This window comes from Engystomops pustulosus, chromosome 4 (assembly GCF_040894005.1).
Source record: "Engystomops pustulosus chromosome 4, aEngPut4.maternal, whole genome shotgun sequence".
Taxonomy (NCBI): Eukaryota; Metazoa; Chordata; class Amphibia; order Anura; family Leptodactylidae; genus Engystomops; species Engystomops pustulosus.
The window spans coordinates 77,494,481-77,597,556 of NC_092414.1; the positions used below are offsets into that span (position 1 = coordinate 77,494,481).

A 103,076-nucleotide genomic window follows, 5' to 3' on the forward strand; every position below is an offset into this window, starting at 1 on the left:
AACGCAATTTCCAGTGGGCTAGTATTTTCATCTTTCTCTGTGTGCCCCATGTGACATGTCTACTTTATTCTTTGGGTCGGTGTGATCACAGGGATACCAAATTTGTATAGGTATTTGTGTGGGAGGTGTCATTTTTGTGACTTTTAATGACGTTTTCAATGCTTCTATTTTTAGGACTGTACGGCCTTTCCAGCACTTTTTAATGAATTTTTAAATATTTTTCAAAAATGCAAAAAAAAAAGTGGCATCTTCGACTTTGGGCGCTATTTTCCGTTACAGGATTAAATACCATGAAAAACCATTATTATATTTTGATAGATCAGGCATTTTGGGATGCGGCGATACCTTACTTGGTTATGATTTTTACTGTTTATTTATAGGACTCCTCGGGAAAGGAAGGGGATTAGAATTTTTAGGTTTCTTTATATATCATTTTTAACTTTTAAATTTTTTTTTTCTTTTTACTATTTTTCCGACCCCCCAGGGTACTTTAAACCTAGGTTGTCTAGAGTACACGACCTGCGGAGTGTCCGACGATAATACACTGAGATGCGATTTCTGTTGCATGAAAGCCAGCGCAACGGCTTGGTATCACCATGTTCGTACCAAACTAAAGAATAAAGTATAAATTATCATTTGGTGCGCAAAGTGAAAGTTGTAAAAAATGGAGCCCACAAGGAAGTGATGCAAACACGGTTTTTTTACCAATTTCCCCACATTTGGAATTTATCTCCAGCTTTCCAGTAGATAGAATGGAATAATAAATACCATCACTGAGTAATACAAATGCAGAAAATAAGCCCTCACACAGCTCTGTACACCGAAAAATACGAACATTATGGGTTTAAAGGTGGGGAACGAAAATGCATGGAGCAGCAACTGACTTGTACACCACCACTGTGGTCAGAAAAAGAACTCTGAGACCTGCGTTATACTGTGAGTACCAGGAAATTAAAAATCATCACAAAATTTCACAAGCAAGGAACAAGCATCTGTATAAAATATTGTGATGTATTTTTCATGTAGTTGGGCATTAAAAAGTCCCCTTGGCAGCACTTATATTCTGCATCTCTCAATATGCATGTAGTAGGATCTGTCCAGGAAGTTTCTTATACAGGCGGTGGTAGGGTTACATACAAGATAGGTCTTTAACAAATCTAAAGAACCTGTCACAAGGATTTTCCCACCCTGAATAACAATAAAGAGTTACAAGTCCTCCCTATATCACCTAAAATTAGCAGCCAGTGAGACACTGTACATTAATTACAGCCGTTTTTCCGATATGCAAATTAGCTTTTCTGACTGATATCTGCAGGCTGTGACTCTTCTCTCTCTCAGGCTGCCAGTGAACAACTCTTCACTATTTAGAAACCACTGCCCTGCTTCCTTGTACTTAGGGAGCATCTGCTAATATTCAACAACATAAACCTTTATTTACTTATACGAAATATTGTCAGCTTGTTTACATTGTGCTCCATTTATGTCATGTGATTAGAGTGACAGCATCCCAGGTCCTTTAGCCTCCTAACATTAGCCAACAGATTATTTTTGGTTTCTGCATTTTTTTCTCTTTTTTTTCATGTGCACATGAAGCTTATAATATGGAATAAATAAATTTTGTTTAAATTATGGTGACAGTTGAATTTGTAAGTAATTTGTTTATCAGAACTTTCATATTTTGTAAGTGTAACTCCACATTAAATATTTTTTTTTGTCCTTATGACAATACAATTTTCATAATTTTGGGCTGTCATGGGAGCAAGGGTTAACAATAAAGCTTCATTGGAGACACCTTTGACAACTCTTATGTTGATCATTGCAGTCTGAGGCAAAAGTTCAGTAAATTACAAGCATCCAGAGCTTCATCATAGGTCACAGGTGGCAGAGTCTGGTGTCCTTTAGTCGCAAAATGCCTGTAGTTGCATACTTTTCTTGTCCCAAACGCAACATAATTCTTCTCTCTGTACACTCACTGCGTGACCAGCAGTTCTATACAGCAAAAATGGACTCTGCTTATTTAGAGAGGCTTCACTAGAATAAGACGCATATGAAGAATAGTCTTTTATTAAGGGCGTAGCGCTAGCTTGATGGTGGATTTCCTTTCTTTGGCTGCAACCCAAGAAGTTCTGTCTTCAGTTCTCCGGGTTTTGGTGGAGTCTCAGGTACACTCTGCAACACACAACATATGTTGTTTATATCACATAATTTCCATTTAAAAGAAAAAAAAAACACAAGTAGTGAGGGCATGGAAAGGCCAAATGCACCAGATTTATCAGCTTTCTGCAAGTCTCATATAAATAAACGTGACAGATGCACAAATCTGTCTAGAGTGCATATACCCCAACAATTTCCATTTATAATCTGACATGGGTGTTTTTATAATGGCTTTCATTACAGGGCACATGGCTATGTAGAGAGTCAGAATAATAATTCATAATAAGGCTCTCAGAGAGGTTTAAAGGACCTTTGCCGTGCTTCCAAGTAGATTTGTCATGTGAGAAGTACTGGGTGACCCTGATAGAAGAGGGGAGTGATCCAGGCAGGAAAGGCTCCCCTTGGTGCACCAACTGGTCATTAGCATAAGCATTAAAATGGTAATTTCTTGTACAGGCGGTCCCCTACTTAAGGACACCCGACTTACAGACAACCCATAGTTACAGACGGACCCCTCTGCCAACTGTGACCTCTGGTGAAGCTCTCTGGATGCTTTACTATAGTCCCAGACTGCAATGATCAGCTGTAAGATGTCTGTAATGAAGCTTTATTGATAATTCTTGGTCCAATTACACCAAAAATTTTGAAACTCCAATTGTCACTGGGGCAAAAGAAAAAAAATTGTCTAGAACTTCCATTATAAAATATACAGTTTCGACTTACATACAAATTCAACTTAAGAACAAACCTCCAGACCCTATCTTGTATGTAACCCGGGGACTGCCTGTAAATAGCACAATGGACACAAATAATGTAAGTATTTATGTTATAAATTACAGAATTATAATCACAGACATGCTTGACACAGGTGGTATAGTCCTTTTTAAGTGGTTAAACAATTAGGGGTGATCAAAACATGCACCAAATGACCCATGAATATCATCTTGCTACCTTCATTATACCGTATATTAGTATTTGTATGAAGGACATCTGCAGATCAAGGATTGTAAACCAAACTTTCAGACATACTGGTGTGTGCCCCCTCTGGCAGGATCTGCTGTTCTTTTAGCTTCCTATGCCTTTGTTTTTAAGAAAAAAAAAGGGCTTTAAAAATTGTGCAAATGAGCCAGAGGGACTCCAGGCTCCATTAACTCCTATGGAGTTAGGAGGCAACTATTTTTTTTTATTGCAGCTTCAGATTCCCCAAGAAACATTGATCTAACCTATGAGGTTTTCAAATTTGGTGACAGATGGCAATTAAATCCCCAAAGATTGAAATGTGTGCAAAAAATAAAAAACTTGAAATGGGGGATATTTTGATAAATACACATCAGATCAAAAAGATGATAATAGACGTATGCAATATTTTTCTAAAAGCTATCCGATATTAGCAAATTCATGCACTTAAGGGGGTTGTCCACTTTCAGCAAATAAATTATATTTAGTGTAAATATACTTTCTATATCAATTCCTCAGATATTTCAAGATCTGTGCTTGCTGCCCTGCTATAGAAAGCGTATCTGTTTAATTCCAGTGGATAAAATCTGTCCATGTTCTTGTGATGTCACACAGGTGCAGGAGCAGTTATCAGAGAGACTAATCAGAGCTCTGTGATAATGGTTCCTGCGCATCCATCACAACACCATGGACATATTTGTATGTACTGGAAGTAAACAGAAGCTTTCTATAGCAGCACAGCAAGCAGAGGTCTAGAAAACCATGAGGAATTGATCCAGAAAGTAGATTGGAAAATTGTGTAACTTTCCCTTACACAAAGCATATCAATTACTTGCGGAAAGTGGATAAGACCTTTAAATGTAGAGCATTTGATATACATAAAAACGTTGTGCTATCTATATCTATCTCCATATACATCTATCTTATCCAACTCATCTAAAATAACCAACAATTGTAACTCTCAGAAACGCAAGCAATTTAATGTATTCTCACAAGATCTGGCTTGTAGTATTGATGTACTACTTCTGCCCCTGCCAGCATAGACACAATCGTAGCACTCAACATCTTCAGGTACTGAGGCCAGGTGACTCCTGCAGGCATTTTGTTAGGACGGCTCCTAATGAAGGAACAGAGAGCATATTAGTGGATGTTACAGTTAATACTTCAAAATGTTGAGAGCCCAATATGGAGGAAAATTCAGTAAAACCAAGAATTTTTACGAAAATCTACCCCCTGGATGAAGGACTGTAAACCAAGCACACTGGCATACACTGGTGTGTGCCCCTCTGGAAGGTTCTGCCCTTCTTTTAGCTTCTTATGCCCATGTTATTACCAAAAAAGCTTTTAAAAATATGCAAATTAGCCCCAGGGGCCCTGGCCTCAATTAACACTATGGACCCCACAGCATCATTTAAAAGAAACCTATCATCACGGATCTACCAAATAAGATTCCTGTAATGTATGGAGCCCTATGCTTAATTTGATAAAACTATCTAAAATATTAGAAGTGGGTCATGGAGTAGCTATGTCGTGAAGCGGGAGCTACGGCTACTCCACACCTCAGTAACCTCTTCAGTTCCATCCTACCAGGCAGTCTTCAGCGTGCAGCTACAGCAACTTTGTCTACGAAGCCGCAGCTACTGCCAAAAGATATGGATAAGCTATTATAGGTTATCAATATGAGATTGCAAGGAGTTGCAAGCTGGATGTACAACATCTTCTTCCTGGGGGCTGTTTCAGCTGAACACAACCTTGAAACACAGCTGCATGGATGAATAAACCACCACAGTTTTCATTTTAGCCCAGAGTGCTGCATAATTTCCTGGACTTTATGGGTTTTGTCCTTTAATACAAAAGCTGTGCTGCTTTTTTTTCTATTTTTGTTTTGTTTTACACACAGTAGGTGAAGAACTTGAACATAATAGTAATATTACATATTACTATTTCTAGTAATTGTTCAAGTATTTCCTTCAGTTAGGGAAGCTACACACTTGTTGAGTTTGTTCTGTGGATCACGGACCATGCAGGGTCCGATTTATGGTCCAAACCTACTCCAGGCAACTAGAATCTGAGCACCGTATTGAGGTATGATGCACTTCCTGCTTGGTGATATGAAGCAGAGCAGACTAAGCACACTAATCATTACACGGTCTGTGCTGCTATTTAGCCAGGAAGTAGGGACTCCAAGCATCATTTATCAATATGATGCCTGGCGTACCAAGCCGAGGAGTGGGTTTGGTCAGTGAAGCAAGACCCTGCACAGTCCGTGGTGCAGGACAGGGCAAGTGTGGTGCCATCCTTATTGTCACCCAAAACTAGGAGAGGTCGAGCACACAGCACAGATGCAAGTCTTTCCATGATACCTCACCTCTGTAAGCACTTATACCTGATCTATGGTTCAACCAATCAAGTTATTTCCTTCAGATAATGTAAGTCAAAACCAGGAGACTGGAGATGAGCAGACCCAATGGGCTTCCCATGGACCATCATAGTAATGGCTAGGTGCTAGTGGAGCCAATTTGCTGCATTGGCCACCAATATTTCCGGGTGAACAAGCCAAACCTTCAGGTCTGCTCATCTCTACAGAAGACCCATCAGAGATGTGAACTGGTCCTTACCAGGTTATGTCATGACCTTTAGGCATCACCATGATACTTGCAACCCATTACATAGGTGGATTGCATTAGTTTTAAGGGAGCCCGTTGGGTAATTTTTAATACTAAACCATCATAGGTCTTTATAGTCTGGTGGTTTACTGTCCCAGGTTATTCTATGGACAATGTCAGGGTAAGGGAAAAAAAAATCTAGAGCAGAGCCTGAAGGATCTGATGCCTACACAGTGTCAGTAATGTACGCCTTGGCTTGAGGATTGTGAGCTCAGGCTGGTAGAGGTCTCATTCCTATTGTGTCCATGTAAGGGCTCATTCAGAAGCCGTTTTTGAAGTCCGTATGCCATCCGTTTTTTATATGTATGCGCAGACTGAGAAAAAAAAAATGCAGCATGCACGTATGAACCACAGACCTCCATACAAGTCAATAGATCTGCAAAAAAAAAAAAAAAAATGACGGCACACACTTTTCTCAAATGTATATTTTAGAAACCCATTTTTTTTTTTTTTTTTTTAAGGACGGGAAAAAAAACAGATGAGGATACAACATGGACTAAACACGACGTCTGAATGAGCCCTTAGGGCAGTGGTGGCGAACCTATGGCACGGGTGCCAGAGGCGGCACTCAGAGCCCTTTTTGTGGGCACCCGGGCCATCACCCCAGCACACCAAACAGGACTCAAAGAATCTTCCTGCAGTTCCAAGCAACTTTAATATATGGCTGAAAGCAGCATCTTTTAAGTGATACTTACTTCGCTATTTGGGAATGTGGGAAGAGGGAGAATGAGTAGACAGGGCAGAATTATCTTTGGAGGATTTCCTACTGGCCCAACGATTCTCTGAGTACAGAGGGACACTGGAAAGAAGCTAAAATGATACAAATTTCCCATCTTGTCCTCAGGAGGCCAATATGATCAAACGTACAGGGTACAGGGAGCAATAAATTACTGCTTTTTAGTTTTGGTTGGCACCTCGCAATAAATAAGGGGGGTTTTGGGATGCACTTGGGCACTCGGCGGCTAAAAGGTTCGCCATCACTGCCTTAGGGCATGTTTCTTCTCATGTGGCACTGATCAGTCCCACACAGGGCTATTTGGGAGGTGTTTATGTCATCTCCAACCTATATTATAATATGTTTTTTCCGGAGTGAAATTACTGCTTTACAATAGAACATAGGTTTGCACAGAATAAGCTCTTTTCACAGTGGAAACGAGGAAATACACATAAACAGTAGCCCTCATTGTAACTATAACGCACGTGTATGCAGTCGTCTCACACCTAATGTGAACACTGTCCTTCAGCTCCACATCTCATTCATACAGAAAAACCTAAGTATATCGGGGGAGCCCTCCACTATCAGTACACAGGCAGAGGCTCCCGGCTCACCTTGTCCCCGGGCACACACACAACCAGGAAGGAACTGCTCCTGCTAGAGATGATGTCACGGGAAGGGGCGGGGCCTCCTATAACACAACACAAAGCAGCTAGTCCTGAGACGGGAGAGAGTTTACATGGGACTTTATGTTAGAGGGCTGAAGGGGCAACAGTGGGGGATGTTACAAGAAGCAGTATGTTGGGGTGTTGTCTTTTACTATATGCTGAGCCACTGTACCTGTAGTCTGATGTAGTTCACATGGGACTTCGTGTTTGGGGGGCTGAAGTGATAAAAGGAATGATGTATTTTACATAGGACTGTGTTTGAGGGGCTGAAGGGATAAAAAGAATGATGTATTTTACATGGGACTGCTTACTGAGGGGCTGAATGGACATGGCTAGCCTCAAATTGTGACAACTGAAGCAAGAGGGGTTTATACACAGATGACAAAGACCTCCTGGCTCACAGGTAGCCAGAATAACATATGGATGGAGTTTATACAAAACCCATGAAAATCCTGCAGCATGAAATGATTTACATTGCAGGACTACAATCTGCAATATTTCAATTATTGCTACAAATTCTGTATGTTTAGGAGATGTACTGATGGTAGACTGTCCAAACTTGCATGCTCATCCTTCACATAGGGGATGGCAATGGCTTTGTTATCTTAAAGGGGATTTGCCATGAAAGACAGTTCTTAAAATCTATTCCCCTACTCCTGTTTACACGATAAAGATAATTTTAACCCCTTACTTTACAATTTTAGTCAGTTACTGTATATTGTTATGTTTGGTCCTATCATTCCCTAGACGGGCAAGTGTATAAATCCACAGAGCGGGCGGGGACTAACTAAGCAGACACATTATGATTCATCTGTGCTATGAGATGCTGTGTGCTGACAAAGTGATTATCAGGGTCCAGGGTTTATCTACACTTTTATTTAGCTTCTGAACATTCTACTGATGAGACATTTCAGAGATGATGAAATGTATATAAAACACAATGTCACGCTCTGCTAACTTACCTATAAATATATAAAGACCTTATCTGTCTGTAGCTAGTACAGTAGAGCAAGTCCATGAATGCTGCTTGTCTGAGCTGGTCTTGTAATGCAGTGGGGAGGGGTAGGAGGCAGAGAGCATAGCAATGTGCAGACAAGAGAAGCTATGAGAAGAAGCCGACCATAGTCAGAAGATCAAGGTTCACAATCATATCCTGGTGCAACCAAAATTGGAAATACCAGGACAGATAGAGACAGGTTGGAATTACAGGCAGTCCCTAACTTAAAGGGAACCTGTCACCAGGAGACCTTGATTTTAGCCCTCCACACTTCCCCATAGAGCATTGTATGTACACTGCTAAACATCTTTTATCGCAAGAATCGGCTTTACAGAGAAAAAGATAACTTATATTTTACCTTTGAAAGACCTGTGCAAATCAATATTACCGCCCCTCATCTTCATTTGAGCGCCCCCTTGCTCGGCCCTACTGTTGACGTCACCTACTCACGTCCCACCTGCTTGCCGCAACTCTCGCTGACCGCGTCTGGCATTCTCGCGCCTGCACGGTCAGCATCGCTTGTGCTATGCGGACAGACATGCGCAGATGAAGCAGTGCCGGCCGCAAGGTCCCCGCATTCATCTGCGCATGCGTCGCACTACTCTGACAACTCGCCCTAGGTAGTGTGGCACATGCGCAGATGAATTTGGGGATCTTCAAATGAAGACGAAGGGCGGATGAGGGGCAGTAATATTGATGTTTATCAGTGTACATGCAATGCTCTATGGGGAAGTGTGGAGGGCTAAAATCGAGGTCTCCTGGTGACAGGTTCCCTTTAAGGACACCTGACTTACAAACGACCCCTAGTTACAGACTAGTGCCTCATAGTGCCTTTTTTATGGTTGTCAGGTCCTCTATAAATTTTATTCAGAATAACAAAAGAACACATTCTCATATTTGCTGTTCTTAACAAAAATACAGCATTTCAGATATAATTCCAACCACTATCTATCAGTCCTGGTGTATTCAATTTTGGTTTCCCCTGGATAAATCTTAAATCTTTATCAAATGGTCGGCAGGCAGATTCTTCTCATGAATAGCTTCTTCTATCTGAACAATGCTGTGTGCTCTCTGCCCCTCCATTACAAGAGGAGCTGGAACACAGACACTACCTGCCAGCAAGCACAGACTTACTCTACAAGCTACTGGGGAAGTAGGCATATAGCAGAGCTGAAAGTGTGTGTTATAGCTATGATATAGCAGATATGTCAGTGTGTGTTATAGGTGAGATATAGTATAGCTGACAGTGTGTGTTTTAGGGGAGTTAAATGAAAGTGTAGTTAATCCTGTACCCTGGTAATCTAAGCACAATGTCAGCACACAGAATTAGAGGAACCATGAAGTGAGCCCCCCTCTCCCCACACACACACACACACACTCTGGAATTTTACACGGACCATCGCCAAGTTTTAAAACTGAGTAAAATGATAAAGTAAGGGGGTTAAATATTATCTTATTGTGTAAACATCACTAGGGGGTTAAAATTTGAGAACTTTCTTTAATGGGCCAACCCCTTTAAATAACAAACCTAAAAATCTATCTTGTAAGTAACCCGTGAACTGCCTGTATATTTGTGAAATGCTGTATTTTTGTTAAAAACAGTGAATTAGAGAATGTGTTATTTTGTTATCCTATAAGAATCTTATCTTCGTGGGAATACCCCTTTAAGGAAGCTTCACATTAGTGTAAAAAAGTATAAAATATTTATAAAAATATTAAGATGACCCTCAGGCGATACAGATGCCCAGAGTGCCTCTTGGCTCCGCCAACTGATTATTTATGCACGCCTTCAATTTGTACTCTGCTCCCTGGTCCAACCCATCAATTGTAGACAGGGAGCAAAGTACAGAGCTGGGGGTCCGCATACATAATCAGACGGCTGAGCCTTGAGACACTTCGGTGACGTAGCCGGAGTGCCTGTGGCTCATGTGCATATTTTTATACAGACTTTTTTTTTACATTAATCTGGTGGTTCTTGAAGATAACAAAGACATTGCCATCCCCTAGTGTAAAGGCGTGTGTAAGTTTGCAGAGTCTACCATCAGTACATCTCCTTTAACATACAGAATCAATTGAAATATTGCATATTCTAATCCTGCAGTGTAAATCATCCAAAGTCCATCCCCATGCATACAACCGTAATGGTGGCTGCTCCAGATCACGGAAACCATTGTGATCTATGGCACCCTGTCATGCTGCAGGAGCACACCATGTTTCACTACATCGTGACCTGACCAAGCACCTGCATATCAGAAGATAGAAAATGTCCTATCTTTTGTCGGATTGCATCCACTCGGCTCTCTATAGAGAAAGCGCTGACATTCCAGCCAGCACACGTTGTGGTGTGATGGGAATCGGATGCATCACTCAGGCTAAAGTGTGTAAGTGCCTAATACACCCCCAGTCTATACACAAAGCTCATGGACCGATCTAACTACTTCATTATAGCCAGTAGTGAGCCAGCTAGAATAGTGTAACTTAGAGAGAACCTCCTTACAGAGCCTACAGTCTGCCCAGAAGCCATGAACCTTCCTATAACAACTCTTATAGCCAGTCCACTAGTGGGCCACATAGAATGGAGTTTTTGTCAAAAGTCTTCCTATAAGAACTCCATTTTAATCAGATGAGCAGTGAGCCAGCTAGAGTGGAGTTGCTATAGAAAGGAGCTTCCTTTAATAGTTCCTAACAGTGTAATAATCACAAACTTCCCTTTAATCACTAATTCCTAGTCAGTTCTACAGTAAACCAGCAAGAATGGAGTTGCTCTAGGATAATGGTGGCGAACCGATAGCACAGGTGCCAGAGGTGGCACTCAGAGCCCTCTCTGTGGGCACCCACGCCCCCACGCACCCACTCCAACGCAGAGTTTGCCAAACAGGACTAAAAGCCTCTTGTACTCCCAGGCAGCCCAGACCCTGGAAGGAAGCTCAAGGAACTTCTCCTTTTTACTGAATTGGTGTCCTCTGGAGTCTATACGATTTAAACCTGTGAAAGAGCATGGAGTAATCAGTCACTTGTTAAATTGGCACTTTGCGCAAAAATATGTGGGTTTTGGTTGTAGTTTGGGCGCTCGGTTTCTAATAGGTTTGCCATCACTGCTCTAGGAAGAACATTTCAGTAAGAGCTCCTAAGCACAGTTGCAGATTATAATATGGCTGAATTGGGTGACAGCCTAGGGCCCATCACTCCTAAGGGGCCCACGGTCACCTAAACCAACTACCAACGTTTATAGTGCCCTGTAGAAATAATACAGAGAGGAACCTACAATCATGAAATCCTTATACATGTGTTCTTGCTCTGGCCCTTCAAATGTGTTTAATGTGTCTTCCATCAGGACAATGACCCAAAACATTCAAAAAGCACAAAATGGTTTGAGAAAGCACTGGAGACTTGTAAAGTGGCCAGCAATGAGATTGCGCAATGGCAGTTTGGAGAAGGCGCCTTTAAATCTCAGGGACATGGAGCAGTTTGCCAGTGCAGAGCATTGTAAGAAACTAATTGATGGTTACCGGAAGCGGGTGTTCACAGCTTTTTGAGGGCGCATTCACACGATGTCACGTTTTTTATGCGTTTTTGCCGCATTCCAAAGGCTTCAACCGTGATCACATGCTAAAGTAACATTGCGTTTCCATTGCATTTGCTAAAACACAATGTTACTTCAACATGTGATCAAGGCTGAAGCCTTTTGAATGCGCCATAAGAGGTTGTGCTACCTAGTATTAGGCCAAGGGTGCCAATACTTCTGTCTGGCCCATTTTTGGAGTTTTGTGTAAAATGATCAATGATTTGACTTTTTTTTCATTCTCTTTGTGTTTTTTCACTGCAAGCAAAATAAATGAATATATCAATATCAGAGAATTTGTGATTGCAATCATTTTCTGGAAGAAAACAAGTATTATCTGACAGAATTGCAGGGGTGCCAATACTTTTTGCCACCACTGTATGTTCATGTACAGTAAGAGTGTAGAGTAGTAGACTGAAAAAAAATATTCAGCAGTAACAATTTTCCACTATATGATCTGCCGCATGTTCTTTATCTGTTGCAGAAATCAATCATTGCACCTCTTCCCCCATGCTGCAGAAAAATCAGACCACAAACCTGCGGGTTTCTGATAACTGTGACATTACAGCTGGGGTAATTCTATGTGTGCATCCTGAGGCCGCGGTCACACGTACCGCTAATCGTCCGTCATAACGCGACGCTAGCACACAAGGGGAGGTCCTCGGCCCGAACGCTCATGCGTTTCAAGGGAAACGCATGCGATTGTTAAGCCGATCGCATGCGTTTCCCTGGAAACGCATGTGTGTTCGGGCCGAGAGCCTCCCCCTGTGCGCTAGCGTCGCGTTATGAACGGACGGCCACGGGTACGTGGGACCGCGGCCTTAGGCCGGCGCCACACGTAGCGCTTTGTCTGGCGGCTCGTTCCCGATCGCAGGCGTTTCCATAGAAACGCCGACGCGATCGGGCTGAGGCCCGATGGGCGCAACTTTGTCTGCGTTTGCAAGCGCAGACAAAGCTCTACGTGTGGCGCCGGCCTTAGGGTGATGCCATACATGGCGTATTGAACCCGTTTTTGGTCTGTTTTTAAGCAGTCCGTCCTAAAATGCATGCGGTTTTTAACGGACTGCTTAAGAACAGACTAAAAAACTAGTTCAAAACGCCATGTGTGGCATCACCGTTGCTCCAACAATGACAATGGTACGGAAACCTGGAGATAATTCTAGGACATGACATCTGGCAGCTCTGCACTGGGTCCAGATATACCCAGGGTCCAGGAAATGATCCTCTATATCAGTGATGGCAAACCTTTTAGAGACCGAGTGCCCAAACTACAAAAAAGACCCGCTTATTTATCGCAAAGTGCCAACACAGAAATTTAATTTGTGATTTATATTCCCTTCTCTGTCACAGTTTTCATTGATACCAGCACCTGAGCACACCAATAAAGCAGAAAATAGTCCCAGGTAGCGCTGTCACTTTAAAATACCTCTGTGCACAGCAAGTCCTGGGCTGTCTGGGACTGCAGGAAGATACCTGGAGTCATCTCTGGTGATGGCCTGGGTGCCTACAGAAAGGGCTCTGAGTGCCACCTCTGGCACCAGTGCCATAGGTTAGCCATCACTGCTCTATATTCGTGAGCCTCCTGGACAACGTGGATTTTCTCTGTACAGACATTCCCACTGTAATAATACATGCAGCAGATTTACCGCAAACATTTCTACAACATTGTGTCCTGTTCATGTATATGGAGATGAATACAACTACTGTTCAGTCCGTTCTGTTCTGTCCTGTGTGAATATCCCCCAATATTGGATTTATCTGATGCAGTAGTGGAGGCGGCAGCGGCCATATTGAGCCGTCCTGATGTCACCCGCCGGGACACTTCCTGATGATACACTGTACATGCGTGCTGTGTACCGCCCCACGCAGGAGGACGCCGGCAGCTGCTGCTCTGACTGTAAGTCTTTTCTCTATGGCTATGACTCCATTCACATTGAGTGCGGTTGTGTATACCGTCTCTGTATAGAATGGTGGATATATACACGCTAGTTCCTGTAGTTTCAGAGGAGACCGCTGCGCTCAGCCAGTCCACACTGTACAGTTCTATGCTGAATATTTTATATCTTCTCCACATCCATAATAACGCACCCCATCCCCCACTGTTATGTACACCCCTCCACCACACACTATTCCCCTGCCCCCCGTCCTGTGCAGCGTCACGTGTCACCCAGGGCGCCTCTGGTTGGTCGGTCTGCCGGTGACGTGTGATCCCCTGTGCACAGTTCGAGTGTGAGGATAGCTCGGTGGTCCCGGAGCAGTTGTGCACAGAATTGCCGGTGTGTGAGTGCGGAGGCTTTAGGTTACCGGACTGCTCAGCGCTCAGTCATGGAGGCCCAGGATCCCGGCAGGTGAGTGCTCAGGGTGCTGGGGGCTTCCGCAGCGGCCTACTGTTTACATAGACGCTAGTGCGCATGCGCTGCTCATACTGCCATTGTGTAGAATGGAGGGAAGAAGTGAATGGCACCAATGTTCTGACAATTCTTTTCCACCATACAACCATTGCAAGCAATCTCTAGATAGCAGTACCATCCAGTGTACCAGCTGTATCTCCTGGAATCCTGTCTCCTAGAGAATCGGCAGCTGGAGATGGGAGAATTACAATAACAAATATTTACTACAATACAATAACAAATATGTCGGGGGGGGGGGGGGGGGGCAACAGTTACTTATTTCTTTTGTGGTACAATTTAGGGAAGTGCTGTAATTTACAGGCATGGGATCATTGCACTTATAACAGACATGTATTTACTTACAAAGCCCGAACATCTATGGATGAGCTGTGTACATGGATCATATATGAGATATGTGCTGCTCAAGTATTGCCGGTATGGAGATCAGTGTATAATATACCTCACCCTTAGTTGTGTACATAGTTTTCACCTTACACTTCTGTGCAGTATTGATATGAATAAGAGGATCATCACATTCAGTTGGTATTTTGGGACAATCTTATATCACACTTGCAGTAATGCTCTGAACATGGACATGTTTCTGTAATAATACAGCAAAATTTTGCATATGAATATGTGATCACTGCAGATATAGTTCTGGTCGTGTTTATCCTTCAATTAACTTAAAATCCTTATCACATCCACAGCAAAAGATTGAAAGTCCTACCCTATGAATGCACCCTAAGTCTACTTATTTATAGCATGTGTCATTATCATACCGACCTAACACAACCCACACCACTACATCTTATACTACTCCTGGCTTTACACGTAAGATGTAACTTCGCTCACCTCTCCATCTAATGTGGGGCCCCCACTGCAGATATCAGAAAATATAAGGATTGTGTAGTTGGATATAAACTTTTTATTAGGTCACCACAAACATGGGAAACCCCTTTTACATCCCCAGACTGGCATAATGCTTGTGATCGGAAGTCTATTCATTGCTACAGGCATGTGCAACACAATATATAACTATGGAGAAACATATCTCAAAATACATGGATTACACTTCTTTTTTTTTAATGAAGTTTTAACACATACGACCAGAACACACTCTATGATTATAACCAATGCTGTTTGTTTTCCAGTTACTACAACTTCCAGCAAGCCCAGGCGTTCTATGCATATCCGTTCCATCAAATGATGAATGGTCCATCAAACATGGAAATGGGCAATGAGCAGAGAACCCTGCACACTCTTACTGGCGTTCCAGCCCATGAGCTTCAGGCATTTTCGGGGATGCCAGCCAACGAGCCACAAGTTCTGCACACCATGACGGGTGTGCCAGCCAACGAACCTCTCGATATGCACATGTCCATGGGAGCTCCAGATATTGCTCAGGGAAATATGCAAGGTAAATGAGCGTTTGGAAGAAAGCAGCCATGTTTTTCCAATAATGTGCAACTAGACCGGTACAATATTTTTTTTGTTGCTACTAAAAATATTTTTTCTTTTTTTAGAAGAACCTACCAATGGAAAAAGAAAGAGAGGCAAAGCTCAAAGTGAACCTAAACCTAAGAAGTCGGCTGCTAAAACCCCTAAGGCCCCGAAGGCCCCGAAGACCCCTAAGTCAGGGAAGCAGGAGAAGATCACAGACACTTTTAAAGTGAAGAGGAAAGTGGATAGATTTAATGGTGTGTCTGAAGCTGAGCTCATGACCAAAACCCTGCCAGATATCTTAACCTTTAACTTGGACATAGTGATTGTAAGTATGGAGGAGTGGTGTTTCTGTAGCTATATGGGCATAATTAATTATAAGGTATTTCATTGTGTTTTAAAATCTTTTGTAGATTGGAATCAATCCCGGGCTTATGGCAGCGTACAAAGGCCACCACTACCCAGGTCCTGGAAACCATTTCTGTAAGTTAATGCATACACAATGAATATTTCCTAGAAATGGGTTATTGTTTATGTATAACATATAGGTACCTGTATACAGTTTACAGGATGTATATATATTGTTCCTGTGGATGCCTGCAGCTTTAATCCTGTGGATTAGGGATAAATGTGTAACTTGATACGACACCTATTAATGTATGTGAATTTTGTAACACAGTTCAGTTTATGGGGTTTACCCTAAGTGTTTAAAACCATGCGTAACAAAGCTATTCCTAAAACCGTTCTAGAGACGTGTTTAATCAAAATGAAGGCACTTTAATAAACATTTATGGTAACTGAATATGTTGCTTTTTCAGCTGAACACATTCCCGATCATTGTTTTTTGTTTTCATGGCCCAGGGTGGTGGCATCTTCCAGAAATTCTACTTTAAAGTGAGATGTAAATTGGTTGTATAAAGTCGAGGAGGCGGAGAGTTCAGGCAGCTCTCCCTGCCTCAGAACGCCCCCTTCACTGTCTCTGGATGCCCAGCCATCAATTACAACACTAACCAGTTCTCCTGAAGTCAATTACAGAGTAGGAGCCATTCAGAATTGGGTAGAGCTTGACTTCCATGTTAAACTCTCCACCTCCTTGACTTTATACAACCAATTTTCATGTTGCTTCAAAGTCCCAGGCAGCCCAGGAGCCTAAAACTTCTTGGTGTCCTCAGATGCTGATACAAATCAAACCTGCGAAAGAGCACAGAGTAATACGTTTCTGCTTAAATTGTCGCATTGGCACCTTGTGAAAAATATATGGGTTTTGTTTGTAGTTTGGGAACTCGGTGGCTAAAAGGCTTGCCATCACTGCCCTATACTATTAGGCAGAAACTTGAATGCATGACTTACCTAGTTGCAATGAAACTGCCCGATATAGGCGGCTTAGTATTTTTGGGAAGGGAGGCTTTTGGACTGTTTTGGAATGTGTAGTGTATCTGTTGGACCTGCATGAGGATATGTGCTTGTTGGTGCGGTGTGGGTTGGAAAAGTTAAAAATCTATAATTTACAACATCTTTAAATAAAACCTAAACAACTTAGAATGTATTTCTTAAAATGGAAAGTGTTTGCTATCCTTAGACATTTCTGAAGGCTGCATTACTTCAGCCCTTTACTTGTCCTTGGGAAAGGATAAAGCTGAATCTCCTGGAAATAAGATACTGAAATAAAATGGAGATTACATATAAATATGTCTTGTGTATTTCATTTTTCATCTATTTAGTACAAAGAACATTTGTAAAGCTCCAGAATTATTAAATGCAGCATTCAATCTATTAGTAGTCTTTGTCTTGCTATAATATAAGTAGTTTGTTTTCACCAGAGAGATCCCAGGTGTATGATTTCTGTACAGAAGAGCCACGGTGCCTGGAGCTTTGCAGAAATAATTGCTATCATTCTCAAGTGGCATACTGATGCTGTGGTGCCAATTAGGGAAAATATAGAAATTGGGTAAAAACAAAAGAATGTTGTAAATGTGTAATAATTTCTTAGGTTTTATACCTAACATGGGTATTTTTCAGATTAATTCTGTATACAGTAAAATGTATATCTTGTACTCTCCTAGGGAAGTGTCTTTTCCTGTCGGGGCTCAGTGATGTGCAGCTAAACCATTTAGATGACCATGCTCTTCCCGAGAAGTACGGTATTGGCTTCACCAACATGGTGGAGAGAACTACTCCAGGGAGCAAGGACCTCTCTAGGTGAGTGGGATCTGTCTAAAGGGAAAAAATAAAAACATTTTGCACAGATAATAAAAATATTTAAAACAAAATATTGATTGCCTTTTCTGTCTACAACCTCTTTCAGTAAGGAGTTTCGTGAAGGAGGAAGAATCCTGTTACAAAAGCTGCAAAAATACAAACCACGTGTAGCTGCTTTTAATGGAAAATGTGAGATAACCCCTCTCCTTGCACTGCAAGCTATTACAGTATTGTTCTCGTCTAGCGTTTAAATAAGTTTCAGACATAACTTTTTTCTTCCTTTCAGGTATATATGAAATTTTTAGCAAAGAAATTTTTGGTGTCAAGATCAAAAAATTTGAATTTGGAATCCAACCACACCGAATTCCTGAAACAAATACAGTCAGTATACTCAATTGAAACACTATCTTCATTGTATAAAACAATATCCATACTTATTTTTCTCTTTTTATGTTTTTGATTTCATTTTAAGGGGTTATTCAGGAAGGCTTAAGAGATTTTTCCATAAGATATACCATAAATGTCTGATAAATGCAACTATTTTTACAATTATTGCACTTTTTGTGACTATCTGTTCCCGCTGACAATACAACGTATGACTCGGTGTTGTGGTCTAGATTTTATGAAAACCGCATAAAACTCGGCTACACTTTTTTCGTAACTCTCATAGAAGTAATCAGATTTATGAAAACTGCATTCTTAGTTCTATACTGCTTACATAAAATCCTGCCGACTGTCTGTCTGACAGGGAGCTAGGAGAAGCGGCATCACTGCTCCATTTTACCAAGAGATGGTTTTCTCAGTGGAATAGGCCGACGTTTTTTAGACGTTTGTGGCATAGCCTGTGGATATGCCACAAATGTCTTTCATGGGAAAAATCTTTAATAGGCTTTTCATCAAGATTAAGACCTGCTGTTATTGGATCTGCAGCTCCAAAGCCTAGTCATGTGTCCCACAGCTGACAAAGGGTTGGACATGTGTCCTTCTTTCAGACGTGGAAGATCTGGATGCAGAACTCCCTAGAATTAAATCCCTTATACAAGACTGTTTTAGCAGGTTATAAAAATTATTTTTCCTCTTTGGGTTATATTTCAAAATTAGTGTTTTCACTACCACAGTAGGACTATACAATTATATATTTTACAAATCAAAACCACAAGTTAATACATTAATCGAACTCCAAAACAAAAAGATGACCATTTTATCCAAAAATCTGCATGAAACAAATAAATATAGAGATACGTACACAAATGTATGTAACCAGGGATACAGAATGTGACAGAATGGAACACAACCATTAAATAAATAATAAAAATATCCTCATTAGAATTGAAATGGAAAGGGGGAATGTAACAATGTTTCAATGTGTTCTGTGTGCGACAGTGTAGACTAGAGAATGCTATTCTTTTGCTGTGACAGATTTATCACTTTGATAAATCTAGCGCAGTATACAACTATCTAGTCCTACTTTTAGTTGGTCTACAGTGTCACAATATGGCACACCTTCTTAATTTTATGTGGTGCACACATTATCTTTTCCAGAGACCATGCCCCCCGTAAGTTGGGCTAGTTTGAAAATTGACAAAATGTCCAAAACGTTTGATAAATGCAAATTATGCCAGACTTCTTGCATGAAAAATTCCACCACAAAATGTTGTTGTAATAATGTTCAATTTTGAACTAAGGAAAAGCACAGCATTGACAAATGGTTTCAACTAAAAATAATATAGAGGTTGTGCATATCCAGCAGCACAGATTAAGTACCAGGCTTGGTTGTCCAGTAAACATTTCGATTGGACTGCCAGTAATCTCGCCTGTTCTATTTGTGGGTACAGGTTTGTTACGTCATGCCTTCCTCAAGTGCTCGGTGTGCACAGTTTCCTCGCGCTCAAGACAAGGTTCATCACTACATCAAGTTAAAAGATCTGAGGGACCAACTGAAGGGGGTTGAGGGTTCCCACGAAGTTCAGGAGGTGCAGTACACGTTTGACTTGCAATTGGCGCAAGGTATGTGAAAACAACAAGTTTGGATATTTGCAAAAGTAACCATGCATAGTTTTGTCAAATTGGGTATCAGGTTGCTGTACTATTTATGATACAATGCAGATCTATTTATTTACCACATTTGGTTTCTAGACAATGTTCCCTTTCTCTCTTAGAAACTTGAGATATTAACATTTTGTCTTCTATTGTACAGAGGATGCCAAGAGACAGGCAGTAAAGGAGGAGAAGTATGATCCTGGATATGACACTGCAGCTTTTGGGCCTGCCACTGAAGATGCCCCCAGTGCCGAGGGTGGAACTAGTAACTTGCCAGGCCCTGCAGGTAATGTATACAATGAGCATACTATTGCTGCATGTGAAAACAAAATTTGATTCAAGTGGCTTTTGGACAGCTAGGAGATGGGCCGATCATTGGACCATAATGATTACTTGATTATATTGGAATTTGTGGAATTCTACCCAATTTCTCTATACCTTTTTTCCTATAAAGTGCTCAACATGGGAGAATTTAGAGCATTACATAGAGGCCATTTTGTTGCTGTGTCTCCTCTATGCACCCCTCATGCATACGACCGTACTTTATGGCTGTGTGCATTAGGCCTTAATAATAAAGATGAGAAGGTTGCAGCCCTGGGGTTCTGGGTTAAAGTCCCGTCCAGGTCAACATCTACAAACTGTTTGTATGCTCTCTCCATGTTTGTGTGGGTTTCCTCCCACATTCCAAAACATAGGTTGATTACATTGTGAGCGGCATTGGGGACAGGGACTGATCTGGCAAGCTCCGTGCAGTGCTGCGTAATCTGTGTGCGCTATATAAATAATGGAATTATTATTATTAAGGTTTTTCTCGGGTAGAAAAACAAAGCGATTTTCAGCTTGTGTTTATTGATGACTTTTCAATGTTCTCTGTGTAAAGGCCAAACGGTATTATTGCTGTTACGTGATGCTGAAGTATTAATTGTCTGTGAGGAGGGACCAGCACTTGGCCCAAATGAAGTAAATTTGTTAATATAATTTTAACAGTAAGTGTTTTCTCTGTGTTTATATATAGCGCCCTGCAACCCAGAACAACCCGGACAACCTGAGAATGGGCAATGGATGCCTCCGCCCGTGGCTGAACAGATGCCTACATTTAATCATAGTGATGGTCAGCAGCAGGAAAATGGGAGTGTTTGAGGACCAGCGATCCCCCAAGCTATGCAAGCATACTGCAGTTTTATTGCAGTGACAAAGAACTGAACCTCAGTTGTAGAACTGATGCCTTTTTGTTCTCATTTTACCTCTGATCTTATTCCTAGTGTATTCATTAATAGTAGCTATTACCTTCAAAGTAGGTAGTTATATTGAAAGATTTGAACTTTTCTAGACCATTTAGTGCGTAGACATTATTTTTTTATGTACCTTACCTTTTTTTATGCCATAGTTGATGTTTTTTGCAGTTATTCAACTGCATTTTATTGTATCATTCGGGGGAAAATGTTATCTGTTGTAGCTGCCTTTTGTATGCGTTGGTTAAAAGGTGGTTCTGTAAATGTTGGATATACTTTCTTTTAAAAAAAAAAAAAAAGTTTTTCTGCTTTGTGGAGGAGAGGCTTGGCCCATTAATAATGTGCCGTGCCTACCAGGACAAGTGCCAGGTATGTGTTTATTTGTATGCTATACAGTAGTTGGACACCAGTTTAGCTACGTTTTTAACTCCTACTTTAAGATAAAATAATAGATATTGCTCCATGACTGAAGTAACATGATCATGACAATTTTAATTTATTATTTTACTACGTTTTTATACTTGAAGAATCGACGTAATCAGATCCAGTGGCAAGGATGGAATTATTTATTGTTGCGGTATGTGACTGACTGCAGTGTGAATGATATACTCAAATTTTAGATAAGTTCAAATGATGTCACAATTCCAGTTCTTTTTTAACAACTTTTCTTCTGTAAATCTGAGGTCACAGCTTTTTTTTTTTACTCCTTTATGAAGTTTCAGCACATACAAGAGACAGTATAACTAATGTTACAATGAGGTGGTTGTACTTTGTTGTAGTTCGTACACATTCTGCAATATTGAAAGAAAACCTGTCTCCATTAAAGTGCTGTCTGGTCTTTGGCCACCATGTATAGAGCAGAGGTAGCTGTGCAGATTGATGTATTGTTTTGTGGGAAAAGATCCAGTATAACTTTATCTTTAATTTATTTTCATCTATATTGCTATGCTCAAGTCAAGGAGGTGGCCATATTAGGTTTGACAGCTAACAAGCAAGCACAACCATAAAGAGGTAGCTCACAATCTCTAAAAGAACCATCCCAATGTACAAAATCTTTTCCTGAAAAACTATCAATCAATCTGCTCAGCTCCTCCAGCTTTTATAACATGCTGCACACACACTATACTGCATTTTTATGGTGACCGGTTCCCTTTAAAAGGAACACTAAACCTAGAAATGAATTCCTAATCTATCAGTTGAAATAAGTTGCTCTGAATGACTTGGACTCAAACTGTCTTGAAGGGAGCACAATGGTTAGGGCTTTAAAAACATTTTTTAATGTAATTATTGGGGGGGGCTATGCAAACAAAAATGTATACTCCCCCTCCTACAGCAATCCTATTCACCTGTGGCAGTGCCTGTCATGGCTGACCCCTTGCTCCACCCAGTTGGCTTACAGGACCTGAGACCAGGGTGAAGGGATCTCCATATCAAAGGACTTTCTCAAAGTTTCATCTAGACCAACATTTCTACTTGACTGTCATGAGTTTTGGGAGTGGCTTAGTTATAGAAATTGTTATATATATATATATCTTTTTTTTTTTTTCAGTAAGGCCAAAATAGTTGTGTGCTACTTGGGGAGGGGTGGGGGCGGTGGAGTTGGTCCAAGGCTTTAATAATAATGGCCCAAACTGGTCCATCACATGGCACCCCCACTGGCTGGCTGTTATGACCACCAGACCACCATATCTGTACAAGGTACAGAGCCATAAGCGGAAACCTCCAGACTTTATTTTGTGGGACTTCTTTTTAGCTCACATTTAAATTAAGTTTTTGTAGGCTGAGCGACTAATTCTGTCAAAATTTCAAAGAATAAACTTTTATTTGCTGAAAAAATACCTTTCGAATCCTACCAAGACAAGATTTGGCAGATGTCCAATACGGGTCATTCTTTACGATTCATCATGGTGCTATGTTTGACAGCAGTAGAGTATCATTATATCATTTGAATTATGTTTATTTTTCCTTGTGACTGGCAGTTTCCTTGTTTGATATGCTATGTAATATGATGTACACAAACTGTTATGGTTCAGGTCTATTTTTTTTTTTTTTATATAAATTTGTGATTTGTCTTGAAGCAAAAAAAAAAGAAAGCAAAAGTAACTAACAGATTGGAAATGACGGGCCCCTTGGCCTACATGCTATATGGTTTCATTTACTTGAATTAAATATGAAAAGGACAGCAAAATCTTGTGTGTTCATCACTTCTTTGCACATAAACAGAAAGTAAATGACTACTTATATATACTCAAATGTATCTTCTTGGTACATGTACATGTACTGGTGCTCTCCCCAGGTATCCACTGCTGTTGCCAGCTTCTTATCAATAATGTTTCTTCAATTTTTACACCTCCCGGAGACTTCCTTAGAATTCTCACCAGGAAACATACAATACCCATCTCTAACCCTAATTTTGCTTTTAGATTTTTTTTTGACGTGCCTATGTAATTCCTGCCTTAAAATGATTAACCCTATTTACCAGCCTGATTTAGGCCTACATTTCCAAGCATATTTTTTTTTCACCCTCCCCTTCCAAATGGCAGTGCTTTTTATAAGCCATATAAGGGCGGGTTTTCTTCTTGTATATCTTCCGATATTTGTTATTGGGGGCCTCCTTCCTCTTAAAATCAACATGCTATTGAGACAAAAGGACTCTGCAGTGCATGATCATAGCCCCTCTGTACTGTAGCTTACTTTGTGCAAGGAGCACTTTCCCTCCATCTGTGTGTTGAAAATTCCTCTGCTGCCATGAGATTACATCAGACAGAGAGGGGAGAGATGTGATCATGCAGTGTTACAGCCTGTGACGCTACAGCAGAGAGGGGCTCTGGCAACAACCCCAGTAGCCCTTCAGACTTGGCATCATTTTAAGTTGATTTTAGAAGGAAGTAGGGCACAGATAACAAATATAAGATTACCACAGTCACAGTGCCTGCTGTATCCATGCCTGATGGTAGATCTCATTTACGTCTTGGTTTGCATGATATAAACCAGTTCATCAACTGGTAGAGAGTAGTAATGGAGAGGATTCACCCCCTGCTTCAAGGTACAGGAATAAACCTTGCACTCCCTTTTCATGTACTGAATTGCGTCTGTCTCCCTAATTGGGATCTGAAAGGATAATGCATTGGAGATTGGTTAATAAAAGTTCCTATATTAGGCACTAGTGTTTCCATGCATTGATTTTAACTCAATACAAAAAAACTTCAAAGGGGATCCAGAGAAAGAAGCTACCATCACAAATTTCTCATAATAAATAAATTATAAAATCCATTCATGAGCTCATACTGGCATTCCCCCTAGTCTCTGTATGTATATTCAAGAGGTTACCTAACGTAATTTATAAACTAAATTAAGAAAAGCAGGAAATCCAGCCGCTGATTAGCATAATGAGCAGCCAATTATTGAGCTTGTTGGTAGCACATTCCCGAAGACTACAAAGAGTAGGGACTAAACTGGAATGTTAAGCACTTCAGCTGTGTAGATTGACAAAAGGATAGATTTTTTTGTGAACATAACTTTTAGGACAGGTTATACATTTTTTTAAAAAGTGAGACAGCCCCTGTAATGAAAGCAAAAAGCCCCGATGTGTGACAGATTCCAATAGACCCCAAAAGATCTACTGACTACATTCCGGTCCACTGGAGTGTTGCTGTAGAAAAAGAATTTTCTAAAGTTTAAATTAAACAAAATTTATTTGAGAAGACATCAAGTATTAATGCTTAGAAACAAGACAATATCTACTTAGATGCGGTGGATCCGAAATTTCCCAGTGGGGTCAGGAATAAACCATTTTTCCCAAAGCTTATAGTGTGAGCAGGAGGACCTCCATGGTTTGTATCGGCCATTCCAGTGAAGCAGCTTTGCGTCCTGAACCACATTCTGGGAAAGCTGATTATCCGGACTCAATCCTATGGTATATAAATGCCATAATAATCTGTATATGTTCTGCAGCATAACCAATGCACATCCACCAAGTAATAAGCCTCCACATTTTCCATACCTTAGGCATAGCTTAAGGTGCCTTCAGCACTGAATTTAAGATACAATTATTGTGCAAGATTATCACTGGGAATGGTATTCTTTCTATTCTGAGGAACTCCTAATGCGTGCACACTTAGGTTTCAGCCTCTGCATGTAGCCGGCAGGGTCCTGCGCAGCGTTTTTCTCTACGCCAGGCCTTGCCCTGATAAATATCCCACTTAGTCTCTTCTATTTTACTGTATAACATTGACTCAAACAGGAAATTTTGAAAACTGCCTATAACCAGGAAAACACAGTGATTTACAGTGCATGCATAGTGGGTTACAAAAAACCTGAAGCAGAAAATGATTTACACAATGGCCTTTACTGAAAACAGTGCAAACGGCACATTTCTGTTAGACTTTGCATGATAAATTTGGCGACAATTTCAGTGCAGAAATAAGTGTCTCACAAAGAGAGGCACTTATTAAAGGGCTTGTCCGATTGCTTTTAAAATGTAGGAGCCGGGCTGGGGAGGTATTTAAAACAAAGAGGGGCATGGACTTTGAGACGCCAGCACGGAACACCTGGAACAACGGAGGAGGTGAGTACAGGTTTTTTTTTTTAAATCACTCCTCAGCCCAGCTCCAGAATTTTATTAACAATCGAACAACCCCTTTAAAAACCTGTTTATTCAGTTTGCGCCTAAAAGAACATGCAAAGTCTGACAGAAAAGTGGCGAATGCAATTCATATTATGAATATTTACATGTATCTTGGCACTCTCTGTTATATAATTGCAATTTATTCAGTGTCTTGGATTATTTTAGTGATATAAATAAATAGTAATGATATAAAATGTATGAGAAATAGAGAGGAATATTTACCTAGGTGGCGTATGTGCCAGGCTGGAGCAATAACAGAATATTTTTCATGGAAAACAATCAGCATTGGGGGAGTACTTACTCCGCCACCAATGGTACTGCTGTAAAGATTCTCTCTGAAAATTAAAGCAAAGTATCATGTGTCAATATTTGGACCCATATATATGGCCGTTTTCGTATGTTCTTGTGAATGCAGCATAAACAATAGCAGTACTTTCCACACTTTCTCTTCGAGATTCTCTAAGTATAGTATCTTATTTTACAAAACCACATTTCAGAAATGTTAAATTTCCAACTTGACAAATGGATTAAATAACTTACTCCACGTTTTTCTTCATCCATTTCTCCAGTTTTTTTGTAATGTGCTGCTGTCTCCACTCAGTCATGTTTGCTACAAATACACCAGGGTTGAAAGAACATGTACTTGGGCTGATTCCAAGTTTCTGAATCGTTTTCTTTCTATAGTCAAGGAAACCCATATAAGTGTTCTGCAAGAGAAGGATATAAATAAGCGTAAGGCCCCGTGCACGCAAACAATTGGGGGCTGTTGCTACGGCTGCACAATCTTCGGAACATACAATCAGCATATGTGGTTGTATGCTCTCCTGGGCCACATGGTCAATTACAATAAGCCTAAGGGTAACATAATGGGGCTCTTTTACTAAGGGTCCGCGGAACACACAAACGGATATTTCGACGATTACGGTTTTGCGCCGCATTTAGAAGGGGATTGTGGCGCACATGATCGGATTTTGGGATGGGCCGTCGGATGATCCGACAAATTCGGAATGAACGCGGGATTTAACATTTGAATTTGTGTCGCAAGCCATGCACCGGGAAGAAGATGGTGAACTCTGGCGGACCTGAGCGGGGAAGCGACACAAGCGGGAAATCGGGCGCACGATCTTAGTGAATCGCGCTGGAGTCCATGATCGTCGGGCAATGCACAGCTCGGATTGTGCAAGGGACGCATAAGTAAATGTACCCCAATATGTGTAGAATTTCAGAACAGATGATAGATTATTACATGGACAGAAGGGGCATATATACGGTTTCAATAGGAAACAGAATATTCATAAGTTCTTTTAATGGGGTTGACCACTATTACAAAACTTTACCAAGGTGTGTATAAGACCCTAATAGGGACACCTTTATAGTACTTACCCTGGTAAAGTTTCTGTTAAGCCATGTGGCACCATCGGGTTACCTGAACCGCTTGGGCTTGGGACTTCCTGTGACTGTGACTTCCTTTTCCATGCTGGGTTCCAGACATGGACATCCACATGTCTTTCCAATTACTGCTATGAAAGCGATTAATAACTGCACAGCCCCCTCTGTCTGCCAGAGGGCAACAGGACCTTGGAGGTCATAGGAAGTCCTACTGCTGGTGGGTCATATAACCCGCTGGTTCCATGGAGCTTTATAAAAACTTTACCAGGGTAAGTACTATATAGGTGACCCTAATAGGATCTTATACTTACCTTGGTAAAAATGTGTGATAGTGGCTAACCCCTTTAACTGCACCTTAACCAATATGTGTGCATGTGCCCACATTGTATTAGCCCCATGAGACCTATATGATGCCTTATCTTTCACACCTGTATCCCTACTCTTTGGATAACTTCTTGGAGTGATGGCAAGTCACAATCATCAGAAAATGCGGCAATGTGTCCTGTTGATATTTTAGTGTTATAAAGTTCCTGGATATCTCCTGTGAAAAAAATAAGGTGTCAAAGTATAATAGTATTTGTGAGCATTTACAGTATCAGAGGAAACAGCAAATGTAGACTACAATAAAGAAAAGTAGTTGAGACCTTAGATCAGGGTGCAGTAACACAGGGCTAGGATATGGACCCTTTGCATGGGCTGATGAACAGGACAATAATTGGGAACAGATATTCCTAGAAACATTCATTTCTGACCATTATCACCCTATATATATATATATATAAAGCATGCTAGACATAAACAATACACGGTAGCTGGGACCCTCTTACAGATTTTGTCTTGGTTTTGTTCCACCCATGCTCCAAGTCTTCTGTATTCAAAAGTGGATACAGAACGTCTTCTTTTTTTGTGAGGCAACACTGTTTTTACTGTGGGGATTTTTTTTTTTTTTTTTACTATATGGTTATGGAAACCTTATTATGTTATGATCTATGCAAGGCTTAAAATCAATCAAATTTTCATCTGTGCTCTGCTGCAGAGCATCATGGGAAGCTAGGGACAGGGAGTCTGAGCTCAGCATCACACTGCAAAATTTCCCCACCCACAAGCCAAGAGAGAAATGCAACCAACATTGCCAGGAGTAAAATGTTCCCTCAATAGAATAAATGGTAAATAACATGTAAACACTGTGTACACTGAGATGACTTCAGATTTGCAATGAAAAATCAGGCAAAAGGAAAAAAGAATTGAAAAAAAATTAAACAAAAAACAAGTGACCTACCTAAAACAATGACATCATCATCCAAATAGACTACTTTCTCATGTTCGGAGGCAAGTAATGGCAGATAAAACCTTACAAAATTCAGCTGTTTTGGGGGGCGTAGTAGAGGAAATAAAGATATAAAGATTGAGCTTAACATGTAATAAAACAATTAGCATGATATAATGTACTGTATATAGTCTGCTACTGCTACAGATGTACCAAAATACATACCTAAAAGGCTTTATAGTTATTGATACATATGATATCTTTATACTTTTTTTTATCTTATATGATATCTTTATACTTTTTTTTATCTTATATGTAAGATATATTGCAGTATTGCTGTACTTGTGTATACATGAGGAAATTATTTAAAGGAAATCTACTAAAGTATTCACATTTGCAAATGGAGCGTAAAGGTCCTTCCCATCTCCCTCAAAGCCATTGTAATACTCCCCCACCTTCCTTCCCGGCTCTTCCCCTTCCTTCTTCGTGCTGTAATATCCTGGCAGCAGGGAGTATTAGCACTGTGCTGGTGCAATATTTATGACAGATAGAGTGGGGGTGAGGGGCCAGAGGAGCAGGGAGCGTGTTACAAATGGGGGGCATGTAGCAAACAGAGCCCAGAGGGCATGTACATGTTTTAGATTAATTACAGAAGCTGTGCTCATAATAAACATATTGCTTTACCAATACTTGATACCAGTCAGAATCACTGGTAGATTTTCTTTAAAGGGGCATTCTGGGAATATTAAAGTCATACTAACCACAATGCTATAAATAAATGCATACAACAAAACTTAATGTCATTAATTACAAAATGGAACTTAAATAGTATGCTTTTATGATTCACAAAATTTTATGGACATTCTAAAGTAGAAGGAATTATCTCCAAGATGTCCAGCAAAGGATACTATTACTCCCATGAGCCCTCATTTACAGCTCCTCCCTCTCAGGCTCACAGTGATGATCTAACAGACCGTCCTGCTGTGTCACCATAGCAATGAACAAGCCTAGTGGGGAACTTGCAGGATTTACAGCAGTTTTCGGCACAAATTGAAATTGAAGTGTGGTTCTTATAACCCTATTCAAACATTCTATTTATATGGTTTGCTGAGGATGCATTCACATGGTGCGTTTTGAGATCCAATCCAAAGGCTCCAACCGTGATCACATGCTGAGGTAACATTATGTTTCAGTCAGGTTTGCTAAACACAATGAAAACGCAGCTCAACATAGGATCACAGGATAAGACTTTGGAGTACGGCGCAAAACGGAATCAAAACGCACTGTGTGAACAGGGCCTTAGGATACATTGTTCAAAATTTGTATCAGAAATTGTAAACATAATCATATTCAGAAAGTAGAGTTACCATATTCCAAGATGAAATAGCTTGTTTTTATCATTACATGTTTCAAAGTGATCAGATCTATAAATGATCATCTGTTTATAAACTTTAGTACTTACTGGTTGAAGAAGCTCTGGGATGGCTGCATCAGGGTGAATTTTTCCTTTAAGAACCATGGGGTTAAACTCCACAATTTTATACTGTATTTCAGACAACTGTGTTTCTTCAATCCATTTTCTGAAAAATAGCATTACCCAACTGAATATTCCTATACAGGGGATTGCATAAATGATAAAGAATGTAATACTGATGATATTTCAAATTATGTCTTATTACCTGATATGAATCAAGGAGTTTTTCAGACCAATAATATAAAATAGCACATTGGCATTAGTGTTGCTGTAGATGCTATTGATGGCAGCTATGGTGGCACCCAAGCGGCCTGCAGCAGCACAAATAACAACAGGAATGACATCTTCCTCCTCGTCCTCTTCAACTTCCAAAGCAACATCTACAATACACATTTATGTAAGCTCATTTATAGGTCATGCAGAAAACAGCCATTACTCCACAGTGAACAATGGTATGAACTGGTGTTTTCTTAGAAACCATTAGGAAAATGATGTTTTTGTTTGACAAACAAGATATAATTTTGTACGTACCTTCATTTTCCTTCAGGACAGGTGCCTTATAGATTGTACTATACCATATTGCACAAAACGTCAACACAAGCAGAAACAGCAATATGTGATTGACTGAAACAAAAAAATATAAAATCTGTAACAGATAATTACAGTGTTTCCCCGGAAATAAATCAGTGTCTTATATTAATTTGTTCTCCTAAAGAGGCACTTGGTCCTATTTTAAGGGAAATCTTTTTTCCATGAACAATAATTCACATTCATTGTTGAACAGAAAATAAGCATTTATTTATATACAGTAGTCATGTAACTGGTATTTATGAACAAAAAGCTACATTTTTTATATAAAGACCATCATGTCAATACATCATGTCAATAACTTCCATAGCATCCTTATAACTCTACAACCTCTAAATTTCATGCTTAATTTCTTGTGATTTCATTTCTTTTAGAATCATTGGCCCTGACATCTAAATATATATTTAGCAATGTCAGTTTCTTGTTTTTCAGGTACCTGCTTGGAATACATCATATGTAGTACTTTGTAGTACTTAATCAGGCATTGTTACACTGATCATCTATACGGTGGATGGAGCTAGAAGCAGAAGGATCTGTCCATTTTGTAGAAGAAATGCCAGCGCCATTTATTTGAAAGGTAGCCAGGCTGCAATACCCTTGCTCCAACACGAAAACAAACCTTTTGTCTTAGAAAAGGTAACTAGAACTGCCGAGCGGTGTGGAGTCAGACCCACTGATCACATACAGATGACCTATCTTGAGGATATGATATACAAAGGTGTTGTGAATGACATCTTATATGGGGCCTTGAGCCAGCCGTACAAATTGCCCCCATATAGCACTATTGTGCATGCTCACAGTGTGCAAATTAAAGAGCAAGTGGTTCAGAAATGTATTTGACATTGTCAGCTGCCATTTCTGTCCATAAAATGGATGCAAATAGAAGGTCATGTGATTGTAACTGCCCATGAACAATTGCCCTTCTAGGACCGTATGATAGCATTCATGAATACAAGCTTTAAAGAGGACCTGTGACCGCGGAAAACCCACAGACCAAATGTGCCCCCCATAATCCTCCCCCCAGCCCCTTTCTCCCTAGCCGTTTTTTTTTCTTAATTTATGTGAAGTAAATTGATTTAAAACGATCCGACCTCTTACCAAATAAGAGGTCGGATCGTGTATCTGGTGTGCTTGCAGTCAGCGTTATTCATTAGGGGGCGTGCCGACATACCCCCAGCACGCCCCTGCCAGTGGTCACATTGTAGAATGTGCAGCCGTAACCTGGCTTATTCACATTGCCTGCCGGCTTCTCGTACAATGTGTCCGAAGGCAGGGGCGTGCTGAAGGTGTGTCAGCACGCCCCCTAATGAATAACGCCGACTGCAAGCACACCAGATAAACGATCCGATCTCTTATTTGGTAAGAGGTCGGATCGTTTTAAATCAATTTACTCCACACAAAAATTTTTTTTTTAAAATGGCTAGGGAGAAAGGGGGAGGATTATGGGGGGCACATTTGGTCTGTGGGTTTTCCGTAGTGACAGGTCCTCTTTAAGGGGTTGTCTGGGAATACTTATTTTTTTAATTTATGGGAAGGTTATTTTTAAATGTTAAAAGGACGTTTACTTACCTCTCTCCTTGTTCTCCATCACTGGCGCCCGTCACTGCCACCCTCTGATTTTATACAGATGCCAGTGCCAATGCATGTCTACAGCTTCTGTTTACATGCAGAGGCCAGTGGTGAAGCTTGTAAACAGAAGCTGTAGACGTGTGTTGCCACTGGCCTCTGTATAAAAACAGAAGCTGAGAATGAAAGCTGCAAGTGAATAGAAGAGGGGAGACGCAGTGACAGGTATTTTACTTGTGATTGTGTCACACGCGACCAGATTGTGGCGCAACTGCGCTGGCTTTCATACGACAGAAATTGGGGCACGGGCCATCGGACGATCTGACTGATTCGGACTGAGCACAGGATTTAAGATTCAAATTGTATCGCAAGATAATGCACTTACATGCACCAGGAAGAAGAAGGTGAACTCCGGCGGACCTGTGCGGGGAAGCGACACATGCAGGATATCGGGCGCACAAGCTTAGTGAAGCCCGGCATAGTGCAATTCCGGTCAGACAATGCACTTTCGGGGAGCTCCGTGGACGGAGTAAATGTGCCCCTATAAGTTCTTTTTTGCTTTTAAAGACCCCACACACATATATATAATAATCATGGACAAACCCTTGAAGGTCCTGCAAGGGTGATTGGTCATGGACAGATCCCATGACCATACATCAGCAGCCATTTTATGGACGGTAATGACACCTGATGAGATAAAAAACAGGAGGCTTCACGGTACATTTTAAGAAATCAAAGCAGAAGTTTTAATAGATGTATATTACAAAAAACATGAGGTAAAGTGGCCAACGCCTTTAACTTCCAACAGATATTCAGAATATAACATCTCAAGCACAGGTGACCTCTAGCTTTTGTATCTAGAGATTCAGTATCCTTCCTCCCTCCCACCCATGCTGTGGGGCACCACTCATCATCAGGTTACTGATAGGGTGCATGAGTCCTAGGCAGGTGATAGGAAGCAAACTACTACTAAAGGACATTTTTATACCTACGTTTTTAGGAATTGCAATTCAGATAATATTTCCATACAGCTCTGCAGATACATATTACAAATTGTCAAACAGACTCATGTACTAGATATGTACAAAAACAAATACTGTTATAGCTTTAGAGGATTTAGTCATACAAATAGTAATTACTTACCTTTTCGTAAAATAGCCATATATGGTTACCCTCTAAAGTGGTATCTAGAAGGAAGACAATTAATATATATGCTTACTTCGATTATTTATATGTGATAATAATGTAGCAAGCATATTGCTATCTTTATGGAACCTTACAGCAGTTTCATTTGGGTAATGGCCACAGAAATGGCCATTCCATTCTATTTCTGATTTTTTCCAACAAAAATTATTCTAAAATTATTTTACACAATAAATTTGGTGATGTAATACAAAATGTACTGATATGTCATAGAGGTTATTTAATAGCTGACATTGGTGAAATATTGCCAGACCAGTTCACACCTGTGGTTTTCTATTACACTCTCCATTTAGAGACTGTTAAGCAAACTAAAAAAAGGTAAATGGGAGGTCTTCCATCGCCCATAGACTTTCCGTTTTCTTCTGTTACATGTCCGTTATTAATAGCAGAAAAAAAAAACAGATTGCTGCGCTAGTAACAGAATGTGTAATGGAACCTGCTGAACACAGATGTGAACTTAGCCTTACTCACCAATGCACAAAGGATAGACAAGAATAGCAGTGGGTAGTCATGTTGGTCATATTGAAATTTGTTTATTCACTTTCCATTTACCTAAAAACCCCTTCAAAATGATCTGAACTATAAAATCCTCTTAATCTGCAATCATATAAGAATTATGCAAGAATTATTTTCTGTATGGTATAACACTAATAACATAGCTGTATAGGAATCTAACACAGTGTGGTACATATTTAGGGCTAAGTCTATAAAAGGTTAACTTTATTAGTAAGCATTGCCAAAAACTGAGTATTACTTCCGGTTACAGGCAGAAAAATATACATTCATTTTCCTGAATGGCAAGAATACTGAAAATCTCTAAGAGTCCTCTCACTTCTAACAAGCGTAATCTTTGGCAAAAAAAACACAGTTTGTACATGCAAAGAATGCACTTTTGATTCAATGCATGGAAGAAAATGTTACTGTATATAACATTTTAAGGTCATGATAAATTATTTAGAGGAGAGAAAGAATACATTAACAGCTGAGTTTCACATACCAAGACGCTGACAGTTCAGGCCAAATTTTCCTTATCGGACATTTCATGGGAGGAGTGGAGGGAAAAATGTCCACTGTGGCCTATGTTCCTGTAACAGGGAAAATACAATGCTGAAAGTTATCTTCTCTAGTGGGCTAAGGTGTATCAGGTGAGAGACGGCGCTGACTGCAATCCGGGTATTCTTCTTTGTTCTGCCTAACCAGATGAACTGCTCAGTAAATGCTACATCTGCAGGCACCGACAGAAAGAAATGAGTTCCAGATGAAAACTGTTCCAACATTTGCAAATCCCCCTTGTGCTTTGCAGAGGGATTGTTGGCTTTCTGAATGGAAAATAAGAATATAACAGTGAAAAGCTTTAACAAAACAACACTACATATTCAGAAAAATAAAACTAACTATATGTATATATGTATATGGGTGACATTAACCTCTTAAAGATTTTGCCTTATTGTAGATAATTACTTTTGCACATCCCAATAACTTTTAGATTTGTCTGGTGTGTGTTTTGCAGGCTTTGTTGTAGCTATGTAGCCATTATAAAGGGAACCTGTCACCAAGGATCTCATTTTCACTAAAGACTGGAAGACCATTACAGGTGCATTGCAAAGATTCCTTTCTGCTTTCTCTCAGCCTTTGCATTAAAATATATGTTTTGTATGTTTTAACTTATATTGCACCTTAACAAAATCATGTTCGGAGTCCAGGTTTGTTTTTATTGGTTTAGCAGCATAAAAAAACTGTGACTTATCTGTGCTGCTCAATCACTCCTCAGCTCTCAGCTCCCAACTTTCTGCTCCTGTACAACTCCTTCCTCCCCCACTGATGTCAGCTCACCAGGCTGTCAGCTCTGTCCTTGTGTAAAAAGAGTGAAGGAGCATAAGGGAGGAGCTGTACAGGAGCACACAGGTGGGGGCTGAGAGCTGAGAAGTGAGTGAGGAGCACAGACAAGTCACATGTATTTTTTAAATGCTTCCAAACCAAAATAAACCTGGGACTCAGAAAAGGATTCTGTCAGGGTGCAAGTCAAGTTAAAACTGTAATGCAAATGCACAGAAAAGGCAGAAAGAAACATCTTCGCAAAATAGTTGTAATGGGCTTCTGCAACCTGTGTTTAGTGAGAATGAGATTCCTTAAAGGGCACCTACCACCCCAATTCTACCTATAAAGGTAGAAGGGGTGGTAGGTGGATGGATGGGACGTGAGGATAGCCCTTTTTTAGAAAACTTTATTACATGTATATGCTAATTTTTTTATGTGGCTACTGGGGCGTGGAGTAGCCGGACATGAGGCTACTAGTCGCGGCTACTCCACGCCCCAGTAGCCACATTACTCCGCCTACCAGGTAATCTTCGGGCCAGAACTACTGCGCATGCGCAGTAGCCGGGGGACTCAGATGAGGGCGCGCAGCTACGCGCTGAAGATTACCTGGTAGGTGGAGTAACGCGGCTACTCCACGCCGAAACCTTTTGCCATTGGTCTTCTTTTTATATCCATTATTTGTTTTAAGTTTCCATTTTTTTTATGGATGTGAGAAGGTTTGAAGTTTTAGTAGCAACTTCTCAGATTTTCTTGAAATTTGAAAAATGCGAACTTTTTGGTGATCAATTCAGTTTGGAAGTGCCCTATAAAGGCTTATGTACTATATACCCCCACAAGTAACACCATTTTATGAACCTAACATCTCAACCTATTCAAATCAGCATTTAAGAAGTCTGTTAACCCTTTAATTATTTTTCCGGAAGCATATGAAAATGGAGTGGAAATTTTGAAATTTCAATTTTGGATTTCAATCTTTCCAATTTAGCCCTAAAATGGATACATTCAGAAGGAATTTGAGGTAAATATATATTCCTAATTTCTTGCCCTGCTTCTTCCGAGTACGGCGATACCAGACATGTGGATGTCAGCTGCTGTTTCCCCGCACAGCGATGTCCAGAACAGAGTTAGCGATACTGGGAATTTGGAAAGCCAATTTGGCTGCAAATATTTTGTGGTGCCACAGTGTAATTGAAGAGCCCCTGAAGTAAAAGTACAATAGAAAACCCCCCAAAATGTCACCATTTCGGAAACTAGACCCCTCAAAGAATTTATCGGTGGTTGTGGTGAGCATTTTAACCCCCGACACGCTGGTCAAAATTTTATGCAAAGTAAATGGTGCAGAGTAAAAATTGCGTTTTTATCTCAAAAATGTCATTTTAGTGCCTCATATACTGTGCCCAACCCATGCCACTTTAGACAAACACCCCAAAAATCATTCTGCGGGTTGTCCCGAGTACGGCAATACCACACATGTGCCAATAATTTACAGGCTGGGCACACAGAAGGGATGAGAATGGAAGGAGTGAAATTTTGATTTTCCAGCTCCGTTTTCACACGTTTGGATTTGGAGTGCCATGTCATGTTGGCAGGGCCCGTGAGGTGCCAGTGCAATAGAAACCCCCAATAAATGATACCATTACGGAAACTAGACCCCTCAAAGAATTTATCGGTGGTTGTGGTGAGCATTTTAACCCCCGACACGCTGGTCAAAATTGAATGCAAAGTAAATGGTGCAGAGTAAAAATTGTGTTTTTATCTCAAAAATGTCATTTTAGTGCCTCATATACTGTGCCCAACCCATGCCACTTCAGACAAACACCCCAAAAATCATTCTGCGGGTTGTCCCGAGTACGGCAATACCACACATGTGCCAATAATTTACAGGCTGGGCACACAGAAGGGATGAGAATGGAAGGAGTGAAATTTTGATTTTCCAGCTCCGTTTTCACACGTTTGGATTTGGAGTGCCATGTCATGTTGGCAGGGCCCGTGAGGTGCCAGTGCAATAGAAACCCCCAATAAATGATACCATTACGGAAACTAGACCCCTCAAAGAATTTATCGGTGGTTGTGGTGAGCATTTTAACCCCCGACACGCTGGTCAAAATTGAATGCAAAGTAAATGGTGCAGAGTGAAAATTGCGTTTTTATCTCAAAAATGTCATTTTAGTGCCTCATATACTGTGCCCAACCCATGCCACTTCAGACAAACACCCCAAAAATCATTCTGCGGGTTGTCCCGAGTACGGCAATACCACACATGTGCCAATAATTTACAGGCTGGGCACACAGAAGGGATGAGAACGGAAGGAGTGAAATTTTGATTTTCCATCTCCGTTTTCACACGTTTGGATTTGGAGTGCCATGTCATGTTGGCAGGGCCCGTGAGGTGCCAGTGCAATAGAAACCCCCAATAAATGATACCATTACGGAAACTAGACCCCTCAAAGAATTTATCGGTGGTTGTGGTGAGCATTTTAACCCCCGACACGCTGGTCAAAATTGAATGCAAAGTAAATGGTGCAGAGTAAAAATTGCGCTTTTATCTCAAAAATGTCATTTTAGTGCCTCATATACTGTGCCCAACCCATGCCACTTCAGACAAACACCCCAAAAATCATTCTGCGGGTTGTCCCGAGTACGGCAATACCCCACATGTGCCAATAATTTACAGGCTGGGCACACGGCAGGGGTCAGGAAGAAAGAAGCACAATTTAGGTTTTCAAGCTTCGTTTTCACTAGATTGGTAATGGGGGGTACCCCCGAGGTACCAGTACAATAGAAACTCCCAAGTAGTGAACCCATTTTGGAAAGGGCACCCCTCAAAGAATGTATGTAGGCTTGTATGATCATTTTAACCCCCAACACGCTGGTCAAAATTGAATGCAAAGTAAATGGTGCAGAGTAAAAATTGCGTTTTTATCTCAAAAAAGTCATTTTTGTGCCTCATATACTGTGCCCAACCCATGCCACTTTAGACAAACACCCCAAAAATCATTCTGGGGGTTGTCCTGAGTACGGCAATACCACACATGTGCCAATAATTTACAGGCTGGGCACACGGCAGGGGTCAGTAAGAAAGAAGCACAATTTAGGTTTTCAAGCTTCGTTTTCACTAGATTGGTAATGGGGGGTACCCCCGAGGTACCAGTACAATAGAAACTCCCAAGTAGTGAACCCATTTTGGAAAGGGCACCCCTCAAAGAATGTATGTAGGCTTGTATGATCATTTTAACCCCCAACACGCTGGTCAAAATTGAATGCAAAGTAAATGGTGCAGAGTAAAAATTGTGTTTTTATCTCAAAAAAGTCATTTTTGTGCCTCATATACTGTGCCCAACCCATGCCACTTTGGACAAACACCCCAAAAATCATTCTGGGGGTTGTCCTGAGTACGGCAATACCACACATGTGCCAATAATTTACAGGCTGGGCACACGGCAGGGGTCAGGAAGAAAGAAGCACAATTTAGGTTTTCAAGCTTCGTTTTCACTAGATTGGTAATGGGGGGTACCCCCGAGGTACCAGTACAATAGAAAGCCCAAGTAGTGAACCCATTTTGGAAAGGGCACCCCTCAAAGAATGTATGTAGGCTTGTATGAGTATTTTAACCCCTAAGGTGCTGGCTCAAATGTAATACAAAGTGAGTAGTGCAGAGAAACAGTTGTATTGCAATTTATCAAATATGCCATTGAAGTGACAAAAGTATTTTGCCCAACTCATGCCACTGGGGAAAAACACATCAAAAATCATTCTGCGGGTTACCCCGGTTAGGGCAATACCCCATAGGAGGCAATAATCTGTAGGATGGTGACACGGCAGGGCTCAAAAGGGAATAACTTGTTGGAGCACAGACATTGTACTTTTTTTTTTCTTTTTGGCATCATGAAAGATTTGTAGATGCCAATAGGGGCCAGTACAGTAGAAACCCCTAAGAACTGACCCTATTTTGGAAACTACACCCCTCCATGAATTAATCTAGGGGTATAGTTAGCATTTTAACCCCACAGGTGGACCCCTGAAAAAGTGCAAAATGGATAGTGCATAATAAAAAATATCCATTATGTCATTTTGTGCCCAGCTGCTGCCATGGGAGACAAACACCCTAAAAATTATGATGCATGTTTTCCCGGGTAAAGCATACGGGACAGTAATCTACAGGCTGGGCACATGGCAGGGCTTAGAAGGGAAGGTGCGGCATGATGTATAAGCTGTGCGTCAGGGTAACAACAGGGTACTCTAAAAATCCAGGGATGTATGATAAATTCGGAAGCAATCTTTCATACATAACCCTGGTTTTTCTGGGCATGTCTCACAGTGATGAATGGTGTCCTTCCGAATGCCATTTTTGGAGCACACCCTGCACCTCTTTTGTGACCTTCCCTTGCTGGCTGTTTGGGGAACTACTCCTGGAAAGTGCTGCCCTGGTACAATACGTGATGTGGCCTCACTTCCAGATGTGCTAGCACTCCCCCCTTCCTGGTCTCCAAAAAGAAAGTACTTTATTACCATCTCTTGAAATTCCAGGAAAGTTCCCCTCTGGCCGGCATATCGATGCAGCACATAAGCATTATACAATGCCATCTGCATGATGTGCACGGCCAGCTTCTTGTACCACACCCTCGACTTCCGCATGGCATTGTACGGCTGAAGCACCTGGTCAGACAAGTCCACCCCTCCCATGTATTTGTTATAATCTAAAATACAGTCTGGCTTGGGGGTTTCTGTACTGGCACCTCGTACTGGGACAGGGGTGGTGGTGTGCTCATGTATTGTGGTTAATACAAGGACCTCTCTCTTGTCCTTGTACTTAACACACAATACAGAGTCGCTGCATAGTGCCCTGCTTTCGTGCCTTTTAAGTTTTTGCCCAAGCAGCGACTTAGGGAGACCTCTCTGATTTCTGCGTACAGTGCCGCATGCCGCAGTATTTCTGGAAGTGAGGCACTTGAACAGGGTGGTGCTGGTGTAGAAATTGTCCAGGTAGAGGTGGTAGCCCTGGTCCAGCAGTGGGTGCACTAAATCCCACACTATCTTCCCTGTAACACCCAGGAAGGGGGGGCATTCTGGGGGCACTATAGTGGAGTCCTTCCCTTCATATACCCTGAACTTGTATGTGTACCCTGATGAACTTTCGCACAGCTTATACATTTTCACACCATATCTTGCCCTCTTATTGGGCAGGTACTGGCGGAATTGAAGTCTCCCTTTGAATTGTACCAGGGACTCGTCTATGCTCACATGTTTGGCGGGAGTATATGCCTGGGCAAACTTGGCACTAAAATGATCTAATATGGGCCTGACCTTAAATAACCGATCATAACTGGGGTCACCTCTGGGTGGGCACTGTGTGTTGTCAGTGTAGTGCAAAAACTTATGGATGGCTTCAAAGCGCATCCTGCTCATTGCCATGCGGAACATGGGGGTGTGGTACAGTATATCTGTGCTCCAGTAGTCCCTGATTGAAGGCTTCTTTACTATCCCCATAAGGAGTATTATGCCCCAATACTTGTACATCTCTGCTGCAGTGACAGGGGTCCACCTGTAGGGTTGTGCATAAAAGGACGTGGGGTTTTGGGCAATATGTTGTGCAGCGTAGAGATTTGTCTGAAATATAATAATATTTAGCAGCTCCTCATCAAAAAAAAACTTAAAAAAGTCTACAGCTCTGAGCCCTGTCGTGTCAAAGTTAATGCCAGGATGGCCCAAAAAGTCAGGGACCTGAGGGGTATAATTATCTGGGGCTACCCATGTGGGGTCAGTGGAAGCCCCAGACGCTTCTCCTGCAGAAGTCCCAGAAACTTCTCCTGCAGAAGTCCCAGGCACTTCTCCTGCAGAAGTCCCAGGCACTTCTCCTGCAGAAGTCCCAGGCACTTCTCCTGCAGAAGTCCCAGGCACTTCAATTGCAGAAGTCCCTGGAACCCTACGGCGCCTTCTTGGGGGTCCTTCCAGGTCACTGGAAGATGAGCAGGAGGATGATGATAGGTAAAAGGGACCATCATCCCCACTAGCTGACTCGGTGTCAGAGGCAAGCATGTTATATGCCTCCAACACGGTGTACGTCTTCTGAGACATTGCACACAAAAAAAAATAGAGAACAAGAAAAATTAGATAATGTGCACCAAACTACACGGACAAACCGTCTAGCAGGCACACAAAAAAAAAATATAATGCACACCAAACTACACGGACAAGCCGCACAGATGGCACACACAAAAAATAATGTGCACTAAACTACACAGACAAGCCGCACAGATAGCACACAAAAAAAAAAAGATAATGCACACCAAACTACACGGACAAGCCGCACAGATGGCACACACAAAAAATAATGTGCACTAAACTACACGGACAAGCCGCACAGATAGCACACAAAAAAAAAAGATAATGCACACCAAGCCACACGGACCAGCCGCACAGATGGCACACAAAAAATAATGCGCACTAAACTACACGGACAAGCCGCACAGATAGCACACAAAAAAAATAATGCGCACTAAACTACACGGACAAGCCGCACAGATAGCACACAAAAAAAATAATGCGCACTAAACTACACGGACAAGCCGCACAGATAGCACACAAAAAAAAAAGATAATGCACACCAAGCCACACGGACCAGCCGCACAGATGGCACACACAAAAAATAGCTAAGTACGGGTACACCTACGGCGTTCTGGAAAAAAATATTACCAGGCACCGAAAAAAAACCTATGTGCACCGCGCAAAAAGGCGCTACAAATGCACCTAGCTTGCCCTAAGACAAACTAACTACCGCTAAGATTGCTAAAGATTCTGTGCAGCGCTATTCACACGGCGCACTGAAAAGTGCGTCCAGTGCAGAACAACGCTAACACAGCGCACTGAAAAGTGCGTTTGGGTTCAGAAGGGACAGACAGGGAAAAACGGAAGACACGTGGGATCACACAAGGCGATCACACAGGGAACACACAGGACACAGGAAAAAACAGATAGGGATGGGAATTTGTAGGGAACAATAGGGATCAGATAAGGATCAGAACACTATTTATAGTGTAAAAGTGTATTTTGGTGCACACAGTAACGCTCTTTCCTCTCTCCAGCGATACCAAACCAAAATGGTGCCGCTGGAGGAAGAGGAAAGTGCTAAAAGCACGTTTTTTAGCCTAAAATCGCTGTAATTGGCCAGTCAGGTTTGACTGGCCAATCACGGCGATCGGCGGGCGGGACCAATTTGATTGGTCGGGTGACGGACACAGGAACTCCTCCTGCCTCTGTCACCCAAATTTCAGCCCGATGTCACCACGTCTCGCGACGTGGTGACAATTCTAAAATAGTATGCGCTCGCGCAGTAGCTGTACTGCGCTGAGCGCCAATAGTGGGAAGCTGCGCAGTACAGCTACGGCGCGGAGCGCTAAGGGGTTAAAGATCCTCCACATCCTCCATCTATTCCAAGTCTTTGCATCCTTTGATTGGTGCTGCCATACTGATTCTGGCATAGAAAAATATTTCTCTCAAGCTCCCACCATTATCAGTAATTAATCTCACTTTTTTTTTAGTCTTTAATGTCCGAGGGATGGGTCCATGCTGTCTGCTCTAGCCTCAGACTGCCCATCTGACAGAAGAGATCCTAGCATATTGCGGAATGAAACTAACCTAAAACTATACTAATGAAGGATATCTACTGTCAGATTGGTGGACGTGGTCTTCGGCCTCCTGATATATCTGGGAGCCGGTGGTGCTGGCATACAAGGCTCTGACTGGCGTATAATTGCCCTATTACCTGGGACCGTTCAGGCCTGAATGGGTGGAGGCAATAGCAAATGTGGAGGCGTCGTAAAGGGGAAATTAATCGCAATGTGTGGCAGTTTGATAGACATTCCAATTATTTCAGGGATTGTATAATAGAAAACTGTCATACAAAGCCTGATAAATATCCCCCCCGCCCCCCACCTTGAGTGCAGTCAGTGCCGCATCATGGACCCAGATTATGTTTTCCTTTTTTCTATGGGGCCAGATTCCAGCTGGTAGGGCTGTATGTGGGATATGGTCTATTACAAAGCTGGGGGAGGCTGTATGTGGTATACGTTATATTACTAAGCGGGGGGGGGGGGGGCTGTATGTGGGATACGGTATATTACTAAGCTGGGGGGGCTGCATATGGGATACAGTATATTGCTAAGCTGGGGGTCTGTATATGGTATATGGCATATTACTAAGCTGGGAGGGCTGTATATGGGATACAGTATATTACTAAGTTGGGAGGGCTGTATATAGGATACAGTATATTACTAAGCTGGGAGGGCTGTATATGGGATACAGTATATTACTAAGCTGGGAGGGCTGTATATAGGATACAGTATATTACTAAGCTGGGAGGGCTGTATATGGGATACAGTATATTACTAAGCTGGGGGCAGTCTGTATATGGGATACAGTATATTACTAAGCTGGGGGTCTGTATATGGGATACACTATATTACTAAGCTGGGAGGCTGTATATGGGATACAGTATATTACTAAGCTGGGAGGGCTGTATATAGGATACAGTATATTACTAAGCTGGGAGGGCTGTATATGGGATACAGTATATTACTAAGCTGGGGGGGCTGTATATGGGATACAGTATATTACTAAGCTGGGAGGGCTGTATATAGGATACAGTATATTACTAAGCTGGGGGCAGTCTGTATATGGGATACAGTATATTACTAAGCTGGGGGTCTGTATATGGGATACACTATATTACTAAGCTGGGGGAGCTGTATATGGGATATAGTATATTACTAAGCTGGAGGGGATCTGTACATGGGAGCTGTGTATAATTTAATCGGGGGGTGAATAACGAGGCCTTTAAATATATGAGAGCAGGGTTTTATCAAAATAAATAAACTATATTCATTAGGGGATGCAATATATTTATATTGGTCAGGGGATCACTGTATATAAAATCATATGTAACATAATAACAGGGTGGTATACACTCACCGGCCACTTTATTAGGTACACCTGTTCAACTGCTCGTTAACACTTAATTTCTAATCAGCCAATCACATGGCGGCAACTCAGTGCATTTAGGCATGTAGACATGGTCACTGTCACGGGTGGTCCCGTGATCCCCGTCGCGGGTCGCGGGCTCACCCGTGCCTTCGGTCCCCCACCAGCGTGCCGCAAGTGCTACTCACGGGTCCCGACTCCTGTCCTGCCGGCATCGGCTCCATCCGCGGCTGCTCCGTCCCCTTCGGCTGTGCGCGCGCGTCCCCGACAGCTAGGGCGTGCGCGCGGCAAGTTCTGCAAATTTAAAGGGCCAGCGCGCCACTAATTGGCGCTGGTCTTTCCCCCTTAAACTATTTAACCCTGCCTCTTCCTGTTACCCTTGCCGGATCTTTGTGCCTTGCGCCCTAGAGAAAGCTGTATTTGATGCCTTGTGCTGTTCTTGAGATTTCCTGTCGTGACCCCGGTTCCGTTTCTGACTACGCTCCTTTGCCGCCTGTCCTGACCTGTTGCTACGACTCTGACTACGAACCTGTGCTGCCCGTCCAGACCTCCTGCCTGACCCCGACTACGAGATTGCCTGCCGATTCTGTACCTCGACCTTGGCTGCCACTGCGGACAAGTCACGCCTGTGGAACGACCTGGTGGTACCACGCCGCAGCAAGTCCAACCCGCTTTGCGGCGGGCTCTGGTGAAAACCGGGTGCCACTTAGACTCCGGTCCCAGGTAGTGGTTTGTGCCACCGTCCGCAGTGGTTCAGAGGATCCACAACCTCTAAGCCTGACAGTAAGATCCGGCCATGGATCCCGCTGAGGTGCCGCTTCCTACTCGGCCGACTCTGGCTGCCATCGTGGGTCAACAATCCCGAGAGATTGTCGCTCAACGCCAACAGCTGGAACAGGTTACCGCCATGCTGCAGCAGCTGCTGGCCACCCAGCAGCAACAACAGGCTCCTGAGGCCGCTCCAGTGGCTCCCGCTACCCCGGCTTCTCTTCCCGCCGCTGAACCGAGTTTACGGCTGTCTATGCCCGGGAAGTATGATGCTGATCCCAAGGCTTGCAGGGGCTTCATAACCCAGTGCTCCCTGCATATTGAGTTGATGCCGTCTCAATTCAGCACGGAACGATCCAAGGTGGCATTCATCGTCAGCCTTCTCTCTGGTAAGGCCCTGGCCTGGGCTACTCCTCTCTGGGACAGAGGCGACCCGGTCACAGACAATCTCACTGCATTTCTGGCGGAGTTCCGGTCCATTTTTGAGGAACCCGCACGGGTCTCTTCTGCTGAGACTGCGCTGTTGAATCTCCGCCAGGGGGGCTCATCCGTGGGAGAATATGCGGTACCTTGGCCACGGAACTCTCCTGGAACGATGCGGCCCTGTCCGCAACCTTGAAGAAGGGACATGCCTCTCATGTTAAAGTTGCTCTGGCCGCCCGGGATCTGCCGTCTACCCTGGGTGGTCTTATCACCTTAGCCACCCGGATTGATGTGCGATTTAGAGAGCGTGCCGAGGAATTACGCCTAGAGCAACCCCAAGTTCGTCCACGATGATTTCCTCGCCTGACTCCTGCTTTTCAAAGACCGCTCCAGCCTCCTGATGTACCACCTGTAGAGGAGCCAATGGAGGTGGACAGGCTCAGACTCTCTACCCATGAGCGTATCAGAAGGCGTCAGGGAAATCTCTGCTTCTACTGTGCCAGTCCTGAACACTTCCTGGGGTCTTGTCCTATCCGTCCCCAACCTTCGGGAAATGCCAGCACCTAGGGTTCTTGGGAGAAGCGTCCCTAGGTGTGAGCAAAGCTTCTCCACGTTTGATGATACCGGTGCTTCTCAGCGTGGGCACCGGCACCCAGATCCAGGTCTCTGCCTTCTTAGACTCAGGTTCCGCGGGGAACTTCGTGGATGACGCCTTGGTCTCCCGGCATCACCTTCCTGTGGTCTGTCTTGAAAGGCCGTTGGTCATCTCCTCCGTCAGTGGACAAATCCTTTCTGACCCGGTCCACTACCGCACCAAGCCGCTGTCCGTGCAAGTCGGTGTGCTGCACAAGGAGAGACTGTCCTTTTATGTGCTTCCACGTTCCACATCCTCCATCCTGTTGGGTCTACCATGGTTGCAGTTCCACGCACCCGTGCTTGACTGGAAGACGGGGGAGATCCTTCGGTGGGGACCCGACTGCCAATCTCGCTGTGTGGATTTGCCTCGTCCTGTGCCTGTTCTGGCTTCTTCTGTGACCCTTAAGGCCCTGGAGGGTCTTCCTGCATGTTATAAGGACTTTCGTGATGTCTTCTCAAAGAAGCAAGCTGAGTCCCTACGACTGTCCTGTGGATCTGTTGCCGGGCACTTCTCCCCCACGGGGTCGTGTGTATCCACTCTCAGTACCAGAAACCACAGCCATGTCGGACTATATCCAAGAAAATTTGCAGAGGGGATTTATACGTAAGTCTTCCTCTCCGGCTGGTGCAGGTTTTTTCTTTGTGACCAAAAAGGACGGGTCACTTCGACCATGCATAGACTATCGCGGTCTTAGCAAAATCACGGTTAAGAACCGTTATCCGTTGCCATTGGTCACTGAGTTGTTTGACCGCCTTCGTGGAGCCAAGAACTTCTCCAAATTGGATCTTCGTAGGGCTTACAACCTCATTCGTATCCGCCAAGGGGATGAATGGAAGACCGCTTTTAATACCCGTGATGGACACTTTGAGTACCTGGTGATGCCGTTCGGACTCTGTAATGCACCAGCCGTCTTTCAGGAGTTCGTGAATGACATCTTTAGAGACTTGCTTTATGTCTGTGTGGTGGTCTATCTGGACGATATCCTCGTGTTTTCTCCGGACCTTGAAACCCACCAAGTCCAAGTACGGCAAGTAATCAGTCGATTGAGGACCAATCGTCTCTATGCCAAGCTCGAGAAGTGTCTGTTCCATCAGCAGAGTATTCCATTTCTCGGCTATGTCATCTCGGACAAAGGTCTCCGTATGGATCCTGCCAAGCTGTCGGCGGTTCTTCAGTGGCCTCGCCCAGTGGGACTGCGCGCTATACAGCGATTTCTGGGCTTTGCGAATTATAACCGCCAGTTCATCCCACAATTCTCCTCTCTGGTATCTCCAATTGTGGCGCTTACCAAGAAGGGTGCCAATCCCCGACTCTGGCCTTCGGCAGCTGAGGAGGCCTTTAAGAACTTAAAATCTTTGTTTGCCTCGGCTCCAGTCCTGGTGCGTCCCGACATTGAAAAGCCTTTTCATCTGGAAGTGGATGCCTCCTCGGTAGGGGCCGGAGCAGTCCTCACGCAGAAGGGTCCCAAAGGCCGCACAGTCACCTGTGGATTCTTCTCCAAGTCTTTTTCCTCCGCAGAGAGGAATTACGGTATAGGAGATCAAAAATTATTGGCGATCAAGCTTGCCCTGGAAGAGTGGCGTTATTTCCTGGAGGGAGCTCGGTTTCCGGTCAGCATCTATAAAGACCACAAAAACCTCCTCTATCTCCAGACTGCTCAGCGACTCAACCCACGCCAAGCTCGCTGGTCACTCTCCTTCGCCCGGTTCGATTTTCTCATTCATTTCCGTCCGGCCGAGAAGAACATCAAGGCTGACGCCCTTTCTCGTGCCTCGGATGTCATTGGGGAAGAACCAGTTCCTCGTCATGTCATCTCTCCTGACCGGCTTGTACTGGGCGCGCCAGTGGATCTTCGTCTATTACCTCCTGGCAAGACATACGTACGACCTGCGCTGCGGAGGAGAATTCTGTCTTGGGGACATTGCTCTCGTGTGGCTGGGCACCCTGGGGTGCAGTGTTCTATCGCCCTCATTACCCGATTCTACTGGTAGCCAGACCTGGCCAGGATGTCCGGGATTTTGTGGGTGCCTGTACTTCCTGTGCCCGGAATAAGCCTTCACGTCTTAAGCCTGCTGGTCTTCTTCTGCCGTTGCCGATACCCAGCTGTCCATGGACTCATATTGCTATGGATTTCATCACGGATCTACCGCCTTCTTCAGGCAATACCGTCATCTGGGTGGTGACTGACCGGTTCTCTAAGATGGCCCATTTTATTCCTCTGCCAGGTTTGCCAGCTGCTCCATGTCTTGCCGACCAGTTCTTTCACCACATCTTCCGACTCCATGGACTTCCACGACACATAGTCTCTGACCGTGGAGTACAGTTTGTCTCGAAATTTTGGCGTTCTCTCTGTAGCCAACTACAGGTGAAGTTGGACTTCTCTTCCGCCTATCATCCCCAGTCGAACGGGCAGGTGGAGAGAGTTAACCAGACTTTGGGCTGCTATCTACGCCACTTTGTTTCTGCCCATCAGGACGATTGGTCCCAACTGTTGCCTTGGGCGGAGTTCTCCTATAACTCCTTGGACTCTGCATCAGCGGGCTCCGCTCCATTTTTTGTCAACTATGGACTCCATCCTCGCCCGCCTCTGCCTCTACCCGTGGCTTCTGATGTTCCTGCTGTTGAGGAGTTGGTACAGGACTTAAAAACCATCTGGGAACAGACCCGCCTTTCCTTATTACAGGCTTCTACTCAAACAAAATTTCAAGCCGATAAAAGACGCAGGCCTTCCCCCTTCTTCTCTCCTGGTGACAAGGTTTGGCTGTCCTCCAAATACGTCCGGCTTAAAATTCCTGGCTACAAGCTCGGTCCTCGTTTCCTGGGTCCCTTCGAGGTGATGCATCGCATCAATCCAGTCTCCTATAAGCTGCGCCTTCCTCCCACCATGCGCATCCCGAACTCCTTCCATGTCTCCCTGCTCAAGCCTGTCATCTTGAACCGCTTTTCCCGACAGCTGTCTCCTCCTGCTCCTGTGGCCGACTCCTCTGACATCTATGAGGTAAAGGAGATCCTTGATGCCAAGACCGTAAGGGGTAAGCGGTTCTTCTTGGTTGACTGGAAGGGGTTCGGGCCGGAGGAGAGATCCTGGGAGCCCGAGGACAATATCCTGAACCAGGACCTCCTGCAGAAATTCCTCCAGCCCAGGAAAAGGGGGAGGCCGAAGGGGGGGGGTACTGTCACGGGTGGTCCCGCGATCCCCGGCGCGGGTCGCGGGCTCACCCGTGCCTTCGGTCCCCCGCAAGCGCGCCGCAAGCGCTACTCACGGGTTCCGGCTCCTGTCCCACCGGCATCGGCTCCGTCCGCGGCTGCTCCGTCCCCTTCGGCTGTGCGCGCGCGTCCCCGACTGCTAGGGGGTGCGCGCGGAAAGTTCTGCAAATTTAAAGGGCCAGCGCGCCACTAATTGGCGCTGGTCTTTCCCCCTTAAACTATTTAACCCTGCCTCTTCCTGTTACCCTTGCCGGATCTTTGTGCCTTGCGCCCTAGAGAAAGCTGTATTTGATGCCTTGTGCTGTTCTTGAGATTTCCTGTTGTGACCCCGGTTCCGTTTCTGACTACGCTCCTTTGCCGCCTGTCCTGACCTGTTGCTACGACTCTGACTACGAACCTGTGCTGCCCGTCCAGACCTCCTGCCTGACCCCGACTACGAGATTGCCTGCCGATTCTGTACCTCGACCTTGGCTGCCACTGCGGACAAGTCACGCCTGTGGAACGACCTGGTGGTACCACGCCGCAGCAAGTCCAACCCGCTTTGCGGCGGGCTCTGGTGAAAACCGGGTGCCACTTAGACTCCGGTCCCAGGTAGTGGCTTGTGCCATCGTCCGCAGTGGTTCAGAGGATCCACAACCTCTAAGCCTGACAGTCACTACAATTTCCTGCAGTTCAAACCGAGCATCAGTATGGGGAAGAAAGGTGATTTGAGTGCCTTTTAACGTGGCATGGTTGTTGGTGCCAGAAGGGCTGTTCTGAGTATTTCAGAAACTGCTGATCTACTGGGATATTTACGCACAACCATCTCTAGGGTTTACAGAGAATGGTCCGAAAAAGAAAAAACATCCAGTGAGCGGCAGTTCTGTGGGCGGAAATGCCTTGTTGATGCCAGAGGTCAGAGGAGAATGGGCAGACTGGTTCGAGCTGATAGAAAGGCAACAGTGACTCAAATCGCCACCCGTTACAACCAAGGTAGGCATAAGAGCATCTCTGAACGCACAGTAAGTCGAACTTTGAGGCAGATGGGCTACAGCAGCAGAAGACCACACCGGGTGCCACTCCTTTCAGCTAAGAACAGGAAACTGAGGCTACAATTTGCACAAGCTCATTGAAATTGGACAGTAGAAGATTGGAAAAACGTTGCCTGGTCTGATGAGTCTCGATTTCTGCTGCGACATTCGGATGGTAGGGTCAGAATTTGGCGTCAACAACATGAAAGCATGGATCCATCCTGCCTTGTATCAACGGTTTAGGCTGGTGGTGGTGGTGTCATGGTGTGGGGAATATTTTCTTGGCACTCTTTGGGCCCCTTGGTACCAATTGAGCATCGTTGCAACGCCACAGCCTACCTGAGTATTGTTGCTGACCATGTCCATCCCTTTATGACCACAATGTACCCAACATCTGATGGCTACTTTCAGCAGGATAATGCGCCATGTCATAAAGCTGGAATCATCTCAGACTGGTTTCTTGAACATGACAATGAGGTCACTGTACTCAAATGGCCTCCAGTGTCACCAGATCTCAATCCAATAGAGCATCTTTGGGATGTGGTGGAACGGGAGATACGCATCATGGATGTTCAGCCGACAAATCTGCGGCAACTGTGTGATGCCATCATGTCAATATGGATCAAAATCTCTGAGGAATGCTTCCAGCACCTTGTTGAATCTATGCCACGAAGAATTGAGGCAGTTCTGAAGGCAAAAGGGGGTCCAACCCGTTACTAGCATGGTGTACCTAATAAAGTGGCCGTTGAGTGTATATTAGTTATAGGATACAATAGATTACTTTTTGGGGGGGTCTGTATTAATAAATTAGGGGTGTTGTATATATCATTGATTGGTGTGCTGTGCATGCTATAATTCCAGTAGAATATACCGTATATATAATTAAGGGATGTTTTATAAGTGCTGTCAGTTGTGTTGTAAGGGGTATATATTATTTAGGAGCACAGTGTTGTTATCCAGGTGACTTTATACTGTAAGTGACTGTGGTATTTTTAGGACACCGGGTAGAGATGTGCTGCACGGAGCTGAAGATATCTGCCCGTGAATTCAGCATTGATACGTCATGGTTTGGAGAACCCGGAATAAAGTACTCCTGATGGAAAAGCTTGTCATCTATAAGGTACTAGTTCCCACTAATGTCTCTCAGAACCTGTAGTCAGTCACATGGTGTCAGTGAGCTGTCTGTGGAAATGTTAATTGTTAGTAAAGTTTTCAGCATTTACTGAACAGGGAGCCGGCAATGGAACAGGAGGGGGAGGGGGGCAGCATTTTAATATTCGCCTCAGGCAGCAAATATGCTAGAATTGGCTCTGAGTGCAGTCATTCCAATAACTAAGAATCTGCCATAATAAATGACAGGCATTTTCAGTATTTTGCCACTGTATGTGGCACTAAGTGCTATGTTGCTGTAACTTGATAACCAAATAGTTAATTTGTCCACATTAAAAAATAAATAAGGATGCATTCACACGTGGTAGTAACACATGCTTTTTCAAATGCATCACAACAGTTAAGGAGAGTTGCCTGATTATATAGGTGTTAACATCAAGTTTACAAAGTGCATGTGTTAACATGTGTTTTTCCATATGTGTTAACATTGTGTTCACACACGTGTTTTGTAAACACAACATTACCAGCTATGTAATCAGGCAAATCTCTTCTTCTCAGCTGTTGTGATGTGTTTGAAAACTCATGTATTACTGCCACGTGTCAATGCACCCTAAAGGGTTTTCCAGTTATACTAGAAAACCCATGTGTCACTGGATCATGTATAAGAAAAAACAATGCAACTCTCAGTCCAATATTTAAAAAGTCAGGAAACCCGAGGAAAATGCGCTGTTCGGACCATTAGTAAATGTGCCCCAATGTGATAAAATCTAAACAGTTATTGTGTACTAACATAAAGATATGAGTATATAATAATTTAAAGAAAAGTATTTTTTCTAACATTATAGATAATAACAACAAATCTTTATTTATAATCATATTCTGCAGCTATTCCATTGGCCAAGATCAGCTTTTTTACAGTTTGTGTGTTTTTACACACAAACTGTCTACAAATAGGATGCTATATGTAGACATCACAAAATGCCATCAGGTAAATCTTTGGCATGTAATATAAGTGTTACACTCCACCAAAATACATGCCATAAATTGTTGTGTGACCATAGCTAGGGCAATGGTGGTGAACCAATGGCATGAATGCAGTGCCAGCACTGAGCATACCCAGTGCCCAGCTGCTGAGGGTTGTTCATGTGGAATCCATAGGGCTGAGGGGGACTTTATTTATATAGATACCCATGAGGGGGCTGTACATAAAATAAAATAACTGGGGGCTGTTTGGTATGATAAACTAGGGAATATTTTAAGGAACAGGAGACTGTTTTAGTTTCTGAATTTGTATTGCCGCCACATGAGTTCACTGCAAACCTGGAGACGACCCTGCATGGATGCCAGAGGAGGCACTCACAGCCTTTTCAGTGGGCACCCTGAGTGTCACTCCAGCAGGGACCTCCTGGACAGGACTCCTCATTCAGTCAAGACCTTCTTCTCCAGACAGCAGAGAGCTATTTTAAAGGGACACATCCTGATCTGCTTGGGACCGCAGAAGGATCAAGGAGACGTGGACAGGGCTGGATTATCATTGGACCTCCGGGTCACACAAATCTATCAGTTCAGCAGGACCCTGGAAGGAAGCTACATTGATAATATGAATTTCTTCTCCCTCCTGTCCTGTGATATGACTGAAAGCTGTGACAGAGCAGGTAGAGCAGGTAGCAATACGTTATTGCTTACATTGCCATGTTGGCACATTGTGAAAAATAATTTGGCTTTAGCTGTAGTTTGGACACCTGGAATTGAAAAGGTTCACCATCACTGCCCTGGGGTCACAACATAAGAAAGGATTCTTTACAGTTCCAGCAGCCATTGCTTCAGTAAGAGCCTGGCTGTACTAGGAGTAATAATGTGATGATAGTAATGTGACAGGACATGTCAGAGCCGGGCACTGTGTACATTGTATAGAGGAGCTACAGGTTGCTCTGGCAGCCCTAGCGACAGGCCTGTCCCCGCCTCCCCCGCCGCTGTTCGCCCTGCTGGTGACCCCGCCGCCCCGCTGCATTGTGGGATGGGGGATCAGAGAGGAGGCGGCCCGGGATCTGATGGCGGCTGATCCCGTCCAGTTAAACTGGAGGCATGTGACCTCTTTTACCGGCCCGGTCCCGAGCGCCAGGCACGGGCACCGCGCTGTGGCCATACGGGAGCTCATTATTGTCTTTGGGGGAGGTAATGAGGGAATAGCGGAGGAGCTGCACGTCTATAACACAGGTGAGAGGCGGCGGGAATCCCGGGGAGGCCGCACCGTGTCCCCCCGCAGTGCAGGCAGCTGGGCCGGCACCGTGCTGTACCATGAGGCATGCCACCCTGCCCCTGGCATCATACCAGTCTCTCTGTATGCCCTGTCACGTGATACAAGTGCTGGCCTCCCCTTCATTCACTAAAGTTTTTTTTATGTCTTTCTTATACTAAATCCTATTTCTTTTCCCCCCAGCAACAAATCAGTGGTTCCTCCCAGCGGTCAGAGGGGACATCCCGCCAGGCTGTGCTGCCCATGGACTTGTATGTGATGGCACCAGGGTCCTGGTGTTTGGAGGGATGGTGGAATATGGCAGATACAACAATGACTTGTATGAGCTGCAGGTATGATGTGTCTCGGGGAGGCTCCTGGAATTTGGGGATGGTGGGACATGTTTTATACATATTTTCTACTAAATTTAGACAAGTGTGTATAGAGTCAAGATGGATGATTTATCCAATTAATATATCTTATCGTTTCATTGGGCCAAAGCTTGGCCAGCAAGGGGCAGTTCATGTATGGTGTTTGCAGCAACTCTTAGGCCGTGTATACACGTCATTTGCTTTGTGTTTTGAAACGCAATGCATATACTCCTCCAGCGATGACATGTTAAGGTAACACTGTGTTTCCATAGCTTTTCGTAAAAGTGGGTCACACGTCAAGTGGGTGTGTAGGGGGCGCTCATCCCCAGCACAGGTTAGGGTGCGTTCATACGTTCAGCATTTTTCAGATACAGTTTTTGATGCCCAAACCTGGAGTGGAGTCATAATAGAGGAGGAACAGCACTCCTTAATGATAATCTTCACTCATTATGATCCACACCTGCTTATGGCTTCAAAAACTGGTCGTGTGGCTGCACCCTAAGGGCGCGTTCACATGTTGCGTTTTGACCTGCGTTTGAAACGCATATACAACAGCTGAGGAGGGGTGATTTGCAATTACATCACTGTTAACATGTCTGTTTACAAAACGCATTGTAAACGCGATGTTAACACATTCGTTAACAACGTGTTTACAATGTGTTTTGTTAACGCATGTGTTAACATTAAGTTTACAAACGTAAACGGTAATGTAATTAGGCAAATCACCTCTCATCAGCTGTTGTATATGCGTTTCAAACGCAATGAAAACGCGACCAAAACGCAACGTGTGAACGCGCCCTCAGGCCGCGGTCACACGTACCGCTAGGCGTCTGTTCATAACGCGATGCTAGCGCACAGGGGGAGGTCCTCGGCCTGAACGCACATGCATTTACAATCGCATGCGTTTCCCTGGAAACGCATGTGCATTCGGGCCGAGGACCTCCCCCTGTTTTCTAGCGTCGCGTTATGACGGACGCCTAGCGGTACGTGTGGCCGCGGCCTTAGGGTGAAGACACACGTGGCGTTTTTGGGCCGTTTTTAGTAGAGCGTTTTCAGACCGGGGAAAAAAGCGCAGGCGTTTTCACCAGTTTGAGTTAAGATAATTGGTCAAACCTGTCAAAAATGCATGCGTTATTCAAAACTAAAAACGCCACGTGTGTCTTCACCATTATAGTGCAATCGTAGGCAGCGCCTAGTGTAGAATTGGCCGTCCGCCAAATATATTAAGAGGTCGAAGCAGTTTGATATATTGTTTATGGTAGGAAGGGGCAGGGATCCCACCAATAGACACTGATGATTCATTAAAACATCAAACTATATGAAAAAATGTAAGAAAACATCTGTTTTTCATGGCTGAGTTTCGGCACACTCGTGTGCAGGTAACCTCACCCAGTTTAGCCCCAGAAGCCAAGCCACGATAGGTCAGTACTAATAGCCCAGGCTCCATCTAAAGTCTGTATCAGAGGTACTTTTAATCTTCCTACCCAACCAGTAGCGACTTAAGCATTTAAGAGGTTGTTTGGCAATTTTTATTAATTTTTTTATATATATGAGATGGTACTTAATTTTAACTGTACTTTTATTTTTCTTTAAAGGCAAGTCGTTGGCTATGGAAAAAGTTGAAGCCTCATGCTTTACCCAGTGGGTCCCTACCCTGCCCTCGTCTTGGGCACAGTTTTTCTCTCCATGGCAATAAATGTTATTTGTTTGGTGGCCTTGCCAATGAGAGTGAAGACAACAATAACAATATCCCCAGGTACATTTATGGCAATGTATCATTCATCACTTTCCATTGTGTCCATTTACTCATCTTTTTCTGCTGGTTTACGAGTCCTCTTGATCCTCTCTTTTACACCCACCACCTATTGGCATTTAGGATGTGCTGTGCCTTGATGGGAGCAATTTCTCTCATTGCTATTGTTTATCACTACACTATGTAGGTGCCAGGAAGTTTTTCTTTCGGCCATGCTTTAGACTATGATGTAAACTTTACATCGATGTTTACATATAACACTTACAGTCTTCAGTCTTTATCCATCTAAGCTTACACAGCGGCTATGGCTGCCTTTCTGTAGGTAGTCTAGTATGGAATCTACAAATGATTTCTCTCTCTTATTACTATTTTTAGTACCTACATGACTATACTTTCAGTTCTCATTATGATATTTTTTTTGTTGTTGTCAGCTGTTATTTTGCTGTTATGTATGTAGTGTAGATTTTCTCTTACTACTTGTATTACTTGTAGGCGGTCATAGTTGTGCAAGATTTTACACCTGCTGGCTATAGCCAGACATTGTTACATCTACCATATGATATAATCTGAGACCTGAGTTTAATCTGTGTAATGTTTTTACCACTTGGAAGGTACCTGAATGACTTTTATGAGCTGGAGTTACGCCAAGGAAGTGGAGTTGTGGGCTGGACCATACCACAGACAAAAGGTGTCCCTCCTACCCCACGAGAGTCACATTCTGCAGTTATGTACAGCAAGAAGGATCGTGGCAAATCAAAACTATATATTTTTGGAGGAATGTCTGGATGTCGACTAAGTGACCTTTGGGAGCTAGATATTGGTGAGATATATGTACACGGATATACATCCCTGACTACAATGAAACCACGACAATGTTTAATATGGGACATGTGACAATGTGAAGGGTTGTTGATAACTTACAGTTTTAATAATGGCATTGTAAAAGTTTTTTATTAAAGGTAATGTCCAAAGTACAAATTTTATCCCCTGTCCATTGGATAGCTGGAAAATCAGCAGCCAGAACCCATAACGAAAAACAGTCCCTTAGCCCCTGCACTACACAACTGTATATGCTGGAAAAGACTTGAAGGGGACTTGTCATCAAAAATTGACCTAATAGACCACTACCAATATGTTGTCAAGCAGATTAATATCTTCTAGATCAGGTTTCTTTCATGTGTTAAGGGTTGTGGCATCATTTCAAAAATTTACTTTGTATTGAGAGGTAAATTGGTTGTATAAAGTCAGAGGTGGAGAGTTTAGCACTTAAAGAACAACTGTAAAGTGAAAAAACTTTTGGCTAAAATAAGCAATTCCATAATTTACACTCATTAGCTCGCTCATCTTCAGCCATTTGCCTGCTAACACTAGTTTAACCTTGTCCCTCTGGCTGTCTTTGCTTTATTGGTTGGCTGGCATGGGAATCCGTATCTAGATGGTAGACGAGTAGAGGGTGGGTAGATATTTTTGGGAGATGGCACGCTTCTGATCAGTAGCCTGCTGGGTGCAGCAGAATAGAAGTCTTCATGCTTCCATAGTGAGGATCATGCAAGAGGGATAAATCTACAGAAACTAGCATATTTATTCATAGGATCAGTAGGTAAATAATGGTATGAATAGATACGCTGAAGTTTCTGAAGTTGCGCTGCCTCAGTGGATTTATCGCTATCGTATGATCCTCACTATCCACTGCCTACGGGCTTCTCCCATTGGCTAAGGTGTCATTTTTTTCTGGGATGGGCTCATATTTTCATTGCTACCATCGGTCACTTTTTATAACAAATACGGCAAAAAGTGGCCATTTAGACAGTTGGACGCATTTTTCCATTATGGGGTTCACTGCCATGAATAACTGAGTTTTATAGATTGGGGATTTTGGGCTGCAGGGATATCCAATAGATTTTTTTTTTTTTTTTAAATATATATTGTTTTATATGTGTTAGGGGCTTTGAGACATTTTTCATGAATTTTATTTTTTGTGTGTTTTTATTTTATTTATTTTTAACATAAATGTACTTTGCCATTTGGAAGTTTTTTTTCATGGGTTGTAAATATTTTTATGCTTAATATAGAAACCATGACATGGAGTAGTCCAGGGGCCAAAGGAGCGTTTCCCTTACCCAGAAGTCTACATACTGCCAATATTATAGGAAATAGGTGAGTTTAGCCATCTACATTAATTTATTGCATGGAATATAATATAAAGTAAATAAACTACATTTTTATACTTTTACTGTGGAAAATTGGATAAGATTACACAGCTGAGGAGCTGCCTTCATTTCTTTCTATTATTATTATTATTATTATTATTATTATTATTATTGTATTTAGCCTGTGATGTGTTCATTGTAAGTTTATATATCTAAAATGTGACTGTTGGTGTTTCCCACGTGCATTAGGTGAGTCACTCCATACAAGCAGTCTCCTACTTAAGGACACCCGACTTACAGACAACCCCTAGTTAAAGACGGACCGCTCTGCCCACTGTGACCTCTGGTGAAGCTCTCTGGATTCTTTAGTATAGTCCTAGACTGCAATGATCAGCTGTAAGGTGTCTGTAATGAAGCTTTATTGATAATCCTTGGTCCAAATACAGCAAAAAAATTTTAAACTCCAATTGTCACTGGGGCAAAAAACCCATTTTGTCTGGATCCACAACTATAAAATATACAGTTTCGACTTGCATACAAATTCAACTTAAGAACAAACCTATCCTGTATGTAACCCAGGCACTTTTTGTTTTAGAATGTATATTTTTGGTGGCTGGGTTCCAAAGATGTCTGAAGATGACAGCCCATCCTCTCAAGAGACCCATTGGAAATGCACTAACTCTTTTTCCTTTTTGGATTTGGGTGTGTATAACTTTTATTTTCTGATATTTCACACCTAGTCATTTTAAGCCATGCAGGATGTGTGTTGTAGCATTTCTTATATTGATTAGTTGGTACATTTAGACTATATTTGTGTTCCTTTATGCATTTTGATTACTTTTGTCATTGTCTATAGACTCCATGGAATGGAAAGCTTTGATGACAGACTCTTCAGAAGATAGAAGGGACTGGCCAGGGCCCAGAGCAGGACATTGTGCAGTCACTGTTGGGAAGCGTTTATATATCTGGAGTGGAAGAGATGGTTACAAAAAGGCTTGGAATTGTCAAGTTTGCTGCAAAGACCTTTGGTACATTGATACAGGTAGCTGTATTGATAGCTTTGTTATAATCATATTATTCTCTTACTCTGAAGTACAGTTCCCACCTTGAAACCTTAGAGTAACCGTCTTTTCAGATAATTTTTGATATTGTGGGGAGGGGGCATTTTTCTAATGTTCATTTTTCTAAAGGACAACAATTGTCCTTTCTCCCACAAGAGAAGAGAACAAATCTAAGACAACAAATAACATCATTCCATGGGAGGAGATATTGTACTATAAGAGAAGCGATGACAGCGTGCATCCAATGAGTGCAATGGAGTCAGAATCATACAAGGACACTGCAAACCTGGGTGCTGGCCTCCTGGGACAAAAACCCTCTTCATCTGAATGAAAGAGTGGAGATTCCTACCCTGGTCAAACGTCCCATGGACTGGTGGACAAAGTTGACAAATTTAGAGAGAGGAATATCTTGGCTCCCCTGGCCAGTTATAGCTATTCAGACAGACGCAAGTCAGTCAGGATGTGGAGCGGATGTGGCAAGTCATCCAATTCAGGGTCTGTGGCCAGAATCAATCAAATCTCGATCCCCAAACTACCAGGAGTTAAGAGCGGTTCTAGAGGCCTTTAGTTCCAGAGTACTGGTTTTTAAGGACCAGCATGTCAAAAAATATTCGGACAACATCACCATGATGGCATACCTACGCCATCAAGGAGGAACAAAGAACACAGATCTCCTAAATCTCTCAAGCAAAATATTTGCATGGGCGGAGAGCAATATCTACTTGCTGTAAACCATTCACCTAAGGGGAGAAGAGAATCAAGTGGCAGATTATCTCGGTCAACAAAAAATTAACCAGAACGATTGGTGTTTGAGCAAGGATGTTTATCTACAGTTAACACAAAGATGGGGACATGGATCCTGAAAGGATGCTGTTAATATCTCCGAATGAATTGTCTCCTAATATTTCACAGGTGCTGGAATTCCTGCAAGCAGGATTTGATAAGGGTCTGAACACAAGCTCTCTCAAAGGGCAAATATCAGCCATTAGTGCTTTCTTTGACACCTTGCTGGCAGAACATAAGTGGATTCAGAGGTTCATAGAAGCCACCTCTAGATTAGGACCACACTTAAGGCAGAACATTCCAAACTGGCATCTATCTCTAGTATTGGATCACTTTGCGGGTTTGCCATTTGAACCCCTAGAGAGCTGACATTCAAGCTAACCTTGATAACCTTGATATGATAACCCCATCTCAAAATATATATGATAAAGTGATCCTAAAATTAGATAAGACATTAACACCCAAGGTATATTCTAGTCACCAGACCTTGAAGGAAAGATGACAACATCCTTTTACAATTTATGGGCAAAAACAGAGGCAAAACGGGTTCCAAAGCTTCCATTGCCCGATTTGGATTCGGTCTATCATTAAGGAGGCATATGATGCCAAGGATGTGGACATTCCAGGAACTATCAAGGCCCACTCAACCAGAGGAGTGGCATCCTCATGGGCTGATAGATGCGGTGCCTCACTAGAGGAAATTTTGTAAAGCGGTCACCTGCCTTTGCCAGACATTATAGACTTGATATTCAAAGTGCTAGGGATCAAGCCTTCCGAAGGAACGTCTTACAAGTAGTTATCCCACCCTAGATATATTATCTGGTACATCTCCAGTTGGGGCCGTCATGGGGGACGCCATGGAAAATGAGAATTATTCTCACCGTTAATTCGGTTTCCGTTAGTCCACCATGATGGCCCATATATATTTCCCTCCCCTTTATAAAGACTAAGTGTTGTCTTGAGAATGTATTATTTGCCTAGTTTAATGGGTTGCACAGCCGCTATAGTTATTTGTTAGCCACTGGAGAGTGGATGCAGGGGGTGGGGCATTTAACCTCTCTGCTTCCTGTCCCTAAAAATCAAAATTTGTTAATAAAGTGCATTGGAAAAAATGTTCACTACATCCTCCCAGACACAGTCTAAAAAATTATTTCAAATGATGGTTACGCTTTAAGTTTTGATCTCTTTAGGAGAAAGTTTTAGAAAGTTGTTGAATGGACATAGAAGATTCATATGCATTCACAGATCTTCTCCAGTACAGACATTCTCTACTGTGCATAACATTTTTCAGCTTGCCAAGGATTCGGTGTAAAATGTAGCTAGGCATGTAGACAAAAAATGTGATTTGGTAGAATTGTGTGAACATTGCACTACATATGAATTCCTACTAGGATTTTAGCACCTGGTGTATGTATGTATTTAGTATCTATATTACATGCATCATACCTCAACAAACCAAACAAAGAACAAAACTGCAGTGTATGTTTGCTTATATGTAGCATTGCTGGAAATTAATTGTAAGAACTGTTTGCCCAATTATAGAGTTAAGTATCTGTAGTTCATTAATCTCTTCCTATCTGTTTCAGAAAAGCCTCCTCCACCTTCTTTGGTACAGCTGGTATTGGCCACCACAAATTCTTTTCACGTGAAATGGAATGAGCTACCCACTGTTGAAGGCTATCTTCTTCAGCTAAGTCCAGAATCACCAGCTTCAACTGGTGCTGGCAAGCCTGCCCCCCTCAGTGAATTATCAGCCCTGAGTTCTACCATCACATCCACCGCACGTGCTGGTCCGCTGCATTCACAGAGTGGGCTTGTGTGCCCTCAACGCTTTGAGGAAGGTAAGTTTGACGGAAACTGAATAAAAAACATGGGGGGGAAATAGACCGCCTCTGGCCTGTTCTAGAGACCCCACATCTACTCTTGGGTCGACTGCTTCCAATACACAAGCTAGCTAGATCTGTTTGGCCGCAGACTAAATCACTGTCAAATTTTACAGGGGTAGTGGCCGAGACCCCGAGTCTATCTGAAATATACAAACTTGCAGACCTACGAGCATGGTCTGCCTTTGGTATTGGTGAGTTTCACAACCTCATTTGATCAATTGAAGACTTCCAAAGACCTCCCACAAACAGAATTTTATAGATCCCGACAACTTGGACATGCCCTGAAAGAGCAATTCCCAGAATCCCACTTTTTTTTATATCCAGCTACCCACTTATTGGGGTGCTTTGATCACAGGTCCCCCGGGTGCTAGTGTCTATATTGTATTCCCAACTCATTACTGACAAAGTATCGGCTACCCCCTGCGGCCTTGGGAAAATGGAAAGCACTGATACCTGCTCTGACGCCCTGTATGTTTCCCCAGCAGCTAATAACAAACTAATACTAATAAAAGTATTCTTCCTCCATCAATGTTACATGATCCATGCCAGATTGTACAGAATGAGTAGGAAACAAAAACCCCTGGATGTTTAAGATGTTCAGCGGTTTATGCAGATTTCTGGCACATGGTTTGGATGTGCCCATCTATTCAAGCATACTGGCATGAGGGGACATTGCTTACTAGAGTACTTAATATCCCTGTCCTGCTTACGCCAGAGATATGTTTGTTGGGGTGGGGGAGTTGATGAGGAAGCATGGGAACACCATACATGCCTTTTCCTTAGAGGGGTACCCTTTCTAGCTAGAAAGGCCATTGAGTTAAAATGGATTGGAAACGCAACCACCCTCTCTCTCAACATGGAGAAGTTTAATAAGGTGTGGGAACATTGGCGGATACGCTTTATTCTGTCAATGCATTTGTCACAATTGAGAGTATTACAGGCTAATTAATACCTCTGAGGAGGTATTGACATTGGGGAGGGTTGACATACGGGGCGTGTAGTTCATTGGGAGAGGAACTTGAGTATGTTAGTACCCTATAACTGGTGAAGGATGGATGCAGTCTAGTAGCAGCACTGTTGAGTTACTGTTAGGCTATATTCACACTGACGTATGGGGGACGTATATACGGCCGCCGTATATACGGCCAATATACGTCCCCCATAGGCAGCAATGGCACCGTACTGTTCCGTACCCGGAAAAAGATAGGACCTGTCCTATCTTTATCCGTAGTACGGCGCCGTGCGCCATTAATTCCTATGGAGAGGGGCGGGGGTGAGCTGCGCTCACCTCCTCCTCCTCTCCCCGTACACTGCCGTTGCCCGCTACGGTACGGTACGGGCGGGCGGGCAACGGCAGTGTGAATATAGCCTTAGATGTTTAAGTGGTTTTTCCTGTCCGAATAATTTGTGTACATGCGATATGTAATGATAACATTATGTAATGTGATATCTTTCTTTATTGTGACTGCTGTACACTTTCAATAAAACCAGTATAAAAAAACCATGGTGGGGAGAACTTATTAATGTAGGGAGGACCGTTTTCTTGGGTATTAATGTAGCAGAATTGTTGCATCTGTCCATCTGTGCATGTTTGCCTACTGACCCTACTTTTCACTGCACTTAACTTACTCCAGATTTATAACTGCATGTTTCTAACGTGCAAATCCAGTCCCTTCCTTGCATAGGAAATTTGTAATGTGTGGCTTTTGACCAATAAGGTTGCAATTCTACTGCAGACCATAACAATTTAAATGTCAGGCAATCTAAGCTGCTATGATAAATCTGTCTTGCATGAGAGCTCCAAAAATAGTCCAAAAACTGGCTACAAATCCTGGCAAGTGATAAATCTCCAGTAGATTTAATATTCTCCATATTCTAAAGTGCCAGCTGCAACACTGCTGCCGCTGCCATATATCACTATTATTTTTTAAATTGATAGGTAACCTCCATAAAGTACTGTCATGCCCATACATGCTAAAGAGCTCAGAGAATGTAAGCTCTTCTCATATTGTTCCATATGACTGTTTGTAGTCTGTAATGTAATATTATATTTGTATATGTCCCCTATGATTTGTAAAACGCTACAGAATTTATTAGCGCTATATAAATAATAATAATTATTATTACTTTTTACCTGTTTAAATCTGTAGACTGCACCTGCCATTTGTCACAAACAGACAGATATCTCTATTCTGCATATTCTTTATATTCAGAACAAGTTTACCTTCAAGTTAACACCAATATCTAAAATGTAGAATAACCCTCTAATAACATTCATTATAATATGCCCCATGGTTGATAAAAATGTAATATTTGTATAGCAGGTGTGGACAGCCCAGCATCTCCTGAGGTCAGAGTGGACATTTGTCACCCTAACAGTAGTGGAGTGTCTAATCAGGTGAGCAGGGGTCTATGTTGTCGTGTAACTGGTAAGTGACAATTACTGACTTTGTTGTCTGTTTTAGTCAACTATTTTCTGAAAGATTGTCATTGCCATCCTGCATGATTGGTGACTTTCTGTTTTCATATTCTGCTTATTTCTAGGCATCCCCGTCTATGTATGCACAGCCCACTGCTTCAGACCACGAAGTTGTGGACATAAAGGAATCTCTGACTGAGAAACAAACAATTTACAGTGAAAACACGGAATTAAATGGCAAATTAAAGGCCTCCAGTGGCTTCAAATCATCAGGTAAAGAGCAGTTTGTCTGGAGACATAGGTCCTGCATGTGCCGGGCAAGCATGATGAATGTTTTACACCACAGGAATCTCCAATGCATCCAGTAACATCACATTTATAGGCAGGGAGAACAGTTACCAAAATGTGTGTTTGGATAATGAAGCTGAATAGATCAGAGAAGTGAACCATTCATAGAGAAGCTTTTTGGCATGTGAGTGAAGTGAAAGGCACTTTTAATGGGTTGTCATCTACTTTGTGTCCTAGGTCTTCTTACATCATCTAAATTGAATGATGTGCATGACTTGGACACAGGAATATTAACACCTGAGGTTTCTGCATCCTGCATTGTCTCCAGTGCACAATCTATGGTAACCCAGCAGAGCATTAAAACTGAGTCATCACGTACAAATGGGGCACTTGTTAGAGATGAGTCTTCACTAACTACACTCAGTACACACTCTGAAGGTTTGATACAAGTTTCACATACTGTATTCTGAGCCATGTGTTTGTCAACACTGTTGAATTTCAGGCTAGGAGTAAACATTGCAGATTTAGGACTGTGTATTTCTATATTATTTGTAAATCTTTACTAATTCTGGTGCTTGTTATCCAGTTAGGTATTCAACCCCTTAAAATGTTAACCAAATTGTCCCCTTTATTCTGGAAAGTGCTTTTCAGCTTTGATTCTGACTAGTATTGACAAATGTATATCACACAGTACATTAACTTCCATATAGATAAAAAGTATTGGATTTGATATTGATTCTTTGTTACCCCTTACCATAAACTACTAATAAATATTAATTAATATACATGTTTGATAATGGCTGGTGTATACTCTGACTTAGTAGCACCTCTAATAGTGTTTTACTATTAAGTATTAACTGTATTTGGCTTATTGTGTTCTTGCTAGCTACAGTGTAATATAAAGTAAGTGTAGCCCTGGTGTTGTAAAACTAATGTCAGCTGCTGTATTTTTGTGTTTTCTTATTAGTAATAGCATATCTCATTCTTTGTTTTTGTCATTCTCTCTAGTTGCTATATCCTCGAGTGAACAGTGCACTTCCCAGGCAAAGAGCATTTCAGTAAGTGTCTTTTAACATGTCATGGTTATTTTGTATCAGTGTACTGATGTCTTTGAACCTGTCTTTACTCCTAGAGCAAGCGCTTTTTGGTACTTTGCTTAATTCTTTGAATTTATCAAAGGAATTGGAAGTGTGCAACGTTTGTTTAGATTATATGTTGTAAAGTTGTGTTCGAATTGGGGCTATATTTAGGGGGCTTTTTTTTTTTTTTGGTCCCACTAGGTACAACTTTATTTAAAAGTATAATGGCTACACAATCTAGAATTGTCGAACCATGGTTTTTGCTTTGTAGCTCCTTTTATAGAGAAAACAAAAGATTGTGTTTTTTTTTTTTCCTCTTCAGTCCCCAATTTTACTACAAGGGTTGCTTAATTTTAGTGTTGTCTGTAGAGGTGGTACCATACCTGGTTTCCCATATGCTCCTCCATACAATCTTTTTTTTTTTTTTACGTGTTTATTTCAAATGCAGCAATGTTCAGTCATTTCTATGCAGCCCTTATCAAGCCTGAGAAAAGTCCTGTTAAGATGACTGAAACGGTATTTCTGTCATATACAAACTGCAATGGCCTTCAATATAACAGGGAACAGCAAATCTAATTTGTCGTTCTCGGGCTAACCTGTCCAGCATAATACAGGCTTGTTTAGGGATTATTTTATGTAGGATATGTGCACATTCTGGAGAACCTAACCATGCTGACATACTGACCTTTCCAGAAATGAAATGCAAAGACAAATTATGGATAGCCTACCTAAGGGTGTTCTTTGTGGTTTGCTGACAGACGAATGGACAGCCCGGAGAGCAGACTGCAGTGAAGAATGGATGTAGGCAGTGGTATGATGTCGGAATCTTCCAAAGCAATAGTGCGGTGGTCACGCACTTCTTTTTACTTCCAGACAGCAATCCGAGTTCAACAGACAAGGTATGATCCCTCCGCTTTCTGCTCCTGTTATTCAGGGGAAGATGTACTAGTCCAGGGTCACCACCATTTTCCTCTGAGGGAAAGATTTGGATATTTCTGTATCACAAAACTATGTCAAAATCATTGTCACACATAAACATATTCCATTTTAAAATGCTTTCACACTGCAGTGCTCTTCAGCACATGCGCACCTTACACCTACTGGTGGTCTTATAACATCCCATTCTAAATATATGAAGATTAATGTAGAGTAGCCCCCTCCACCACCTTTTGCTTCCGTTTTGAAGGTAGGCTCTCTACAAGATAATGGAGTGCATCTCCTGGGAATATTTGCCCATTTGTGTGGTGAAAAGCTGATGTTCATCTAGGTTGTTGGCTCCCAGCTTCATTTATAGTACAGTCCAAATGTGTTTGATTGGGTTGAGCTCAGGGCTCTATGTGGCCGGACATCTTCTTGCAGACCAGATTCTCCCAACCATTTATGTACTTGGGATCGGACACACTACAGTCCATCGCCAATCTGTTCTCACAAAGTTGTTGGAAGTCCAAAAATATGTTTTCGTATGCAGAAGAATTAAGATCGTCATTTACTGGAACTAAGGGGTCTCTGCCAGCTCAATAGGTTCTTTAGACTGAGGCATGCAGGTTAGTGTAAGCATGTTCTTCCATGTTTGATTCCTTTACCTGTAGTTGTGGTCCCCAAGGTTACATTATCTGTGCATGGACACCTATGTTTACTATAATGCAGAAGATCTGTATGACAACCATCATGTCTATAGTGACGTTTAGTTCTACAAACAAGGACAAGAATGTGTCTTATAACACCACTGACTTCCAAGTTGCTTATCCATGGACTCCTCCACTACATTGCCAGGGACTGTTTTTTTTATAGCCTGGAAGAGGGCAGCAAAAAAAGTCAATGAATGTAGCAAAATAAAAAGTCCTCCTATGAAATTATAGTTTTAACAATTTTTCAGCCATAATGTCCTTGGTTTAATGTGACGCAGTTGTGGTTTTGTGTGATTCTATGGTATATTTTATTCTGTAGGCTGCAGATGTCGACTTATCTGACTACACAATGTTGAAGAAACATGACTTGTGTCCTGGAAGCGTGTATAGATTTAGGTTGGCTGCAATAAATGGACACGGAGTTGGTCCCTTTAGTAAAATTAGTCAGTTTAAAACCTGTATTCCTGGATTTCCTGGGGCTCCATCATCGGTAAAAGTCACAAAGGTAAGAATAAGTAAAAATACATTGACCATGTGAGGTTTTTTTTTTTTTTTTTGTAGAGTAGGGCCCTGAACATAAGTCCTGATGGTAGCCTACATCATATGTTCATGTAAAGGAATAAAATAACATATTTTATCCATGACTCCCATTAAAAAAAAAAAATGTTTTGGTGAATATTTATCAATCTTTTTAGAACCGTATCTGTCATAATTGGCACTAAAATTGCATGGAAGAACCTCTTTTCATTAAGGATGTATTGAGGGCTTATTGCCAATTTTTGAGCAATCTTAAGGGATCATGATTGGCGTTCAGTACTGCTGTTCTGTCCTCTGGTCGATCCATAAAATCCAGCTAATGCAGGTCTGTGTGAACAGTGCTCCATAAACTCTCCCAGATGACCATCACTATAAGTTGTGATTGGCACCATAACCAGGGACGTCACTAGGAATGATCTGACCCTGTTTACACGGTGAGTTCCCTGCACCTAGGAAGGGAGGAGTGTTTTCTGTGACTTGGGGCACGTTTTCCTCCTCGGGGGGGCCCCCCTGACCACAGTGACACTAAACTCAGCCCCCTGCCCTCCTCCCCCGATGGCAGCCCAGACCATGCCATTTGCTATATTAATTTCACCTTGTAGCCCTATTCTCACAGATACGGAGGATCCCAGCTCTGCTTTATTAGATTGAGCATCCTGATATTACATTTTTAGACTTTTTTTTTTTTTTTCACCCCTTTTAAACTATATTGTTTCTTTTTCAGAGTGCAGACTGTGTTCATATTTCCTGGGAATCTCCTTCTTCACCAACAGGAAATATTTTAGAATATTCTGCATATCTAGCCATACGCACTTCTCTTCCCGAAGCTCAAAACCAACTAGCATTTGTAAAGATTTACAGTGGCCTGGAGACCTCATGCACTGTAACGGCTTCCCAACTTGCAAATGCTCATGTTGACTGTAGCTCCCGACCTGCGGTGGTGTTTAGGATTTCGGCCAAAAATGAAAAGGGTTACGGGCCAGCTATCCAAGTAAGATGGCTGCAAGGTGAGGCACATCTTCTGTTGTACACTACTCACATTGACTGGGAGTGCCAGAGGTAACTGAAAATCCTATTGGAGTGTCGGGATTCATGCTTGTCGTGCCACTCCACCTGTTACTGAATAAAGCACCTCTGTTCTCCGGATTGCTGAGGCCCCACTTTAGTGGTTAGCTTGCAAAATTGGTAAGGCTGCTTTAGCACACCTTGGTACACCCTGGCCTATCATTTGTTCTAAATGGACTACGGTGCACATGGTTGCAGTGCATTGCAATAACAGGAACAGCCCCTCAGCTTAGGTGCTAAATGGTAAAGAGGACAAAGCGTTTCCCAGAATGCAAGGAGTTTTAAAAACCTAACCAGGAGTTGGGCTTCCAACCTGGCCTGCCTTTGGACAACTCTAAATAATGTTTTAAAGCTGGTACACCCATATTTTCCTTATGTTCTGTTCTGTTGTAAGGCTAATATATGGGGGTGAACCACTACAAAGAATGAATGTGTCTCTGACTGATAACTACACGCATTTTACTAGCGGAAGAATACCTTCATTCAGTATTAATCTGCGGCTTAACCATACTAGGTGATTTTTTATTTTTTTTTAAGTGCCTGCTGGCACAATCCCTAAATATAGGAGGGAAAACTGGTTATAACACAGCAGTAATGTGCAGGTATTTTGCTTATGAAAAGTGCCATTAAAGGGGTATTCCCATGAAAACTAGACCCTTAAATATACTCAAGATAACAAAACAACTCTCTAATTCACTGGTATTAACAAAAATACAGCATTTTACAGATATAATTCCAACCTGTCTCTATTTTATTTGCCCTGGGATCCATCCGATCGTAAATCTTCTATGCTCGGGCAGGGCAGATTCTTCTAATGAATAGCACCGTGCACAGCCTTCCTCTACAGGCAAGATCAGATCTTTCTTGCAGGGAAGTAGTTCTAACAGAGCTGCATGTGTCTTATAGCTCAGATATAGTCTAGCTGACAGTGCGTGTTATAGGTAAGTTAGCAAAGTGTCAGAATCTGATCTTTCTTTTTTTACGTGTCAGATACTAGTAGAATGTTCAATATCTAAATGAAAGTGTTGGTAACATGTACCCTGATAATTTAAGCACATTGTCAGCACACAGCACTAGAGGAATCATAAAGTGTCTGGTTAAAAACTTTGTAAAAATTGTAAAGTTTCAAATGTTTGTTTTTTTTTTTTTTCTTTTCAGAGAAATCCTGAGGCTTAAAGAGGAGGCTCTAATAGGAAAGTGAATATAATCCATTATCCACTTTGATGGAAGGAATCCTAATATCGTCTTTTAATAGAGTTGTATGTTTCACTTTTTTGTAATATTTTGTAAATCTCAAAATGTTTATTTTTTCATTCTGCTTCTAATTGTATAGATATACATATAATCTAAATATATGACAGTATATACTTTTTCATGTTATATTGTAAATGTTGGTGATATGTACTCAGGTGGGACTATGTGGTACAGTTTCTAATAATTGGAAACTGTCTTTTTGCTTCCATTTTTTTAAATAAATTACATATATTTGTATCTAGTTTTAAGCAATAAAATGGCGCAAAGGGACAGGAGGGATCTTCTGGTGCAATACAGTAGGCACATAGCACTTCCCCTGAGACTGGGGGTATCTTGCCAGTTTTCCATGTAAGAAAATCTCAGAAGTAACAAGGTGTTACATCAGAATACTTTATTTTTATTCTTGAAAATATGTATATTAACCGTTTTTGCGTATCGTGCTCTAATTGACGAAATCATAAAATTATTATATATCATAATACTGTGTAAAAATGTAATGCCATATGCAAAAAAATGCTCAAAATTTCTATGACCGCTTTTTTTGTCATCTGTTGGGTTGTTGTGGTTCATAAATATTTATTCTATAGAGGTATTGGGTAATGAATACATATGTTTAGTTTTCATCTGCAGTTTGACTGCATTAGGGGATTCCTAGGAGCATTTAGGAAACCGTTCCCATTTGCCGCTAGAATGAAAAATACAGGAGTGAAGCTTTGCTGGCTGCAGACAGTAACCTGTGGTCTTGTATGTGCATTTCTGGGGATCCTAAGGAAAATCACTCCTTTGCAAAATAATGTATTTTTTTATTAAGTGATAATAAATCTGTTGTGAACTTCAGCTGAATGGGGTGAGATTGGTTAGTGCAGCAGATTTGTGGCAGTTTTCTTAGGCCTCATGCACACAGCCGTCTGTGTGTTTTGGCTGTGAGCTACTTGTATATAGCTCATGAACCCATTCGTTTCTGTTTATATTGCAATATATTGTTTTTCACAGAAATTTGCCACTCCTTGCAAATGTCATATTAAAATGCTTGCTGCATATTTGAGATGAAGAATCTGCTTTGTCTGAACGTCATTGTGTTGGGGACAATTGTTATATACTTTATAATAAATTGTTCTTGATGGATCGGAAGTTTTTCCTTAGAAACTTCTCCAGCCAATTGCTAGCTTTTTCTAGTGATTTGTAATGGTTCAGCGTTCTTTTTGGTACAAGTTGTAAGGGAGACACTCTTTAAACGTTTTCTGTTTAATTTTTTTTTTTACAGACAATGTTTATAAAGGTAAATGCGGATTTTATCAATGTCCATTAAAATTTGACTTTTCACTGTATTTTATCAAAAGCAACATAAAAATCTAGGCCAATTCTGGACTAATGGCTAAAGGTAGGCCTAGATTCTCGCCTAGGTTTATTGGGAGGTGCACGCTACTTTATAACTTTGGTGCATCTGCCAAATCTGAAATGTCCTCCTCTAGAAAAAAAATAAACATTTACAAATTAAAGAGTGCCCTGCGGTAAGTAGCTAAGATGATTACCATTCAGTGACGGCAAGCAGAAATCTTTAGAGCTTTGTGCAGCGCTGTGGAATCTGTGTGCGCTATATAAATAATAATTCCTTTATCATTCAAGCTTTGAAGGAATCAAATGCTGAGCACATATAGTGATGGAAATATGTTTACAAATCTGAGTGTTCCTAGAGAAATATTGGTTCTATGTTTGTGTCATTTTGCTGCAGTTCGATGTATCTTGGGATGATTTACATACATTGGGGGAGATTTATCTCCATTGGCAACTAGAACAGTTCTGCTCGGTTTAGATAAATGAGGCCCATAGTTTCTAGATATGCTATCCTATGGGAAATGTACAGTGTTCAGCAGGTGGTAGAGTAGGAGAATTGTTTAGCATACTGTTAAGGGGAAACCTCTTGGATCCCCTTTTGTTCTTCAGGTTACAGGGCTATTCCAGTATGGTGTTCTATTGGTGTCCATAGGATAGGTGATGAATATCAGAATGGTGGGTGGCTGATGCTGAGCACCACCTTTCCTCAGCTTGTATGAGTCATGTGGCTTCTTCAAAGTCTACCAAGTGTTGTATTGTTGCTGGTGTTGCAGCTTAGCCCCCTTCATGTTGATGAGACCATATGACCAATGGATGTGACAATTTAGGGCTGTGAAGCTGGAGAGCTGGCACTACATTAAACAGTTGATATTTGGGTGTGCCTGGGATCGGACCCTGCCATTCTGATATTGATGACTATCCCAAAAATAGACATTAAAAAATTAAGTCCTGGAATACTCCTTTAATCCCATTTTGGCTGCTATATGGAAAGGAATGCCTCATGCCTTGTTAATGAACAGAGGATGCTGCTCTTCAGTGTATTGTATTGGGTCCATTTCATTGTACTTGATACAGCAATTACCAATTCAAAATCCAGCGGGTGGGGTACAGCATTGGAGTTACTTTACTTAAAAATAAGTATTTATTTCTTTTTGCCACTATCACATGGTCAGTATTTTGCATTGTCTTGTGTAAACCAAAACTAGTATTGGATCCTACAGAGAAACGGTGGAATGAAAACATTCTGCATTATGAACCCACTCCTGGTTCTGAGAGGTCTAATCCAAAGCTGTCATCAATATAGGCCAACTATAGGCCAACACAAAAAAATATTTGTGTCAGTAGGATGCACTTAGAAATGAAGGAGAAATGTTTTTATGTCTTGTTACTGTTTGCGCTGGCGTTTTACAGAACATTTCAAAGAATTATTTGTTGGCACTACTATCCCGGGTACACAACAAAACCATAATGTACTCACAATTCATCTATTTATTGGTTAAAAAAGCGCACTAAAAGTAGTCCTCTAAGGATTGTAGATTTATCAATCAAACAATTGTATGTAATGATCCGTAGCAGACTTCTTTTAGCGCTCCTTTTTTTTTTTTTTTTTCTCCAATAAATAAATGAATTGTGGGTACATTATGGTTTGGTTTCATTGTGTACCTGGGATAGTAGTGCCAACCAAAAATTAACCTTTAAAATTTACTTACAACTGAAAACCAGCACCTATAGTTTTATCTCCGTCCTAGGCTTATGTAGGAGGGTGGAAGCCTCTTGCTTTACTATATAGATTGCATCTTGCAAAAAAAAGACAACAAAAAAGAACTGTACTTATAACCTTTAAAAAGCTATTGACTCATTGGCACATATCAAGGGGTAATACATATTGGCTATAAGGAAGCTCCCAAAGGGAAGTAGTGCCCATGTCATTGGTGCCTGATGCTGTGATAACACCATATGGTCAGTTGGGTGCAAGTTTGCTCATGTAGTGAAGGGAAAAGCTAGAGGTAGTCAGTCCTTTGTTTACTAGGGAACCAACCTTGACTCCTGCAATTCATCATGTACTACCTAAGCAGTATTGCAGACATAGAAATGCTGTTCCCTAATGCTTGTGGCCTCTTTCTGTGAAGAAGTATATGCTGCCCCACTGTAAATAACTGTTTGATTGGTTTGAGAAGCCCAATGAAGATTTTCTACAATATTTGTGTTGAAGATCGCAAGACGCTGACAACATAAGAGCTTGTTTTATTAAATGTGCCTATATTCGGAACAATAAAGGGATTTTTTTTTTTTTTTTTGGGTAGTGTTTTTACGCTTCATGTTGTGTAAAGTACATTGTGTTGGATATATACATAGATTAAACTGAGGATGGCATGATCGCTTTCTGCTCATGTATAACGTGGTCACTGCGGGGGACATCAGTAAGTCAGACATCACTTCCTGGGGGAATAGCGGTTTTACATTTCTTTATGTATTTTTGTTTCTGAAATATCTATAGCATATTGACCATCTGACTCCTGCCCTGGGTCTCTGGATTTGGCACTGACAACCTTAGCTGCAATAAACATAGTTCAGAGTTTCTACAATGATGTATTTTATATAAATGTACAGAGAACTATTCCGATATTTATATTGGCTACGGACAGTTTTATTTTTGCTTCTAGATTCTTAATTCAACATTTTATAAAGTGTATAGCAATGGAAGCCTTGGGTCACAAACGCAATCCTTTTGGCTGGTATAGAAAAAAGCAGCGGTTACGAATACTTTACATGTGAAAAATATGCAGATGGGGTTAGACTGAGAATCTGATCCAGTGTTGCCACCTTTTATTGCCTGTCCTCTTGCGTGTGCTACCAAGTCGTATTCTTGTTGTGACATTTCAAGTGGCTTAGCATTGATGGTACTGTTTCTGTTGTGTATGGACGTTCAGTATCAGATTGTGAAGTGTGTGGTGCAGGCTGTTATTGTGCCTCAAAGTATTCGTGTGTAATGCTGCCTTTTCTGTAGACATAAGTGTAATATGGTTATGAGCCTTGCCCACCAATGTTTACGGAGAGCTCCAACTTGTTCCTGTGTGAACATGTTCTGTACTATAGTAGATTTTTACTCACTTTACACTAATCTTATCGATCTTATGCATGTGGCTTTATGTTGCATCGGTTTCAAGAATGGTTGTCTGCCATCTATCCATATGCAGTGAATAAGGAATAAGGAATTATGTTCTGAGTTGTCATATGACAGATCTCCAGTGTAATACAGTAGCAGTATAGTGTATGGGATTGATGAAAATCTCATATATACATTGTGGAAGCGCCTTTTTGCTGCAGACTTTTGATCTGTAGCAGATATGTTAGGTGTCACTTAATACTGGTGTTGATTCCAGTGTGGGCACCTACCTTTTACTAAGCAACAATCAAGCTCCACCACTGGCCTGGCTTGTGCGCATCAGAAACCTGGTAAATCCTGCAGCCATTCTGCAGCATATGCAGATACCCTAAGATACCACATTGCCGTTGTGGGGACGTGTTTGCGGCCGGATATATGTCCCCATAGATGGCTATGGCATGCGGCACTAAGCTCCATGTGTAATGTGTTTATGTAACCAGCTAGCCTGACCCAGCTTTCCCAGGGTCCAGAATGTTCTAATTTTCTTTTTTTTTTTCAGCAAAACCACTCAACTTGGTGATTAACCATATGATCCTGCATCAGTGTAGCTACAGCAGTCTCAAGGTATACTTGCTTCATAATGCATCAAATCAAATGGTAGGTTTCCTTTAAAGGACATCTACCACCAGAAATACTGATAGTAGAGTCCTATAATCTTTGGATAGTGCGATGAACATGAAAAAAGAGCGTTTTGATCACAGTCTAAAAATCACACTCGGGCGCTCTGAGACTCCTTGAGCAAAGAGAAATTCGCCTCATTCATTCAGAACTATATGGGGCCACAACTTAGACCTAGAACATACCTAAGGGCTAAGTCATACAAACACGCACATGCACTACGTTATGGGATATCTCACAGACTGCTAAAAACATGAGTACATACCGGCACATGGTCCTGCAGGAGCTACGATGCCTGGACTCCCTGTAGCAGTGTTTAGATCTGTTGAATGCAGCCACCTCATGGTTCATATTTCGAGTAGGTTTGTGTAATTCCCCTAAGCAGAACTGGTCACCTTGTACATAGTACAGTAGATCGATGAATGGTTTTATTTTTTTAGGAAAGATTTGGTATAATTTGTACATGTTGTGGATCTACATCAGGAATGAGGAGATAGTTGCTTGTGTATGGCGTGGGATTGCCCTTGTGAGTCCAGTGGGTGGTTTTGTTTGCTCGCTATATAACCTGATTCTGGCAGATTGGGTTGTATTCGGAAATTATTTACATTGCACTTGGCTACAAATTATTGCAATCCATTTTCTGGATTCTCTATTACTTGACACCTGCACAAGACCTTGGTCCACAGCAAGTGAAATGCTGCTTATTCTGTGTATCGCCTTATCTGCATGCTTCAATATACAGGGAAGACAGTTTTGCTTTTGCTTTGTTTTCTTGTAACAAATGATTCATTTTGCCAAACTGGTGAATATATAAATATATAATATGTATTTTTTTTTTGTTACTTGTTTAAGCTTGTCACTTATTTTGACCATATGCGCTTTGTTCATATTCCAATGTATTTGTTCTTGTTTACAGTCTTGCTTGAACTATGAAACTTCTTGTTATCAATGAATGAAATAAAACTTGAGTTGCCTTGTTTTCTTTTTAACAATTGATTACATTAGAAATAAAACTAAAGACTATAGACATTTTACGATAAAGAACGCCTTAACGATTTACATTTTCACTTTATAGTTCATTAAAATTTTATTGCAAGATAATAACAGCATTTACAAACTCTACAATGAATTCCACTAACAGATAAAACCATGAAAACGAATATGGATGCATCCCTGGATATCTACTGGATATCAGCTATTACAGAAAAGTCCATCTAGCCCATTAAAAAAAAAATGGGGACCAGACAAACAATCAATACTACATCCACCAAAACACAGAAATTTGGGGGGTGGTACGGGAGCAGTGTCTCACTGGTGTAGTAATGACCAGAGACCCATGCGGCAAACTCTGAGAAGTCCCTAAAAGATGTCCAGGAGAGCCACCTGAGATGGAACCTGTGAGCCGCATCCAATCTCAAGTCTTCCAATACCACCAGTTCCTCCATTTGCACTATATAAGCCATTTCAGCCACCCACATCGCCTTGGTAGGAACCAAGTCAGATTTCCACAATCTAGGGATAAATCGCCTGTTTGCCAAGGCAGTGCCTTAGAAGCCCTTTTTTCATCTTTTGTATGCTCTAGGAAACGTGGACAGGAGAGTAAATTTTCACTTTATTACAGCGTATGTTTCATGCAAAAAGGGTTAGTGTTGTTTATACGGTTGAAAAAAAGACACTTGTCCATCAAGTTCAACCAAGGAAGGGAAGGGATTGGATTAGGAAGGGATTTAGGGGAAACAATTCTATATAACATAACAATCAATGTTATTTAGGTTTAAAAAGGCATCTAGACTCTTCTTGAAGCTCTCCGCTGTCCCTGCTGTGACCAGCGCCTGAGGCAGGCTATTCCACAGATTGACAGTTCTCATAGTAAAAAAGCCCTGTCGCCTCCGGTGATTAAACCTTGATTTCTCCAAACGGAAACAGTGCCCACTCGTCTTTTGATTTGATTTAATCTGGAACAACTTGCCACCATATTTTTTGTATGGACCATTCATATATTTATATAAATTAATCATGTCCCCTCGTAGTTGTCACTTTTCCAGACTAAATAAATCTAATTGTTTTAGGCTTTCCTCATAACCCAGACCCTCCATACCCCTTATCAGTTTTGTGGCTCTACGTTGAACCCTCTCCAGCTCCAGGGCATCCTTTTTATGGACCGGTGCCCAGAACTGGACAGCATATTCCAGGTGTGGCCGAACCAGTGCCTTGTATAGTGGTAATATTACATCCCTATCACGAGAGTCGATACCACTTTTGATACATGACAAGATCCTACTGGCTTTAGAGGCAGCTGATTGACATTGCATGCTGTTATTCAATTTATGATCTACTAGTACCCCCAGGTCCTTTTCAACAAGGGACTCTCCCAAAGACATATTTTGCCTTTGGGTTATTGGCCCCCAGGTGCATATCCTTACATTTATCCACATTAAACCTCATTTGCCAAGTGGATGTCCACGTCACCCAGCAGCCTATGGACATCCTCCATAGACTGTATTACACTACACAGCTTGGTGTCATCTGCAAAAATATTTCCTACCTCTATATCATTAATAAATATATTAAATAGTAGTGGGCCAAGCACAGAACCATGGGGTACACCACTCATAACTGGTGACCATTCCGAGTAGGAATCATTGACCACAACTTTCTGGATACGATCCTTCAGGCAGTTTTCAATTCAATTGCAAATGATTTCTCCCAAACCAATAGCCCTAATTTTACCCATCAGGCGTCTATGAGGGACAGTGTCAAATGCCTTTGCAAAGAACACAAGATCCACAGCAGCTCCTCCATCCAGGCATCTGCTCACCTCTTCATAGAAGCAGATAAGGTTAGTTTGACAACTTCTATTCTTAGTAAACCCATGCTGGCTGTCAATTATTATTCTATTTGATGTCACATACTCCTGTATATAGTCTTTTACTAACCCTTCCAATAATTTCCCCACAATGGAAGTTAAGCTTACAGGCCTGTAATTGCCTGGCGAAGTTCTAGAGCCCTTTTTATATATTGGCACCACATTTGCCTTGCTTCAGTCACTTGGCACCACACCAGACACTACGGAATCCCTGAAGATTTTAGACAGTGCTACAGCAATAACAGAACTGAGTTCTTTAAGAACTCTGGGGTGTAACCCATCTGGTCCAGGAGCTTTGTACACCTTGATTTTATTGAGCTTAGATTGGATAATGTCTACATTTAGCCAGTCTAGTATATTACAGGATGCATGACCCGCACTGGCACCACCCACATCAGAAGTTCTTTCTTCTATTGTATAAACGGAGCTAAAAAAAACTATTAAGTAACTCCGCCTTCTCTTGGTCTCCAGTCACCGATGCTTCATTTTCAGAATAAAGGGGTCCAACCTGTTGTGACCCATTTTTTTTTGCATTGATATACCTAAAAAAAATTCTTGGGATTTGTTTTGCTATCTTTAGCCATCTGTCTTTCATTTAGTATTTTGGCTGATTTGATTTTCTTTTTACAGATTTTGGTAAGTTTTTTGTAAGTATTGAAAGCCTCAGGTGACCCGTCAGATTTATATTTTTTTAAATGCCCTCTTTTTCTCATTAATTGCCCTTCTAACTGTAGCTGTAAGCCACGAGGGGTGTAATCTAGCCCGTCTATACTTGTTACCTATTGGAATAAATTTAGAAGTATAAAAACCCAGGATAGATTTGAATTTCTCCCATTTAACATTAGTATCACCATGTGACAGTATTTGATTCCAGTCTATATCCTGTATTGCAGCCCTGAATTTCTGGAAATTAGCCCTCTTAAAATTCAAAGTTTTCAAATTTCCCACCTGTTTCTGCTTTTTATAGTTTAAGAGGAAAATAATTATATTATGATCGCTGTTCCCAAGGGGTTCCCTGATACTGACATTTTGAAAAATCTCCTCATTGTTAGAAATCACAAGGTTCAACAATGCGTCACCTCTTGTGGGATCTTCTACAAGCTGCAACATAAAATTATCCTGCAGAAAGTTGATAAAATGTATCCCCTTCATAGATGAAGACGAGCCCCGACTCCAATTTATATTTGGAAAGTTAAAGTCTCCCATTATCACTACAGTCCCCTCCTGTGCAGCCCCGTCCATCTGTTTATATAGGTGACCCTCTATTTCCTCAGAGATGTTAGGGGGTCTATAAATTACACCAAAAATAATTTTGTCAAAGCTCTCTTGGCTTTGAATTTCAACCCACAAAGTTTCAGCCTCCTCACACTCTTCTGAGACCACTGTCTCTTCTGACATACAGACATACACCACCTCCCCTCCTATTTGCCCCGTCTTTCCAAAAGAGTGTAAATCCTTGAATATTAACACCCCAATCGTGCGATGCATCGAGCCATCTCTCTGCTACACCAACAACATCTAACTGTTCCTCTAATATCAGAGCCTCAAGCTCGCCCATTTTGCCTGTGATACTTCTGGCATTTGTGAATATACAATTTAATTTTCCACAGTTATTTATCTGATTCAAAGTAATTTTACTGGCACATATATCCTCACCACTGTTCTGCAACTTGTGGATCTCCTTATCCACTGCCTTAGGCCACCATACACCGCCCACCTCTGCTCTACACCAGGATCTGAGCCATGCATTTAACTCCCTGAGCTCCCGCTGTCTGCTCTGTGTAGCGCATGGCACAGGTAGAATTCCGGAGAATACTACCTTGGAGGTCCTTGCCTTAAGCTTTGAACCTAGTTCTTTAAAATTATTCTTCAGGCTCCTCCACCTACCATCTATTCTGTCATTGGTACCAACATGGACCACGACAGCTGGGTCATCCACAGCCCCTCCCAGTAATGTATCCACCCTTTCCACCACATGCCGAACCCTGGCACCAGGGAGACAGCAAACCATTCGGTTGAGGCGGTCTTGGCGACAAATTATTCTATCCGTCTTCCTGATTATAGAGTCCCCTACAACCACTAGCTGCCTTGGCTTACCTGCACTCCCATCCACCCTACTACTAGCTGGTCTGCTCCCCCGGCTGTGAGGGAGAGCAGGATCCGCTAGGGCTGCCATTTCTGACACTGACGTCCTTACATCATTGCACAATTTTGCAATTTTGCTTGGATGTTCAGAGTCAGAGTTGGCCTTCCTTTTCTTTGACCCCTTCCTACCCCCTCTATTTACCGTAACCCAGCTACCCACCTGGTCCTGCTGGCTTTCCTCTCCACCCTCCACTTCTACCCCACTTATTGCTTGCTCAGTGAGAAGCATACTCCTCTCAAGATTGTCAATTGCTCGCAGCCGTGCAATATCTTCCTCCAGATCTCTAACACGAGATCTCTGAAGTTTCTGCAGTCTTTGGTTAGTGTTAATCGCTGAGAATGGGGGAAAGAGAGTATCAGGTACTACAAAATGTAACTTTTATTAGATATGCACTAAAATGAATAAAAGAATGTGTTGAGGTATATCGTCCTCCACCACTAAAATAAGTGTCTAAAGTAATTCAAATGTCTGACCCCAGCTCAAGCACATATCTAGGCTGACCTAGACTGAGACCAAGACAAAAGACAGCAGGGGTATAGGCTACTATATGATACCATAGGTCTCCAATAGCGGGGGCCAGAAAGGACCCAGCCCTCGCAACTGACGGAGCTGGAGACGAAGAGCTGCCTCCGGTTACGTGATCACGCCGCGAGTCACGTGGGTACGAGGACGAGACACGCCCCCCTCCTCCGAGTCACACGATTGCAAGGTCCGAGCGTACCAAGGAAACGCCCAGAATGGGCCCCTGTGCATGGCAATAGGTTCGCTGTGGGATGATAACAACAATACAGCGATAGAGAGCCACTCCTCCCTATGATGAAACACGAAGTTGGGGGAGATCACGAACAGATATTATTGAGGGGGAAAAAGAAGGACTCGTCACCTAGCATCCTCGGTCGGACCTGTGAAATTGCCTGAATCCATCAAAACGGTATGTCAATCTAGGAAGCATAGAGGTAAGTAGAAGTGCAAAAATAGGAATGAGAATAGAGTACTAGGTTAGGCTGAAGTCAGGGACAGTCAAAAAGGCCTTTCCTCAAGAAAAGATATTTTGAGCCCTAAAACTAGGGAGAATGATAACACCATACGATTGATTGGAACCTTTGATGCGAACGCGGATGCAATCAAACAGATCCTTAACAAATACTGGAGGATCTTGAGACAAGACCAGGATCTGAGCGAATTTTTATCACCCTATCCTTCAGTCACCTATCGGAGGGGGAAAAATCTCAGAGACAGACTCGTTCATAGTCATCTTAACCCCTTAACGCTCTGCGCCGTAGCTCTACGGCGCAGAGGTATAAGGGATGTATGAAGAGGGCTCACGGGCTGAGTCCTCTTCATACAGAGGTGGGGGTTTTTGCATTTTGCACAAAACCCCCACCGCTAATAACCGCGGTCAGTGCTTTTAAAAGAACGTTATCGGGTGGCGGCGATTGGTTACCATGGTAGCCTCGGGTCTTCTTTTGACACGAGGCTACGTGGTTTATGCAGCCACTGGCTCATTGTAACGTATGACCTGCAAAAATGCCATATATTGCAATACTGTAGTATTGCAGTATATGGTAGGAGCGATCTGACCATCTAGGGTTAATGTACCCTAGATGGTCTAAAAAATAGTGGAAAAAGAAAAAAAAAAAGTTTAAAAAATAAAAATTTAATAAAATATTAAAAGTTCAAATCACCCCCCTTTCCCTAGAACGGATATAAAACATAACAAACAGTAAAAATCACAAACATATTAGGTATCGCCGCGTCCCAAAATGCCCGATCTATCAAAATATAAAAACGGTTACGGCCGGCGGTGACCTCCGAGGCGGGAAATGGCGCCCAAATGTCCGAAATGCGACTTTTACACCTTTTTACATAACATAAAAAATGAAATAAAAAATGATCGAAATGTCGCACAGACCTCAAAATGGTAGCAATGAAAACGTCGCCTCATTTCGCAAAAAATGACCCCTCACACATCTCCGTGCGCCAAAGTATGAAAAAGTTATTAGCGTCAGAAGATGGCAATTTTTTTTTTCTTTTTTGTACACATTCGTTTAATTTTTGAAAATGTATTAAAACACAATAAAACCTATATAAATTTGGTATCACCGCGATCGCACCGAACCAAAGAATAAAGTAGGCATGTTATTTGGAGCGAAGAGTGAAAGTCGTAAAAACTGAGCCCACAAGAACGTGACGCACGTGCGGTTTTTTTTCAATTTTTCCACATTAGGAATTTTTTTTCAGCTTCCCAGTACACAGCATGTTAAAATAAATAACATCACGGGAAAGTAAAATTTGTTACGCACAAAATAAGCCCTCACACAGGTCTGTACACGTAAAAATGAAAAAGTTATGGATTTTTGAAGTTGGAGAGCGAGAAATCAGCCGAAAAACCCTGCGTCCTTAAGGGGTTAAACATGCTCGGTCCCCCCCAACATGGCTTTCCACTGGTCCGGGTACCTTTAGGTGTGCCCACTGGTTCTATTGGGGAGCAGTTTTCAGGGCGCCAGCACTAGCGCTGTATACTTTATAAGGGAATATACCAACTGTAGGAGACTCTGAGAAGGGCGGCGTGTCTCGCCCTCGTACCCATGTGACTCGCGGCGCGATCACGTGACAGGAGGGGGCTCTTCGTCTCCAGCTCCGTCAGTGGCCGGTACATCTATGACGCGGTGGGGTGGTCGCCTTTGCGTGGGCTGGGTCGTTTTTGGCCCCCGCCATTGGTCCTGAACCACTTCTCTGATCACGCAGGGAAATGACTCTGTCAATACTGAGCGTCTCCGTCGCGCGCGTTGCCGCTGGTATCAATGCGGGGACACGCTATGTGAAAGTGTACAATCATCCAATATGTGTACATCATCTAACTTAATACTACATCTGATCCGTGATGAATGTTAGTCAGGAAACACGTTGGGTCTGATCATCTTAGGAGCGCTGGCTCAGGACAGTGAATCTGACAGCTTCAGTGGTCTAGTAGTTGTGAGCATTTATCTTAGACTCCATCTAGGCTAATAAGCAGTCTCCTATCCACCATCTACATGAGCAGATAGCCTCCAACGTATCTTAGGTTGAGCCCAGGTCTGGCCGAGGACAGGGCTGCTGTACTGGTGTCGATCTTTAGTTTCTTGTTTGTCATCATATCATTTGTGAGGGGTGGCTTTTTTTACATATGCCCTATACCCGCTAGGCCTATGGTATCATATAGTAGCCTATACCCCCGCTGTCTTTTGTCTTGGTCTCAGTCTAGGTCAGCCTCGATATGTGCTTGAGCTGGGGTCAGACATTTGAATTACTTTAGACACTTATTTTAGTGGTGGAGAACGATATACCTCAACACATTCTTTTATTCATTTTAGTGCATATCTAATAAAAGTTACATTTTATAGCACCTGATACTCTCTTTCCCCCATTCTCAGTGAATTTTCAAAAAAATAAGAGGAGGTGAATAACCCATATCTTTATTCAGTGAATTTTAGTGTTAAGCGCCTCAGAGGTTGTGTCCTGTACCCACATTAGCTCACAGAGTAGGTTTAGTTTATGGGCACGTGTTATGGCTATGAAGTATTGGATACATGCCGTTTTAGGACGACGAGTAAAGTTTCCCAGTATGGAAAGGAGCATAAAATCCAGTGATAGTTTGCTCTATTTTTCCCATATCAACACAATCTGAGCAATTTCACACTGAAGAAAAGTATTTCTGTCCTCACTTAAGTAGATTCATTAGCATCATTCTAAAAGTTGATTTCATGGATTACAATTAAGTTTTTGCAATTTGAAGCTAAACGCTGGTACTAAGATATATCCAGCTGCATTCAATACTAAGGGGGTGTCTCAAATAGCCAAGCAGTGTGATTGGCAATCTCTAGCAGTCTCAATCACTTTCTATGTGAGTGCTGGAGATAGACGAGTGTTAATCTTAGCAATTTTAAACTCTCCCATCCTATTCAATTAAGTGGCAGGATGCATGCTGAACCTGTCTCTCCACCCATTAGTGAGAAGGGGACCCCCATTCTCTGGATCAGTGGGGGTCCAACTGCTGGATTATGGATTACATGAGAATGTGGTACAACCACTTTAATGCCTAATGGAATCCGTGCATGAGTATTCCTACAGCAAGTTCTAGAGGAATAAATCACACCACAACTTATGTAATTTTCTTTATTTGATTTACAAAAAAAGTTACATGATTCAATATGAAAATAAGAAACTGTCTACAAATCTCAGACAGCAATAAATCATTAATTTACAATGCATACAGGAGTCAGAAGAATAACTCTTGTACAAAAAAACCCCAACTCTAAATGGTTTTAAAATCCAATACTTAAAATCTATGAACGGGAGAGAAAAGAAACCACAGAAGGTGATGTTAAAATCACCTTATATTACATGCCCAATGAAGCTACATTACAGAAACTCAATATACAAAAATTAAATTAAAACATAAATTGGGGGAAAAAAAAAAAAAAGAAAAACCAACTCTCACTCCAATTCAACAGAGCATTCAAATATGTATAGCTTTCTTCCTGACTCATGTTTGCAGATAGGACAGGAGGTTTAAAATCAGGAGAACTGGATCTGTTGTACACCTTGTATCTGTGGAGATAGAAAATAGTTAGCAAAAAAAGAAAAGAAAGCACAAGTAAAATGAAGGGAGCATATTGGATTAGTACTAATAAGACATAATACTGGATGTTACGTCCCATGTACTGATGATAATCATTGCCATCATAAACTCAAATCCCCATTTTCCCCATAAAACAGCCAATTCCACAAGAGCCAGTGAAATGCTTTGTATAAAGATCTCCACACATACCTGTTGATATGAGGTTGTATAAACCATGACATTTGGCTGTTGTCCATCTGTAGTTATTAAACCAGCAGGTAACTGTCCGGCTGCAAAACACAAAAATGACACATTAACATGCTGGGTCCAGGAAAAAAAGAAACTCATGTATATGATGCACCAAATTTGCCTTCTTGCCCTGCAAATAACAAAAATGCTTTACATTGTAGATCGCCATAATGTAAGGAATTCAGTCCCGAGCAGTGATGCTGGGCCGTACCACAGGTGGACTGACAACACCAATGTGAATCTGCCCTAATGCAATTAGACTTACTAAAGGCTTCATCTGTGAGTTCCTCCCCAAGGCCATCACCTCCTGTAACCGTTCCTCCAATGCCTTTTTCACCTTTCATTGCCTTGTTAAAAAGAAATGATATGATTAATCTGTGTACACACCTTCCTTCATCCTACAATCCATATATTTATATATGTTGGAAACCAAAAAAAAAATACAAGTTGATCAAATGTGACTAATAAATCAAGAGTTTTGATAAAAAGGCAAAAGTCATACAGAAATAAAGCAATTACTGGCGGTCCCCTCCTTAAGAACACCCGACGTACAGACGACCCCTAGTTACAAACGGACCTATGGATGTTGGTAATTTACTGTACTTTAGCCATGGGCTACAATGATCAGCTGTAACAGTTATCAAAAGGTGTCTAATTAAGATTTCTTGTTAATCCTGGTTCTTATATCAAACCTAAATTTTTAAACTCCAATTGTCACAGACAAAAAAAAAAACATATGGCTGGGGTTACAATTACAAACCTACAGAACCTATCTTGTACATAACCCAGGGACTGCCTATATTCTATAGTGGTCTATGGATAATCCATTCCTCTCCAAAAACCCAAGCCCCTTATAGCTGCTGGGGAAAGCTTGTTTTCAATGCTGCCCTGTATTTTGCCATCACTACCTCCTGGGGTAGAGCATTTCATAGTTTAAAGGGAATCTACCACCAGGATTGTAGGATGAAGGATTGTATGTAAATTAGCCTGAGGGACTCCAGGCTCCATATGCATTAATGCAGGCTGGAGCCCCTCAGGCAAATTTGCATAAAATATGTCATCCTGGTGGTAGATGTAATTTAACTATAATAGTACATAACCTTTTCTTTATTGAGGTTTGTATCCTAATCCTTAGTCAGCTGTCTGACAACGTACTGGTGGTGTACCTGCTGCAACCTTTCAGATCAGGCTATTTCATGGCCCAGCAAGGTAACCAGTGCACCAGTTGCATAAAGTCACAGAGGCAATGACCTAAACACAGAGTCCGGCTGAGCTATGCAACATATGTGATTATACGTTTATGGTTTTATTTTTTCTTCTTAAATTATGGTATGGAATGGTTTTGTGTATGCATTGTTGAATTTAAAGAATTGACATACACTAGCCTTCTAGAGAACTGGCAGAAATGGTTCCCTTTAGACAGACAACCAGTATACATCTAGTGGATGTGTTTACTGTATTTTGGGCCTTAAAAAGAACATTATTTGGAAGGTGCTAATCTGCTTTTCTAGATGGATCTGCTGCACAATGTGAAATCTCACATGAGGGGGTGATCTGCGGTGGGAAGAACTTTACTTCAGCATGGCATTCTCCACCTCCAATCTCAACTCAAAGTTGATTTTCTGGATGATGCCACCACAAACCGGTAGTGGTTTATTAGGTTAATTTCTGCCAGCAGTTTCCTTTAAGGAGGACCTTTTACCAGATTAGCATACCATTCTCAGGGGCAGACATTGCAGAGATATCAGTCCCACTATCTAACCAATGTAATATGTGTTCTGTCAGAGGAGGAGCTGGAGGCGTGTGTTATGCTAATCTTCTACCATACTGTTCAAAGTAAACGCCAAGTAAATGTAAATGCCAACATCATGTAGACCAGTGGTTCTCAACCTTTCTAATGCTGTGACCCCGCAATACAGTTCCTCATGTTGCGGTGACCCCAAACTATGTACAAGAATGTTGTATTAATGCAAAAAAATGCAATAAAATCGTGGCTCCGATGGCTTTGATAGTTTGACCCCAGCTGGGGTCGCAACCCACAGGTTGAGAACCACTGATGTAGACGTAAACACCACACAACCGCCATGAAAAGACAGTGTAAGGCTACATTCACACGGCATACAATCGCCGCCGCGGAGAGGAGCAGGGGATGAGCGCAGCTCACCCCCGCCCCTCTCCATAGGAAGATACAGCGCACGGCGCCGTATCACGGGATAAGATAGGACATGTCCCATCTTTTCCCGGGCTACGTAGCGTTACGGTGCCACACGTGTGCTGCACCGTACCGCTCCCGTACAGGGCTGTGAGCCCATAGAAGTGTATGGGGGACGTATATCGGCCGTATATACGTCCCCCATACATGTGTGTGAATGTAGCCTAAATGCCATGCATACAACACGTAAACGCAAATGCAATGAAAGCGCAGCATAAACACCAATGCAACAAAAATTTGAAAACCGGCACCCAAACTGCAAGTAAACACAAATGCAAAACAAGCGCCATGTAAACAAACACAACGCAAGTAGAATGTAAACACAAATGCTTTGCAAACACAGTGCAAATACCACATAAAACACAAATGCAATGCAAATGCCACAAACACCACATAAATGCAAAAGCCAGATAAACGCAAATGCACTGCAAAAGGCACGCAAATGCCATGTAAATGCAAACACCACATGAACGCAAATGCAACGCAAAAGATACATAAATGTATCTAATACATAATGTATCTAATACATAATGGATGCATACGCAGCATAAGCGCCAAGCAAACCGAAATGCAACGCTAACGTGACACAATCGCCAAATTAACGGAAAAGATGTGAGCTTAGTTGCAACGCAAGTGCCCAGTAAATGCAACGTAAGTGCTGTGTAAACATTGGTGCAAACGGCATGTAAATACAAACACCATGTAAATGCAAACAAAACATAAAAGTAAATGCGATGTTAGCACAAAAACAATGTAAGTGCAAATGTAAATGTCATGTAATGTAAATACTTTTATATCATGGTTATGTTCACATTGAGTTTTGAGTCTGTGTTCACATAACATTTAAATCATGTCGTCATATGCATTTACATCACGTTTGCAGAATATTAGCGGAATGTGTGTGAACACAGACTTTAGATGAGAAGAGGAATCACAGCTCACTAGCATTCATATCAGCTTCTCTGACATTGCCTGCTGCTGATTGGACAGTATGAGAGGATTAGCATAACACACGCCCCCAGCTCCTCTTCTCTGACCAAACACAGATTACAATGGTCAGACACTGGGATGTGGGGGCTAGAAAGAAAATTCTAAGTGCCCCTGTATCTGAGTAGCAGCCCCTACAGAATGGTGTGCTAATCTCCATAGAAGCAAGGTGGGGAAGGGTGCTCTAAGTGAAAGTGAATTTGCTGAAGATGATGCATCATGGAAATTGTTATGCCATGTGGGAAGCAATAAGCATGTCAGTGTACTGCAGCAGATAAGGAGATTCTTCTGTGAGTCCAATTGCACTGTAAACCAGAGACTCGTATACCAGTAGGAGAGTAGAAATTTCACAGTAAATAAGATCTCACTGAATTATTGATGGATCCACCAGGTTTAGCAGAGAACAGACCAGTTCCTCTGTATAATGACACAAAGGGCACATACGTACATGAGAATATCATTTCTCTCCATCTGTTATAAATAGAGCGGATGAGATAATATGAATATATTGTAAGTTCGGCCAAGTTCACACTACCGCCAGGATTTCCGTTTATTTACCTCCATTTCAAAAAGATAAAACAGATGGCAAATAAACGACACTGTCCATTACATAAGCAGACACTTTACTTTCAAGACATCTATAGCTTCCTTATCTGTATAACTATCAATTTCCCATTTCTATCTGCCTACCTACACCTCACATTTATCTATAATCTATCCATCATCAATTTTTTAAGATCTATATCTGTCAATTTTTTTTTTTATCTGGAAAAAAAACCCTGTAAAAACTGCCACCTCCTACCCGTCCCCATTGACTTCAAAGTAATGGGAAAAAAAAAGAAAAAAAAAAAAAAAGATTTATAATGGATCTGTTCAAGACGCTAGAAGCAGAAATTTGAACAGTAGTGTGAACTGAGCCTTAGCTCAATATGCAATTCCATGATACACAAAAGATGGGTACAAGTATTAATGTAAATAATTGTCTTCTGACTAGCCACCATTTGCCTATTTCCCTCATATACTTAAGAGGGGGAAGCATTTTCTATACAGACGCTTTATCGAACATTTTGGAATAATTACATTTTAATAGTTGTAAATTATTGCAAGATTTTTTAGTATTGTCAACCTGCATATTACATCAGTAAACTGAGCACTTGTGAAGCCAGTGCCACCTGTCCATTCACATCAAGTTCACTGTAGATAAAGTGCAGTACCAACCTCTCTGAATTTCTGAAGGTACAGCTTTAATGGCTCCACATAACTATCAAATCCTAAAGTTGACATGGCAAAGAGAATGTCTTCCCCATTGATGGTTTTCCGCTTCTCTTGATGACACCTCTCACTGGCTTCAGAAGTTATAAAGCTAATGAACTCACTCACGCATTCCTGTACACACTCCTTGGCATCTTTTGCAATCTATAAAATAGAACACAGAAAGAAGGAACTGGTTAATCATAACAATTTTGTTATTGTGTATGACACGTGACAATAAGCAATATTGCTGTGCAAGTGATGAAACCTGACAAACCATTGTGACACTGCCACTTTCTAAGGCCCCATCCACACAACCGTAGGGGTACGCCAGTACAGCCGTACCTACGTCCACCATAAACAGGCATATGTGCGAAACTGTATCACTCTGCACACAGGAAAAAGATAGGACATGTCCTATCTTTTCCTGTGTTACGGGCCATACATTATGCATTGCTATGGAGAGGGGAGGGGGTCACCCCTCCTTTCCATCGCGGCTGATGTACACCCGCCGGGCCATAGTGGCATATGTCTTAATCTCACTGATAATGTTACTTTGTTTTCTTTGGAAAACATTCTGTTCTCCCAATGAAGGTTAACCCCTTCACGCTACGTGGCGGATATATCTGCCACGGAGCTATGAAGGGTGTATGAAGAGGGCTCAGCCCGTCGCTAACACCCGCGGTCGGTGCTTGCATATTCTATCTTTTCCCAGTGTACAGTGCAGCACGGTGCCACGTGCGTACCACCGCTGAGAGCCGATTGCTATGGGGATGCATAGCTTGCTGCAGTATCTACATCCCTAGGACGGTCCAGTGAATGCAGCCTTAATGTGGTTTGATGGATCCCGGCTTTCCTTTTTAGTTCCCTACAAAGGGTATTACTGTGCCAACTATTGGAGATTGTTTGCCTACATTAGATAGTTCTATAGTGCTTATCAGGTGATAATTCTATGCCTCTAGTTACAATAAGCAATGTTCTCAAAGGGAGAGGTTTAGTCACGCGTTGGTGGATATTTTGTAAACTTGTCTTATTTGATGTATTGATTGTCCACGCTACTTATTGTACTGATTTTTTTTTTTCTTAAAAAAAAAGGCATCCAATAAAAATTTGGTTAAAACAAAAAAAAGGCGTTTGCAAGAAATTAATAATAATGGCCTACACAAAGAATCAGATGTTTTGCCTGAGGTAAACCAAGGACAGCGGAGCAGAAGCGGTTCACTCCCTTTCCCTGCAGTATCTGGACGCTGTCAGTGCAGTTGCTGCTTCCACAGAAGGTTACACAATCTGACAACTGTTCAGACTGTTCCATGTTTTCACCAGGCTGAACAGATGATCAGAGCAGGGTCTGGGTGTCATCACCCCACATATCAGTTACTGAAGTCCCTAAGGATTAATATACATTAGTCTCTAACTTTTTACATTTCATTACAGAAAACAAAGAAGCCACACTTGACTACTAATTAGACAGATCTAATATATCTGTGTGACATCTCTTCCTGAACACAGTGGAGGGGGAGGAGAGATTCTGTTTTCTGTGAAAAGTAAATTTTGTAGTTGAAATGGATTTTCCCATTAGTATTATGGAATGTCAAATCCACAAAGTTATTCACCAAGTACATCTCTAGAACCTAAAAGACTGCCTAAAAGTAATTTGCAGGCAGCATATTATATAGAAGGGGGAGCCGAGAAGTCATTGATAGAACTAGGTGCATCCGGAGATATGTCAGTAATTGTTCTTCCTATGCTTCTGGAAATTCCAATCAAAGATATAATTGAATATAATGCAGGTTATACTGAACCTTTGTCCAGTAAAACGAATATGTAGTTGGAGAGAATAAAACATAACTTTTGCCTGCAAATTCTCAGAGTGACATATGACAAATAAGAAAACTAGCTGTAATGCCGCTATGTACGTGTTAAAAATAGGAAAGATAAAAATAGCCATAACACCATATAAAATGCTGAAATGGGAACTGTCCTCTTTGGTAGATTCTCATAGAAAAAAAAAGGCTTAATATCTTCGCACCTCTTCTGCCAGAAGCACAGTATTGACTGAAGGTGCAAAATGAGGCTGTAGGGTAGATAAGAAAAAGTGGAATCTGTAGACATTACTTTTCCTGTTTGGGGTATGGCGTTTTTCATTATCCTTGCCACATTGGCAATTGGAAGGTAAATATCTTGCTCCCTGAAACTTTCTTTTGAGCCATTTGTGTCGTCTGGATCGTTTAGACTGTCTTCTGTGTCTCCTGAAATAGGACAAGAATGCAAAGTGTTAATGTGATACTGTAATACATACCCACAGCAAAGCTCACAACTCAGAATACTCAGTATACCAAAAAGTTATTATATTGATTCCTAATGGTATCATTGTAGTCATTCAGTAGGAATTCTCATTGCAAAGATACATCCTGGACAAGTGATTTACATACAGGCAAACAACTAACTGATAAAATGTACTGCAACAAACCATAGAGCTGTGCGCATAACCTGGATAGATTTTCACTCTATAAAAGTATACAGAATACTCCTAAACTGAGGAAATGTGTTGTATAAAAACCAGCCAGTTAAACCCGGACAAATGCCACATTGTAACCAGATTTTGAACCTTCTCGGCTAGTAAGAAAACCAAATTAACTGATCACCCATCAAGTGTACAGGGCTGTAAGAAGTGCAAAGAGTACCCATAAGACTTGCTATGGATGCGTAGGGGTTTTGTACTTGGTTTGATTTAATTTCAGGACCATAGTGCAATAACTGGAACCATTGAAGCACAGTAATAACCACAAGTAACAAAATCCCAAGCGTACAGTTTCCAGACTTACCATCATGGGGTTGTATTACATAATGGCTTCCACCTATATAATCAGTTGAAATTCCTAACTGGGACGTGTCGGTTGTAGAGTTATCACCATCCATCTGAAAGTGGCAACAGAATAGTTAGAACACTGGTTAACACAATCCAGGATACAATTTCCTCTACATCAGTGATGGCGAACCTTTTAGAGCCCGAGTGCCCAAACTTCAACCAAAAGCCACTTATTTATTGCAAAGTGCCAGCGCAGCAATTTAAGCAGTAATTTATTTCTCCTTGTTCATTGACAACTTTCAATCGTTCAGCCTCCTAAAGACACCAATGCAGTTGAAAGGAGAAGGGCAAATTCGTCTATCATTGTAGGAAGATTCTTTGAGTCCTGTCTGGTGAACTTCATGCTGGGGTGATGGCCTGGGTGCTCACAGAGAGGGCTCAAAGTGCCGCCTCTGGCACCAGTGCCATAGGTTAGCCACCACTGCTCTACATAGATACATGAGGATACACATCCAGTCCAATCAGGAAAGAGAAGGTGCCGTCTAAAATCAACGACCAACGATTTTCCATCTGACATGTTGTCATTATATGGGCATCACCTCAAAAAGCATGAGGGAAGATACTCAACATTTCAAGGCTGTGATCAGCATTTACCATTGTCACTCTGCAGACTGAACGAATGGATAGTCAGAGCTCTTGGCAATTGCACAATTTATGGTAAGTTTTGCCAACGTAATAACCACCCAGAACAGGAATCTTCATTTCCAAATGTGTCTCACATGAAATATTTATTTCCCCCTTAAAAGTCCTAAATCGTTGAGAGCAATAAGTCAGTGGTGTTCTGGCCAATAGAGAGATGCCAATATGCATACCCTTTCATCAATTTTAGACAGCTTATGTTCATGAATACAATCATAAGGTCCTGGCAGGAGGATGGACAGATAGAGATCACATGACCCTCCATTTTATGGTCAGGAATGTCTGACTGATGAGGTAAAAGACAGGAAGCTTCACTTTACATATCAAAAAAGCAGTGCAGCACTATTATTAGATGTATATCGGTAAATTATCTAATATCTTGCCCCCCCTCCCCCCCGCAAGAAACATGAGGTAAAGTGGCCAACCCCTTTAAGCTGCAGGCTGAGTATGTCGTCCTGCTATTCCTTTCAATAATATCTAATCTCCAGCACTCACAATCATTGCCTATGCTAGTGCCAGAGATAACTGAGCGCTGTCCTCAACTTCCAACTCTCCCACAGTATTTAAGAGAGCGGCAGGACAAATGCTCCACCTGCTTCTTGAGTCAGTTACATCTGGTTCCCCCTACTCTTGAAAGGTGGGGGCATTTGGTACAACCCCTGTATAAGATGAATAGAGACTTACTTGTATGCCACCCAAATTTAACACACCACAGAATATGCTGGTGTTTATTTAAATAATTTTATTACATATCCAGGTAAAATGAATATTGACTACAAAATGTTACATGATAAAGCAGATCATACATATACAATAACAGTCAGCCAAAATCCAGCTTTCTGTGGGATAGGACCAATTCTGGCCATAAATACCTTGTCTGTTACATGATAAGTAATATATATATAGCCCTTGGAGAAATACAGTTTATATATTTTATAGATCTAGCGGTTGAGAAGTCTGTGTAGTGTGTATGTAATGTAAGTGAATATACTGTGGATGCAGGATTAGAAGCCCTTCTTCTGTGCAGGAGATAGCAGGTAAGGTATTCGCCATGACAAGTAGGTGTACAGCAGACTGCCGCTCCATGTACCTGCAGGCCACCGTATGATTGCACAGACAGCAGTTGCCTCCATAAAAAGAGCCTTAAGTTTTCCATATCAGATCGGTGGGGGAGGGGGCCCAACAATTGTCACCACCACTACTAGTCTTCTGGTCACAGAAGCCTCTGATGCCAATGTTCACACAGAGATAGGAAGCAAAGGAACATCTCCTTTCTGTGAGGTGGATGTGCCGTGTTTAGCTGCTGGCCATTTTTCACAGACCGTTGTAAGGTTACACGCCAAGAGGGGCATCTGAACATCTTTGTGACCTTTCTCTGAGGGTGGAGCAAAATTTGTCCTCCATATATGTGCAAAATGGATGACATATGGAGGGGGGGGGGGGGGGAATCAAGGACACACACAGAAAACAGATTGTTTCTTTTTACTGACACTGAAGGCCTATAACAGCTCTCTCCATATTCTGTGTATATACCTCTGCGTCACACCACATGACCCTATCACAGCCAGGGTAGTGTATGTATACAGCATTGTATATACAAGAGACAATCTGTATCTATACAATGTTCTTTATACCTCCATGTGACACCGAATTCCCCCCCATCACAGCCTATGTACACAATGCATACACCACTTGTAATAACAGCGTATAAAATAAATCTCTGTGCTCCACACTGCATTGTGCTGCTACACCCCGTGTATATACACTACACTGCATTGTGCTGCTACAGCCCGTGCATATACACCACACTGCATTGTGCTGCTACAGCCCGTGCATATACACCACACTGCATTGTGCTGCTACAGCCCGTGTATATACACCACACTGCATTGTGCTGCTACACCCCGTGCGTATACACTACACTGCATTGTGCTGCTACAGCCCGTGCATATACCCTACACTGCATTGTGCTGCTACACCCCGTGCGTATACACTACACTGCATTGTGCTGCTACACCCCGTGCGTATACACTACACTGCATTGTGCTGCTACACCCCGTGTATATACACTACACTGCATTGTGCTGCTACAGCCCGTGCGTATACACCACACTGCATTGTGCTGCTACAGCCCGTGTATATACACCACACTGCATTGTGCTGCTACACCCCGTGCGTATACACTACACTGCATTGTGCTGCTACAGCCCGTGCATATACCCTACACTGCATTGTGCTGCTACACCCCGTGCGTATACACTACACTGCATTGTGCTGCTACACCCCGTGCGTATACACTACACTGCATTGTGCTGCTACACCCCGTGTATATACACTACACTGCATTGTGCTGCTACAGCCCGTGCGTATACACCACACTGCATTGTGCTGCTACACCCCGTGCGTATACACTACACTGCATTGTGCTGCTACACCCCGTGTGTATACACTACACTGCATTGTGCTGCTACAGCCCGTGCATATACACCACACTGCATTGTGCTGCTACACCCCGTGCGTATACACTACACTGCATTGTGCTGCTACACCCCGTGCGTATACCCTACACTGCATTGTGCTGCTACACCCCGTGCGTATACACTACACTGCATTGTGCTGCTACACCCCGTGCGTATACACTACACTGCATTGTGCTGCTACAGCCCGTGCGTATACACTACACTGCATTGTGCTGCTACACCCCGTGCATATACCCTACACTGCATTGTGCTGCTACAGCCCGTGCATATACACTACACTGCATTGTGCTGCTACACCCCGTGTATATACACTACACTGCATTGTGCTGCTACACCCCGTGTATATACACTACACTGCATTGTGCTACTACACCCCGTGTATATACACTACACTGCATTGTGCTACTACACCCCGTGTATATACACTAGAATCATTGTGCTGCTACACCCCGTGTATATACACTACACTGCATTGTGCTACTACACCCCGTGTATATACACTACACTGCATTGTGCTGCTACACCCCGTGTATATACACTACACTGCATTGTGCTGCTACACCCCGTGTATATACACTACACTGCATTGTGCTGCTACACCCCGTGTATATACACTACACTGCATTGTGCTGCTACACCCCGTGTATATACACTACACTGCATTGTGCTACTACACCCCGTGTATATACACTACACTGCATTGTGCTACTACACCCCGTGTATATACACTACACTGCATTGTGCTACTACACCCCGTGTATATACACTACACTGCATTGTGCTGCTACACCCCGTGTATATACACTACACTGCATTGTGCTACTACACCCCGTGTATATACACTACACTGCATTGTGCTGCTACACCCCGTGTATATACACTACACTGCATTGTGCTGCTACACCCCGTGTATATACACCACACTGCATTGTGCTGCTACACCCCGTGTATATACACTACACTGCATTGTGCTGCTACACCCCGTGTATATACACTACACTGCATTGTGCTGCTACACCCCGTGTATATACACTACACTGCATTGTGCTACTACACCCCGTGTATATACACTACACTGCATTGTGCTACTACACCCCGTGTATATACACTACACTGCATTGTGCTGCTACACCCCGTGTATATACACTACACTGCATTGTGCTACTACACCCCGTGTATATACAATACACTGCATTGTGCTGCTACACCCCGTGTATATACACTACACTGCATTGTGCTACTACACCCCGTGTATATACACTAGAATCATTGTGCTGCTACACCCCGTGTATATACACTACACTGCATTGTGCTACTACACCCCGTGTATATACACTACACTGCATTGTGCTGCTACACCCCGTGTATATACACTACACTGCATTGTGCTGCTACACCCCGTGTATATACACTACACTGCATTGTGCTGCTACACCCCGTGTATATACACTACACTGCATTGTGCTGCTACACCCCGTGTATATACACTACACTGCATTGTGCTGCTACACCCCGTGTATATACACTACACTGCATTGTGCTGCTACACCCCGTGTATATACACTACACTGCATTGTGCTACTACACCCCGTGTATATACACTACACTGCATTGTGCTGCTACACCCCGTGTATATACACTACACTGCATTGTGCTACTACACCCCGTGTATATACACTACACTGCATTGTGCTGCTACACCCCGTGTATATACACTACACTGCATTGTGCTACTACACCCCGTGTATATACACTACACTGCATTGTGCTGCTACATCCATGTGTATATACACTACACTGCATTGTGCTACTACACCCGTGTATATACACTACACTGCATTGTGCTACTACACCCCGTGTATATACACTAGAATCATTGTGCTGCTACAGCCCGTGTATATACACTACACTATACTGCAGGTATATACAGCCCGTGTATATACCTCATACATACATCGGTCTCGCACTGCTTGCACACAGTGTATACACCTCCGCCTCCCCGGGCCTGTGCTGCTCCCTGCACACAGACAATGGAGCCGGCCGTGTACCCCCTCCTCCCGCCACCATTTCCAGACCCCCCGACCACTGCCTGTTGTGTGTCCGCCCGCAGCGGGTCACACACCCCGTAGCATTGCGCGCTGTGGCCGTGCAGCCGGCGCCATACACCCGGGGCTCTCCCAGCACACGGCACAGGGCGGGCGCCGCGCGGCGCCACTGACAAAGGGAGAGGCGCCCGGGCCGGCCGTGCGCTGCCGCTGCCTCCGTACTAGCTCGGGCGCGTTAGTGAGGCGGGCGGCACAGACACTGCCGGCTCCGGACATTTCATTTGAGCTACAGGGAGAATCGGTTAGCGATCATTGGCCGAAGCCAGGCACAAACCTCCAGTGCGGCCCTGGTTGGCTCCCTGCACGAATCGGCTGTTTGGTTGGACAGAAAATGGCTGCGAAGGAGCCAGTCCCAGCGCGGAGTGGCGCTTCCGGGACTCGTCCTCCCCTCCCTCAGCTCACACGCCAGGGCTGCTGTTCCGGAGAGGGGACGACGCCCCTCCGCTTCTCTCGCTGCGCAGGCACCTCCGTCCTCTGCTACGTCGTCAGTCGGAGCTCTTCCCAGAGCTGTCACTTCCTCCCGCCTTGCGGCTCTTGTGAGGTGACGGCTGTCCTCCCGCTGTCACTGATCCCTGCACGGCGGCTCTTCTACACGGGGGCGCGCTCCTCCCGCCTCTCACACGGCGGCGCTATCTCCGGGGCTGCGCCCTCACAGCGCTAAACGTCATATGTTTTCCCGCCTAACAATTGTCATAGAGTACGTGCTGGACTGACAGACTCATCTGCTGTGTGCTTCATGTGTTTCAGCACTAAATCTTTAGCGTCACCTTAGATGCAAGATAATGGCGCAGATTTATCAAGCTGTCTACCAGTGAAAATGTTCTCGGTTGCCCATGGAAAACAATTACAGCTCCCCTTTAACCCTTTATCACCGACACTAGTTTACAGCTCAATGATCGGACTCGATTTTTCAAATATCTGTCTCACGATAATTGGTTATAACTACAGAAAGCTTTAACATATCCCGGTGATTTTGAGACTGTTTTCTCGTGACACATTGTACTTCATGTTAGTTGTAAAATTTAAGTGATAAGTTTTGCGTTTTGTTCTGAAAAAAAAAAATAAAACTTTGGCAAAAGTTTGTAAAATTTCTTCATTTTCCAAGTTTGAAATGTTCTGCTTTCCAGAGAGGAAATAAAACTACCAAAAAAGCTTGATAAATTACATTTCCGGAATGTCTGCTTTATGTTGGGATGATATTTTATGCTTCATTTTTCTAGGATGTTATGAGGTGCAGAACTTTAGGTGCAATTTTTCTCATTTTCATGAAAATCGCCAAACCTCACATTTTGAGGGAAAACTCAGCTTTCAAGTGACTTTGAAAGGCCTAAATAATAGTAATAACTCCATAAATTACCCCACTATAGAAACTTCACCCATCAACGTATGTGTCTATTAACCCTTTAAGTGTATCACATGGGTTTAAACAATATGAACCTGCGATTTAGAAACTTATAGAAAATATTATATTTTTATTCTCTGGTTCACTACGATTACGGTGATACCTCATTTATATAGTTTTTCTTATCTTTGCTCAATTTTACTGAGCAAACGCAATATTTTAGAAAATTGCATTGTTTTTACTATCGACAACTTTTTTCTGTTGTCAGATCTGGTTGAGGGCTTATTTTTTGCGAAAAGAGTTGTTCTTTTCAGTCGTATCATCTTTAGGCGCATACCTTTTTTTGATCACTTTTTAGAACAAACATGGTGTTTGATGAAAAATTGTAGATTACGGGAAATTTTTCTTGTTTTTTACGTCGTTCACCGAGTTGGTTCAATATTGATTTAGATTTATTGTACAGATTAATACGGACGCAGTGATACCAAATATATACGTTTTATATACTTTATTTGCATTTTATATGCAACTGGGGAGATTATGGGACTTTTATTTTATTTATTTTATTATTATAAAATGATTTTACTTTTTTTATTTTTTTACATTTTTACACATTCCATATTTGGGCTTGAACAAGCGTTCATCCGATCGCTTGTTCAAGCCCTTACACTGCAATACACTTGTATTGCAGTGTACTATGCAAGTAACTGAGCATGCTGAGTTACATACAGCCTGGTCCTGCCAGGAAGGCAGAACCCGACGAGAAGAGGAGCCGGAAGCATCGGGGCACTCGCCGGACTCCGGGGAGTGCGGCAGAATGGATCTGATCCCCCGGTAAGCTCACCAGGGGGGGTAGGATCCATATTTACACATATTTACACGCCGCGGTCATGCTTGACCGCAGCGTGTAAGTGGTTAAACACCCGGGATCTGATAGGGCAGTCATTAAGGGGTTAAAATATTTATGAGCACTGCTAAAATGAAAGCTAAGCTGTAATTGGTTGCCGTGGGGAAACTAAGAACATTCTTACTCTTAGGCCCCTTCCACACTAGCGAGTGTGATGCGATGAACTCGCATCACACTCGCAACGCAAGCTGCCGGGAACGCACGGCCCGAACGCTGCACCGCGGGAGTGAACTCAGCATGTCAGTTCACTCCCGCGGTGCAGCGTTCGGGCCGTGCGTTCCCGGCAGCTTGCGTTGCGAGTGTGATGCGAGTTCATCGCATCACACTCGCTAGTGTGGAAGGGGCCTTAGACAGATTGATAAATCTGCCCCATTATTTTTTTCTGCTGCCTGAGGCAAACTACATAAAAGTACCCCCCCCCCCCCTCATCCAGAAGTAGTATATACGTTTCTTTATTTTGAAAATGTGTTTTCCTTGCAGTGGCTCACATCCAAGCTGACATTGTGTGTGTCAGGTCCTGTTTTATTGAAGGTGATGCACCCACATCTTGCTGCAGGTAGTGCTGCCTGCGGCAAGAGGCTCAGCTTTCTGCATGGATGATGCACCCATGTTTCCATCAGAGCACACCACCCGTGGGGAGAATTTAACCCCTTAACAACCTGGCCCTTATTAGTTTTTTCACTTCCATTTTTCACTCACCACCTTCAAAAATCTATAACTTTTTTATTTTTCCACATAAAGAGCTCTGTGAGGGCTGAGGGCTTATTTTTTTTGCATAACAAATTGCACTTCATAGTATTTAACCCCTTCCCGATGTGCACCGTACTAGCCGGTCTTTGCTGCATATTGCAGCAAAGGCTTACCGGTAACACCCGCGATCGGTGCTAGCACCGATTGCGGGTGTTTTCACCTCGATCGCCCCCGGCTTCAAAGAGATGGCGGCGCATGGGTGTTCCGAATACCCGAGGCTACTTCGTTTTAACCCATTCATTACAATGTACTATCAGCACATTGTAATGAATGATGAGTAAAATCCCCATATACTACCATACTGCAGTATGGCAGTATATGGTAGGATCGATCAGACAACCTAGGGTTAAAGTACCCTAGGGAGTCTGAAAAATAGTAAAAGTAAAAATAAAAAAAAGTTTAAAAAAAAATTATAAAAAAACCTAAAAATTCACTCTACTTTATTCTTTGGGTCGGTACGATCAGGTGGATACCAAATTTATATAGGTTTTATAATGTTTTCACACGTTTACAAAAATTAAGACCTGTACAAAAATCTTTTTTTTTAATTTTGCCATCTTCTGGCGCTTATAAGTTTTTCTGGCGCTTATAATATGGTGTCATTTTTTGCAACTTTTGATGGCGTTTTCATTGCTATAATTTTTAGGACTGTGCGACCTTTTGATCACTTTTTATTGATTTTTTAATATTTTTCAAAATGACAAAAAATTGGCATTTTCAAATTCGGGCGCTATTTTCTGTTACAGGGTTAAACGCAGCGAAAAACCATTATTATATTTTGATAGATCGGGCATTTTCGGACACAGCAATACCTAATGTGTTTATGATTGTTACTGTTTATTTATATTTGTATCAGCTCAAGGGAAAGGGGGGGTGATTTGAATTTTTAGTTTTTTTTAATATACTTTTTTTTTTTTACTTTTTTTTATTTTTACTATTTTTGAGACTCTCTAGGGTAATTAGCACATAGTAATGAATGGGTTAAATCCAGACAGCCTCGGGTCTTCAGAAGACCCGAGGCTATCATGGCAACTGATGACGTCAACAAGATGGCGGCGCCCACGCTAGTACCGATCACGGGTATTACCGGTATGTCTTTGCTGTAATATGCAGCAAAGACTTCCCGGCTATGGAGAGAGCTCAGCCTGTGAGCCCTATCCATGCAACCGCAGCCGACCCGTGACGTGCTATGACGTCAAGGGTCGTGAAAGGGTTAAGCTACTTTTCCCAACATAATGTTAATGAACTCTACTCTATGTATTGCTTCTTCTAGAAAAACACTAGACTCAAGGGAACCAGGGTCTTATGACTAAATGTACTGTGAAGGCATCCCACTAGTCAAAACAAGCGAAGGAAAACAGCATCAAGGACAAAACTATCTCTAGCCAGATTACACAAATGGTGTGTGAATCATGAGATGGCTGGAGAAAAATATGATATCTCCAACATTTAAGAGTTTTTATAGTAAAACTGGATGAAAAAGTTAAAAGTTAGATGAAAGTTTACCTTTCTATATACAAAGCCTAGTCCCATGGGAGTGGCCAGTGGGAAGTGGGGCAGACATGCATGATGTTCTGAGCGGGGAAGTGACAGGGGGAGGAGATATGGGGAACATGGGAATTTTTTTAATTGAAATCAATGCATGATGGAGCGGTTTCCTGAGAGTGTGTGTGTGTGTGTGTGTGTGTGTGTGTGGGGGGGGGGGGGGGGGGTCAATCCCAAGGACTAGCGACACTGCTCTACATACACAAAGGTAAACTTTCATCTATCTTCTCTTTTTTCAGAAATAGAATTTACAAAAAAAAAGAAAAATTATGATTTTTTTTTTTAAATTTGCCATTTTTGGAAATTCAAAATCATTGCATTTTCAAGCAGATAGATTTACCACCTAAATAAGTTACTGAATAACATATCCCATACGTCTACTTTACATTTTAATAATTTTTGGATTTTTGGATAATTTATTTTGACGTCATGTGGCTTACAAATCAAATATCGGTTTTCCGTATTTTCAGAATTGGCCATTTTGGGGATATACTGTTTTGAATGAAATTTTACATATTTAACATCAAAACCCCCCTATATAACCAACCCATTTTCAAATCTGCACCCCTCAAACTATCAGAAGCAGCTTTTAGGAAGATTGTTAACCCCTTGAGATTAATTACATCAAAATGGAGGTGAAATCTAGAATGGTCAAATTGTGTCGGTTATACGTTCATTTAGCCCTAAAATTTACACATTTCCAAAAGATAAAAAGAGAAAACTCATCTTACAATTTGTTATGCAATTTCCCCACATGTGGCCGTTACTTGTTTTATGGGCGCACGGCGAGGCGCAGAAGGGAAGGAGGGCCCTGCAGGTGCCCGGACTTTAGTTTCCTCATTGGCCCCTTTTGTAGGCTATAAAATTTTTGCTTTTTCGTTATTGGGGCCATGTGACAGCATTTTTCAATAATTATTTACTTTTATTCTACGGGTTGTTACGGACGCGGTGATACTGTATATGTGGGGTTTGTGTTATGATTTAGACTTTTTTTTTGCGTTATATGTCTCTTTACATGTTATGGGGATTATGGGCATTTTTATTAATTTATTACTTTATTTTTTTATTGAATAACCTTTTTTTTTTTACACTTTTTTATTATTTCCACCATGGGACATGAACAAGCAATCATCTGATTGCTTGTTCATGATAATACTCTGCAATACTAAAGTCACTGAGCTCAGCGCCTGATATATCGGACGCTGAGCTCCAACAGGTTAAAGGAGACATCGTCTCTGTCCTCGGAAGAAATATAGCAAATATATAGACAAAAAACCTATGTGTTTCAAGCGCTATCCTCCACCCTTACTCATGGTGAATGCTTAGTTTTTAGTATTTTTTTTTTTTCAAACCAATGGTCACTATCTGTCCTTGAAAATAATGGAAAGCACACAGAGATAAAACGGATGTGTGAAT

The 103,076-nt window shown here is 42.2% G+C and overlaps 5 protein-coding genes across 12 annotated transcripts; 2 read left to right on the forward strand and 3 right to left on the reverse strand.

The window, feature by feature from the left end:
* Positions 1 to 1,321: 1,321 nt before the first annotated feature.
* Positions 1,322 to 14,094, reverse strand: UQCC6 (ubiquinol-cytochrome c reductase complex assembly factor 6). 4 transcript variants are annotated; one of them, XM_072146427.1, is made up of 4 exons: positions 14,024 to 14,041; positions 7,107 to 7,183; positions 4,105 to 4,228; positions 1,322 to 2,169 (listed from the first exon to the last, which is right to left on the reverse strand). In XM_072146427.1, the coding sequence occupies exons 3-4, from the start codon at positions 4,210 to 4,212 to the stop codon at positions 2,080 to 2,082; spliced, it is 198 nt and encodes a 65-aa protein (XP_072002528.1). In that variant the 5' UTR covers positions 4,213 to 4,228; positions 7,107 to 7,183; positions 14,024 to 14,041; the 3' UTR covers positions 1,322 to 2,079. The 4 variants fall into 4 exon arrangements, with proteins under 4 accessions (XP_072002528.1, XP_072002529.1, XP_072002530.1 ...); XM_072146428.1 differs by lacking the exon at positions 7,107 to 7,183 and having other exon boundaries at positions 14,024 to 14,094; XM_072146429.1 differs by lacking the exons at positions 7,107 to 7,183; positions 14,024 to 14,041 and adding an exon at positions 6,134 to 6,153.
* TDG (thymine DNA glycosylase) lies at positions 13,475 to 22,510 on the forward strand. Of its 2 annotated transcripts, none has more exons than XM_072146426.1 (10): positions 13,475 to 13,616; positions 15,261 to 15,526; positions 15,633 to 15,877; positions 15,963 to 16,032; positions 17,613 to 17,748; positions 17,855 to 17,937; positions 18,035 to 18,129; positions 19,584 to 19,755; positions 19,946 to 20,074; positions 20,804 to 22,510. In XM_072146426.1, the coding sequence occupies exons 2-10, from the start codon at positions 15,313 to 15,315 to the stop codon at positions 20,926 to 20,928; spliced, it is 1,269 nt and encodes a 422-aa protein (XP_072002527.1). In that variant the 5' UTR covers positions 13,475 to 13,616; positions 15,261 to 15,312; the 3' UTR covers positions 20,929 to 22,510. The 2 variants fall into 2 exon arrangements, with proteins under 2 accessions (XP_072002527.1, XP_072002526.1); XM_072146425.1 differs by lacking the exon at positions 13,475 to 13,616 and adding an exon at positions 13,894 to 14,067.
* Positions 22,511 to 24,696: 2,186 nt separating this feature from the next.
* On the reverse strand, positions 24,697 to 53,087 carry GLT8D2 (glycosyltransferase 8 domain containing 2). Its single transcript, XM_072146435.1, has 11 exons — positions 52,989 to 53,087; positions 34,132 to 34,453; positions 33,075 to 33,118; positions 30,309 to 30,401; positions 29,983 to 30,157; positions 29,766 to 29,883; positions 28,316 to 28,400; positions 27,465 to 27,577; positions 26,188 to 26,354; positions 25,870 to 25,982; positions 24,697 to 24,931 (listed from the first exon to the last, which is right to left on the reverse strand). The coding sequence occupies exons 3-11, from the start codon at positions 33,091 to 33,093 to the stop codon at positions 24,765 to 24,767; spliced, it is 1,050 nt and encodes a 349-aa protein (XP_072002536.1). The 5' UTR covers positions 33,094 to 33,118; positions 34,132 to 34,453; positions 52,989 to 53,087; the 3' UTR covers positions 24,697 to 24,764.
* HCFC2 (host cell factor C2) lies at positions 53,043 to 75,681 on the forward strand. Of its 4 annotated transcripts, XR_011854877.1 has the most exons (17): positions 53,043 to 53,300; positions 53,524 to 53,672; positions 55,286 to 55,446; positions 56,055 to 56,263; positions 57,516 to 57,600; positions 58,189 to 58,295; positions 58,450 to 58,635; positions 61,024 to 61,278; positions 63,645 to 63,721; positions 63,868 to 64,015; positions 64,268 to 64,468; positions 65,039 to 65,088; positions 65,868 to 66,008; positions 67,057 to 67,242; positions 67,999 to 68,281; positions 69,498 to 69,598; positions 74,594 to 75,681. XR_011854877.1 is itself a non-coding variant. In XM_072146431.1 (16 exons), exons 1-16 carry the CDS (start codon positions 53,135 to 53,137, stop codon positions 69,506 to 69,508), a joined length of 2,415 nt encoding a protein of 804 aa, XP_072002532.1. In that variant the 5' UTR covers positions 53,043 to 53,134; the 3' UTR covers positions 69,509 to 72,237. The 4 variants fall into 4 exon arrangements, 3 of the variants coding, with proteins under 3 accessions (XP_072002532.1, XP_072002534.1, XP_072002535.1); XM_072146431.1 differs by lacking the exon at positions 74,594 to 75,681 and having other exon boundaries at positions 69,498 to 72,237; XM_072146433.1 differs by lacking the exon at positions 74,594 to 75,681 and having other exon boundaries at positions 63,648 to 63,721; positions 69,498 to 72,237.
* An 8,184-nt stretch (positions 75,682 to 83,865) lies between these two features.
* NFYB (nuclear transcription factor Y subunit beta) lies at positions 83,866 to 97,676 on the reverse strand. The gene is made up of 7 exons (XM_072146436.1): positions 97,391 to 97,676; positions 91,849 to 91,942; positions 91,139 to 91,272; positions 88,991 to 89,188; positions 84,839 to 84,920; positions 84,535 to 84,614; positions 83,866 to 84,314 (listed from the first exon to the last, which is right to left on the reverse strand). The coding sequence occupies exons 2-7, from the start codon at positions 91,940 to 91,942 to the stop codon at positions 84,282 to 84,284; spliced, it is 621 nt and encodes a 206-aa protein (XP_072002537.1). The 5' UTR covers positions 97,391 to 97,676; the 3' UTR covers positions 83,866 to 84,281.
* Positions 97,677 to 103,076: the final 5,400 nt, after the last annotated feature.

Coding starts and splice junctions, on each gene's coding strand:
- NFYB (XM_072146436.1), bottom strand. CDS start 91,942: ATGGATGGTGATAACTCTACAACCGACACGTCCCAGTTAGGAATTTCA. Junction 89,189..91,138: donor CCATACCCCAAACAGGAAAA/GTAATGTCTACA, acceptor TCTATTTTATAG/ATTGCAAAAGATGCCAAGGA. Junction 84,921..88,990: donor ACCTTCAGAAATTCAGAGAG/GTTGGTACTGCA, acceptor CTTTTTAACAAG/GCAATGAAAGGTGAAAAAGG.
- UQCC6 (XM_072146428.1), bottom strand. CDS start 4,212: ATGCCTGCAGGAGTCACCTGGCCTCAGTACCTGAAGATGTTGAGTGCT. Junction 2,170..4,104: donor AATACTACAAGCCAGATCTT/GTGAGAATACAT, acceptor TGTGTGTTGCAG/AGTGTACCTGAGACTCCACC.
- GLT8D2 (XM_072146435.1), bottom strand. Junction 30,158..30,308: donor TGTCCTGAAGGAAAATGAAG/GTACGTACAAAA, acceptor TGTGTATTGTAG/ATGTTGCTTTGGAAGTTGAA. Junction 28,401..29,765: donor TCCCAGAGCTTCTTCAACCA/GTAAGTACTAAA, acceptor CCCCCAAAACAG/CTGAATTTTGTAAGGTTTTA.
- TDG (XM_072146425.1), top strand. CDS start 14,045: ATGGAGGCCCAGGATCCCGGCAG. Junction 14,068..15,260: donor GAGGCCCAGGATCCCGGCAG/GTGAGTGCTCAG, acceptor TTTGTTTTCCAG/TTACTACAACTTCCAGCAAG. Junction 20,075..20,803: donor TAACTTGCCAGGCCCTGCAG/GTAATGTATACA, acceptor GTTTATATATAG/CGCCCTGCAACCCAGAACAA.
- HCFC2 (XM_072146431.1), top strand. CDS start 53,135: ATGGCGGCTGATCCCGTCCAGTTAAACTGGAGGCATGTGACCTCTTTT. Junction 53,301..53,523: donor GCTGCACGTCTATAACACAG/GTGAGAGGCGGC, acceptor TTTTCCCCCCAG/CAACAAATCAGTGGTTCCTC. Junction 56,264..57,515: donor CCTTTGGGAGCTAGATATTG/GTGAGATATATG, acceptor TGCTTAATATAG/AAACCATGACATGGAGTAGT.